The sequence below is a fragment of the Haemaphysalis longicornis genome, unplaced genomic scaffold (genome assembly GCF_048455015.1).
Source record: "Haemaphysalis longicornis isolate Haplotype H1 unplaced genomic scaffold, Haemaphysalis longicornis Haplotype H1 scaffold_8, whole genome shotgun sequence".
NCBI lineage: Eukaryota > Metazoa > Arthropoda > Arachnida > Ixodida > Ixodidae > Haemaphysalis > Haemaphysalis longicornis.
Window position 1 is genome coordinate 182,606,753 of NW_027526445.1, and position 144,179 is coordinate 182,750,931.

At 46.8% G+C, this 144,179-nt stretch overlaps 1 protein-coding gene across 1 annotated transcript; it reads left to right on the forward strand.

Moving 5' to 3' along the window:
- The first annotated feature begins 2,958 nt into the window (after window positions 1-2,958).
- Window positions 2,959-79,304, forward strand: LOC144148608 (proteasome activator complex subunit 4-like). Its single transcript, XM_077680118.1, has 37 exons — window positions 2,959-3,187; window positions 7,956-8,096; window positions 10,510-10,626; window positions 13,054-13,248; window positions 18,494-18,557; window positions 20,527-20,601; window positions 20,792-20,911; window positions 21,289-21,378; window positions 21,802-21,860; window positions 22,536-22,742; window positions 23,215-23,401; window positions 24,874-25,028; window positions 28,035-28,188; window positions 31,179-31,277; window positions 31,893-32,030; window positions 33,132-33,353; window positions 34,467-34,624; window positions 35,158-35,250; window positions 39,548-39,603; window positions 40,196-40,261; window positions 43,463-43,518; window positions 51,040-51,360; window positions 56,898-57,007; window positions 57,456-57,509; window positions 58,680-58,809; window positions 59,560-59,826; window positions 60,725-60,850; window positions 63,768-63,920; window positions 65,600-65,704; window positions 67,041-67,264; window positions 67,968-68,215; window positions 68,634-68,710; window positions 69,209-69,337; window positions 73,491-73,646; window positions 74,575-74,649; window positions 76,265-76,489; window positions 78,957-79,304. The coding sequence occupies exons 1-37, from the start codon at window positions 2,991-2,993 to the stop codon at window positions 79,089-79,091; spliced, it is 5,184 nt and encodes a 1,727-aa protein (XP_077536244.1). The 5' UTR covers window positions 2,959-2,990; the 3' UTR covers window positions 79,092-79,304.
- The last annotated feature ends 64,875 nt before the right edge of the window (window positions 79,305-144,179 follow it).

Here is a 144,179-nt window from a genome sequence, read left to right on the forward strand (position 1 = left end):
TATCTTTTATGCGCAATATTAGATACCTCGGTTGCGATCTTTTTGAGTAAAGCGTTAAATTATACTACCTGTCGTCATAGGCATATGTGCATCCCGCCACTGATTGCTTACGTCGTGCTTACGCAAAAAAACATGGCGAATGGCCTGGAAATTTGTGCAGTCGAGAATAGGGCCCCCAATTCTCTGCACACCCGTACTCCAATTGGATTGCGAAAAGCGAGATTACGAGATTTCGGCGCACGTTAAGGATCCCCAGTTGGTCAAAATTAATCCGGAGCCCACCACTACGGCGCGTCTCATCGCCTGCGTTGAGTCGGCGCGTTAAACCCTACAATCAATCATCATCCAATTGGATTGGAATCCAATCCAATCCAATCCAATCCAATCCAATCTAATCTAATCTAATCTAATCTAATCTAATCTAATCTAATCTAATCCAATCCAATGCTCCTCGTGCTTGCGCAGCACGGCCCTTCAAGGTCCACGCGAAACTGCTCAACCTCGGCCAGTGTAGCGTACGCTACAAAAAAAAAAAGAAAAAAGAAAAAAGAGGAAACGCTTCCCGTGGTCGGAATTAAACTTCGGTCCCTCGCATTAGGAACCCGATGTACATCCGATTGCGCAATTCGGACACAGTCGAGGCAGCTTCGCATATTAACCCTATTTCTCTTAAGAAAGAGGCTCTGATTTTGTCATTTGGTGCGTTCCTGCTGCTTTTGCACGCGGCAATGTATTTCGCGCCGTTCATTCTTTTATTTTGTAAACAGGTCGGTTAGTCAGTTCGTGCAACGCATCCCCTAAATTGTTTTCCACGAATCTGAAAGTAACCAGTAGCAGTAGTTGTGCTTTGAGGAAAAGAAGACAAAAGGAAGTGCACCTCACATAACTGAAGTTTACCTTCTTTGGGTCCCTGGGCATGCGGGAATCACCTTTAATGAAACCGCAGATTCACTGGCAAGGGTAGCACTCTCCGGGCCTGTTGTCGATGTCATTGAGACACAACGCCTTTATTAGCCGCCGCAAGGTTCCGTAGATTGTTGAAGGTGTAAGGGCAGCACGAATCAGTCTTATTGTCGTTGAGAGATTTTTGTCAACTAAAATTCTCCTGGAAACCGAATTGGTGCCCTTCACGCGATCTGGAGGTGATTGTAACGAGCCTTCGATGTCATGTGCCCCAGTTGAATATATACCTCCACAGGCCTTGTCTGGCGCAGCTAGTCTGCTATGTGCAGTTACTGTAATGAAGAAGAGTCGGCCGACCATTTCCTTTTGTCCTGTCAAAGATTTTCAAGCCTCAGACGTCAGCTCCTTGAGGTGCCGCTCCATAGCCTGGGATTGGCATATGATCAGTGCCGGCTCTATTATCATTTGGGGCTTCAGAAACGGGATATTGCCACCAGGATGCTTGTTCTGCTCTTCTGCGCTTTATAGAAAATTCCAAAGGATTCACAACGTAATTCGATTCTTATTCTGGCACCTCACCAATGCCCTCCAAAAGTCTTCATTTCTGAATATTTTCTTATTTTCTTCTTCTTCTTGTTCTTCTTCTTCTTCTTCTTCTTCTTCTTCTTCTTCTTCTTCTTATTCTTATTCTTTTATTTATTTATTTATTTCCATTTTTTGTTTTATTTTAATATTGACTAATTTTCAAACTCGATTCCTCAAACACAAGAAGAAAAAAGCTTCCAAATTTTTCTAATTTTCTCCAAGTAATGTACCTAGGCAGTAGTTTCTTTTGGTTTAGCGACTGATGTTTGGCCGATCCCCTGATTGGGTATGCGCCATTAATTATAAGGAACAACAACAACAAAATGTTGAGCTCGGCAGATAGCTCATCTGCATATAACCCAGTGCGGGGGAAGGGCAGCACGGGGGGAATTGAGGATGGGGCACGGTGTTAAGGTGATAGAGAAAGATAGAAGAAATAATAAAAGGTGGACACATTGCTTTTGCTTAACTAGCCACGTTGTGTTTTGTCAACTGAGTATTTTTTCTTTGTTTCTGGAAATTGTTGAGCTGCTGCTTCCACAATTTTCTCACTTCGAATTTCGCTTAGTTTTAATTAATTTTCTTCCACAGTGAGATCTTTGACTGATCAAGAGGACTGTGATTTGGGCGAGTTGGTGAACGTTCATGATTGAAAATCAGCGCAAAAAAAGCACGAAAGAAAGGGAACGAGAAGTAGACAGGACAGCGCTGCACTCACAACTGGTTTATTTTGAAGAAATCACTAGTAATATACATAAATCAGTCTCCCATGTGGCGGTAAATTTTTACAACGAATAAAGATAAACAAAAATTATGCTGCCACTTCGGTGTGGACATATATACGTCGGGCTACCCGGGAGGTGCCTGAACACCAGGTTGTCGGAACACCAGCGTTCATTAAAATGGAATCCACACAGTCACCTAGCAAAATACTGCAGCTCACACGGCTGTGTGCCGGTCTTTAAAAAAACACACCCTGTTGTCGAAACACAGAGATAAAACAACAAGAGAAATTATCGAGGCCTTTCAAATCAGACGATCTGCCGACCGACGTATAAGTATGCCCTCAGTAGTGCTGCATGACCGGGAATACGCTTATCTGAGTGACACCCTTGCATGACCACGCAAACCAATAGATTACACTTGTGCATACCAGTGAGCGCTTGTGTTTTCTTTTGTTTCGGTTTATTCGTTGTAATACTTTACCGCCACGTGGTTGACTGATTTATGTATATTACTAGTGATTTCTTCAAAATAAACCAGTTGTGAGTGCAGTGCTGTCCTGTCTACTTCTCGTTCCTTTTTTTTCTGCGCTGATTTTCAATCATGAATCTTAGACTGAGTTCGCCAATCCCCCAGAATGGGCACGCGCTGGCCCAACCACCAGCCAATGCGCGAGCACCCTAGAGGAGAAGAAGAGGAAGCAGAATCCGAGGACGCTCGAGAGCGCGCTCCGCGCGGGGCCGGGCGTTCTGTCGCCTCCGTAGGCAACCGAGGACACCATGGGGGACGGGTCTCCCACCGAACCCGGCTCAGCCCTCCAGAAGCCCCTGGTGTTCAACCGCTTGCTGCCTTACAGGGAGCGGATCGAGGACGAGGCGGCCGCGCTCCTCGACGAGATCAAGACGAACCTGGGGCGCTCGGTGTTGCTGCGCCAAGTCAAGCCCGCCGCCGAATTCTGGGCCGGCCACCTGAGCAAGTGAGCGCGTCCACCCGCAACTCATGGTGTCCCGTGTAGTCATTGAGTTTGCAGTGCCTCTTCGCTGACCCCGCGAGGTTTTCGGTCGTTCCGTCGGGCATTTATAACTCGGGGGCAACTTTCTGCGGCAATGCAGTCAAGGCTACGAAGCCGAACTACGCCTTTTCGCTGCGCACCTGGAAGTAGTTCAACAAAAATAATTGGCTGCGGTAACCTCAGCAATTCAAGAATATGTAGTTATGTTTTAGACTTGGATTGATAATGCCACTAAGTTGGTAGCCAGAATATATACAACAGAGAGCATTTTTTCACATTTTCGGATTTTTTTGATTACGGCTGTCGCCGCTGGCGGCAGTGGTTCCATTCCGAAAAAAAAAAAAAACAAGAAACATGGCGTTTTTGTTGACGGTTATCGGCAGCTCGCCACTTCATTCTCTTCGTAGGATTTTTAAGAAGGTTGTCTAAATAAACGAAGCGAGTGGTTTACAAAGTGTACGCCCAAGTGAGACTGCTGCAAGGGGCACTCTCCGCCGTTTTCGCAATCCTTCCGGTTAGCCAGTTTTCCGGCGTAAGCGAGCGTGTGCGTAAGCATGTGTGCACGCTGCTCTTTGGGTGTACCGCGCCAGCGCTATCTAAGCACGCTAAGTAGGCTGCACATGCCGGTGCTGCTGCCCAGTTTTGAGGTCCAGAAGAGTTTACAAATCGGTGGATTCTGTCAAAACTTCAGCGCTTACAAAATTCACTTCTGTTCTCAACGATACTGAGTTGGGCGGTTTAGTCCACGCCGTACGGTCGGTGGAGTTCCCCAGTTAAAGGCTGCTCGGGCGGCCGTGCCCAGTCAAAGAGTTGGATTGTGTTTACAAACAAATGAAGCGTGTGGAAGGAGACGCCAATATGCCTGCATGCTCGGTGATCGTGGTTCAGCGTTCAGCGCACTCAACCATGTAGCTCATGCGAAAAATTAGCAGTGGCTTAGCTCGGCTATGCCAGGATATAGGTTGCGGGAGCTAAAGGTCAACTGGTTATTCTTAGCTTTCCTGGTTGTCTAGGATTAGCTTGATTATCATGCTTACTGCTGCTTCAATGACCCACACGCGGTATACGCATTATGTGACACATGTATATTTATCAAGCGGCTCCGGCGTAGCGTCACCAGTCTGCCCAGAGATAAGCTGGTTCCACAGGCGCACGCCCGTGTTGCTGCGCCTGTGGAACCAGGTGCAGCAACACCGGCTAGCAACACCCGGCCACCCCTCGCATGATCACCAAGTGGACCGGGCCGCCACGTGCAGAACGGAGGTAGGCGAAGAAGCTGGGCGCGTGGGGTGTGTGAGACGTCGGGCAGCGAGCAACGTTCTATGCGCCGTGTGACGTCCCTGCTCCTCGCGCATGTGCAGCACGGCTCTCCAGGAGCCATGCGAAACTGCTCAACCTCTGCCAGTGCAGCTGACGCTACAAAAATAAACCGTATCAAATGCGTATCTGTGACGCCGAAACTGAAACCGAAACCAGTTTATTGGGAACTACTCGGTGCAGTAACGCAGAGCAGTTAGCTTCCCTTCCCCCCTCCCCCCGTAGCTTTCGCTCCATTGCCCCAGAAAGTTGTCCTCGAGTTTTTTTATAGATGGTCATCTGAAACCGCTTAACGTTCTTTGTGATGCCGTGAGAACCAAATTCTATTCGGCGCCGTCACATTTTAACGGTGCCTACTTCCAACTTGCCCAACACGTATCATTGTACTAACTCGCCAAATCGACTGTTCTAGCCTCATATTTTAACGGCTTTTTTGCGCTCCGATCAGCAGCGAAGGCGACATCAAAGATGGCGCGAGCAAACATGGCCGCTGGTGAACAGGGTACAGGAATAATGTGGAAACCTCGTAACCTAATAGGGTGGCTAATAGCTATACTTTATAAACATTGTGAGTATCGAGCCCGCACCCTTGGGCTCAACAGCACAACGTCATAGCCACTGAGCCACCGAGGCCGCTTGGTCCAATGAATCCAACATGTACGCATGTGTATGACGAGCATCTTAAGGAGGACATGCATCTGAATATGCAGAAACACTACGTGGGAACACACGAACAGCTGTAAAGTCGTGTACAATGCACGGCACGTGCCAGTCCTTGGTGCAACGTAGGTTGGTCGGGACCGCTGGCTACGCGGGACGTGGAACTTCTCTGATGGGTTGTCGTGGATGGGGACGCGCGTCTGAATTGCAATGCGGCAGTGCCTATTCCCCGGAACAGCAGACCACAATATAATGCATGGAACACTATTCTGTGTACGGAACCACAGTGTAATCTTCGGCCCTATTCTGTGGACCGTATCACAGAATAGTTGGGTCTTATCATCTACAACGACCTGACGGATGCCAGGGTACCCTTATCTACAAAAATAATGGGCGAAATTAACCTAAGAAAACATTTTACAAGAAATTTTACTTTGTGAAATCTTTTAACGTTCTGTGGTTCGAGACCAGCCGTTAGGTGGAAAACACGTGACTCTACCCCCGCTACACGGAGGTCGCGAAGCGGGGTCATTTCCTCAATATTTCAAAGTGAAATCCCCTGTGATATTGTCCACAGAATAAAGGGGAAGATTATTCTGTGGTCTATAGTCCGCGGAATAGATAGTGCGTTGCAATGCGGAATAAGGTGGACGTCACTGTTTCGGTCGTCGCGCGAGGCTGCGAGCTCTGCCACTCGAACTCGCCCCTCGCAGCTGAGACTGTGTGCCGGCCGCTTCTGCGGCGTGGGGACGCTTGCGAGACTAGCCTGGGTCGTACAGGGCATTCAGCGCTGGTGCGGTCTTCCAGGAGTTGGTGACGATGACTTGGATGCCCTGGATGAATTTAGCTTGTACCCACAAATGGGCATTGTCCAGAGCCAAAATGCCGAGTGTGTCCCGGTCACAGCTAGTAGACGAAATATAATTTATTTTCCGAAATTAAACACGCGAAGAACATAGGTAAAGAAAATTGGAAACTGAAATAGGTACATTGTTACAGCCACCTGAGTTACCCGAAAAAAGCATTTCTAGCAATTCCAGCGGCATCTGGAAGGAAGGTAAGCATGAATAAATGCATTAATCTTCCCATTCACCTAAGCTTTGCGGCCGCAGAAGAGAAAAGACATGACGTGGAGATAGTCAGTCCAACACAGTAAATCGGCCCCACCAAAAGCGACAGTGCAACCACCGAGAAGCGGCGGCAATAGATGACGGAAAAAAATGGTAGACTGATTCCCGTATTTGACGTCGTATACATACAAAGTTTAGTTCTAGAAAGCTGTGATCTGGAGAGAAAAAAAGCCAGAGAACAAGGTATCGGAACTTAGTGAAGACTGCCTCACATTGCCTCGAAGCCGAAAGACAAATGCAGTAAAAACGCGATATCGTTATCGGTTAGTACGATTTCCCTGTTAGTACGCTCTCAATTGTGAACATTAAAAATTCCCCCTAGTACGTTTCTCCCTCGTGTTACTTTAAACGTATCGACGAAGTTCTACTGAATTCCGACCAAGTATAAAATTGAAGGCAAGATCTCATCTTGACGAGTTTGAAGCCGAAATCTCAGCCTCGGGGACGCCAAAAGTGATGATTGAAATCCTGAGATGTTCTAGACCATCCGCCTTCCCTTTTCCCCTGAAGCCGCAAACCCCGGATTTCATGCCAAATGTACATCTTTCACAAATTTGCGGAGTGAAAAAAAAAAGAAATGTAGGGTCCAGTGGAGACCCCGAAGAGGCGTGTGGTTCCGAAATAACTAACATTAATTCTGATAGCGTCAGATAACGTTTAATTAGATGATCAGGCGTTTGCACAAAGTGAGTTCAACCGCTAGAAATTCTGCCATTAAACAGCTGCGTACTCTGCAATTCGCAATGATACAGCCCAGTCTGAAGAATCTGGGGGAATTAATAGCCCTAGTTTTCCCAGCTCATTGGGACACAACTGTGTATGGCGGAGGGTACTCCGATATGCGCTCATTCGAAAGGGCTGGTGAATGAGGTCGTGTGAGAAGCTTCGGAAATGTTTTATGCCGTTCAGCTCATATGGTTTCAGGACGTTCTATTCAAACGAAGTCAAGGCGGTGGTTCAATCTTGCTCGGGCGTGTTCAAAGGAATTCAAAACAGCGCTAACAAACAAGAAAAGGCATCACATGGCGCTGACTGGCAATATTGCGCGGTATGCTTACGATATCTTTGCCGCGTTTTTTGTTTACGTTTTTTAGTGCTCACCTTGATATGATTAGCGTTCTGGGCACGTTGGTTACGCGATAATTACAAAACATTGCGCAAAAAAGATGGGATGGAACAAGTCACGACATACACGCGCAGCGCGAACTTCCTGATAGATATATTTATTCCATTCTGCGGAACTTGTATAAGATGCACACAGTTGTTCATTCTGTCACTGTGAGAAACTTATGCAAGTTTAACACATTGGCACAATAATATGTAGTTGGAAGTTCGCGATCTGGGTGTCTGTCCTCACTTCGTCCGTGCCCGTCTTTCTGGCGCCATTTTTTTTTGTTATTGTAGCGCTTACCCTGTGTTCATTGCAACATGTGCGGTTCCTGTATATTTGAATTGCGTGTATACATTTGCATTTCGTGATTCCTTATCGCCTGTCTTCGTTCTTTTCCATCGGTGTATTTTACAGCCCGCGCGATAGCCCACCAGTTTCTAGTCATGTTGTTTTTTTTTTCTCTGTTTGTTAGCGCTGTTTTGAATTCCGTGTGCACGCATTGTGATTGGCGCAGCTACCTACGGCTGTACGGCTTCCACTTCAGCAAGGTGGACCACGTGGACCTTGTGCGACTGCTCCTCGAGCTCGTGGTCGTCCGCGACCTGGAGCTGCGCACCGTCCAGAAACTGGCCGAAACGATCACCCAGCTTCACAGGTGAGCTCAGCATTCCTCCAATATCTGCGTATCGACTGAGAGGCACCTCTTACTACAAAAATTCGTCACATGGGCGCAGTGGCGCTTGCGTAGGAAACGCTAGTTGCAAAAAATATCGGTAGCGTCTAAAAAGTGGTCGTCTACGTTGATGTACTGAGAGCCTTCAAGATAGCAGCCACTGGAGAACTGTAAACATTTCGGCGGCTCTTGACAACCCCTTCTTTCCTTTCGTTTACAAACACGCAACACATGGGCACGACAGTACAGAGGCTTGCGGTCGAGTACGATTGAGCGAACAAGAGACATTACATGGGAGGCATTGGCGTGCACACGGCATGCCGATCATAATCTCCCAGGCGCTATCAGCGGTAAAAATTTTGTTTTAAGTGATTTAATGGTTAATGACGAGTTCTTGTTTGAGGATATGCATAGGCCGTACAGGTAAACCATGCATGCAATGCTCTGGCCATCCAAAACATAGACCAGAAATTAAGAAAAACGTATCGTTGCAGGGATTATATACGAATACCTTTTTAACCAACCTTCCCTGGTTATGCAGCTGCGTTTGGTTCATGTACGTTTACTAATTTCGTTCATTACCCTTTACATGGAGTGGGGCCCGGTAGATCTAAGTGGCCTATCAGTTGCTGCTAGGTTCAATCAGTGGCAGCTTGCCTTCTGGCACTTCATGAACCACGTTTTTTTTTATGTTCCACCTTATCTCAGTTGAGGCTCAGGTCGTTTGCAAAGCTGTTTACTGAGCCATCTTTTCGTGTCGAACGTTGGCAACGATACACAAATTCTGCTTTGCTGTATGGCACGCAAATTCTTTCGACCTAGTCTACGCTGTTGGCATAGTGAGTACCCAATCTTCGCCGGTGCTGTAAGCCTTATCATTGCGAAAAAAGGTTAGCGGGTAATTTGAAATGAGCCTTTTTATTCAGTAATTGCTCAGCGGTGACAGCATTGTGGTTCATACCGAATAATTAGATAGGCACATGATAGGCCGAATCTTCTCGGCGAAGCGCACCTGCATGTTGCGTCCATAGTCCCGTTCGGCAGCCATTTTTTAAATACGACGACCACCTAGCGTGTATTAGACGACAGCTCTCTCTATAGTCTCCCGCACTTCCCGTATGTTAGATATGTACCGTCAAAGATTATTTTAATCGCTTTTCTGATTACAGTATTTTGTTATCTTTCTGAGCGAACCACTGTTTCGTTGCTTGAGGGTAACGCAGATTTTCTTTCAATGTTCTCGTACGCCCGCAACTTGAAACTTTTTTTATTCTCTCGCAGCGTGCATCAATAAAAATAATTCCCCTAATAAATGACCCTGCAAGCATGTGAGGCTATGACAGTCGGGCGTCTTATATTCTATACAGGTCATGTGCCGTATAAGAGTTATGCAGGAAAATACAGGAAATGAGGTATAGATGTGGTCATGTAGGAGTTATATGCTTTCCGAAGCCATATAGTGCAGGCTAGCTTCTGTAAAGCTGGCTTTTGGTAATGCATTGAGGTTTTGCGTAATAGCTGCCTTGCGCGTGAATTCTGCTAGTACGCAACCCCAGTGTGTGGTAGCCTTGCACGACAACACAGCCCACGTACAGATACAATAGTACAAAGAAACACATTGCAGCTTATTTATTCTGATAGTTGAACCAGTTGTATTGGCTTCCGCACTGCGAGCTATCATGAATGTATAGAATGCCGCGCATGTAAAAAAAAAAAGAAAAACAAGGTCGTAATTAAGCACTGTTGTCTTGCGTGCGCAAACGATGACTCCATATATAGGCTTTGCTGCTTAGAATGTCGAACAAGTAAAGCTCTGCAACATTTATTCGTTGGAAGTAGGCTATCGGCTGTAACTATAAAACAAGGGATCGCGATAGGCAAAACACAATAGCGCAAGCGAAAACGGGGGTCTGCACGTTCTTCAGAGACGTTCTATTTGTCACATTCTATGGTTATCGTTTACAGTGGTATCCGGTGGATTGCTAAAAAATGAGATATTCATCAGCAGAATTCAATGAGTTGAATGTTGTGGTCTTGTCCCCCCACCCACACACACAACGCACACACACACGCACACACACACGCACACGCACACGCACACGCACACGCACATGCACACGCACACACACACACACGCACACACACGCGCACACACACACACGCACGCACACACACACGCACACACACACGCGCGCGCGCACACGCACAGACAGACAGACAGACAGACAGACAGACAGACAGACACGCGCGCGCGCGCGCGCTCACAAACTTCATGGGTCTTCTGCTGTAATCCCCTTTCGATGTAATAAATCATGTCGTTTAGCCTGGTTCTCGCGTGTTTGAACATAACAACGTTATCTTGGTTCGGTGCACAGATAAGTCCGTTTCCCCGCAGGAAGCGGAAGCTGCTGTCGAGGGAGGACCTGTCGATCGACTGGAGGCCCCTGTACGAGCTCTACGAGCGGCTCATCTACTCTCGTAACAAGGCGCTCGGGATGCTCAGACTGCCCGCGTGAGTCTTCATTGATCCACCTTCTTCCGTTCCAGCTGCGAGACTAGGTGCTTGCCTATACGCGGGGACATCGGTGGGGATGTACAGGGTCCCCAGCAAACATAGAAAGCATAAAATTAGTGTAACAAAATTGCACTTATGCAACTAGTTTCAGTCGTAATGAATAACAGGACTAATTTAGTTTGTGTTCATGTAACTGTAATGTAATTACTCGCCACGGTAATTATATACAGTAGTAATATATTACTTCTGAAATTACTCATACAAACACGCGTCATGGCCATCCCCTCTGATAAGTGGGCACTGCCGCTATATTTAGTTTAACCTCATTTACACAAACGGGGTAGAAAGAACAAGATTGGAGGCATCCCGGACACGAACACTGGTGTGCGTGCGTTTGAAGAGGAGGGATCACTTTTCACACTCGCGAGCAAGGTCGCATCTCAAGGCCGGCTTTGACGGACGGTTCCTGGTAGAGCCCCAAAATCACCTCTTCCTGGAGTTTACACAGTCAAAATCAACTCTCCCTGACTCCACATAGTCAAAATAACTCTCCCTCGATTCCGGTTAGTCAAAATTAACTCTCCCTCGACTCCACATAGAACCTTAAGTGAAATCGAAAAGCGCACTTATCTCAGTTTTTAATGCAAGACTCGTTCATTTAGGCTCTTCCTGCACGCGAGGTGGCAATTATCCCGGCAGCACTACGTAGTAAACAGAAACGTTAAACCACCAGGTGAAAAAATCTGCAGTGGTGGCTGCAACGCTGGGGCTCACCCATGTGACGGCCCTGATGTAACTGTAAACGGGTTGCAAGTTGGGATAGTTAGATGTACTATCCGTAATAACATCACAAAACATTCTAAGCTCATAAAAACATAAAAATAAGTAATAGCAACAAGTAATCAATAATAAATAATCGCAATCAATAATGAACAATAATTAATACTAACAAAAAAACATCGATAAAACACTGATACGAACGCAGCGCTAGTTTTCCTGTGTTCCCGCTCTGCCTAGCGTGGGCGTTGTTGTTTTTATGACACCCTGAGTAAGCCTTCGAAAGGCCCTTCAAGAAACAGCCTAAGGATTGGCACTCGCTCGGTTTCACGACCCCGGACACGTTCCTCTTCGATGTGCAGATGGTGCTGTAGGGGGTTCCCGGACACTACTTGGGGGTTATTGTTTTATATTCTCAGTTAAGCCTTTCCCTCCGTACTTATCCACCACTCGCCTGACATCCACAATAGGTTATACCCGTAAAACTGTAAACTGAATAGGAAGGAAGTAGAATGAGTTGAATGGTAACTAGAATTGAAATTCCCTCGACGTTTGTGGCCTGCTTGTTCGTGGACTGGACGGAGTAAGTACCAGATGCCTTCAAGGGGTACCAGATGCCTTCAAGATGCCTTGAAGTACCACAGTGTTAGACATCTGTATCGTAGCTTTGAAGCACTGCTAGCGGTGTTCTTTTTCTCGTCTAGTGACAGAGAACGGGGCGTTTATGGGCCTAATAAAGTTAATTCCTCCTCCTGGACTGATCAGAGGGGTAACTGCGTTTGGGCAGTTGTGTGAAGGTTGATGGTACGTTAACGAAAAAGTTGCCAAGATGCCTTGGTCGCGCTTTTCAAACGCGTGACATAACCGTTTTATAGAGAAGTGGTTTTTGTTACTTTTCTTTTGATTCAGTTCCAGGTCAGGTTGAGCATGGTAAAAACACCGTTTTGCGGAAGTTTCAGTGCGCTCAAAATATCGGTTAGCTTTTGATTTACATTTGGTGGTTTCTAGTTCGATCCCCTGTTTGAATCAGCTAAGACATTTTTATTACCAACAGTCGTTCATAGTTAAATATATGCCGTGTTTTTTATTTACCCCCTCCCCCCATTCAGCTCACCTAATGCTGGAATGACGGATGGGAACTTAAAAGTCAAAGCGCTGTTTTTGCTCTACAATGTCGCATGGTCTTACTACAACTTTGTGTTTTGTTCGTCTGTGGATACCTGTTCAGGCGGAATCTATGTTGCAGACATCGCATTGAAAAAAAAATTGGTTCAGGTTACACACTGTAATCTTAGTAATCACAAGCGAAAGGTCTGTTCGGCTCGGTTTTGCATACTATGCACACGGTGTTTACTGGAAGTTAGGCTACTTGATGATTGGATTCAGCCTGGCGCTGGCGCTGAAGCGCCCCACAAACGGCCAAGCCGGAGCGCCAGTGGATGCCATTGCTTGACGTCACATCTGGCATACTTCCGCTTCGGCGGCTCAAGGTCATTGCGACGCGATCAATGACCTTGAGAGACATGGCGTAGTCGAGATTTCCCTCTAAAACACACAGGGAAAGCGAGATTGCGCAGTCTGGTGTGTCACGCGTGGTCGTCGTGAAAGCTGGTATATATTCTCTGGGGTGGTTGTCCACTGATGCAGGAACATGGAGGCCAGCCTGAAGGTGATGATCCGCAGCTGCCGGGCGTACTTCTCGGCCTCGTCGACGCAGGAGATGCTCGATGAATGGGAGCCCCTGCTGTGTCCCTTCGACGCGAGCATGAAGAAGGGCATGGTCTACCTCCAGCTCTTCCTGCCCACCCTGCTGCCGCCGGAGCACCACGAGCGGGGATTCAAGTGCGTCCACCCACGCCACACTCTTGATCTCTTGTAGACTAAAACTTGAAACACAACTAACGCCACATTTCACACAATCGTTGAAAGTAAGCGCGAAGTCACAGAGGGACAAGAAAGGGAAATGACACCAGCTCTTACTATCAACCAGAGGCACAGCCAGGGGTCCTGTTTCGGTGTCAGAACAGCTCCCAAAATTATCGATGTGGCGCATCCTCTCCCCACCCCTCTCATTTTGGTCCTTTTGCTTCCCACGCTGTTTAGACACGTCTTATGTAAATTGAAATTTAGAAACGAGAATCAGATAACGAAACGAAAGTAAGGTTGTGTGGGCGCAGTCTTTTTTTTTTTAATTTGCCGGGACGATATAACACCTCCCGAAAAATGTTTATCACTACGCCACTGATACCAACTGACAGTATTACTTGAAAATGTTACTAAACAAAAAGCGTATGCGGCGCCCCTTTGTGGCGGTGTTCTGAGTTCAAAAAGTATCAAAAGGTTTCAGTAGATTGCGCTAGCAGTGGAACACGGCAAACATGAATTATCGCGAACAGCAACCAATCTCCTGGCGCAAACAGCAATCGATCTCCTGAGATCTCCTGATCTTGGGGAGGAGGGAACGACTGGCGAGGGAATTGGTATGGATGAGTGTCATAGGTGTTACTGAGCGTTGGTGGGTGATGGGTGGAAAGGGGGATAGGGGCGGGGCAGAGACGATATTGCTCCGTGACTTCTTGGTGCTGAGCAGTCCATCGCGGGCCGACCGAACATGATTGTAGGGAGCGGGAGCGAACCCAGCCCGGCTAGTAAGTTCCCGTGTTTTTTTGTGGGCCGCCTCGTTGCCTCGCACCTCAGTGCGGGCTGGATTCCAGATGAGGTCGCCTGGTTAAGGAGGAGCATTTTGAAAAGAACTGAGGGCCATAACCGAAACGTTAAAAATAAAAATTACCCCACCTTCCCGCGAGGGGAGCCCTGTAAAGATGCGACGCCACAGCGAGCATCGGCTGCTCGCTTCAACCGTTTGCGTTCGGTATCACGTTTACGAAGTTCGGAATAGGCTGCTCGCTTCAATCGTTTGCGTTCAGCATCACGTTCACGCCGCTTCGCAGCCATGTCTTCAGTGGTGCTAGCATTCCTGTTATCACAGTGATCGGTGCTTGTTACGGTTGCGCGGGCGATAGCAGAATTGTTAGGCTCCATTCAACGCATCGATGGAAATCGGAACGCCGGTGCTGGAACGACCGCGGCTATGACGCAACGTGGCGCGGCTATGACGCAACACAATCCAACACAATCCACTTTAATCCAATCCAATCCAATCTAGGCCAAGCCAAGCCAAGCCAACCCAATCGAATCCAATCCAATGCCCCTCGCGAGAGAGTGTTCGCTATCGGAGAGGAAAGGGGGTGAGCGGCGGAGAGCGCAGCTCGCGCGGCGAGGAGAATGGGGGAGGGGCGGACGACAACGACGCCGACGCTGCATGGACAAGGCGAGTGAATGAGATGCAGTCGCATTTAAAATATTCCATAATTGGCAAAGTTAACAAAGGACAATTCTCAAAATGGTTCAATGAAGACCGAAGGCATCCCCCATTGACCTCCGACAGCTGATGTCCTGCGCGTCTCGAGTCCATAGTTTACCCCCGAATTTCTCTATTTCATCCCTCCATCGTGTAAATGTCCGTCCCCTTCTTCTAGACCCATCTCTTGGTATCCCCTCTCTTACCCTAATTGTCCACCCGTTGGCGGTTCATCTCACTATATGGCCAGCCCAAGTACATTTCTTTTTCTTTATTTGAAGTAATTCATTTCTACTCTAGTTTGTTCCCTGATCCAGAGAGTTCATTTACATGTCCCTGACTGTTATTACTAACATTATTGGTTCCGTGGCCCGTTAAGGCGACCAAAGTTTACTTTCTGGATGTTTTGCAAGGTGCCGAGTTTTAGCTCCGGATGCCCTTACCGCCAGTATGCACTGGCTGTAGATTTTGGAGTGCTTACCGAGCGCTCCATATATATACCACTTCTGCTCCGGATCTCTCTCGGTGTTGGGGTCAGAACTAACCATCTGTGCGAGATAGTTGTATTCTTTTACTTCTTCTAGCGTTTCGTTTCCTAAGCTGAAGAGGTCGTTTTTGGTATGCTTATTCCTCTTTACGTTAGTTTATTCGTATTTACTTTTAGCCCCATGCCCATGCTTTCTATTTTTACTTTCTCAAGGATTGTGTGGATGTGTTCTTCCGCCTCGCTCAGCAAGACTATGTCGTCCGCAAACCCAAAGTGGCTTAATTATTCCCCGTTTATCCTAAACGCTATCTTTTCCCAGTCAAGCTTTTTAAATACCCCTTCCAAGCGTGCTGTGAACTTGTGGCGAGACGGTATCTACCTGTCTTACTTCCTTTCTGACCTGGAATTTATCGGTTTGCTTGTGGAAGGTTATCCGGCCCTTGCAGTCCTTATATGTCTCATAGAAGTCTTATGTAAGTAATCTGTGTTCCCTGGTCCTTCTGTGGTTCTAGCATAGCTGCGGTGAGTACAGAATGAAACGCTTTCTCCTAATCTATAAATGCCATGTAGAGGGGTTTAGTGTGCTCTGCAGATTTTTCTATCACTTGACTGACGACATGAATTTGATAAATGGCTGAGTGTCCTTTCCTAAGTCCAGCCCGCTCTCTGGGCCGTTGGGAATTTAAGCTGTCACCTATGCGGCTAACTATAATTTTGGTAAACATCTTGTAAAGAACTGACAGTAGGCTGGTGGGTCTGCAATTTTTGGTGTTTGGAATCTCTCATCTTTTGATCAGAACAATGTTGACGTTTTTATAGGCTATGGGAAGAGTTTTAGCCTTCAATCATTCCGAAAATAGTACAGAAAGCTTTTCCAGCGCAATATCTCCTCCCTCCTCCAAAATATCTATGGTTACGCCATTGTCACCTGCGGCTTTTCTCATCTTCATGCCTGTGCGAGCCTTTCAAGCTTCTCCATCAGTTATTTGTTGCACATCGCAAGTTGAGCTTGTACTTTCCCCTTTTCGTAACGTCGTTAGCAAAAAGGCCTTGTGTAGAATCGTTCTACTGCCTTTATTATCTCGTTGAAGTTGTGCGTAATGATATCCTGTTCGTCTCTGAGTGCGTACATCCGGTCTTTGCCGATGGCTAGCTTTCACTTAGTTGCTTTCAAGCTATGTGCAGCGTTTCCTCAATAACTGCCACGTTATATGCGCGAATATCGTTTGTTTTACCTCTGTTAATCCGTTTCGACCGCTCGGCTAATTCAATCCTACCCGCCGTAGTTGACCCTTTGATGTGCATACTTTTGGCACTTAGTTCCTTCGTTTTTCTTAAATATTATTCTAGTTTGTTGCCTGCATGTTGCTTCTCCCACATCTGCTGCTAATTCACTGAATGCCTAGGTTAAGCTGTCATTTCGACTGTTTACACTGACCACGTTCTGGTAGTTCACTAGTGGGAAGTTGTTTCGAAGAGTTATTTTAAACTACCTTTGACTGACTCCACGCGTGGCTTATTAGTTTTCACGAGTCTCTTTCTTTCTCCTTTGAGACGCAGCCTGAGCCTGCATCTAATCGGCGCATAGCGAATAGTCTAAATTGGCAAAAATTGTGGCAAGTGCCATTATCATTTTTCGGAATTTATTCGTGAAGACGGAGCCCTACGTATGAGGCATCATTCGAAGTGCAGTTATGTCCTGGTGGGGCTGATTGTGTTCGCCACTCTTACTTATTGCATCCTCGATTAACTGCACCGGTGTACACCGGGCACACCGGCGCGCCTTTTCATCCTCGATAAACCGCACCGGTGTGCACCGTCCATCCTAGATAAACCGGGGCGCACCGTCGCGGGGCAATTTTTTGTTGCACCGCCGCGCATCGAGAGAGTCGACGGTGCGCCGGGGTGCAGTCCCGCGATGTATCGCGGACGACGCCGGCGAAAAGGCTTCCTCCTCCGTCTGCTGCAGCGACGGCGCATCGCCGCACTCGTGTCAAGGCGGAAGGAGCTGTGTACTGTTGCTGACAAGAATGGCGTGCTTGTGAATTCATCGAGCAACGATACGACAGGCTCCTAATGGGCGGTAACAACGGCCAGAGATTGTAAATGAGGACGCGAACTTCGTGTACTTCAAAGACGGCTGCATGCATTGCCAGACAGTTGGGGATTGACATTCGTTTCGTTCGATCGAATTATCATGAACTGTCACCGCAGTGCCTAGACGATGAAGACCTACTTGTTTTGCTGTAACGGAAGGGCGGAACAAAACAGGCACTCGCATTGTGGCTCAAACGAAGATGAGAAGCAGCTTGTATGTAGCTGTTTAGTGGAAGCGGTGGCGGTACGTTGTTCCGCATGTGTGACGGATTTAAGTTGTGCGTACATACAATCATTGGCCTTCAATAAATACCACTTTCTAATACCGCTGTGCCTCATTACAGTGTTGTATTGCCACGTGTGAACGTTTTTATGAGTTGATTTCTTAGATTAAGAGATGGCGCCCGGGTAGAACCGCCCCGTTTGTCCTCGATCAACGCTCCGTGCCGGTACGCACCGTCATGGGGCACTGTGCACCGCGCCGGTTTTGGGGGCAACACCGATGCGTGTTTATCGAAGACGCTATTAGATTACAACAGCTACTAGGCTAAACTAAATGTACTGTTGCCTAGTTATTACAATCTCTGTACAGGATGCTTATGAACATTCCGATAGACGATTGCATAGTCCCTACCGAACCAGTGCGAATTGCTGACGTACTTTATTCTTTTTTTATTGTTAGAGCTTGTAATTTAGGTTTTGAGGCTGTGCTCCTGTCTGCGGGCGCCAATACGCGCATGAATTTTATATTAACATCAAGCACATCGAGAAAAATACTAGTTTTTGCGTGAAAGCTCTACTACGCGTTGTATCGCAAGGTCATTTGTCGCGTCGCAATGACCTTGGGCCATATATGAGCGCAATTGCCGCAGGTGTAAGGTTACACCACGTCGTCTGCCCCGGAATGGCGTCGTAGCTGCTCTAGGTCGGAACCTCGCCCCCGCGGTGCCATGTGACTGGGCGAGGGTTTAATGGCTGCGTAGCCGGCGCTTAGTCGCTCAGTCTCGACATAGATGGCATACCCACCGTGCCGTTTCTGCATTCTCTTCACCTTTCAGTTGTGATAATTAACTAGGTTTACAACTGTTACACCTGGCCGAAAGAGTGCACCGCAGCATAGTAATCTTACTTTTTATTTTCAGACTTTGGTTTGAGAAGTTTATCACCCTTTGGCAAAACAGCACCAACTCGCCCACCTGGGAAGTGGTAAGCGCATACGTTTGTACTAGAGCTGCGTTATATTTGTAGTAAGTGGCCGTGGACTAGGTGTACTGTGGCCTCTTACATTTATTTTGGACGCATAGGAGGGCGGTCGTGTTCCATCTCTGACCTGGCGCGTTGCCCCGCTTGGGATCAAAGAAGTATGCGAATGATGACAATACGGGCGCTAAAGCGAATAATGTTAACGCCGCTACATATATTGCTTCTTGCATTATCTTTTTCCGATGGCGTCATAGTTTTGCAACCTGTAGTAGGTTTCCAAACACTTTTTTACCAACGAATATTTGAGGCATTTACGTTCTACGGGCTAAAGCTACTCCGGCGTTATGAGGCTCGCCGAACGGGCGTGCTCCGGATTAATTGAGAAAACCCGGAATTGATTACCGCGTGGCAAAATGTGGACGCACGGACGTTATCGCTTCTCTACGCCTGTAGAAAAACGGCCGCCACGGCGGGATCAAGATCGCGTCCATATGTTCCAAAGCACGACGCCTTAGCCACTGAGGCGTGGCCGTAAGGCAATAAATACTTGAATACTCCACAAATAGACGCCGGTGCAACTCACCGCTGGGTTGGCCAGTGAAAAGGTTTACCGTAAACAATTTAAAGAATGTCCTCAAAATGGGATATGTTCCTAAAAATAATCTTACTTCTCAGCGGAATTTCACATGTATAGAAAAAAAGAACGTTGTTTCCATGCCTTATTAGGGAAAGCTAGAAGTTTCAAGAGATTTTCCGGACAAGTGAAACTAGAACAGCTTTTGAAGATTCTGGAATGAGCTTGTTCTATGTAGAAAATACAGAAATAGGTTGACACTGAAGTTTATACAACCGAAACGAGTGTCCGTAAACTTAAAACATCATTCGCATTTGCATTTGCACTAAATAGAGAGGAAATTATTTCAGCTTTTAATAAAGTATCTTTCATAACGAAGCCAGTTTTTTTGTACCGAGGACTTTGTAATGGCGAAGGTTTAGTGTATTCTTTCATTCACACCGGAGCGGTGGTTTTCTAAACGCCTTTTGGACGCTGTCCTTAAAGGGACTCTGCAACACTTCTGTCAACTTTTTTTTATAAATCTTGCAGGCTTCCAGGCTGTAGCCAAGAAACATATCCACTACTTAGAATACCTCAGCTGAAGTCACTGCTCAATGCCTATCAGGAAACGTAGAAAGTGGCTCAAAAGTGGCTCGGCATTGGCATTCTTCGAGCGCTTGAATGACGTCCTTAGAGCGGCGTAGCGACTAGTAGACGGCTTCGTTTCAGTTGCAGCAATGAACGCATTTGGTAGCCACTTTGAAAAAACCGCCACAGAAGCAAGGCCGAAAAGGGAAGGGGATATGCAGCGAGGAGCAAATAACGCAGTGCCGCTTTGAGCTGGAGATAACTGAAGCTCTCACAGTGCTTACAGACCTGAAGGAAAGAGTGAAAGCGCTTATCGGAAGTGTTGCAGAGTCCCTTTAATATGGCTGGCAAGCCAGAACCCGCTGGTCTCCTCTTTAGACGCGAATGGTGTGACATTCGAGGGAGTATTGAGTCGCCGAAACATCGAAAATATTCTTCAAGTTCACCGGTGGCCATAGGCGAGCCTCAAATACCGACTCCTATCTCGGAAGTGGTTGTAGTGCGCTGTCAGAAGCAAGAACAAGAAAGCCCTCTTTATTAGGTTTCAGAACTGTCACGTCACTGACGAGCTGTCCTTTCACGGCTTGCATTGCATCTATTACACGCGCCACACACAGCGCCACTTTTCATTGTTCTGGATGCATTGTAACCAATCTCAGACGGCTCAGTGATTGTTTGCGTCTTTTAGCCAACCCGAGCACGCTCATCACTAGTGGTCTGTTGGATATTAAACAAATCTGCTGAGAACAATAACACCGATATCTTGTAACAGCCACTTCTGACTAATTAGTCGCAATTTAGGTCTCCGTTTTCTCGGTCATTGTACAGAACCTCGTGTGGCTGTTCTCAAGGCTAGCCCTGAACAACGTCGGCTACATTGACTGGGAGCCGTACCTGCCCACGGTGAGCGTTCCATCGTTTCGTCATTTCGTACCCGGGATATCTAATTTATTGTAAACTGATTTATTTAGGAACCTTCTATTTTATTTGTACGTACGATGTAATTTCTGGTTTATATTCAGACTTTATGGACAGATTTGGAGGCACGTGCGGTTACTGCATGTAATGGAGATGTTATTTCTCCGCCCCACAGATGTTCACGCGCTTCCTGCAGAGCTTCAGCCTGCCGACAGCATTGGGTCACGCCCCAGCGAACCGACACGCCACCGCGTACGAAACTGGCGCTGTTGTCGGCTGGATTACGGCTATCCTGGTAAGGATAGGAAGAACGATTACCTTTCCCTGAGATATTTTTTGGTGCAATTAGTGAATATTACTTATCAAATGAAAAAAAAAAGGTTTTCCTAGTTGCTGGATTTGCAGCGCTAGAAAGACTGAGATAGCTGGATTGGCAAGTCCCTTAATTAATCGTGGACGATTCGCGATAACCACCTTTACCACTTTAGGTCAAGCCCCTCATGTGGGGTTATCAAACTAAAGGCGAAATTAACATCACATCTATTCGGAAGCAGTGTAGCAGCCGAATACACAAAATGGAGCGCTTTTACGGCACGTTGTGTTCTAGATGCTTAAATATTCCTACAATTCGAACCGGATGAGGACATGATTTCGCCTCTTGGTATAAAACAGGGTCCAGGAAGTTCGTGCCAGACGTACCTGAGCCGGCTATTCAAAACGACAGAGTCCTTCTATCACCCGTCTAACACTGGGCCTTGGACGGTGAGTGCGTTACTTTTACACACTGGCTGCGCCAGTTAAAATCATCTAATAGCTAATTACTCCCAGAGTTCTTGACAAAAAGAAGGGTTGGTTGACAGATAATCCGCTGCTGTCATTTCAGAGACACAGCGCGGAATTTTTAGCATTTGCGGAGTGCATATCAACGGTGGAGAGAACGGGAAACTTGATATGAGCATACATTCTGGCCTGAGGCAGCTGAATGTCCTTCTTGCTGCACCATTACATTCCTTCTTGCGTACGCAATTGTACGACCGAAAGCCATCTTAGGGGAAAATGTCAAAGTTGTAAACAACTTCTGTAACTGCGACCTTTGTAGGAACAATTTAAGCATTTGTCCCAAGTGCTAATTCATAACTTAGGATTGGAGGCCTTAACACACGCTATTCTGCACGCTTTTTGCAGCGGAGACTTCAGAGCTTCCTGTACGAGCTGCCTACAGAAGTGGTCCACAGGGTGTGGTGGTTAGTCCCTCTTTGTTCCTTTCAAGCACAGTACTCATGCTGTTGGTTTACCATTCGCCAAAACGACGTTGACAGATTTATTTTTTGAGCGCTAAGAAACAGCCTGCAAGAACTGCAAATATATCGGCACGTCGCGAGGAGAGGCATGATATATGAATGTATATATGGGTACTGCAAACATACTGCTGTGGCGGAGCTGGGAGCAGTTTGCAGAAGTCTGGCGGCGACGGTATTCTTGTTCTGTTTTTTTTACGTTCTGTCTATGTTGGCCATACCCTGAATCGTCTGCGTCTGAAGTCACACAACTCCAGAACTGCCATGGTGGGGGAAAGGATTCCAAGGGAGAGCAGGGTAGATGAGAAAGCAAACTTACCTAGGGAGAAGTGAGGACGAAGACAAGAGAAAGACGGAACCAACGAACCCAGTATTCATTTCTCTGTCTATCATGAACTAAGTATCCAGCAACCAAGTCCAATTACTCTAAAGTGTTGCTCACAAATATCATATTTTAGCACCGTTAAGTAAAGGCGCCCTTCATGTGGTGTTCCTTCCTGGGAAATATTCAAGTGTCTACTGAGATATGCCTGTGGTACCTCTGCACTGTTTTAGTGAATGGCCCGAGCAGGGCTGCAGCCTGTCTCCTTCACCCACGCACGCGGTCATTGAAACATGCAGGGAGCGCTACCGCGAGCCCTCGTGGGAGCCCTGCGTGCCGGAGTCGCACCGCCTGTCGGACGACGACCTGACCGCCTTCGTGGAGACGGTGCTCCCTGTCGTGCTGGTGGGCATGTACGCGCCGGGGGGAAGCGCGAAATCGTCCGAGGCGCTCAAGAACCTGGCCATGCTCCGGCCGCAGCTCGTCATCCCGCCCCTCATAGAAAGGTACACGCCTGGCACGTGCCCTCTGAGAAATCGCCGCAAGGTGGGCTTCACGCCAACACTTCTGAGTGACCAATCAGCGTGACCAAATGCATTTTTTTAACACAGTACACGGCTCAGTGCAAATTTTGCCGGGAGTTGGGTACCCCACAGCGTATGCTCCTGGAATGCGCACACAGCCTAGGCCTAGCAGCCCTTTCCTCCTCTTCACCCCTTGAGCTCTGGGAAACACTGTTGACCAGCTAGCGACCGGAGGACCAGATGCTCCTGGTGACCCGGGCATAGACCGCTAGGGAAACACAGGGATTCCCGAACTAGGGTTCCACTCCCACTTTCGAGATTCTCTTCCCCTCTCACATTTCGGACTGAAACTAGGAAGACTTACGTTGTGGATGTTTCAGCATAATTAGTTGGCTGTTTGTTTTGTGGGGTAGCCAGGTCGCCCATGTTCGTCGTCCTCTTGTCGTTGACACAGGCTGCAGTCGTCTCTCGACATGGTCACGGAGCCGCACCGTTTCATAACTGCTATGCACGGGGTGGTGGCCGTGTCCCGTACTCTAGTTCGGGGCAATCCCTCGTTCCTTGAGGGTCCCTCGCACGTGTTGCCACTGCTCAACGGCTGCCTGCCCGGCATCGATGCGAACGACATTGGCAAGTGCACGGTGAGTAGTAAAAAGTACCATAATGAAAATAGTAATAAAAGTACTTGCAGCCACAATCCCTGTGGGACAGTTTAATCTTTTCCGCGTACTTTCCTATGCATCTGTTCCTAGTATGTGCTTCCCTTTGGCTGCTTTTGCTATAGTTTTTTTGTAACTCCTTTGGGAGTGTACGAAAACAGAGTTGAGAATTACCAATGAATTATAAGCACGCAATGGTTGCAAGAGGGTTAGGAACAGTTTGGTGGTATACTTTTAATTAACGCGGGGGTGTAGGCGGCAGCATTACGATTCTGGTCTTGATAATGTGAATCAATTTTACTCTTTCCGTTCACTGCCTCCCACCACTTTTCCACCCTCCGCCCTTCCTTACGCTTTGCCCTCCGCTGTACTTTCGCTCACGCTTAAAGCCGGTGAGACCGACGTACAATACCTGTTTCTTGCGACATGTCAATTCTAGTACTAGTGCAGTAGAAATGAGTCACATTTTTGCGGCCAGTGACCTGCGCAGTGACTACACACCCGTCAGTGGGACCATATACAAAAAAAAAACCCTGTTTTTTAGCCTGTAGCTTTCATGCCGCTGTCCATTCATTGTGTTGCTTTCCATGGGACCGTATACGTTTTTTCTTTACGAAATGGTCCAGAAATATTCCTGTGGAACCAGACGTAAACACAGCGACAGACCGCGCATTGCGCGTAAAACGACGTGAATATTCTAAATGCCTCCTCAAAAGAAATGATGGACACTCAGTCCAGGCAGACGTTATTTTTTACAGCGAAGTTTTTTTTCCGACGAATCATTTTATATGGCAAGTACGCTTGCGAACTCATGTTATAACGAATTTAAACTGATGTTTCACCGAAATTAAATTACTGATGAATGAATTTGTTAAAATTGTTCATAAAACAGCTGCTTCATTGAGCTTTGGTAAATTTACGTTTGTTGAACCCAGTTGAATACTAAGGTAGAAGCTTGGGCGTGTTGGTACGATATTCTTTTGAACAGCGCAAGTAGACGAGGACGAGAAGTGGACAGGACACAGCGCAGTTGAGTAGCCTTGAAAACGAATGCGGGCATTATTCCAAAGTTTCGCATGGCCAGCTTAATTAACCAGTGTTTTAAGGTAGTGGATATTGAACGAAGAACAACGGTGGCGCTCGCCAAATGTGTTTCATCATTGCATTTGGGCATATTAGGGAAGCCGGCCTGAACGCTGCTTCAGGGCAAGGGTTTATGTTGATACATGGTATCTCGTGGAGGTTTTAGAAGTCCTAGGGGAATTGTGCTTTCACGCTGTACCCTTAGACTGCCCCCCCCTCGAAAACCTTCTCGGCAATGCACTACGCACTGTTATGAAGCTGACTTTAATGCGCTTAATGAGCAGCAGAGCGGCTTGAAAGAATTCTCACGCATCAACCTTGAAATCACACGGGAGTATCTGAAAATGTTAAGGGGTGGTGTGGGCGTGCAGGTGACGTCCCTGCTGGTTACCACGTTGACCACGCTCGTTCCGCTGGTGGACTGCTACAAGGCGGCCGATGTACGCTCCGACCTCTCGGACATCGAGCGCCAGTTGTGCCTAGCCACGGCGGGCTTCGAGGACTTCGTCGTGCAGCTCATGAGCCGGTACGCAGCTTTTCAGTCCAGCCACTAAGCTGTATAGCTGCAGACGAGATGTGACACGGAAGAAAACAGGAAAGGAGCAAACTGCGTTAGAACGGTGGCTGGAGCTACCTGGTGCGTAGATAACTGAATTAAAGGGACCCTGCAACACTTGCCATCGACTACTAGTAATGTATTTTGGGATAAAGTCTATTGTCCCAGAAATCTCCTCCCGCGAGAATCCGTTCACAATTAACGAAACTACGCGCGATGAGAAATCGCGCATAATCGTTCCCTCTCAACTCGACCGCGGTCAACGCGACGAAAGCTGCGCGCTCTCTCCTGGAGAGGGGGGCGGCTCGCGGCGTTCTCTTCGGCGGCCTTCGATTTATCACATGCCGGGTAGTTTTCTCCTTTTCTCCGCAACGCGGAGGGGCATATTTCCGGTTCGGTGCCACAAAAAAGCAGGCATGGGTGCCTGCTCGCAAGTGCGCGCTCGGGTTGGTAGGGCGTTTTTGAAGCAATAAACGTTTGTAGTCGAGTGATCCCGTTGAAAGGGAAGTATTGAGCTCATCACTCAAACTCCGCGCGCACTCAAAACACAAAAGAAACGGCAAAACTGTGCCTACAGGTTCAGGCATAGAAGAGGTTCGTACACAGCGATGACGACGACGGAAATGGGAGAATCTAGCCGCGAAGTTGACCAGTGACAGCCGGTCGGGCAGCCATGGCCTATGTGACGTCCCTTAGGCCATGCATAACGAGGACAACTGAAGAGAGAGCGGTTGGTTTTTCCGCGTCTTTCACATCGATTTGCGCGCTCACCGCTTCACGTGCACGTGTAATATTTGGCTCAGGTATTCCTGACAGTGTAATCTAAACGTCGCGCAGGTTTATTTGCACTGCTCAAAGAGTGTTGCAGGGTCCCTTTAAATTCAACGGTAAAGGGTGGGACGAGGAACGACAACACAAGGTGCTGACTGGTGGTTTATTCCGAGGCCTGAGAAATACACCGAAACAGAAGAAAGGAAGGCGAGAGGGAATCATGATAGGGACTTCAATACAACAAGCAATTAAAAAAAAAAACAAAAAAACAAAGTAACTTTGCAAGTGCAATGACCACTCGGTGAGCACTGCAGATACCGCGTGACAATCAAACGCGAGGCAAGAGGTGAAGGGCAAGCAAGACAAGGCGAACAGAGGGGATTCGTTTTTTCCCGTTTTCATGAATCCAGATAGCGGATTTTCTTACTTAGTTAACATAGAGGAACCTAGAAACCTTGCTAATGCAATCATCGCCTGCCTTGTAAATGAGCTACACCTTTCACATTTCACGCTCGTGCTGCCCTTTAAATTACCTTGCGACCCGCGTGTCGTGGAATCTTGAGGAAGAAACCATGGTTGGGACAATGCGTGGCAAGATTGCTGCCAGTGGCGCTTGTTAGCGTGTTCGAATGCTCTCGAAGCCCACCATTCAAACAGCGCCGGGTCATGCCAATATTTGGCTTTCTATACCACAGCGGAAGTTCACACACGACACAGCACCTATATTGTTACGAAGCCAAAGACGACGCAGTTGTCTTGAAGGAAAAACAAGTTGATTGGAGCGAACCTGTGCTCCCCTAACAACTCAGAATACAAAGGCGGCGAAGCAGCAGTCTACAAAGTGACGTGCGGAGGCGAGTGTCGGCGAATCGAATGCCGTGGCGTTTGCTCTGTGGGCACTTATCTCTCAGCACGAGTGTTTCTTGAACCGTCGCTTTCATCCAGAACAATGTAGATCAATGATTATTAGAGAGTTTTAGCTAAATGTTTTCGGCGGTACGCTCCGGTATTGTGGCGGTTCAGTGCAACCGAAGCCAATTCCGTTTGCGGCCAATCGCGCCACGCATACGCAATAAGGCTCCCGCTTGCTATCGGCGCGGAGCGGACAGGGAAAAACGGTCAGGTAAAACTCGCTATTCTAGGCTGTGTGCGTTAGTTAGAAACGTTCTTCCTATCAAAGGAGATAACGCGTGCGGCATAAAAATAAAGAATGGAGCACGGGCTTCACTTGGCACACGGATAACACAGATAACGCAGCCCGGCAGTCGGGCGGCAAAAACAACACATAAACAAACCCAATGCATGGTTCGCGGCAATACCCCCATCTAAGAGTGCATCGATCCGATGCCAAAATAAGACAGTTCGAACAAACAACAAAACAAGTCCGTCATCTTGTGTGGTAAGGTATCAGCCGAACCACGTGGATGATTTCGGGCAGCGTACGTCGTCGTGATGTTCCGGAATCACCATCGGGGATCACCTCGTAGGTAAGTTGGCCAAAACGTTGTAGAATCTGGTAGGCTCCGAAATACCGTCGCAGAAGCTTCTGACTGAGTCCGCGTCGTCGGATGGGAGTTTGAACCCAAACACGATCCCCTGGGCGGTACTAGGCGTCTCGGCGTCGGAGGTTGTAGCACCCGGCATCCACCAGCTGCTGGTCCGTTCTACGAACTCGAGCGAGCTGGCGGGCCTCCTCCGCACGCTGAAGGTGTCCTTGGACGTTGGCGTTGAGGTCGTCGTCTTCTGCATGCGGAAGCATGGCGTCAAGCATCGTAGTCGGCCGTCATCCGTAGACAAGCTCGAACGGCGTCGTCTGCATAGTTTATTGGATAGCCGTGTTGTACGCAGACGCGACATACGGGAACACTTCGTCCCAAGTCATGTTCGACGTCGATGTACATTGACAACATATAAGCGATCGTCTTGTTCAGACGTTCCGTTAATCCGTTCGTTTGGGCGTGGTACGCGGTCGTTCTTCGGTTATCCGTGGTGCTGTAGCGTACGATTCCTTGCATAAGCTCCGCAGTGAATGCCGTTACGCGGTCCGTGATCAGGACTTCAGGGGCTCCATGCCGCAGCACATCTTGGTGCAGCAGTAAGCGGATAACGGCGTTGTAGCCCACTATGCCGAATCACTGCTCTGCACTTCCAACAGCTTTCACATTGAGCGGAACGGCTTTAATTTTATGTTCTCTGCCCCACCAGATTCTTCTCCCTGGTGGAAAGCAGCCACCTGGAGGGTCCTTCGCACACCGACCGGGAGACCGAAGCGGCGAATGCGGAGGAGGTCCTCACTGAGTTGGGCGTCTCGGCTACCATGAGCACGGTGTTCGAGCAGTGCTCGCCCGCAATCTTTGAGGTCAGCCCCTGCTTCTGTTTTCTTAAAGAGAAAGGGGAAATTATTCGTGCTGTCTGTCCGGACGCTGCCAGGGAGACGAACACTAGAGAAAATATTGAAAGTGTAGTAAAACGCGACAGGTTCTTCGACGTGCCGAACTCTAGCCGAGGGCCGCAATTATTCTACATAAAATATAGCTATTTGGCAAGAACATTCAAGTGGCGACCTCACCCAGCAGGTAACTCTCAGGAAGGTGTTATAAGTATTTTTTGAAACACTTGCCAGTCTCTGCATTGAATGTAGAACATGTATGTTGGGAAATAAACAAATGCGCCTGATTCCACAAAAATGTGTCCCTTCTCACTTTATTTGTTCTGGCTTGTGTTAGTTACGTTCTTCCATAAAGTGCTGCAGGCAAGAAAATAAAAATGGCTAGGGAAAGTGCAAATGACAATTGCTAAAATAATCAGCAATAATATCAAATAAACATAAATCAAATGAATAAACAAATAATAAGTAAATGAGTTTTTTCCATTTATTATACACTCATGCATGCGTTTCTCACCTTAAAATATGGTGGGATTTGGCTTTACTGTACTGGAGTTTTTCTTGTTATAATTTTATTTTACTTCCAGGTCAATGGTTATCCAGAATATAGGCCCCTTGCGGAAGGACGCTCCTAGTGGCTTAAAGGAGCCATGAAGACAAAATACAAGTTGGGTTTATTAGAAAGACTGCTTAGTCCTGATAACAATGATACCAATATCATCCCAATCTTCCACAAATAACGGAGATATTGAAGGAAACGTGTGAAGCAGTCGTGACCCCCCCTAGCCAATTTCCCGCAACTTTTCTATGACGTCACGGAACCTTGTTTTTGCGATTGGCGGCCGTCTAACTGACCTGTCGCGACGACACATGACTGGACGTCTGTAATAGGGCCTCTAGTTCCATTTGACCGCATCACTTGAATGCTAACGTGCAGTTAATGCACTGAAAATTATGTTTTATTGTTGGCCCGTATGACGTCATTCTTGCTCATACACGTCCCTGTGGCGCAAAATTTGAAAGTTTTAAATACTTCTTGCTTTTTTGTGTTAAAAAACATCTTTTGTGGCTGTAATGCAGCTGAGTGAGATACTGAATCCTAGTTCTTTCAAATTAAACGGAGTTGTATTTTTTCTTCATGGCTCCTTTAACATCTTGGGGATTTGGCTTTGTTGCACTGGAGTTTTTCTTGTTATAATTTTCGTTTACTTCCAGGTCAATGGTTATCTAGAATATGGGCCCCTTGCGGAATGACGCTTCTAGTGGCTTAAAGGGTTTTTAGCCAACTGATTCTTTCGGACGTCCAGCTTTTGTTTCTCGATGCTGCAGTTTCTCGTTGGGCGAGCAAAGCTCTTTCTTCATGCGGCACTTCTCTCGGTTTTTGCTCTCAGCGCAGTGCCGAGAAGACACATTGAAAGCTGAATTATGGATATGTTTCGAGGATAAGTCATGAATTATAAGGATGTAGGACTTTTAGTTACCTGCCTCCAAATCACCATAGAAAGTTTGCATCTACAACGGGCCCAAATATAATTTCACGGGTGGTCTCATACACGTTGGGCTACGTGAGGCATGTCACGTCGGAAATTTTGCCGCTTTTACTCGATAAATTACGGCATGCCCTTAATAATAATGTTTATTCAAGCTCTCTTACATTGTAATATCCAGACCGCATAAGCGAGAGTGGCTTGTGTGCGGGGCTGGGCAGTCTCGGCTAATACAAAGAGCCGAAAGACAAACAACTCGTTGAATAAAAACAATTTTAAAAAAGGGCAAGCAAAAAAGAACATAACAGCAAGAAAAAGAGAAAAAAAGAAGCAAGAAGGAAACACACTGCGTTGAATGATGTCAAACCATTATAAAAAAGTATAAAAATCTTTGCTTTGGTTCACAGACTGCAATACAAATAAAAGGAGCGCAATCACATTCAAGCATGGTCTAAAACCATTGTCATATTTAATAGCAGCTTCGCAGACCCATGCCTTCAAGTATATTTTGGCTTGGGAGGGACAGTTAATGCTTGGGGGGGCGGGGGCGTCAATTTTATTAAAGTAAAAAGGAATGTGGAACGACCTTGTTTTCTTTCCATAGCCACGAGCCCTCCTTCTCACGAGCCAAATGTTTCTTTGGTGTCGTAAAGAACTTGCCCAGAGAACCTAAGAACACTGGCATTTCAATCAACAAACAAAAAAATTCACCGGATAACTGGTCGTCGACAAACGATAGCCTTCTTCCGCCTCTGCCACATGAAGGCCTGTCTTCTCCCCCGCCCCACCACTCATGCTCTTCCATTCCTTTCGAACATCCCACAATAAGCAGAGGAGGTTGCTAGAGCCAATCAATTTTCCCGCGTTCCAATGCTCGGCCGCCTATACTCGAATATTTTGTTACTGTTTAACTTGCAGCACCGCTGCTTTTTGAATTTTCCGAAAAAAAAAGAAAACAGTCTTGAACGTGCAACTTTTATGTGCTTTCGCAAAAATCAAGCAGTTTATTTTAAATAACACTTAAGTATTAAAGTTTTGCAGCAATCATGCCTACCGTTTTTTTTCTGCCTAAAAGTGACAACTATGCATTGTGTTTTCGGATTTAGGATTGAGAGAGAATAAAAGTTATTTAGTTTCCAACTGGAGTTCTGGGCGACGGCCTGGAGGTCCTGGGCTCTGGCCAAAATCGCGTTCATCCCCAAACCGAGAAAAAATGCTTTGAACATTTCCGACCGATATTACATATTTCGAGATTTGGAAAAGTTTTGCGGTTGTAATCCTGTTGTTCAAGTACAGAACGTTTGGACGGAAGGTTGTATGGAGAGGCGGACGGAAGAGACGGACGGACAGACAAATATTTTCCGGTTTAGGTAGCACACAATGGCATATTGCCTTGTAACAGCGAGTTGAAAAGCAGCTTCTTCTATATTAAAGGAAAACCATAGGCATGACGGCTTTGCTTTTTTTCTCCGACAGGTAGCGCTGCAGAAGCTGCACTCGTTCGCCACCGCCCGCATCCTGGAGACGAGGGTTTCCGGTTGTTATGTCGCCAGCATCTTCCGTTCTGCGGCCAGAGTGAGTCATGTCGCCACAATCACAGGACGGCTGACTTGTAGATGACACTTGTGCGTTATGGGAAGGCGTGCACGTACATTACGGTATCAACACGACAAAAAAAGATTACGCCATGAACTGCAAATAAGAATGTAATGTAGTGGTGCAAGTTACGGGATGCAAAACAAGGGACATTAAAGTGGATATTTTCAAATCGACCGCAGCTTGCGTTGTCTGCGTTGTCTTATTGCCGCCTTTGCCACTGTTAAAATATTCTACTTCGATGTATCGAAAGCTAAAAAGGCTAAAGGGTCGATTGAAAAAAAGTAGTTGGCCTCATAATGGACTAAAAATAACGACTACATTTGAGAACATTACTTCGGATTGTCTTGAATGGAATTGGTTTGGAGTAGGGCGCGTAGTGCAAACACCAAGGCAACTTCTAATTTCGGCACGAAATATAGTAGCCAGGCAAGAGATCGGAGATTCGCGTAGTGATTTGCGAACGTTCCACGAAAGCAGCACCCCTACATATGAATCTTTTTTTTTGTACGAGTGCGTTGCTTGTCGATTGCCTCTTCGTAGAATTTGGCGATTTCTGTGAGAGCACTCGTTCAGATCTGTTCACCTGTGTAGGCCAATTCCAAGCTGACTCTGGACACGGTCGTTCCGCACTACGTCAAGCTGGTTCTGGCTCTCACCGAATCGGAAGACGTGGCCAAAGAACACCTGCTGGACGATGAGCTGCTCTTCGGCCTTCTCATACTCTCCGAGGTAAGCTTCGAAAGAAATGTTGAGGCGTACCTACGAAAAAACTACCGTATAAACCAATTTATACGTCGTGTAGCTCGATCCCTTAACTCAAGGCGAAGAAAACGCTGGCACATTCCTGCGATATAAGACCAGAGGGGACTTTCTAAAAACGTTTCCGAGAAAGATCTCCAATTTTACTCTAGTTTGTACCTTAATAAGCACTGAGGGTATTACGCAATCAAATAAGCCCCTTAAAAAGTTCTGCTGAGAAAACCGCTTCTCTTGCGCTGAAACTTTACATGTCGCGTTTCGTAGTCTTTTATTGAACACCAAGCATGGCGATTGCACTTGCCTAATTATTTACAAAACCAAAAAAAAAACGGTGTTTTTAACGGAATGGCCGCCCTGTGACCGCGGCGTCCGGAGAAATGCTGGAGACATATTTTGTTCCGGACACCCACCAGGGGTATACACAACAAAATACACGACACCCCCCGAACCAGTATCGCATATTCTGTTCCTCTTGATGAGTAGGAGTCTGATGACTGCCCTTGTTAGAGATTTTTAGCATAGCGGCTAGCGTATACGCTACACGCCATAGGGCATGTGCACATTCCGGTTCGGGGCGCTCCCCTCGCCGGGCCTTCGCGGGCATGCGGAGTCAGGTTCAAGTACCCGCCGACCTTAGCGTAGTGTACGTTATCCGCTATGGTAAAATCTCTACTGATAGGCATAGGGACACGTAGTCGGCCACGACGAGGGGAGAGCCGTGAATCATTTGCTCAACACTGCGTATAATCACCCCTCACAGACAATTGAGGTGCGGGCTGAAGATCACTCCGAACCAGCTAGTGACCGGGGAAGCTGATTCACCGGCACCTGCAGGCCCCACGTGACCAGGTGGATGTCCTGAATGGTGGATGCAATGACTCGTTTCATGTACTGACCTTAACGTTGACACTGCCCAATGCACGCAAATGTGCATCTAGAATGTTGGCTATGGAAGGCAGAGGTACCACAAGTGGTTTCATATCTGTTTTTTTTTTTTTGGGGGGGGGGGAAGTAACGGGAGTTCACAGCACACAGTAACAAGGCCTATTTATTCCCGCTATACCCCGACAGACGGTGGAGTGTGATGGCCGGGCGTTGCTGCCGCACGTGCCAGCCCTGCGGCAGGTGCTGCAGCGGACGCTGCACCTTTCATCGCGGCGCGGCTACCAGCTGGCCGGCAGCCTCCTGGCGAACGTGCTCAAGGCATGCACCACTGTCCTCCCCTTGGACGCTCGCAGCACGGGCCTGTCCTGGGAGCAGTACCTCGACTTCGCCAACCACCTCCCCATCCGGGTACGAGCCCTTTCGACAGGCCGCCTCCTATACTACACACCTCTTCCATTGCTTCTGACGTTCTGCACTGTTCAGTAATTTTATGCTGCCACAGAAAACAGTTACAAAGGAAGGTACAAAGGAAGATTTGGGTTTAGGTCATATCCAGTGTAAGTTATTGTAGAACGTTGCATATCTGCAGTGTGGTTCAATCTTACTGCTTTGGTTCCACTAGTAGAAAACCAGGTTGATTTTGAGAATGAGATTTTATATTAAACGTAAGAACACAGTGTAATGCAAAATAACATCGTTACTGAACAAATCAACAAGTGCAGTTCTAACCTCGAATCATCCTAACATCCACTTGTAGAACACAGGAGCGCATGCTTGTTATAAATAGCCATGTGTTTGCAACTGTTTGCCTCTAAAGCGAAGCCAGAAGCGTGGAGGCGAACATATTAGCACCTAGCCTAACGGAATCCTCCGATTTTTAACAATATATTTATGTAGTACGCATGGCCCTCATTAACTCGGACAAAATTAACTCCAAAGTCCCTATTTTACGCATTCGTTGCTGTTTACCACCCAAATGACAATTTAAGGTACAAGATTCTCCTTCACCGAGGGTCAGATTTCTGCGCAAGATTTCACGCGCGTTGACGTACTGCGGGCCATTCGGAGGGCGGCGCCGGCCAAAGGAAGCTCGGCACTGGTTTCTTTACTACACTACAGGGGAACCACTCTCGTGGCCGTCGCTCTTAATTTTTTTTTTGTTCTGTGTTTTGTGAACTTTTCATGTGAAAATACCTCCAAATTTTTATTGTACTCGTGACTACAATAACCGGATACTATCTGCCAAAGCATTGCATAAGATGCAAGCAAAGTCCGCACGTTCTTCCAGTAAAAGAATAGCCAATCTTTCTGGCATACAACCCTTTCATTACTGTAAACACCAACGCAACGGCACATGCTTTCTCAACCCGTGATTCGCGAGTATAGCTTCCTTGGTGCTAATACGGGACAGCATTTCTCCGGAAGCCATAAGCCCGTCCGCCGCGCACCCAATGCCCGTTTCGACGCACTTAGGTGCACCGAGCTTGTTCTGGAAACCCGAACACGACTATCTCGCTGCAGGACTGGGGCCAAGGAGGAGACATCGAGCAGCTCGGCATACGCTGGCACCTTCCTTCGGCCGAGGAGCTTGAGTGCGTGCGGGAGCTGCTCGAGGCCTTCCTGTGTCCCGAGTTGGAAGTGCTGGGCCTCTGGAGTCGCGGGGAGCGCAACCTGTCCAGGTGAGCATAGCTGCGCCTTTAACTGAAGCGGTCGCAAAAGCAAAATAAGTTTGGTTTTATAAAAAAGGAATGTCTTCTCCCGATTACGTTGATGCCAATTTTCTAGCAAGGTTCAAACAGCTAATCGAGATATTAAAGCAAACAGATGAAGCAGCGGGGACCTCTCAGCAACTTTTCTGCGACGTCTGTGTGACGTCAGAGAATTTCGTTTGCACAATTCTGTGACGTCAGAAAATTTCGTTTGCAAAACTGGCAGCTGCCGACCGAAGCCACCGCCCGGCATAGCGACTCTGTGATTGTGAAGGGGCCTGTATTTCAGTTTGATCGTATATCTTGGATGCCAACATGGAGTTAACGCACTGACGACGTAATGCTGCCCCATATATATGATGTCTATATGTCCATAATACACCACTATAGCACAAATTTTGAAGGGTTGAAATATATCTTGCATTCTTTGCGCAAGAATGCAAGACATATACGGATATATTCGCGCAAGATATATATATTCGATCTCTTTGCGTGGTTTGCAGAGACGAGGTGCTGCGGAGCCTCAACGTGGTCTTGGAATGCCTCGTTGGTGCCTCCACGGTCCTTCCCATGTGGCCTGGCGAGCCTGTGAACTTGTGAGCGTTGCAATAGCGCTCAGAAGCAGCCCTCCCTCTTGCAGTAACGTGCGTAGTACGATGTACGATGATGTTTGACGAAAACGTCGAGTGATACGTAAATGTGAAATAAAGATCCCTCATTAAAGGGTAACCAGTCATGTCAGCCGATGCGCCATCAATACGTACAATTCCGGCACTGGTTCACGTCAAGCAACCCTGCTATTCTTTTGGGAAAGTGCTGAAAGAACGCTGCAGTTCTACCACAGCAGCCTAGACGTAGAATTGCGAATTTTATTTCCAACAGTCTGGGTTCGAGTCCCGGCAATGGAAATTCTTTCTCCAAGATTCGGTACGTTCTCTTGCTAGATTTTATGCTCGCTTGCTAAATTATACGCATTCTTTTTGGGAACAAATGAGACGTAGCATCTTCGGGGAAAATTACGGGGCGATGTGCTGAATATAAACACGGTTAACGTTCTGTGTCAGGCCGGAAGTGTGTGGCGTGTGCCTATCTGGTAACTAAATTATACTCGCCGATACCCACCCATAGAAGGGTCGACACGTTTGTTAGCCAATAAAAGAAGCTAATTATGGAGAATGTATGACTGCACAGAAAAGTACTTCCTGGGGTGTTTTCGAACGTTTGTATCTGAAATACAAATTTGAAACACAAATTTGAAACACAAACAAGCCACTTACCGTATTTACCCGTTTCTAACGCGCACTTTTTTTCCGAAAATATAGTCCGAAAAATCGCATGCGCGTTAGAATCGGATACAAAACCGAAACTGCCGAAACAGCGGAAATTTCGTCCGACCCATCGCCATCGGGATCTCAAGATGGCGCCAAAGCTTTTAGCAACGATTTTTCGGACGCAGCAAGCCTAGGCGCTTAGGCCTTTCTATCGGCGTTCACACAAATCCTCAAATCGTTCCACTTGCGCGCTTGAAAACAGCAATGGCAGCAGCGGCTCCCACGCGTTCAAAACCAGCGGTCGGCTGAAGCGTGCACCTCTGGAGAAGCTCTCGGGATGGGCGTGCGAGGCATGGGCCACGATCCCATAGACCATGGTTGAACGTTCGTTCAGAAGTGTGGCATCGCGAACGCGCTTGAAGGCACCGAGGCTGAGATGTTGTGGTCAGCGGAGAGCGACGAGGAGTGAGATGAGTGAGATTGCTTCGGGAAATCAATCGCCTGTTTCTCCCGCATTCGTTTGTCTGGGTCACAAAGTCCCGTGCGCGTTACAATCGGAGGTGCAAGTTTTTCGGTTCTTTTGCCAGGAAAATCGGGTGCGCGTTAGAATCGGGTAAATACGGTACACGACCAGCACCTGAATCGTCAGACACTTGTTTATATGACTGGTGGTCGCTCAGCGAACCTACCAATAAAAAAACATGGCTGCGCGATTTAGTGGTGCCTGCACTTCCACTGGATTGTCCTGTTGAATACTAACAGGAAGTTAACCCACTGATAACGCACTTATGATTAATACGCTTATTACGTCACTGCTGACGTCGTGCTATTTTAAAATTTGAAGGTTTGTTTCTCAACATCTTGAGAGGACGTCTTTCAAGTCCAGAATGGAGTTATCTGAAAATTTTTAACAGCGAAGGTGTTCAGCAAATCGTTTGTGTGTGGTGTCCGCAGTTTTTAAAATAGCAGGAAATGCCGAGCTCTCCTGCATGCGTGCCTTCAGCGCACGTTCGCCAAGCCAAGCATACCCATGTAGGGAGATTGGCCAACATTTGCCACAAAACTCCAGCGCACCATATCGTGTCAACACTTTCTCGGAACGAGAAAGACACGTAATAGCGTACGCCCCTCGTTCATTCGCTCTCTTATTGTCGTGCGCATGCGCTGTGTACCGTAGAAGAGCCGCGACTTGAATGTCGATGCTTCTGTAGGTGACCATTGGCTCCACATGGCGCGGTCGCGGATAGTTGGTGCGGCCGAGGAAGAGGCCACCCTTCGAGAGGCCCAGCGTGCAAAGCATCCGCTAGAGACGCTAAGTCGCGCTTGCTGAGTGGCGTACGAAAACGGCTTTCAAAACGACGAGCTCACTCTGGCCTCGCTTAACATAAGATCATTGAAATGCCATGCCACCAACGTCAAGCACGACACCGCAACGATTCTAAAGCTCAACTTTGTGTCCCTCAATGACCACCTACAAGAGCTTCGCTATTTTTTAACCATTTCTTGATAATGCCAACGCAGGACGCCGAACTTTTGCCTAACAGGGTTTGTAATAGCACCTGTGTGACTAAGTTAATTAGATAAAGGGTTGCGAAATAATTCATACCTCCTGGAGATATTTAACCTTCCCCGAGAAAATGACCTCCGGGGCCGGTGGCCGTACCAGCGTTTTTGTGGGCAGGAGCCATTGCGTTGTCCACTGAGCCAAGCCGGCGGGTAACTTTCACTTCCCAGGTATTAGTGGCCTCTTAAAGTGAATTATGAAATGCAACAAGTGGGCAGTTTTAAAATTCCTGGTCATTGCGAACTCCAACGCAAGGTAGGCGTCTAGGACCAATCCCCAGTGATTCCCCTTACTGGCCATTTTCCACCACCGCGCTTTCGGAGAACGCCCTGGCGAGCTCCGGCGGAAAACGAGCTCCCGCTGTCCCAGAGAGATGGCTTTGGCGCCCGCACTCAAGCCAACTTGGAATCAGGACGCCTCCCGGAAGTTCTAAACTAAGCCAACCCATTTTGAATTCAATAAACGTTTACACTCTTTCTTGGCGTTTTCCAACCTGACTGCCCCTGAACACAGACGGAGCGAGGGAAGAGCACAGCCTCTGCTTCCGCGACCAGCAGCAGCATAGCGGTACAACATTGGTGCGCACAGATTTCCCCTTGTTGCGATTGATCCGGTTGATTGATTGATTGATCTGTGGCAAATGGTGCGATTGATCGGAAAGGAAAGTGTGTGGGAAGGTTAGGTGAAGAAATGATACTCACCGCGCATCAACCAAAACGAATGGTTGAGCCATTTCGTCGTGAGCCAGTAACTGTTATTAGATGCGACGCTGAGAGGAGCATCTCTTGCCGGCGGCCCTGTCCTGCGTGCGTCCGTCGTCCGCGTACGCACAGCTGCGTCTCTCCCCCGCTCGCCTCCTCTCTTCTCTCCGATAGCGAACACTCTCTCCCAACATTTGCGGTCGCGCCCCGAGCGGCGCTGCGCGCGGCTGCGCACTGTGCGCATGTGCAGTACTCTCTCTCTCCGCGGTCTCGTCTCCTTCGGGCGCGCTGCGCATAGAAGCGGAGTGCCGCGCTCCGGCCGGTCTCTCAGTCGGCGGTCGTCCGCGCTTGCGCTTGCTCTCTTGCCGTACCCGACGATTGCTTGATGCGACGCCAATAGAACCCCCTTCAGCGTCGCATCACACCAGGGTTTCCGTTAGGGGAGGTGGCGTTATTTTTTATTTTAGGACTAAAGCCTTATGGGACGCATGAGGTGGGAAATCTGTCGTGGTGAGCAGCGGATTCCACGTGAGCGTGTGAAATGCGGCTTTAGGATGGAAGGGTGCCAAAGCAAGAATTTTAAAGGTAAACACAAAACGTTGGCGAGCACGCCGCGCGAGTCATGGTTCCATGGAGTGTCAGGAGGAAGGCTTGAGTCAGCCTTATGTTTGTCTGAGCTACCGGAGTTACTCGCGCGCTGTTTAGTGATGGAAAGTGCCACTACGCAAAGGGTACGGCTAGTGTTGAACGCGGCAGACCATGCAAGCACGCCAACGTGGCCGTTGCGCAGAAACCGTACAATGCACGCGTGAACCACATTACCTTCGCATTAAGGGCACGAAGGCAGACTGAAGGGTGTATCAAACGTATACGCTGTTTTTATGTCCTCGCTCTTGTTTCTTTCTAATAATCAGCGCACGAAAATCTTATGACGTACGGCTTCAGTGCAAAGACAACATTAACTTCAAAAACAGCATGTGTTCAAAATATCCTCTTTGGCTAAACGAAACAGCATAAAGAATAGAAAGAATTAGTCTCAAATATGACCCTTAGAGATATAGCATAGAAGTTCAATTGCTTGAGCTGGATTACAATGCACCAAATTTACTGAGTACTGCTGATTGAAGGTCAGGATCTCACGTAATTTATTTTGGACCTTGAATGAGGGGAAGGCGTTAGAAAGGAACAAGGTTTTTTAAGCGAAGCACGAGGAGTTTCGTTACGATCCCTCTGGGACCATCAAGGACGTGCCCTTTCAGCGTCGGTTCAGTGTGTCGTATCATTAAGTAGAGTAGCTCAAGCCTTAGAAAGGTCAAGTACTTCCCCTCAGGATGTCTTCCGTGTTTTACTCCTCCAGATGTGGCGCTGGCTGGATATCGCACCCGGCGTGCATGATACGGCTTGGGGTCCCAGGTAGGTGTCTAAGAGGCATGTTTTCCAAGTTTTTGCCGCCGCATCATCGCTCATTTCCTAGAATACTTGGCCATATAGCTGCTTGGTAATCACTTTATCTCTCGAGGATGGCCCAGTTGTGGATTTTAAGTACAATTCTAATCACAAGGCCTCAATATTATCAAGCCTCATGGTCTTTAAAGGCTTCCGTCTATCCGTGCAAGCCGCACTTTGACATGGATATGCAACAACACAAAAGTGCATGCGCCTTTTCCTTTCAACTCGCCTAGATCAAATACGTGTGGTTTTCATTCAGTTTGGTGTGCTTATAATATGGCTTTCTTCAGGCTGAAACAAAGTTCAACGTTTTCTTCATGACGCAATTTAGACCACGTGCACGTCAGTCTGTGATGTCCTTTCCCCTCCCAGGTACAAAGAGCTGGTAGCTATGGCACCAGAAAACAGGAAATATTACATGAATACCTAAATAAAAAAGATGGTCGACATTTGGTATAGTTCATCCGATGTGCAGCAGGAAAGAATTATTTTAAGATGTGAGAGGCTAACGACGGGAAATCTCACTCCTCGTGAACGCTCACTGTGCAATTTCCAGCTGTTGACTTCATGTCGGGGCAGAACGTGCGGAAGGTGGTGGCCGGCACGGTGCGCCAGGTTATGGGTAAGTGCAAGATCGCCAACAGCTTGCGTCTGGGCTAGTCTGTTGACTTCGCAATGTAGCGATCGACTAGGTCAGAAGCATGGGGAATTTGAAAAACATAAAGGACACCAAAGGACTAACGACAAGTCTGACGGTAGAAAGTAAGGCTAGGCATTGACTGTAAATTTAAATCAGAGTAATCGGCAAGCTTTGTTGAATTATTGATTATGCAGTTGTGTCAGCTTATAAAAAGAAGCATCGGTGTTTGACAACGGTTTTTACTATCTCGTGACGCACACGGTGAAGTTAGTAATTTAAAACACAATAATAGTGAGCTTTTCCAACTCTGCAAGTACAGCCACTCTGCTCACATTTTCAGGCAGCAGTATGTTTCATAGGCCTGGTAAGAAAACAGTGGAGATGTTGTGAACAGTTCATAGAATGGCGCAGGTATGGCCGGAGCGGTAGTCACAGCTTTTATTGCTCGTCTATATATTTCCAAATTAATAGAGCGGTGTGCCTCGCTAATCGTAATGTGCTCGAATAACGTCCGGTTACTTAAGTAAGAGTTTAAACTCCAGTGTGATATGATTGCCTACTTGCCCATTTTAACCCAATATTTATGCAAGAAAACGGTCATTCCCGCGTAATTCTTTGTTCACATTATGCTGTTTTCATTTTTTGAATTCTTGTGTAGTTTTCCAATCGTTTTCATTTGCAAGTGCGGTGCTTTACTTAAACTGGAATTCATTCTCGACAAGACCACCCAGCAATATAAGGCAGCAATCCTGGTTTATTTTACTCACGTGACTAACGAATTGTCTGATTAATATTCATTGAAATGAGAGCATTACCCTATTATAGAATCCTATTTAATCAATCAAACAACGGATGAGCTCGATGCAACGGTAAGAACGACAATGATTGAAAAGTTTGTTTTCCTCTATTGTTTCAAGCTGGCATTTAAGCGACCTTGATGCCCTCTTAGGTCTGATTAATATTCATTGAAATGAGAGCATTACCCTATTATAGAATCCTATTTAATCAATCAAACAACGGATGAGCTCGATGCAACGGTAAGAACGACAATGATTGAAAAGTTTGTTTTCCTCTATTGTTTCAAGCTGGCATTTAAGCGACCTTGATGCCCTCTTAGGTCCATTTTATGCTATGTTTGAAGAAGGTGTGGCAGGTATGCTGAAAAAAAAAGTGTCTGTGACCTAGAGTGGCCGCTGTATTGGCGGGACATGACCGCAACAATGCCCGTTTCAGTGCGTATTTCTGATGGTCGTGACGTCCCTGTGTATATGATGGTGGGAGTTCAATTGTAGAATAATTCCCAAAACCCGACCACTGTATACACACCACCCACAACGCTCTCTTGAAGTAGCGTTCAAAAAGGCGCCACTTCGTAGCACCAGGAAATATGAGCGCTTCGAATGAGCTTCTTGACGGAATAGAAGCTAATTAAGAGCTTCTGCATAAGCACGACAGAGCATATATTCCCCGTTTTTGGGAACGACGTCTGTTTGCTATGATCGTGAAAAACCGTGTAAACGCACACATGGTGGCTTGTAAACACTAAGGCTAGACGTCGCTTAAGTACATTAACCGGCATAACTATCCAGCGTTTATCTATTAATTCATCGAATACTCAGTTTTGTCGACTGATTGAAACATCTCAAAACAAGATTTTCTGTTGGTAGCCGCTTTAACTATACCTTGCCGTTCACGCGAAAAAGTTGAAATCATCTCAGGTATTTCCCGATAGTAGCCAAGAGAGGCAAGAGGTGTTGGTTCCCATTTTGTTGCTGTACCAGCATGGTTTTACACCTGTTAACTGTCATTCATGATGCGCCTCACAAATCACATGGAGTTCGATGTGCCATGCAGACAAAACACAAGCTTGGTTCATTTGAAAGACTGCTTTGTTAGAATCGTACTGACACCACCTTAAACGCAACTTCGCTCAAATGAGGAATATCATTAGGAAAAAAAGGGAATGGCCATGCGGCCTACTAGCTCCTTTTCCACCACAGAACTTATGATGTCATATGACCAGCTGTGCGATTTGCTGATATCGGCAAAAGCAAACGGAAATTAGACAGGGCTTATAAGCTTGGCGAACGAGCCATTTGCGCCTAAATGTAATGTATATTCATTTTACAGCAGCAAGATAGGTGCCGGTAAACAGTGAAAGTTGCGAAAATATACGTAAACACCGATGCGCACTGCCGTTGGTACTGGGCGCACTATGCTTGTTTTAGCTGCACAGCACAACGCCGCTTAGATGTTGCCTTACACGACACTGGCCGACTGGCGTACGCGACGTTGTCTTACGTGATCCTGTTTGGCCAGCGTACCCCGTGTTTTACGAAGCGGTTGCAAGAACAAGCCAGGTGCAAATACGGTTAAAGGCAAAGTAACGGAGAACAACGATCTGTAACTGAGTATGGTAGCGCCATCTGGTAGGACTGACGACAAGCAAGGCTGCAGAGCCGAATTACGCAGGGGAAGTTTCTTTGTATACGCGCCCTTGCGAATTCATTGCAGACGTCCCGCAAACACACGATGTATGACAGGAGAATTTGCCGCCGGACAAGCGCTCGGAGCACTATACGACACTAAATCGTTCGAATAAAGCAAACTTGTATTTTTTCTGCACGGACCCTCTAAAGGAAACCATAAGGGTCATAGCCGTTTTTGCAGTAGTCTCTACTTACTGAAGTAACCAGCTGCACAATGGCAACTGGTTCAAGGGCAACATTGCCGTCTGTTATATTAACTCAATACTGTTTATATGAGTGTTTTGTGCACTGCTGAAGACGTCCTTACACTGATATATATGAATGAAACTGAATACCCCTTCTCGTCTTTTGTCACTCCCTTTGCATTAGCTTTGTTTTTTTCACTATAATCTGCGAGAAAGCTTCATCGTTTACAGTGGCATTGCAAAGAGTGTGATTTAAAAAACTAACAAACATGCTCCTACAAAATTTCTGGACGCCACACATACATTAATTAGCTTACGTGAGTTCAACAAATTAAATAGAATTATTTATCGTTTAAAAATGATTACCAAGTAATTGGTAGGTCGATCGACCAAAAATTTAACGCTAATTTTAACGCTTGGAAAGTTGTTGACACCAGCATGCAAAGCCAGAATCACAATTTCTGGATTAGCAGAATAGTGTGAAAAGTCGGGGTTGCATTTCTTTCCAGATCGTATTCTCCAAACTCAAGAGGACGACGTTAAGTCTCTTAGTCTAATAATCAAGGTACGACTTACTGCAGGCTCGCACGCGGAAAGCCTTCATACTAAGCTGGGTACCTTTATTTCAGATCTACCATGACCTTCTATTCACCTGGGGAGTTTCCAAGGAAGGATTCGAAGGACGTTGGGAAGGGTTCCAACTTGTTAAGAAAACTCTGGAGAACCGGGTATGTGTATGCACAAATAAGGTATACACTAAACGTGCCATTTTTAAGAGGTAACTATAAATTGTGGACCTCGCCGATTAAACAAACAGCCTTTGGAACAGTCGGGAACAGATATGCATAGAGCGTACTCGGTGGCTGCTGAATGATCCACTGTCATGGACAATCAAAGAAAACCACCACCACTTACACCACATTGAAAGACGAAGGCCTCTCCCAAGAAAGATGCCTGAATTCATTCTTTGCATCGAGTTCTCCTATTTCACCCCTTCACCTTCATCTAGTACCGTCTCTTGGTAACCACTCTATACTCAGAATGCTCCATCTACTGTCATATATTCACATGACATGCTCTGCTCAAGCTCACATTTTTTTTTCAAAATCTGAAATAATTCCTTCCAACGCATTTTTTCTCTAATACGGGACACTCACTCCCTATACCTAATCGTCACTCTATCTTTCTTTCCAAGTGGCGAGTAGGGCTGACCTAAGTTTTTTCCCAAGGCATGCAGTAACGCGGCAAGTTCCTGGGTTCCTGGGTCATAAGCCATCACCGGCAGCACGCATTAATTGTATGTCATTCCTTTACATTACAGAAGTAGCCCGGTGTTTATTATTTGTAAGCGCTCACCGAATGTACCCCCTCCCGTAATAATTATACCCCGAATTTTGTTTCACGTGGCTTGAACGAGTGCTACCACATTGTACAAGTCAATTTGCAGCCCTCAAGCACTTCACTATCTCGGCTAAAGTTGAAGGCTTTTTGTGTGACTTGTTGACATCACTTCTCTTTTATTGCTATTAATCTTCAGCGCTATGACGGAGATTTGTGAGCTTGAGCCTACGGAAAATAAGGAAACTTAGTTAAGCAATGAGATGGGAACCTAGGGTTTGGGAATGACATTCAATTAAATCTGTGACAACACTTCCTTTACCAGTGCTCGCGTACGCTTGCTTGCGTACTTGCGTGGACACCTTCCACACAAAGCTGAAAGCAGAAATGATTCTGTCCTCTTGGTAGAATCCAGGCCAACTGCTTTCCAAGCGGGAATTGACAGCTACACCGTAGTCAACATTTTATCTCAAGTCCCCTACGGATTATGCAAAACCTTCTGAAACTCGAATGCCGAATTCACAGTCGCGAAATGTGAACCCTTCAACTGTTTGCATGTCAACAGTCCGGAAGACAAGCATCACGCAGATGAAACCACTCGGGAGTCTCCTTTTCAGGGAGACTCACTCTTGCCCCAACGGCACTTCGTTGGTGAGAGGGTAAAAGAGTAGTGTTCCGTGTGCAAGCCTTATGGCCTGGTATCAGCTCCATTTGGCGGGACAGACATTCAACATGGCTGCCATATTTTTCCGCTGCGGGAAAGAGCTGTAATAAAAAATGCGCTCGCTTCCATAGATACGTACCCAAATAGGTACACATGACACGGGCTCATGCAGGTGATAAGCCTTTAATGGCAAGGGCTATACGTTGCTTGTCATATTTTGTTGCCAAAAATTGTCGGCATGGTGTGGAAGGGTGAAAGAACAAGCTGAACAAGTGCCTGTACTGTTTTTTGTGAAAGTTTTTGCCTTCAGATTAATTGCGACGTGGTCAAGTCAATTTGTTCAGCGACGCGACTTAGTAGATGGAGGACATTGTGATAATGCAGAGCGTACACCGTCATGGCAAGTTTAAGCGTACATTGCAACTGCAGCCACATTCTAGAGACTTGTGCATGGAAGATAACTAAAGTGATTGCTCGTTCGGAGTTTGTGCTCAAGTACACTGATTGACCAAGGGGATCTGAACAGGAAATTATGAACCAGAATGCACGAGTTCAGCCATTTTGTTCTCATGCAGTTCAAAGCATGTCGTAACTAAGTTACAACGAAGAAAGAGGGTGGTAATTGAGTTTCTCAGCACACCCGAACCGCTACCTTCTATTTAGCGGCTGTGTTTCCAATTTTTCTGTTCCTGTTTCACTAGTTCATAGCAGTATACTGCTGCCTGTACTGACGTAGTATAATTGTGCTATACAGACAGATACAATAAAACTGAGACGTTTGTAGATCGTGTGATTGTATTTATCAATGGTTACTCTAATATAACGAAAATTTCTTCGTTTAAAACAGCTCGCCACGAACAAGGACCACGTCCGGTCAATGCTCGTGGAGCGAGCTGTACTTCAACACGAGGTAAGAAAATTGCCTTAATATCCAGGGATTGTATGGTACCCACTGGAGGCGAAAGCGGCCTGCATATAATCAAAAATGTGTGGTGAAGTTCAGTAGTAACATTACTGGAGAAACTACTACCCATGCTCGTACGCAATACGAAAAGTTCGCAGTGTTTTGTGCAGAAAGTACACTTGGACCATTAGCATGGACTACAAAATGTCGAAAGCCTTATGTGTATCATTGGAAGGTGACGTTGAATGATCTTGGTGTAGCCTGGACCGGTACAAAAACTAGTAAACTGGTACAAAAAATCATGCGACTTAATGAAGGCAAAAGCGATAGAAAGCATGCCAGCCGTGCACAACAGATGATTAATGGTTGCTAAATTTAATAATTAGTCATTGATGCGAATTATTAGTAAGTTGAATTATTGTTACATTATGTTATGTGGTTAGATTTAATGTTATAATGAATTAAGATGGAAAATATGAAAAAAATCACGCTGGAGTAACTTGTAGTAATGATTAGTATTGGGTGCAAAGGCGATTAAGCTGGACTAATGTAGGAGGAGTAGGGATGGTAAAATAGCGGTCTTGCTATTTCGAAGGCTGGTTCTGTTTAAAAGCGGCGCATGGTGGCTCAGATTTTCTCAGGGTTCTGCTTTCGCTGAATTTTGTTTGCTACGTGGTTGGAGGGTTATATAATAGGTATCCGTCAGAATAGTACACCAGGCGTTCGCCTTCAAAGCCCCCAAGAAGACTTTAGTGCCCCGGTAAATTCTTTTGGATCACCTTCAGTATCTGTAACGTACGCGGAAACCTGAGCTCCCAAGCATTCTTGTCACCTGAGCAAGAAGTCTCACCCTCTACTTCGCACTCAGAAGCGCCACGTAGTAGCCACCTGAGTGGCTGCAGCGCACATCGCCCCGTATCCCTGGGCTAATCCATCACAAGGGATCCTTCCGAGAGCTGCTCAGAGAAGGCGAAACGTATATCGTCTCTATCGTTGAAGGAGACCATTCGCCGTTAGGGATCATTAAATTTTATCCTTTCCGATAGTGAGCCTGTAGGTATGCCTGGCCTTTTAGCGAGCCTTTTGGGAACCACAGATTTTCATAAATCGGTGTATGTGTAAATGAGGGGTGTTCGTCGCGGAGAAACACTGTTATCAAAGTGTGACTAACGGCATTTTTGTGGCGGTAAGGTTAAGCGAATGTTTTATCGTACGCTTTAAGATGTCGTGAGATAGGAAATGTGAATCGTCATTATTAAATAACCTCCTTGCGTTCATAGGTTCCATCAGGAAAATAGAAACACACCGCGCATTTTTTCAGCGTGACCGGAAGGGAAGCATGTTGTGCACTACAGGCCTCATCCCTGCGTGCGTGCACATCAAAACACACACATACACCTACTTAGTCGGCCTCTCACGAACGACATGCCGTTGTACCCTCGACATGTGGACCTTGATCTTTCTCTTCAAAAGTGACAAAGGCATCTCATTGTACCGTTACGGACAAACGAAACGTAACAGCGTGAGGGTTCCGGCTAGTTGGTAATCCATGAGCAACACAGCGCGAAAAAATACCGGGGAGTCCCCGGTCTTTTTTCGCGCTGTGGGGCTCATGGACAAATGAAAGGCGAATACAAAAACATGAACCAGAACATGCCAAATAGAAGAATATGATTCGTGGTTGTGGTACGTTTAGAAAATTACATTTCCAAGCTTGGTTGCAGTTATGAGGCCGCGTGACACTTTAACGTGCATATCAAGGAACAACTTTATTTGTGTGCTCGAATTCATATTTTCGCTTTAGCATTTCATTTGTCTACAATTGCACGCTGTTCTGTACGAGTGCAGCCCCCTTTCTTATACATTGGTATTTTGCGCCCACTGATAAGCCTCCTTGTCTCGCGAGGGGAATTTATGCGAGGGGGAATCTCTGGGATAGTGAGAAGCGTGCCTTCGGGATGATGATGAAGATTTGTGACATGCGTGTGCCCAAACGGGGAAAAAGCCGGGTCCTGTAGCCGGGTCCTAACACCATGTCCTATGATGCATCAAGTGTCAGCCAGTTGTCAGGATGAAACAGCACACAGGCTTGGCATTCTATGCGGAATATTACAGTCGAACACGGATATATCGAACTCCAAGGGGATCGTGAAAGAATTCGATATATCGATAATTCGATATATAAAATAGGCCTATCTGAAGATTATCTGACAACTGCGCACATCACTGAGAGTTTTCTGAAGTCGTGGTAAACGGTAATTTACCGCTTTGACCGCCAAAGCACGGAAAATTCGAACCGCTGCATGATGACCACCGCACTTTAATTATCATTGAAATGTCTTTGAGCTTCGCTTGTTTTTTCTTCTGCGTCGTAGAGTTCGGCAAATTGTCTTCAAGATTACAAACACACACAAATGAGGAAATCAACGCTGTACACTTTGCCACAACAGAGGCGAATAACGCTGACGTAACCTCGGCTGCAGTAGGCGGTTGGGAACATTGTCAGGCACTGCGTGCCGTTATCTTCAGTATCCGAACCGAACACCTCCCCCATCTGGAGGCGTGCAACGAAGTCGCTTTGCACCCGACACGCTCCGGAATAGCCGGGGCGGGTTGTGCTGCATTCGCCATTACGTCAAAGTTAATGGGTGCATCGCCCTCAAAACTACTGCGAGGAATTCCGAACGCCTTTTCAACCAACATCTTTTCAGCAGCCTGCACCCGACGAATTCCCGCCTTCGTTCCTCCGAAATAAATGCCTTGTACAAACACAAACATATAACGCCGCATCGGTCCCCCTGCACGAGCCACCAAAGAGCTCAGTCACAGAAAAAGAGTGCCTCCGGTCAATTTCTTTCGCTCCTTTATGTCCTTTCGCCCCAACCACTATCCGCGTTCTAGCTCTCATGGAGCTGCCCCTCGTGCTAGCGTGAAAACAGCTGTTGAAGGCCATCGAAGCGACATAATGCCGCGGACGCCGCCTCTGTCTCACCAAGCCAGGCAGTGCCTGCGATGAGTCAACATTATCATCAACTCCACCCCATCAGAGGACGCAAACTTTCAGGGGAGCCTTCGGCGCGGAATTCGATATATCGAATTTGCCCGTGATCAGGAGTTCGATACACGCGCACAACAGCCCTATACTTTTGCATGGGATTTTCAAGGGGATGTTTGCATTGTTCGATATAGACAATAATTCGATATATCCGTGTTCAATATATCCGTGTTCAACTGTAGTTGCTTTAAAGGGAGGGGTCTATATTTTTATTCGTTTATTTTTCTTAGTTATCTTCGGTTTTTTATGACCAAGATAAGATGCTTGCATTTTATGCCTCTTGCAGTTAAATGATGGCCTTGTCCCGCGATCTCTCACACCAATCTGAATGTTCCTAAATCTTTGGTCCTTGGAAGTAGAAAGCCCTTGGAAGCCCCTTGACATCAAAGTGTCCTTAGTAAAGGTAGACAGGTTTTTAAGGGGGAGAACGGTTCCTTTTTTCCAAGAATATAAAGAATTTTTCAAGAAGCAAATCTCTTTACCTGCCCCGGGAGCGTACAACGCGTACAGTTGAAGAGAACAAGTTCTTTACAGAAAGCGAAAATAAGGCAACACACTTTTAGTTTTAAAAGAATACTCATTTATTCAGTACCACCCTGTGTAAATATAGCAAGAACTGATGAACACTGTTTTTTTATGTCAAAAGGCGGCCCTTTTTTTACTGATTTCATATATTGATGCACTTGACGAAGCAGTACTACTTTGTAAAGTTTCTTTCTAGAGCAATGCGCGGGGTACGAAGTGTTCAGCAGGCCATGGTAAAGAAGGCTACAAAAATAGACGGCTTAGCTTTCAGGCCGATGTATTAAATTTTTGCTTTAAAAAGTGCCGCTTTTGAACGACATTGCTCTCGCTACTAGCTTACAAATATTTTCTCAAATATAAAAATGATTAAGTCAATTCTTTGAATCCAGCTGCAAAGTTACCAATATTTCTTCAAAAAATTGCGGAGATTTAGAAGAATCGGCGCTTTGTTTTGCAGATACCCAAAGTTGCCACATCATTCAATGTGGAAAGTTGCCCTGCCCGATCTCATCTTAAAATATTTTTTACAAAACAATCTATTGCTATTTCTCACTAAAATAATGCCAGTCCAATGGTGAGGATACCGTTTCGCACAGAATATCAATTTTCATCTCAAACAAAAAATGATCATGGCGCCATTTTGGCTCTCCTTCTGCTGTTTAGCGACTTTCTCACACTCAGTTCCGCCGTATTACTTTTTATCTTACAGATTCGCGTCCTGTGCCGCCACATGGGCGTATTCACGGAGACGCACAGAGACCTGATGATGGACCTGTTTCGCCTCTCCACGAGCCACTACAGCGAGGCAAGATCTCAAGTCTTCAATTGCTCGCGGCTCGCCAGTGACTGTATTCGAAATTCTCGCATTTGTCTATGATTTGTGACATGCTTTGTAATAATTAGTTCAATATCTGCGTCCTCTTGGCTATGTAGCCCCATAATTAATCAAATACGATTCATTTGTCTGTTGTACACGTTGCCTACAGGGGTTTAGTTGCCGTTTCTGACCCGGGCTCCTAAACACGTCCGCCCTCGTGTTCGTGCTAGAAACAGTGTTCGCGTTAGCTTTAGCAACGTCCGTTTGGGATAATCCGGCCTCTCCCAACCCCGGTCTCCCTCTCAAGCGCGAAACGTCCTACCGGCAATCATGTCTGTTACTTGGACTTAGTTACATTAGGGTTAACCATTCATTCAAATATTGAATTCGCGTTGCCCCTCTGCCTGAAAAATGCGGCAAGGAGGTCAGGAGTCATCGTAGGAATGTTTCGCATGTCTTTCGCAGAAAAGTAGCAGTTTTCGTCATTTTTCCCAGTTTTTCTCCAGGTCGCCAAAGCATGAAGCTTGTTTATAACCTCGTAAAGCAATTTGAAATGCTATCCTTCTCCGCCTGAGTTCTCGCTCTCTCTGAGCTTCGGTCGTGAAATTCCGAATTTTTTTTTACCTTTCGGACCAGATTCGCGATCCTTGTTCAAAATCTACAGAATCTATGAACTCACAACCTGGCCACAACCTGAGTTCTGTCGAACACTGGACTACAGCCTACGTTGACGTACGCACTAGCAACCAAGCGTCAGCAGGCGTGCTGTTGGTTTTCTCCCAGATCCGCATACTCGCCCAGGACGTGTTGGCACAGTGCGTGGGCAGCTTCCGGGGCTCGCACACGCTGCTACTGGACGAACTGGTAGACCTACTGACACCCGCACGGGCCGACGTCACCCATGAGCAGTTCAAGGGCGCCCTATACATGCTGCTCTCCCACCACGGCCACCTCTTGGTCGTGGGTGACTGGAGCTTTCTGGGCCGCCTGTGGCCCGCGCTAGTTGGGTCGAGGGACTCAGAGAAACCGTCCATTGTCGGCCTTCTGGACTCTATTGTGAGGACCTTGATGAACCGCCTCGAGACCACCCAGCTCACGCTCAAGGTATTATGGGGAACGCTTCCGAATTCACTAAGGCTGCATGTTGGGCTACTTGGTATCGGTACTTATTTATTAATACCCTCAGAGTACAGTGAAGTACATTTCAGAGGGGATGGGCAAGATATAATAAATATACACATAAGGTACACAAGGAAGCAGATGCAAAATAAAAAAAATCGACAGCAAGAGAGAAAAAAAAGTACATGATACATGAAAAAACTAAACCAGGGTTGATAATGCATTTTTTATTAGTTGTTAGGGCGGCTGGTCGACAATTACACTCATGACTGGTTTGGAGAAAGGACTGTTGGTGCGCTGATGTGTTACAGCGAAGCACGTTGACCTTTTGTGAATGATCGCGACGAGATATGAATCGTGCAGGTTCAATTCAAAGCGAGCGCAAAGAACGATTGGGATAGAAAATCTTGTGGAAAAGAATTCGAGACAGCTTCCGGCGGGTATCAAGCAATGGAAGATGTATAACGTCGCTTTCATGACAGTTGACCTAGTTGTACGATGACGGTTCGCCAAGATGAAAGGAGCTGACCGGTTTTGTATGGCTTCGAGTGCGCGTGTTAGTGTAGCATGGCCTGGATCCCATATTGGAAATGCGTACTCACTATGGAGGCACGTGTGTGGTGTACAGCAGTAACTTTAATGATGATGGAGCTAAGCAAAATAACTTTTGAAGTAACGTGAAGTGTGATTAGCCTTGGCCGTTATGTATTTTACATGTGGTTTTCATGAAAGGGTGTTAGTAATATGGATGCGCAGGCAACGGTAAGATTTGACTGACCCTAGAAATTGATGTAATACCTCGCGCACTCTAAGTTGTACGGGAAACACGCATTGTTAGTATTGAGGTCCATTTTCCATATGCGGCACCACGGGGAAATGCTTTTGAGGTCTCCTTGGATAGGTAAGGTATCGGTATCATTTGAAACTTTACGGTAATCACGCAGTCGTCAGCAAAAGGGCATATATATGAGAAGATGTGTTGTTAGGCAGGTCATTCACGTAAGTTAAACAATAAGGGACCCAAGACCGATCCTTGGGGGACGCCAGGATCAACTGGAATCAGAGGCGTGTCAATGTCATTTGCAGTAACGAATTAAACGCGTGGTGTGAGAAAGTGCCGCGTTAAATTCAGCAGTGTGAGCTCAATATTTAGCGCACTCATTCTGCAAAGAAATGAGTCGTTGGTAGAATCGAGAAATATACAATCAACCGAGTAACCAGAGTCGAGGCAAACAAGTAAGTCATTAGTAAGTCTTAGGAGTGGCGTCTCACAGGAGAAACCCTGTCAAAATACGTGCTGATATAAACAAAACGAAGGATTTTCTTCGAGAAAGTTTAACTAGATGTGAGAAAATGACGTGTTTCCTTATTTTGCTCGGGACAGAGGTTATTATTGGTCTGTAATTTTTTGGGTTATTAGCATCGCGGGATTTGGGAAGAGGTACAATTTTTCTTCGTCTTCGGGAAAGTACCAGAATGATAGGATTGAGAAAATAAGCATTGTAAAATTATGGAACAATATGCACTGGTATTTCTTAAGAACGCGTTAATTCCGTTATCTTCAATAGGCGCAAAAAAGACACAGACGAAGAACTGAGGTAAACACAAACAGGGCACCACTCACAACTAAAATTTATTTTGAAAAGGTACATGTTATCTAGATATACTACTACTTGCGGCGATAGGCCTAGGTACGGCTGGGTGGCAGATTTGTCGCCTCCTTTTCGATTACGTCGGCTTTGAGTATCTTCCTGGTTGTTTAACACGCTTGTACTAGCACGTGGTAGCGCCATACTTTGCCGTGCATCCGCACTCATCGCAATGCGTTGCCAACTGTGATAGTATGTCTTTGTTGTTAACGGCCCGTTCATGTTCCTTGAGTCTTACATTTATGCACCTTCCCGCTTGTCTGACATAGCTCGCTCGACATGATAATCCCACATCGTAAACTACCCCTGTGGTACATCTTACATGCTGGGACGGATGTTTCGCACCACAGCCTTGGCTTCGCGTGGCGCCCTTTCTTTCCACTTTCTTTTTTATGGCTGGGCTAATATCTCCCAACTTTCTTGGTGCATTAAAGGGACACTGAAGTGATATGTAAACATTGCGGGATTACTAGCATAAATTGTAGTCCGGAGTCCCCAGGCCATGTTTCGACCACTCTAGGCGCGTTTACGCGATTTTATTTAGTAGAAAAACTAATTCGAAAATGCTGTCCTCCTCTCTTTACGCTCGCCCATTTTCTGTGGCGTTTTCGTGTGACGCCAGGAGGGGATGAGCTGGCAATTGGCTGCGCTACTGCACGGCTCCCCGGCCTTCAGACAGAGTCAGTCGGCCCAGCGTTTCGTCCGCCGGCCGGCGGCGGGTCGTCGCAATCAAGGAGGTTAAAAAAAATTGCTTGGTCGCAATTCGTTCGCTTAGTTGAAACGAAGCCAGGACACGTTTGTGAATGGAAGAATGTGCCTTTCTTTACTCGGTTTGTTTGTACACTGTATCTAGCTCCAAGTCAAGGTCGCTTCACTGACTGGTACGCCAGTAGGAAAATATAAGGCCTCTTGAAGGCGGGAGAAGAGTCAGCGAAGTTAATATAGGTACTAAGGAAATAAAATCAACTGATATTTTTACCGTACAGCGTAAAACTAGGGCGCGGGAAGCACTTTTTTGCGCTGGGCGAACAAGCACAGCGTTCAGCAGCACGACTACGCATCTGCGAACGCTTTTACGTCTACGAAATGCAATTGCTAGACGTGAGCTACTGTGGAAACTCGGGCGACGCTTACTGCACGAGCGTAGTACAACAAATAGTCACCTAAGCTGCTTGAAATGCCAAAACTAAATAAAAGTGTAAACCGGTTGTACAATATATACCTCATATTAGCAAGGTCGTCGCATCCCGCTTCGTGGCTTAGTTGTCTGGGGCGCTAGGTATGTCACCGCAAGTGTTCTGCAAGTCACGAGTTAGAATCCCCGCTAGTACGTGTTTTTTTTTTTTTGTAAGTTAACTTTTTTGTTTTCCGCCGATGTTTTCTATATTGAGTTCACCTTTTTTCGGGCCGCAACGTTCATGGCTACACGAACTAGTTCACAAAACGCGCGCAGGCTGGCACTGGCGCGCTAGCGAGTTCTTGTTGGTGTGCTGTTGCCATAAGCACCGACTGCTTGCAGGCAGTGGGCACAGGCCAGAATGAACAGACCCTTGGCCTGGTGCGAACACGCTTTTTACGATACAGGCATGAGGGAGGCAAGCTCCAAATATGGGGGAAAAGCGCATGACATTTGGGCGTCTGCGGGTACGCGGAGGGCGTTCATGCACTGCGTAGGTCTCGGCTAGTGAATGCTACGACTACAAGCCGTCCTGGGAGGCTTATCTTGTGCATTTCACAGCCGACAACATGGCAGAAGCGCGGTACGATGATTACTGAGATATTGAGAATGCCCATCCAACAACGCCATTGGTTATGTTTTACAGAACCGAAACCGAAACCGAAACTTGTTTGACTGCTAACCTTGGGCATCGTCCAATCACGGCTACCCTCCTCCCAACGTCACAGCCTTAGTTGGTGCGGCCGCCGCAAACCGCGCATGGTAGTTTTTCTTCTTTCGCGCATTCTAAAATAATTACCGATTTGTCAACCGGATAAACGATGAAAAGTGTGCTAATTTGAGCCAGTCTACGCAGTGCAAGCAAAAACGGGAGCTTGACAAATTCACTTCAGTGTCCCTTTAAACATCACCCTTACCCCATACCTAGCCGCCACATTCTTCAGCTCGTGGGAAAGTTTATGTGTATACGGAATCGAGACGTGCGCTCAGTTCTTTCCTTTTTGCTGATCGGACTGCACTTGCTTTCACCCATCTGGCCGTCTTTTAGCAGGCTGGCGTGAGTAAGTGTTCTGGATAACCGGCTCCACTCAAACACACCATCTGCTCTGTAAGGCTGGCCACCATGGCGTACCGGCATGACTTGGTTCCCGCTGTCTTTACACATGACAGCGCTATGCCATCTTTGATTACTTTTGAATGACCAGACTTCCAATTCAGCAAGGGCTCGGTGATTCTAGGGTGGTACCTCCGTCACACATGATGCGGCTCAATCCGCAGCAGCACATCTAGGAATTGTAATTTTCCCTCCCTTGGGCGTTCACCGGTGCATCGAAGACCATGACCGCACTCTTCCAACCACCTCGGGATTTCCGCCACTGCATTGTCGCTATTGCGTTTTTCTACGAACACAAGGTAGTCGTCGACATAGCGAACACACTTCTTAATCGCCCCAGCAGCCGCCTCTACTCCGGGTATCTACCATGCCAAATCGGGTTTCTGTTGTCAAAATGGGTACTTGTAAATCTCAAAAAAGGAACGGTTCTACATCAGACAATACACGCCTCGATCATGAAGGAGTACAACAGCATTTAAATTTATCTCGTAAACCACGTACCTTTATGCATTTAGGTCATTTGTAGATTTCTTTGCTTAGTGAGCGTGAAATCGTCGCAGGCGTTCGTTCTTCATTAGCGATTTGATTCTTAAAAGCTTCGACGATCGCTTGGACGCACCTTCAGGGAAAGTTGGACGCACTTGTAGCTTCTGCACTCCCCTTAACTTTATTTAAGAAGGGAAGGTAAATTTCTTCTTCCATGCATTAAACTCGCTCACCCTTCGAGTCTATTCCCGGCTTGCCCTTCTTGAACCCGGCTGTAATGTGTCAGCATAAGTTCCTCTTTTACAGAGTGTGTCAAACAAGCGGGCGCCATTAGCGGGATCTTGTAAGCTATAGGAAGGGGATTTAGAATGCTACACAAGTCGTTCTAGCTTTGCGATATTTCCAAAAGCTGGTGTAAGGTACCCTGGCATTTCTTCGTTCTACACTTTAGGACGGCGTGTATCCTGTAAAAATAATGTATCTCAGCAGGACTTCACGGGACAAGAAAAAACAGTACACTGCTCTGAAGGTTATCTTGCGCCGACACGTATTGCGTGTTACCGTAAAGAGAAACGGTGATAAAGAGCTCACAGAAGCGACATGAATAAATTGTCATGTTAGGCCCCCCTCCTTGCTGCAGACACCTTTTAGTGAACTCGTGGTGGTATCGAGCTTTTCAAGCGCAGATTAGAAGGATTCAGTCACTATAGGCACTTGTATAGCGGTATGTGTGAGCTCCCTCCTGGTGACCTTTCGAATTCTGACTGGATCAACAACACCGAGGTGTTGGCGCTGGCCGAGAGGGTATTTCTCGTGACACCTGTATACTACAAATTAGCCGGCCAGGCACCTAGATAATACTTGGCCGACTTATTGATATCTTCGTCGTACGAATTGAACGGGTCTTAATTTGTACAAATGTTACATGGCTTCTTATTTGACGCCGCAGCAGGCATGCAAGTCGTAATGCTCCACAAATCCTCCATGTCACAGTGGAAGTGGCTGGGGGATCCCCCCAAAAACGCAACAGTGGCATCTTTTCACGCGATAAGCAACTTTATTAAATTTTGTTTTGCTTTTCGGTTTGTGCGTGCAGCTTCCCGCGTCTTGCATCAGCGCGGCCCAGGTGTTTGCTCCCACTATAGGCGCTGACGAAATGTCCGGAGTGCTGGAGGCCGAAGAACAATCCAACAGCTCCTCATTGAGGTCAGTCTCATTAGTAGCTGAATGCTTCACGTTGCACACGCGCCAGGGGCTGCAGTATGATTTAAAGAAATCATAATTCTAAGGCTAAATTAGACCCAGTTGCATTTAGTGCTTCTGATGCAAATAAGTGATTTTGATTAAAGGAAAGAAGCCCATGACGGCAACAGCATTGTCTTCTTGCAAGACCTTTTCTCTAATCTTGCGGGCCGCAGCCACACAATACGAAGAATGTTCAGTTAATGTGCAGAAACCTTTGTTACGTGTGAAGTGACCTTCCCTGGATCCTTTTTTTTTGTGTGGCGTTTGTGGGAATGAAAATCCCGGTATCTGTTGACGCTACTTCTGTCAAGGTTTGATTTGATATAGAGATCAGTCCAAGCCTGCAGTGTTTGCCTGGCTGTTCGGTAGTATTTTAGATGATTAAAATGAGAGCTCTTTTCTACTGCAGGAAATACAACGACCTCGTGTGCACGCTTGCAACCCAAGTTGAGAGCGGCAACCTGTGAGTTATACAGCGAACATCCTTCCTTGGTAATAAATGTATGGTCTGCATGGGGTGTGGAATTGTGTGAGTCTCCTTTAAAGGAGAAAAAATGGTGTAATTTGGGTGTTCAAGTTGAAGCGTTAAACGGCTTCTTGGTTTTGTGGTTGAGAACTGATCAGTTGGAATATATTAATAATGATAGAACAGCGCAAAATTGATGGGGCACAGCGAAAACCACAACACAAGCGCTGTATTGTCTGCTCTTCGTCCCGCGAAGTTTGCGCTGTTTTAAAATTACTTTTTTTTATGTTCACAATGGGGTATGAAAAAGAGTTATTTTCTTAATTGTCGTTTCCATTTTTTTATTTTGTTGAGTCGGGTCAAAAGCTTCCGCCAGAAACTGTAGACACTTTTTGTTCGTTCCCCGCAGAAAGGAACTTTACGGTCGAAAAAGTACCAGGTGTGTCGAAAATACCTCAAAATACAAATATGTTGCTGGTAGTGGTATTACCTGTTGTATTACGCCTTTACTGCGACAAGTTTTGAATCTCAGAGAAAAAACTACAACATTTCAATAAAGAGGCACTGAAGTCAATTATGACATGACCAAATGACGTTACTGGAATAAAAACTACTTGGCTGGCGTAGTATAGGTTCTTTCCACCATGTTACACAAGTATCTGCACCAGTAAGCTGCGGTCAAAAGTTCCGATTTTCTCGCGCCGTCCTTTCGGCTGATTATGTGCTGAGTCGTGTCAGGCCCGCTCGTAAGCCTGCAGGGCGAAATATAAAGTATAGGGGTCATGTCGAACTTGTATGACGTCATCGTCATTGCAACCTTTCCTTTTGCACGTCGTCATTGTAATGCTTCGCCTCGCATTGCTCGAATAGCGCGCAGAAAGTTATTTTGTTGTCTGCAGCCACCTTTGATTGTTTCGACCTGATCCCTTTTCGGACCCTCCTTCAGTTTCCTTTCCCGGGACGGTGATGATTTTGTGTGCGATTCCGTGTACCTCAGAAACGATTTTTTTATTCCATGCGCTTCCGATAACATAGATGCCTAATGATTTCACCTTGAAAGTGTGGCCTGAATATTTCCATAAAGCGGGGGTACGCGTGGCGTTGTGCTCAGTAATGTCTTGCACATACCAACCACTATCTGCCGGCTCGTGACACGAACTGTTGCAGCCACTGGCGCCACTGCCGAATGGCCCTGGTGATGATTCGGCTGCTCATCCGGAGCGACGTGCATCTTCCCGCTCCAGCGGTACGCGTCCTGGTTCAACACCTCACGCACGACATGCTCGCTCTGCGAAAGGTGAGCGTCTGCTAGAATGTCGACTGTGGTAGCTGCATAGGAACGTGCAACTTGGCCCTTGCACCTACCGTCTAGCCGCTGGTGAAGGAATTGACCAATCCGCTCCAGTTTTTTCGTCTCTGCGATGCGCCTTTGATGGAACGCGTGCCTCATCTGTTCTTAATCGCAAAATCGCAGTGACAAAACTGGGTACGCTACTCTCTGCTTATAAACACGGTGGAACACCTCATACAAACAGTTCAAGTTAGAGCTCCGTGCTAAGCTTGCACAATTAGACAATGTAAAGCCCTGTGCAAATGAAGGGCGTTAACCTAAGTTTGCAGCCGTAATCAAACTTGCCCTCTTTACACTGTCGTTATGCACACACTGAGCAAAGCCATCCCCTAAATATAAAAAAAAGCGCACTTGAGCTGTTTCTGCAAACCTGAGCGGGAGCACCATCGGTCACCATCTTAGACACTGCCTACAATACATATCGAGAGATTGATCTTCAAACTTCAGGCATTCCACAGAGTCGTGAACTAGAATTCCACATCTCGTTTTCTGTGCCTGACCTCGCCTAACTTTCTTTTGCGGAACTATTTTGTGCAATTTCCGCTTTCTCACCATGTCCTGCTCAGTCATTCATAGAGCTTTAGCCACAGCCCCCCGTACTGTGCCTGTACATTAGTACATGGTAGGCCCATTTTGCAGGTGGCCATCCAAGGAGTGCGTCTAGTCTTGAGACAGTTAAAACCTTCCCACCCAAAGCGCGAGGCCTTGGAACAGGGCCCGGACACTCTGGAGCTCAGCCCGACGCTGGCGACCCTTGTGGAAAGGGCCGGAGGACGGCGTCCCAGGAACCTCTGGCTCCAGTACAATAGCGCCCGGCTGCCAATCACAAGGGACCAGTGGGACAAGATGCAGTTCATGCATAAGACCTACATCGGCTTCTACCGCCTACCGCGACCCTTGCTCGTCTATGCACCAGAGAGCGAGCAGCCGCCACCGGAGCGCGCTCCTGAGGACATGTCACCAGTAAGGCGTCACCAAAGCTGGCGTTTCTCCCTCTGTAACCTTTATCATCCGAGTAGGTAGGATTCACGGAAACAAGTACACAACAATGACCACGAACGTGTCAAATAACTAACCCGAATAAGACGAGAACAACGTCCGTCATGAGTCAACCCGACCGCAGTGCTCATGAGTGTCCCTCACTACAACCAGTTTTCGTCATGGCAAACATGCTCACCATTCTCTATTCCTCCCCGTTTTCATATGACTTACGCCCGTGCTACAGAGGAGCTTTGAAATGACAATTTGACCGTGACCCACAACTGCGCCCTGTGTACTCGATAGAGAAATGGTTCAACGGCATTTGGAAAGTCTTGGAAGCAGCCGTGTAGCACAGCCATTGGTCGCAGTTGGCGGACAGCAACACATCGCCCAAATCGCGAGTGTCCGGACGATAATTTAATGTTTCTTGAGTTTCTGCACTTGGGTGGAGTTAAGTGTTTTCGTCGCTGATTCAAACGACAGAGATGCTCGCTGTGGAAGAGTAGCGATTCTGGGTGTTAAGACTTTACTTAGGGAAGAGGTTGGCGGATTCAACTTTGCATTCTCTTGAGTCTGGGAGTTGCATTACTTACAAATGTTATAGTAGTGAAAGTTCTATTCTAGAGCTGATTTGTTGTACTCTTGTTTAACGTATATTACACGATGTACATTCACATTCGAGTACTGTTTGGGGAAGCCGGCCTAAAAGAAGCAAACCAGGTGTTCGTAAAAAGGTTTCGCTGTCTGTGTTCATGTAAAATCTGCACTCACGTGGGCCACTCACGCTGTACTCGTAGTGCGGGCCTCAAACACGGTTAGCATTTTAAAGGATTACAACCCTTCTGCCTCTAATACAACTAGGGTTGCTTGTATGTTTCAGTCGGAAACAGCCATATTTGAGGCCTTCCGCTCGGAGCCCTTTGTGAAGCAGCTCGTGGCGTACTTGTCACTCGAGGAAAAGAAGGGAGTCGACCGCTTCGACGTCGACCGTTACTACATGTTCAAGGTACGTCACAGTCAGTTCTAAACCTCTTCCGCCCTAATAGATTGTCCGAATTGTAGGTGTACACTGAAAAACACACATCTGCATCGATGTACCTTGTCCTAATACATCTGACAGTGTTTATCGACCTTTAAAGAGCTTTGGTGAGGCTGTATTGGCACTCCCAATAGTTTTTATTTCCGCAACCAGCGTTCCTCTGCGTGTTACCCGGGTGTTTAACATGTTGGCTGAGCAGCAGGGTCAGCACATGCCAAATGTTTAACACGTTACCCTCGACCTTTTCCAATTTAAACAGAAGGTCACGGCTTTTCAGAGCGACACTAAGATCTTTCCCATAAGTATGTTTTCTTAAAAAAAACACTACGCGCAAACGTTGAGCATTGAGAAAAAGGGTGAAAAAGTGCCATTTTGGAACTTATGAAAAACTACGTTAGCTATGCAACGCGTCTCGCAATTTCATGGAGAATTCAAGGCTGTTGTCCTTGCTTTTCGTCCTCCATACCCGACCTTCACGCTCATGAAATATAGTTCTGTGTAATTTGCGAAAATCACATCAAGTGAACTGTTCTGAAGGTGTGCGCAGATAGGTAATGAACAGTCGACGTAGTCCGACTAAATCGCATTACTTTTCAGGTCACCTTAATTAGTGAAAAACAATGTGATGTTAATTGGCCTAGACAATACCTGGCGCGCCGATATCCCTGTAGTTGCGAGGCCGACCCGTTAACCATTACCACCTTCCCGGAGCGAGCAGTGAGTTGAAAGTAGAACACTGTAGCACCGTCTTGCGGTGACCATTAACAATGCAGGGGACTGGGCTGGTGAGACCTCTCTGACGTGGGAGAGTTAAAGTAGTGTTCTGTGCAATCAAACCACCGCATTTTAATTACAACTGTGAAAGTATTCACGGCCGTGGAAACCCGATCTGCAGCAATTGCGCAACCCTGGTATGCTTTCCCAGAAGCTTTAACGCTGTCCGTAGTTTGAAGCGCTGCTTAGGTGTTTACAGGATACGAAAAAGCCGTGTTGAGCTTTCTTGGGCCTAATCTTGAGCGCAGCTCCCTTCAGAGACACAATGGTTGCCGCGAACAAACCATTGAGGCACTAGGGCCTTATTATCCACTTCAGAATTTTTTTGGCGAATTCGTTCATTTGGTTTACGTAAGCGATGGCTGACGTATGTGCTATAACGTATACAGAACACCGTGGCGCGTAGCTTATAAATATCACTAAGCGGATATTGCGCACAAAGGGTTAGAAACACTTGGTACGTATTCTACAGAAACTGAGGTAATGCTAGCAAGATAGTCCTAATTTTCTAGTTCAAATTAGAGCTAATGCCACAAGGAGAACTGGCAACGTTGGCACAAAGTCGAGCGAAGGGTATTAACCGGGTATTATCACGCGAAGGGTATTAACGGCATTGAACCGGGTATTATCACGCAATCACCGAATCTTTTTTTAACGCCAACGTTTCTATGCCTCACTGATGGCGATGTAGATAGCCGCACTGCAGGGTTGCCAACTTCGCTGCAGGAAAGCCAGCTTTAAACAATGGTTTTCCACACAGGTCACATCAATCGCACACCGCATGAACAGCAAGATGTCTTTACGGGTTGCATTGTGCAGACGAGTGCAGTGTATTCCATGCGGCTGAGCAATGACGATGATGATAGTGAAATCCTCTACAGGTCAACAGATGGCAAGCTGACCAGCCACACGCTTAACCAATGGGAAGCCCAAATAAATGACAACGCAGACCTAACCGAATCACATATCATATCCGGTTAGCTAATCTTAGCGGCAGATTTAAACTGTGGCCGATTGAATAGGGAACTTTCCGTTTGTATCGGAGAAAGCTTCGCGTTTCAGCCATCTTTGTTCCAATAAAAGACGACGACTTTTTTGTACCTAAATATTTGTTTCTTCAGCTGTTAGGTAACATAGCTTAGCGGTAATGGTGTTATCACGATCATGGGCATCGCAGTTGTCCTGCAGTCGTCTGCAAACAACTTCAGCAGGAAGAAAACACCACCACAACGCTCAACGTGTAATGCTAGTGTATTTCAGCCTGCCCTGCCGTTCCTGTAATTTGTTCGAACTGCGGTCGTGTTTGCTGCATTATTAGGGACAGGAAGTCTGTTCCACTTCGCGATAAAGCATTCGCCGTAATACTGCGCAGGCACAGTAGACAAGCTTGAAAACGGAAACTACAGCAAAAAATTACGCCCACCTCCCCTCGCAAGAAACCTGGTGTGATGCGACGCTGAGGGGGTTCAAGCGCAAGCGGAGAGCAACCGTCGACCGAAAGGCCGCCGGAAAGCGGCACACCGGTTATATTCTAGGCGCTATATATGCGCAGCGCGCCTGAAGGAGAGGAAACCGCGGAGAGAGAGAGAGTACTGCACATGCGCAGCACCGCGCGCAGCGCCGCCCACCGGCGGAGTGAGAGCGCGCTGGGCCGCACACGCTCTCACCTGGGCACGCGCCGGCGCCAGTGCGTCTGCCGCGGCTATGACGCAACACAATCCAACACAATCCACTTTAATCCAATCCACTCCAAATCCAATCCAACCCAATCCAATCCAATCCAATCCAAGCCATGCCAAGCCAAGCCAATTGAATCCAATCCAATGCCCCTCGCGAGAGAGTGTTCGCTATCGGAGAGGCTGCGGACAACGGACGCATGCCGCGGACAACGGACGCACGCAGGAAGGACAGGGCCGCCGACAAGAGATGCTCTGAGCGTCGCATCTAAAAAGGATCGCAGACCGTTTTCATTTGAATTATGTCAGAAGTATAGAAAATCCACATCACATATTTCTGTCACTGCTCATGGACACGTCGAGTTAATGACGTGTTCGCACTCACGACAAAAGAGGGTGACATCACGTTGACGACCTCCGTCTTGTGTATGCAGGGCCTGTTCCGCAACTTCGGCGCCTCCGTGCTGCCGCTCTTCCAGGATCTCGCCCTCCCCAAGCTCAACAGCAGCCAGGAGAGCGAGCAGCGCTGCGCGCTCGAAGTGCTCGCTGGCCTCCTGCGCGGAAGCAAGCACTGGGGCTTCGAGAAGGTATACCCGCCGCTGAAGGCTCAAATAAATGAGTGTACATTCTTTACGAAGGATTGAGAGCTGTCATGCACACAGAGACATGGGCGATATGAGGTATCTATTTTGTTTTTCTGACGCTGCCGATGTCCCTTCGGTAAAGTAGCGCCATCAATTGAAGAAAATAATGGCCGCATGTTTCCAAGAGAAACTGACGAATGCTTTCACTGGGCTCCGTTTGGTGAACTCACCCTTTTTGGGCTGCCCGTCATGACCTCAGAGCCTTATATACGTACATGTATTGGCGTACACGGTTTGTTCATTATGCACTTTAATTACGCCCATTACGTAATATTCCCTCCCAGTACAAGTGAAGACAACACACGGGGCTGTTTCCAATTGCTCACGCCCCATTTTTCGCGCCCCTTTTACAACGCCTCTTCGGTACATTGCGGGAATAAGGCGCAATCTGTCTTCCTTCTCATGGCGTTGTTTTGTTTTGATAAGTGACTAATTGTACCCGTCAGCGTCTACGGCTTGTGCTGCATGCGAGTTACGCAGTGTTTTTGTTTGCCAATACTGAATAGTGCATCATTCTTAACGCATCTAAAAACGTGCAGAAGTGCATAACGACATATATTTAACCGAAATGGTTGCAGCAGCCCATTAATATTAAAGCAATAAACACATTGCAAGAAGTTCCTTAGTGTGCAAATGCAGGAACACGATAAACAAATGAGAATGAGCTAAAGTCACCACGACACATACGAGGTTTTGAAAACGACACTTTTGTAAGAGGAACAGGTAACTTAGTCCACCATTATGTATTCCCTAAGGCGACATGCATAGATTCGTTTACCTTGTTTTGATACAGTGGTATTTGGCGAATGGTTCGGACGCTGGAATGCAAACTTCTTGGTGGCTGTGTGCAAGAAACGGCCAGTACGTCTTCTGGAGGTGTGTTGTTGGTATTCACCAATTAATGACGTTCGATATTTCCAATCTTAGACCAAGGTTGAGTAAATTCCGTGAGGCACACGATGCAGTAGTCGAGGCGAGTCATGGATGTATCGCGATACTGTCGCGTATCGCATGACCTGCCAACATTAACAAGTATAACACATCATAGAAGTGCTCCACCACGTTACGATCTACGAAAAATTTTCCGTCGCTTTATCTCCTGCACCCGGCAAAGTTTACTATGGACAGTAGGTATGAGCCCCTTATGTCCCCTTATGTAATGCCCTCGGGTTTTCAAGGGTCAATCAACGAAATATCCACTTTTATGCCAATTCCTCGCTTCTGTACACTTTTGAAAGCAGTACTAATAGACTCCAAAGGTACAGGTAGCTTTATGGGCGGGCGCAGCAAATACTATGATGGGATACGTCCTATATGTATAATGATATACTTTGGTGATTCTCGTACTTATATATGCGTGGAGATTATTGTTGCACGTAGCTGGCGAAACTCCGGTGTCCATGTCAGAATGTCCATCCGAATCTTCGGCTACATTTCGGCAACAGCATTTTTTCCGGTTTGCGAAGGACACAAAACTTTGAAGACCCCTAGTGGTGAGGTTCCAGTAGTATTGAAAATGTGCTGCTCGAACCTTGTAAGGCTAGGTTTGCTAGTTCCCCTACAACTCTTTTTCTCAAGCTCTTTACGCTTCAAACAAAAACGCGAGCTGGGTTTCCTTCCAGATGCAGGAACTACGAGCAGTGGTGGAGCCAGCGTTGCTTCTCGGCCTGGCGGCGATTCAGCCGGAAACCTTAGGTGACTGGGGAACGTGCATGGCCACCGCCTCGGTGAGAAAAATACCAGTGTCCAATCGTTGAAAATAAAAGAAACTGAGGACCACAATTTTTTCTGCCTTACCGAAGATTCGGCAACTTTATATCTTACTATTTCAATTTTTGAAGCCTCAATCTCATTGTTCAGATGAAGCTTCAGAATCCGCACATAGTCGCTTGTTTCTTAACAACCTACTATATATTTTTAAAACGTTACATTTTAGCATATAAATGCTATGAACCACGTAGGAACAAAAAAATAATTACATATATAATGAGGCCTGTATACCCACGTGGAAATTCAGAAATATTTGAAGAAAAGTTAATCTTTCTTCAGGAGCTTCTTGTTTCTGGACAACGGAGGCCCCCGTGGATATCAATCCAAGAGATCAATGTCCATTGAATATTAATTTTCCGTACTTCGACAAGGCGAGTGCGGATATGGTTGGACAGGGCGCTGGGTCACTTAAGCAATATATAAACAGAACTTGTATTAAACAGAATTGTTGCTGGGACGATATCCAAGAACAGTATTTCGGGGCACGCTGAAACCCTGAAAGGAGGTAAGAACGCTGAAAGCCATAAAAATCAAAGCGCAAGGAAGAGCAGTGTAGCGTCTGGCAAACATTTTACGTCGAATACAATGGTTTAGCGATTTACAACAATGGTTTTGTCTTCTGGAAAACTACAAAGGGAACACAGTGGCCAAGAAAAAGCAGGTTTATACCTCGGCAAAACTGGACGCCACTCACTCACACTCACTCAGAAGAAACATAATTTTTCTCGCGCAATCCCTCGCAACCACGCTCACCACTTACCCTCACCACTCGCACTCACTCGCGCTCGCGCTCACCGCTCGTTGTCACCACTCGCACTCGAGTGTGCGCAGCAGTTCTTCCATGAGCCAGGACACAGAAAAGTATCAGAGCACTACGGTGTCAGAAGTTCATCTAAACCGCATTCCTAAATCAACCCGCCACTAGAGAATTCCACGGTGCCCCATAGCCGGAGTACAGTGGCGACATATTCCCAAAGCTAAACCCAATCGCGCAATTACAACCATTAGAGCGAGCGGGTTCTGCGAGTGGTGAGCGCACTTGCATTCGTGAGTGGTGAGTGGGGCTCGCCGCTAATGGGGCTCGCACTCACTCGAACTAGCAAACCCTAAACGAATGAAAGGCTCACTCACCACTCACTCGTGAGTGGTGAGTGGGGTGTGTTGAGTGCACTCGTGAGTCAGCCTGCCTACCTATGAGCAGGTAACATGGCCAGGCAGTTTGTGCGGGGAGAGTTCTCTGGCAGTTGTGCGTCATCACCAGTCATGTCAGCTGTGACTATCGCGACGCCGCAGTACGGCCGAGATCCGAACAAGTACCACTGGCTGCTCGAGCTCCTCGTCGAGGAACCGGTGAACACCGAGGAGGGCTCGTTCCAGCAGGCGAGCAGGTTGCATGTGCAGGCCTCGGCCTTGGTGCAGCAGGAGTGGCGCATCTGCGAGCTGCTTGAGAAGGAACTCGAGCGCCTCAAGCCACGGCTCACGCACGCCTACCAGGACGTCCGCGAGAAGATGGGCTGGTACGTTGCACGGAGATGCCGTCGCCGTCGGCGTAGCTGCCTGCGCTACTTTGTAGTACAATCTGCAACCACACTGTTATAAATCCCGGGACCGGCGGATGTGTCGTGCTGAAAGCGGTCGTTTACATAGAGGCGTATTTCGAGGAGCTAAGGATGGCGCCTATGTAGAAGCCAAACGGATATGAGGCGGATAAGGACCCTGCTAGTGCGGTTGAGAAAAACGGAGAAGGATTATTGTGGCTACGCGGCTTTATCGTTTTATCACAAGACGCTCCCTAACGCTTATAGCACAGGAATGTTTCCCGAGCCGAACGCGGTAACACTCGCCCGGTGAAGAATTCTGTAACCTAGTGCGACAAGGACGGGATTTTTTTTCGATGTTAATTCAAGGCATCCCCGGTACAAATCTGGCCGTTGTAGGTCGTAATTAGGGCGTAACCTAAACCGTAGGCTGTTTCGACAAAAGGAGGCTAATTTTTATATTTCGGAATCTCACAACTGAGTTTGTATTAAGCTTAACATCCTGCTCTAATAAAGCTCTAAAATATTGCGGAAATTTTAAGTAAAATGCTTCATTGAAAGGTTCACGGGTTGTCACCTAATTATAAACTGTGGATTTCAATCTACACCCAAGCCCAAAGTGACAGGCGATGCAGTAGGTGGCCCTAACGTTGCGATTTCGGCGTGCTTTCTCTTATCGCAGCCTCCTACACCGCATATTCAAGTACGACGTGCAGCTGGCCATGTTCGAGCCCTGCGTGTCTCTTGTGCCTCGGAGGTCTCGCTTCGTGGAATACGTGATGCCGCTCCTGACGCCTCTTGCCGACGCAGCCACCACCAGGTCATCGTCTCCTTCCAAGGCCGCTCCCTCCTCCGACGACAGCACCACCGGCAGCGCCCCGCAGGACGCCACACCCGAGTGCAAGGCCGCTTCTAGCCTTCTCCAGACACGTGCGTTCATCCCCGATGCCAGATATAACGTTGTATACGTGCATGATTTTAATTTCGCGTCGTTCAGGCTTTGTTTAACAAGTCATCTGTCATAATGAAGTGGCACTTTGCACTGCGGTGTTCGTGGCTTTGCTCAGCAGCTTTGCAACAGTAGCTATGTAATAGTAACAGTAGTTCGAGCTTTAGCTCAGCATTAGTTGAGCTTTGGTTTGGTGCAACAGTAGCTAAAAGTAGTCGTAGTTCAGCAACTTTGCAGTAAAAAAGGAGAAATGGGCATTTAGCACGCACCTGATCAAGATGTAGGAAGTAGTACATGCAGAAGCTGATGGCGCCTCAGCTAATACATGTTTCTTCGTCAGTAAAAGCGAATCCTGCTCAGAGAACACATGGTGAAGGCTTTCCTTGGTTCTTTTCGCAGTGTGCAAGTGGATCCAGACCAGCGCGACCTACTCGATGTCTGTCTTTCCACCGGAGATGTTCAGGCTGGTTCCCTTGGTGAGGGCATTTTTTTTACAACGTGGTGGTTCCACAATTGACGTGTTTTTTTTTCACTTTTGCGATGTCTAAATTGTTTTTGTCCCATTCGCGCTACACGCCGTTATTTCGTATAGCATAATTAACGTGTACAGCACACCATTGAATGCGACATGGCTGACGCTCTGGTATGATTTCTGACTAGCTTTGTGTTCACATGGCTATGAGAATTATTACGTAGAAGATCGCAAAAACCAATTTTTGACATTATTGTTTTCGCGCAAATGCTTGCCAAATGAAACTGAAATGCTTTCTGCAATGTTTCAAGAATAGGAGTTGAGAATACAGAGTACGAGTTGAATACGAGTTGAGGCAGACACTAGGCTGTATCCTCTCTGGTAGAGCAAGTTGTTGAGGACATGTGAGCTTGTATTGACACAAACTAAAGCCTCACCAAACCAAATTCCTCTGGCATCTTGGTGAATGCACCACTGAATGAATTGACCATACTTTTTGCAGCTATGCCTAATGCACAGTGACAAGACGGACCAGGAGCTGCAGAAGGACTGTGCGGTTGCTCTTGGCATGCTGGGAAATGTGCTTCTGCGACCCGAAAGCATTCAAGCAGCTCTAGACACTATAAGCGAGGTACGCGGTTACTCCTACTCTCCTGGCATTGAAAGTCTCTGAAGTTTGGACGGGAAGTTTGTGGGCAGAGTTCATACTTTGGAGCCTATTGAATCAATACTAATCACCGAAAAACTATTTTTATGTTCAGGGTTAGTGGCAGTTCTGTTTTGTTTAAGTTGCGTACTTTGTTGCATAAACGCAAAGTCTACACTGACGAAAAAGCATGTTTTTTATATGATCACGGTGGGAAACAAGTTGGTAATCGACAGGCTCGAGGCATATCTCACAAAGTCACTGAGACTGGGGCTATTTCTCTCCCCACCTACCAAGAAGTCTGTCAATACTACCAAACCACGAGACAGACGTTCCCCAGTCCTGACATATCTTTGACTAAAGGCCAAGAAATCACACTCAAATTCAAAGAGGCACTTTTCCTCACCCGTTCGTATACATTTACTCTTTCCTACGCAGTACTCTGATAAGTGTAAACTCTACCAGGAACCAAGAACGCTGACACACATATTATTCGACTGCATAAAGCTCAGGACCTCCGCCCTTGAACCCGTACCCTTCCCCTGAGCAGTGGGAGTGTCCAGCTGTCGACCAGCTCCTGTTTGTGACCAGGGCTACGGCAGCCTGGACAGCACATGGGCTCCTAGACTGAGGAACCACTCTCACGTCATTGCTTAATAAAGTTCTCTCTCTCTCTCTCTCTCTCTCTCTCTCTCTCTCTCTCTCTCTCTCTCTCTCTCTCTCTCTCTCTCTCTCTCTCTCACTCGCTTGCTCGCTCGCTCGCTCTCTAACTCTCTTGCTACACCACGAAAGGCACCAAATATTTGGGTTAGTTCTCCAGATCCGGACACTGTCTGTGGCTCGCATCGAGGAAATGCTTCTTTGCTTCTTTTCGGGCCGATGCTCCTTGGATTCCCGTGCTTCCTCCTACACGCGAACGACGCGCGTCCGGCCCATAGCCAGTTAAAACCTGGAATTCCTTGAGCTTTAGTCTAGCAGACAAACATGTCACTCTCCGTTTCCCTCCCCCGTTGTAGTGATCTTACTCTCTGTGCAACGCAGCAACCTAGACCCAAACAGCTCGATTACGGACAACAGCGGACAGGGCGCTCTGAGTCATGAGACTTCCCTTTTAAATCACCCACCAGCAAAACGGGGATATCGGTGGCGGCATGAAACCCAGCTGTGCACGCACGCCACTTTCCTTCCGCCCCCACGTGTGCACGCATATATTCCGGCCGGCAACCGGTGATGGAGGCATAGTAAGTCGTGATATGCAACGGTGAAGATGCCGCTCGGAAAGGCTTTCGAGGTGAAGAAACATTTGGGCTCACGCTGGCGTTCCAACCGACCAAGTTGCCCTTCAACTGGGCGGGGTTCGGGCCGGTCGGTGATGTGGAATTTGAGGCCGCAACAGCGGTGGCTGCGTGCTCGGCATCTTAGCTCGTTTATACGCCGATGTGCGCTTCTGTTGATTCTCCGCAGTGACCTGATAACGGCGCTACCACCGTTGTCATCCGATTGCACAACTTGTGAAAGAGGCATCGATGGTGGTGAGGGGAATAAATAAAAGTTGTGAAAGAGGGATCAGCGGCGGCACGGAGGAGCCCCGGAGCGGCGCTGAGTGAATCGGCTTCACCGGAATGAAAACTGGCGGGGTTAGACATATACTACTTCGCAGTAATCAAGCAAAGAAATTTGAAAAGTTGTGGTTGCTACTCCTTTCTTCGTAGCACGTGCCCACTTGGGCGACCGGACCACAATTGGCCTCAATTGGCTTCGAGGAGCTGACGTGCCCGGTCTTCAGAATTCACGAAACTGTGAATTATAAAAGCAAAAGTCGTAAAAATAGTGCGTGCCGCATGATACCTCAATGTTATGGCACGTGAGTAGGACAGGTGCACACAGCCACGCAGAACCCCGATTCTAGGCAGGCTGTGGCGGGTGCCATTGTTCTTGCCGACGAAATTCACAGATATGAAAGAAGTAATTGACGCGTATCCGTTATAGCAGTAAAGAAGCCTGTCGAAGTAATTAATGACAAGACAAAGAATTGAGTAAGTTAATGCAGATTATAAAGACCTTCACACACCGTGAAATGAGATTTTATTTCAATATTTTTAATAGGTATACCGTGGCATCAGCAGTGTTACAACAACCGTTACTAAAAATAGTTTAGTAAATATCGCCCACTCATACTGAGCTGCAGGTTCCCCATTTATTAGCTTTTCCCTAGTGTTTTCTGCTCGCACGCATGCGCTACGTCAGTATGATAGCTTCGAGAAGAGAGGCAATGTGACCGTACTAGTTGCGAAACAGTAATCCCGTGTGGGTCACCGGTTGGAGATAGTTGGCGATCTAACGCCTTACAACCCGTGGGTATGCAAGCTAATCTCTTGACTGTAAGTGTTTTCGTTTTACAGTTACTTACCAAGAAAAAGAAAAAGTATGATGGCTTTCTTAATGCGCTCTATACAAACCGCTCCTTATCCCCGTAGCACTTGTTTTAGAGGCGACGGCATCTCATTCACTCGCCTTGTCCCTCCATACGGCGTTGTCGTTGTCCGTCCACACCCCACCCCCATTCTCCTCGCCGCGCGAGCTGCGCTCTCCGCCGCTCACCACCTCTCCTCTCCGATAGCGAACGCTCTCTCGCGAGGGGCATTGGATTGGATTCGCTTGGCTTGGCTTGGCTTGGATTGGATTTGGATTGGATTGGATTAAAGTGGATTGTGTTGGATTATGTTGCGTCATAGCCGCGCCACGTTGCGTCATAGCCGCGGCAGGGGGTTCACGGCACGTTTCACGCGATGGGAGAATCAACCTAACGGAAACAACAACGGAACCACCTATGCGTCGCATCTACACAGGGGTTCCCGCGAGGGGAGGTTGGAGAAATTTTGTCTAAGGGCCGAACACCAGTGTTCTGCCTATTGAAATTGTATGCCCTCCAACAACCGTGTTTTGCTTCACAACATTGGCATCCTGCCCCTAATTTTGTGGGCATCGACATACTAAATGTGAAATGAAAATTTGTCGGGGCCATTAAGTCTGCTTACGTTCTTTGAAGGAGAAAGCTTCGATTCATCTATTTCCGGTTATAATTTGGGTAATAACATGGGCTTTAACTGTATATTTTACAGCTTCATGTTTTAGAAATTGGAATATTAAAAGGCAATTTGGTGCAGCGGTAAAAATTAGTAGAATAATTCAGTTTCACTCCTATATCTCATGCCGAAATCACTAAACTTCTGTGGTTTAAGAAGAGTCTACGCTCGTGCACACAGCACAATTTCTAAGAATTTTTACAAAACCAGCCAGTGAGGCTTCCAACACTGTGTTGAACTTCTCTGGCGGAACTGAAACACAGATTTGAATGAAATGCATTCCAAGACAAGGCGCCAGGTTCCTATAAATGATAAATCAATTTCGTTTTGTAAAACGTGTGACTGTCCACAATGTAGCCTTTGCTTCCTTACAGACCCCACTGTGTCCTCTAAAATTACCAATTAGTTCGTGGTACAAAGAGGTTACTGCACCACTGGCTTGTAAATAAGTTGGCCGCTCGAAGTGCCAACGCAATAACTGGCCTAGAAGACCTGCGTTAAGAAATTAATGCAAAACGCCAGAAATCACGTTTGCGCCACTAACGTACGCGAAACGTCGTGCCCGCGGGCGTCGTCGGACTGCACTGTGCACAACGAATGCAGTAGCCCAACCAGGAATCGACCTAACAACCTTTGCGCTACGCAACAAATAGTCTAGCCCAATTCAGTCCCGTTTCTGTACGCAGCGTTTGAGTGCGGAGTTATATTTATTTATTTATTTATTTAAAGAACATACTGCAGGTCATGCAGGCCCAAGCAGTAGAGTCAAGAGAACGTTGAGGGGTATTTTTCTAATATATAATTTTGCTGTTAAAAAATCAAAACAGGTTGGTAGACGCCAACATCGGGGTTAAGGACAGAAAATGGAAATGACCAGTACGGCGAGTAGCAAGGGGTTTCAATAAGGGACCCAGTCCCATGCAGGTTTCCGGCGATAAAATAAATACAACAGTTTCAGGCGGAGAAACTGTGTTTTGTACTCCAGCTTGCTACAGCTTGGACTATTCATCATGCTACAGCCAAGCCTACTCTATTGCCGTTTCTCTTCGCAGGTGATGAGGAGCCCGCTGTGGCACTCCCGGGTGGCCGCGTGCAGCCTGATGAGACTCGTGGTCTTCACGAACCTGTTCACTGTGCACAGCTGCCCGGAGTGGAGGGACGCCGTCGTGGGGAACACGCTCGCCCTGCTCAAGGACGAACGGCTCGAGGTCAGTTCGGTCCGGACACACGGAAAAACACTCAATCATGATCACTGTAGGATCAGGCTACTTTACGGGCTCGGGAGAGCAATACTATAGTGCTTTCCCCTCTCCTCTGGTGTATCGAGACCTTTGCTAGGCTGATCTCACAAGCGTTCATGTTATTAACGCTTTATTCTCACACAGACTTACTTTGTTATCCAGGTAGCATTTATGGTGCACAGATGATCACGTTATTCAACTGTTGCAACGGGACCCGCCGTGGTGGCTCAATGGCTAGGCGTTGCGCTGCTGAGCACGAGGTCGCGGGTTCGATTTCCGGCCGCGGCGGCCGCTTTTCTGATGGAGGCGAAAAGCAAAAACGTCCGTGTGCACGAGATTGCGCTGCACGTTAAAGATCCCCTGGTGGTCGAAATTAATCCGGAGCCCTCCACTACGGCGCGCCTCATCGCCTACGTTGCGTCGGCGCGTTAAACCCTGCAATCAATCAATCCACTTGCAAGGGGTGACACACACTGTTATTGGCTTTACAGCGGTCAGCTTTGACCACATCATTCGGCCTATTTTTCGTAACCATTATCTGACAGGCGCCGCTGTGCGTTGAGAGCGCAGGTATTGTCCGCACCCTCTCTTAGCACTGTCTTCAGTAGGTTTGTTTGGATGCGGAAACACTACCTCAGAGACGTGCTTGTTCTGAAATGAACTAAGCCCTCTTCCTTACTCTAAACATTGTCCTGCCACATTATCCGAAAAAACACTGTTTATAACGTGCATAAAACATCACTGAGGTTTCGGGCCCCTTCAATATTTTAATTTCCTAGCAACCTGCTTACCGAGTTCTCAGCGCACTTTTACCTGTAGGTTCTTCATGGAGCCCCTGAACCTCGTTCTTCAGTGAGTGAATTCAGTGCCCGTTTGACGGAAAATCTCTACGCAGGTGCGCGAGACGGCCGGTGAGACACTGAGCGGGCTTTTACACTGCGAGTTCCTCAAGGTCACCAGCGATCTGCTTGTAAGTGATCCCCCGATATTATTTACTTGTGGCAGTGTGTACATCCTATGTTCTCCTCATTTACAATCGGTTAGTTTTTGCTCGGGGTAGTCATTACATTTGATTCCAGAGATGAAATACTTGATTTATTCTCATTTCAACTTACTCGAAATTCACAGCGTAGACTTGGAGTGGCATGCATATTCGCCAGTGCAACAATTATACCGCGCTATCCTTTTTCGCCGTACAATGTCTTTCGTACAAGGTTTTATCTCACGTTTAGTATTTTTGGTTCGGTTATCGAGCCGTTGCAGGTAGCTGTGTCATACTCCCCGAAGTGCAACTTTCTGCGCGTGGAAGCGTCTAGCTTCGAAGTACGCAGTTTGGATTCAAGAGAGTGAAATGCTGGGCTTGTTGGTTCATACTGTTGCAAAAAAGAAACCAGCGGCAAGCACACGCAGGACAAGAGAAGGAGGGACACAAACACAACGCTGGATGTGTTGTGTGTTTGTGTCCCTCCTTCTCTTGTCCTGCGTCTGCTTGCCGCTGGTTTCTTTTTTGCAGCAGTTTGGATTGAACGCGGGGATACTAGTGGAGGGCCAGGGATGAATTTAAGCAACCTTGGGCGACAGCGCTCTTGTTGTTTTGTTCTTGCCTTCATACTTGTTGTTCTGCGCTGTAAACGTTTGTTAGGCCACCTGCGGATGTTTACTGCGGGTAAAAACATCGTATACGAGGTCAATTTCCAGCGTCGCCTGTAATAGATGCCAAATGTTTTTCATCACGCCCATGAAGCAAATGCGCCGCCTCCTTATCCGGTACCTTTTCCCGGGTTTTATTTTGAGTGACGTAATATCATCTCCCATACGCCAGCCGAACTGTTTCTGACGACCTTTACATCGGCGGTTCGTTGTGTCCGCGCCAATTTGATGCGTATAAGTCGGAGCCCGCATAGAATAAGAGCTCGAAAACAACTAGGTTCATGGTTCGGTGAAGGCGGCATTATGCTGAGACGTGCTCTAAATCACACACACAAAAATCCGTCTAGTTTTGTGCCTCGCGCCAGTTTTGAACACTGCCCCTGCTAATGCGCTCGTAAAATAGAAATCATAGCTATCTGAATTACATATCGCGAAATTTTACAAAAATAAATAAGTTACTTTTACATGTCAGTGCAAAGTGCACCGCCGATTTATTTGGTGGCACTTTCGCCGGTCGGTCTGAGCGAACATCAGCGTTATTTAATTTTTGTTTTCAGTCCTTCCCGACACGTCGTGCTCCGAAAAAGTAATCACTGTAACTGAATTGCTCTGCTCACAATCACAAAATAGCTTATTTAGTCAAAGTTGTTTCTGACGAAAAGCAAAAGGCGGAAGCTCGCATAGCTAATATGCAGTTGTGGTATATACATAAAAAAAAACCTGGGCAATAATCCTTCATGGTACGCCAACCCCAGAACCAAGTTGCTAGTTATCCGGGCCCAAGATTGAAACTGCTCTTCTGTTAGCCTGCGGTGGACGCCGGGGGCTGCCTCCAATGCAGAGATGCATTGATGTACGAGCTAGCTAACATCGCTGCGCAGAGGCCAGGCAGGTAAGTACATAATAAAGCTTCACTGGTGTGCGTATCTTTGCAGGCCCGATTCCGGGCGCAGTGCGCCCGCAAGAAACGCGGCAACCGCGGTGGTGGCCGGGGAGCGACGCCGAAGCCTCCGGAAGCGCCGAGCCAGCTCATCGAGCGGCACGCGGGCATCGTGGGTCTGTGCGCGTGCATCAACGCCTTCCCGTACGACGTGCCCGACTTCGTGCCCGACATCCTCGTGCTGCTCGGCGAACACCTGGACGAGCCGCCACCCATACCGGTCAGTGGCGCCCTCTCCCGGTTGCTCACTACGCCAACTGTTCTCCCCTAATTACCGGAATTGCGGAGAGGGCGCAGGGTTGCATACCAATATATCATAGAGGGAAATCTGTCGCTGCAATTGCATGCGTTCCTCTCATGCTAGGCGTGGCTTTGCTAGCCACCTGGCTGATTTATTGTGAAGTTCAACACTCCGAAGCGACGCCTTGATTGTGAGGCGTGCCACAGTGGAAAGCTGCGGATCACTTTTGACCACCTGGACATCTTTACGCCAACCAAACTCTCGACCCACGGGTTTTTCGCTTTTCGCCTCCATCAGAAAGACACTGTTTTTGGGATCTCACCCGCATCCTTGGGCTCAGCAGCACAACGACATAGCCACTGAGCCAACGCGATGGGTGCTGACGACATGGCTTCTCGTGATTAAAGCGAAAACCAACAAAAGCGGCAACATTTTATCTTGTTGCTCTAGCGGGAAGCTTCTTAATGATCCCTGACACATAAATCTTACATAGCTCCATTTTTATTAATAAAACAACCTAATCTTTTACAAGATAATGGCTGCTTTTTGGCAGCCACCGGCAACTTTTCAGCCTGTTCATGAGCCTTGTCAAAGACAAGTGGAATGTTCCTCCCCGGTACACGAAGGAACGCTCTTTGAAGAGCGCCTCGCCTATACAGTGAAGCCAGATTTTCTTCCAGTATCTATTAGTGTTAAACTCGGTGGTATACAGGAGCGGCGTAAACTCCACCTTGAACGTCAATGTAATTGCGATTTCTTGCAACATTCGGATGTCGAGGGAGGGAGGTGCTTTCCTTAATTACGAAGAGGGAAACCATCATCATCATCATCATCATCATCATCATAATCAACAACAGCAGCCTGCTCAGGTCCACTGCAGGCCAAAGGCCTCTCCCATTGACTTCCAACAGCTCCTGTCCTGCGCCGCTCGTGTAACAGTTAGACCCCGAATTCCCGTATTTCATTCCTCCATCGAGTTGTTGGCCATTCCCTTCTTCTAAACCCACCTCTCGGTATCCACTGTGTTACCCTAATTGTCCACCGGTTTTTGGTTCGTCTCACTAAATGGCCAGCCCAACTTCATTTATTTTTCTTTACTTCAACTTTTATATCATCTACTGGAGGTTGTACCTTCATCCAGGAAGCTTGTTTCAACTTCGTATGTCATCACCGGAAGTATGCCCTGGTCGTATAATTTTCTTTTGAGTGTTGGAATAGCCTATTGTCAATTATTTAGGAGTGCTTGCCGAGTGTTCCCTAACCCATACCTATTCTGCGCCGGATTTCTCTCTCGTGGTTGGTCAGCGCTAACAATCTGTCCGAGCTAGTTATGTTCCTTTACTACTTGTAGCGTTTCGTTTCCAAAGTTCAAGAAAACTTTTTCTCATGCTTGTTCCTCATTACTTTCGATTTATTCATATTTATTCTTATCCCCTACGGCCGTGCTTTCTGATCGTGGACGCCCCGCGTTCTCGTACGGCTGACGCATTGCTAATTACGACATTTCCTAGTGGGTAAGAAGGAACTAGAGGAGTCACGTCGCATCCCCTGCCCAAACCTAACAATCTTGTTTCAGATTACGGGGTTTTGTGCCAAAGGACGTGATGCGACAGTTTATGACACTGCACACACGAGTAGGCCCTATCACTGTTATCGCACAAAAGCATGATGTAACGCAGGTCCTTCATTGGAGGAGGAGGTTAAGCCCACCTGGCAGAGAGGAAACGAGGCGTGTTGACGCCGGAAACAAACCAAGTATATTCACGAGACAAATTGATAACAAAACGCAAAAATGGAAAAGCTAATACCATAGGTGTATTCCTAAGACAGACGTCCAACCCACAAAAGTTGAGCTTTCGTTCGGTGGTCGGGGTCGTCGGTGAGCTGGAGTGGTATGCTGGTGGCCGTTGGCGTGGTCGATTGATGACCTGGCATTCCGACCCGTACTCTTGCTGTTTGAGAAAAACCACTGCATTGCCGAAGCTGACAAATTGTCGCCAGTCTTGTAGGCTAGGAGAAGGACGTAGATCGACGTCGTTGAGGTCCCCTGAACGTTCACGCACAGCCGAGAGCTCATCAATTACCGTGTCTCATTAGCGCTGGCACCGCTGTTCCGCTGCTGGGCTTCCGCGAATCCAAATAGTATTGAAGGCGAAAAGGAAGGTGCGATTTCGACGTTAGGTCTCTTGGAAGCTCGTGTCCAGCAGAGAGCTCGCCGAGAACAGTTTAGCTCCTGCCTCTTCCTTCACCTCCTTCGGCGTATTGCCACTTCATCTTTTTATTTCAATTTTTTGTGCCACATGGCCTTTGCCGACATTGGCTCGCGTGTTTCTTCTTCTTCACTTATTTTGCATCTCAAACGCACCTCCGTACTCATGTGTACACATGCTACGGTGGACATCAGTTTGATCCCGTGTGCTTTGTCTTTTTTCTGCACGTTCACTAGGCGACCATCAAGAAGGCGCTGTCGAACTTCCGGCGCACCCACCAGGACAGCTGGAGAGACCACAAGGACAAGTTCACCGACGACCAGCTGCTCGTCATCACCGACCTCCTGGTCTCGCCCAGCTACTATGCGTAGGCAGACGACGCCCGGCCCGCCTGCAACTAATCAACAAGCCCGGCCCGCACGCGGTCATAACGTGCTTGAATGGAGCTTAGCGCTTTGTCCCATGGCCAGGACATGGACAGTTATGTTCTGCTAGTACTGTTTGAGTACTGAAATTTTGCGTCATTTACTGACGCTCATATTTGTTTGAAAATCCTCAATTATATAGGGTATCGTAAATGTGACTAAATGTAATTTAGAGATGTGTGGTGATGAGTCTCCTTTACACTCATTTTTAGCGTCAATACCTTGTTTATTTATCTAGGGCGTTTGAAAAATGTTTGAGCAGTAATATGATACATCTTTTAAAAAATACCATGCTATTTTAATAATTTGTGATCACAAATCGCAATAATAGATCGCGTAGTTGTCGTCTGTTTTTTTTACATTCTTTCAATGGCGCAAGGGATGCAATATTTCTACGCGGCTTATTATTCTTTTTTTGTACTGTAGAACACTGTTGTACGCTGGTGCCAAAACGGGGGCCCGCAGCTCCGTCAAGCTGTCCTTGAGATGGCTTTTCCTGCCGGCCTCCGGCATTGTGTACTATGTACATGATGTCAATTAAGTTCATTGTTCATTGTTCATTGTAGTGCTGCTCGGGCCCATTATAGCCGCAGCGTTTTCTGGAATATCCGTTCAGAGAAAACAAGCATAATAAACATGCGGCGTTTCTGGGTCGGGATCGACATGAGTTTGAGATTGCTGGCGTGCTCATCACGTTCACTTATTACGCGATACATTTTAGACTAACTCGCTTTGTGCCCCTGCCAATGTGCCGGATGGTACAGTACTCGGCTCACGATCTTGGCACCAGGTTCAATGCCCCTACGAATCCAAACGTTTTTTTTCCTGTAATTTTCTGTTTGGTCGCTGAGATTTTTTGAGCCATGAGCATGAACAATCCACGGAAGGGTAGCCTCGTCGCCGTAAAGGGCACTGAATATTTCCGTGTCATTTTGCCGCAACTATTGTTGTTCAAACAGAACAGCAGTGAATGTTTGCTGCGTGTATGCGCCAGTATTTATGATTGAATATGCACTAAACCAGGCAATGTCATCACAAATAGGGATGAAATAGTCAAAGTAGCCGAGGGGTTCTATAGAGGTCTGTACAGTTGCCAGGACATCCAGGATAATGTCGAAAGAGAAAGTAGTTCAGAGGAGATAGACATCCCACCAGTAACGACAGAAGGCTTTCAAGAAATGAAAGGGGGCAAAGCACCTGGTGAGGATCAGATAACAGCAGACCTCTTGAAGGATGGCGGAGACATTGTACTTGAAAAACTGGCAAACCTGTATACGCAATGCCTGATGACTGCGAGTGTACCAGAATCTTGGAAGAACGTGAGCATCATACTAATCCATAAGAAAGGTGACATGAAGGACTTTAAAAATTACAGGCCGATCTGCTTACTGTCAGTCGTCTACAATGTATTTACCAAGGTAATCGCTAACATAATTTCTGCCACCTTAGGTGTCAGTCAACCTAAAGAACAAGCAGGGTTTCGTAAAGGCTTTTCAACAATGGACCATATTCCCACGGTCAATCAGGTGATAGAGACGTGCGCGGAGTATACTGAACCCGCATATGTAGCCTTCATAGATTATGAGAAAGCGTTTGACTCGGTCGAAACCTCAGCAGTCATTCAGGCATTACGGATCCAGGGTGTAGACGAGCATTATGTAAGAATACTAGAGGATATTTACAGTGGGTCCACAGCTACCATCATCCTCCATAAGGAGAGCAGTAAAATACCTATAAGGAAGGGCGTCAGGCAAGAAGACACGATCTCTCCAATGTTATTCACAGCATGTTTACAAGAAGTATTCAGAACATTGGATTGGAAACAGGTGAAAGTAAGGGTTAATGGAGAATACCTCAGTAACCTCAGATTTGCTGATGACGTTGCCTTGCTAAGTAACTCGGGGGAGGAATTGCAAACCATGCTTACCGCACTGGACAAAAACAGTAGAACCGTGGGCCTGAAAATTAATATGCAGAAAACTAAAGTAATGATAAATTACCTCGGGGCAGCACAGCGGTTTGAGATAGCTGGCGAGGCCGTGGAAGTTGTAAGCGAATATATCTACTTTAGCCAAGTTGTGACCCCGAGTCCCAACCATGAGGCAGGGATAATTCGAAGGATCATCGGCAGACATTCTCAGATAATGAATGGCAGCGTACCATTGTCCCTTAAGAAAGTGTATGACAGCTGCATCTTACCGGTACTCACCTACGGGGCAGAAACTTGGAGGCTCACTAAGAGGGTTCAACTTAAATTGAGGACGACTCAGCGTGCAATGGAACGGAAGATGATAGGTGTAACATTAAGGGACACGAAGAGAGCGGAGTGGGTCAGGGAACAAACGTGTGTTAAGGACATATTAGTAGAAATTAGGAAGAAGAACTGGACGTGGGCAGGGCATGTAATGTGAAGGCAAGATAACCGTTGGTCATTAAGGATAACAGAGTGGATCCCTAGAAAAGGCAAGCGTGGCAGGGGGCGGCAGAAAGTTAGATGGGCAGATGAGATCAAGAAGTTTGCGGGGATAAATTGGCCACAGTTAGCGCAGGACCGGGGTAATTGGAGATTAATGGCAGAAGCCTTTGCCCTGAAGTGGGCGTAGATAGGCTGGTGGTGATGAAGATGATAATGATGATGATGAGGCAATAAACGCAAATGCAAAGAGCTCTTGTTATTGGACGAGAGTGCAGAGCCGCAGTTGCAAAAAAAAAACGCACATGGGGGTTCCAAGAGTATGCAAACATCACCCAGTTTCCCCTATGCGTTCTAAAATGTCCTTTTCTGTGCGTGTATGCTTCTGATACACGAATGTTTGCGTTGCCTCTAGCTTCATATAAGAGACGCATCTCCCAAAATGTCTGCGTTAGGCGTAACACGGGAGGCAAAAAATGGAAATGCAAAGAAAGGGGTTTCCGTTGCATGTGGATTTGGCGCGGTCATTTATTAGAAGCCTGAGGTGGAGAGGTCTGAGTACGCGGCGCTCATGTGCCCGTGGCTGCGCACGAAAGTTTCTCCCGGTCAATAACCGGGGCATTTTTTCTATGGACGCCCGAGCTTCGGTAATCCCTTGTCTTGAACCCTGGTTCGGCTCTTCCGCCCATCATAGACATGGCAGCTATACGGAAGACAAAATAACAACGAAGTGAAAAATCACAGGTCAAATTATTCTCCAAGATATTTTAGTTACGTCAGCTATTAGTTACGGGAATAATGATTACTGATAATTTCGTGGCTACAAACTGATATTTTTAGAAACAAGACCCAGAATAAAACCATTTCTTGTCAATGGTGTAGCTCACTTTTGACGTGCAAATCAGCTTTTGGATCATGTTCGCGTTCTCAAAATATTCACGTTCTGTACGCATCATAACTACACGTCATCTCATAACATTTCATAGAGCGCATCGGATTGTTTTTAAAAAAAGCATTGTCTTAAAAAGCATACAAACGCCTAACATGCTAATTTCATCTCTTTTCCGAATTCTACATTTGCATAAAGTTACGCTCCAAAAACGGCGTACCCGGGTTCCTGCAACCACAGAAGACGCGAAGTAGCCAACACGATATCCAACCCGAAATGCGTAAAAAACTACGCCTACGCCTCAAGCACTGAATTTCAAGCACAACTGCCGTTAGAGCCAACACATTTTCTCCCAGGCAGTAGCCGCGGAGTCGTAATGCCGACGATGGTACTTACGTCTGCGCGAGCACAAGCACTCAAACGTTCTCCGGTGGAAAGCCGAATGCGTTTATCGTCGCTTGCTCCTGGCAGTACCCGCCAATATTATGCAAACCACACGTGCAATTGTTTCAGCGCCCTCCGTCGAAGCTAGGAGTCAGCAGTTTCCGCTACGCCTTGTCCTCTGAATTGCAGGTAGGTGATGTCCTAGTTGAGACTTCCCGGCAGGAGCGAGTCACGATCGCGCGATAATTTTGCTACAGGTTCAGCTTCATTCTTGGGTGTGCTTTTTAACCCGGTGTTCGAGGGCCTGGGTCCAGTCACTTAAATTTTGGCTTATTGCAGGGAGAGGGGTTGGATCTTCACGGAAGGCGGACCAGTTAGTCAGGCGTGCGGTGCCCGTCCGGGTCGTTTTCTTTTTGGTTGGGAAGCGAAGAGATAATCACACGATTCTCTCACACATCTCCCCATCCCTCTTCCCCCATAACTGCCAAGCGTGTGACCTTCCTCTTACCACCTTCCACCTAGTCTTCTCCTGCCCGCAGCACCCAACCCCCCTTCACTCCCCCACCCTTGAGCAGTGGGAGTCCGCTCTGACCAGCTCGCCAGTCACCGGAGCAGCAACTCGCCCTGGTGAAACGAGCTCTGGAATCGGCGCGGGCTCGCGGCCTCCAGGACATGGGAGGCTGACCACTTCCCCTTCCCTCTACCCTAAAGCTCAAATAAACGTTTTTACCACCACCAGCTTCATTCTAGCAAAAGCTTTGTAAGAACTTTTGCTGTGTTTGCACCCTTTCCTGTGTTTGCATTATGTATCAACTCCACTCCCTTCTGTAACGCCTTCGGGCCTTGAAGGTACAATAAATGAAATGAAATGAAATGAAACGAAGAAAATCACTGTGTCAAGACTTCGGCACAAAAAAACAACAACAAAAAAACAGGAAACAAGCCCTCGGATGTAACAGTGCATGCCTTTAAATTCCGCTCGCACACTCCCCAAACTCCCCTTCCGGCCTCAGTACCAAAAAAAATTCCATCCGAGCTTGAACCCGAAAAATCACTTGGTCACGTGTCTGCCGGTCTCGTAGACTTACACGAAAATACGAACGTATTTGTGTCGCTTGATTCACAATGTGTCTTGTGAATTACGCCCTAAATTTCCAGCCCGCCGTGATAGCTAACGAGACAATATCTAGATGAGCATCCACTCTTTCATTGATTTTTTCCCCTTACCTGTTAGCAGGTAAAATAGGTAAAATATGATCCTGTAGAAATATTGGGTAGCTCAATCGGTGCTACAAAAAAGTTGTGGTCGGAGCGAGTGCGAGCCGGTAAGTGCGAACTCTGAATTCGCACCAGTATAGGGAAACAGCAGAGCCAATAGAAGTCACCTATAAAGGTGAATTCGGTACCGGCGAGGGTGAACAGAATATTCCTGGCGATGGCGAGTGAGTGGAATGAGTGAGTGGAATGATCTTCGGAGGGTGCTGTCTAGGAGCCTAGCCAAGCGGCGATGGATACTTCACCTTCGGCCTTCGCATTTCTGGAGAGCTCTAAGCATCCCCCCAACACCTAATGTATTGTTTAGTTTTAAAGTTTTACTTCAACCAGCAGCAATTGGCGCTGCTATATGGCAGTAATTTCCTTCTGTAATGTGAATCTACTCGAACATTGCATTCGAACGTGCTATTAATGTGTGGATGAGAGCAACGTACCGGATTTTGGAAGGCTGTGGGTAGCACAATTACTCTCCCATTTTATTTGTAGGCAACTGTTACATCTGCCACCATGTATTTTCACTGTCATTTTACAAAAGATCTCCTGTGAAACAGTTTTCCTCCTATAGTTAGTTTCACCCAATGCACGACAGGCAGCCGCACAGCAGGCTTTACAGGAAGAAAGCTAAAAATGCTGAGGTATTCGAGGGAGCATGAATGAATGAATGAATGAATGAATGAATGAATGAATGAATGAATGACAACAAATTTGCCATGCATCTGCTCATTTCACTGCTAATCTCGAAAGGCGATAGTGTTTGCCGCCTCTGCCACGTAAATGTTTCTCCTTTCTTCCAACGATTAACAGGGTAAAAGGTTGTTTCAAGTCACTTCAATTTTTGGGCGTTCCGCTGCTCGCGCTTTATATAGTGATACCTTTCGTTACTGTTGAACTTAAAACGTTGTCACGAAGTACAGGCATGCCAGCGAGCTTTTTCTATTTCCGGGTCAACTAATTGTTTTCAACGCACATTTTTTTAAAACAAACATAAAACACACACTTAGCGTTAATTAAACAAGCTTACTGCCAGCCCCAATTTTGTACTGATGCTCTGCCGCAAACATTCCTAAGGTGTTCTTTTCGCGGTTTGGAAAAGTTTTGCCTAAGTAGGCTTCTCGCTCAAGAATTTATTTTTGGCCGTGCGGCTGAATCGGACAGACCGACAGACGGACGGACGGACAGACGAACGGACAGATGTGCAGTCGGACAGATGTACAGTCGGACAGACAGACAGACGGACGGAGACGGACGGACAGACAGACACAAATTTTCGGGTTAACGTAGCCCAAGAACGGCAATCGTCCTTAAAAGCGGCAGATTGTTTGCAACGCCGCCCATGCTTATGTCGTTAAAAAGCGGCATATACTCCTGCTTACACCACTACGGGTATTGGACACCAATAATTGTTGTTGTTCGGGTCATTAGGCCGAGCAATAACTCTGCCACCTTCTTAAATTAAGGGACATGACCAGGCGATGAGGACTGGAGAGGAGATGACTGTCCAAACCTTCCATCCAAAGCGTTTCAAAGCCGCTATCACTTCGTTGGTCTCAGCTTGTTCAGATACTGCGTTCTTCTGTACACGTGGCTTTCGCAGCAGACGCCCGGGCTTAGATAAATTCGCGTGCATATTATTATTTTTTTCATCGGTAGACGGCGTGCCAGTAGAAAGTGACCGCAAGACATTTGGCGTAAGAGCACCACAATCTGGATCGTAGTTTATGAAGTTAGAAGTATGCAAGAACACTGAGTTTACCTTTGAGAACACTGAGTTTATCCTGCCAGTCAGAACTAGCCTTCTTTTTACAAAATATCAAATTAGCAAATTTCGCATTCCAAGAAAAGTAGCTATACCTTACGCTTGCGCAACAATGTAGGTACGCACCCAAATTTTCGCTCGAACAAAACCTGCAGTTTTCGGGGGAAACATCAAGCTCCTGTCTTGTGAACGTGTCTTCTCTCCAAACAAACTAAACCAAATATCCCGCGTAACAAAAAAACTGCGAGGCATTGTGCATTGTACATAAAAAATTCCCTCGCACTTCCCCGAGGGGGAGAGTGTGTAAGTGCGAATGCACGGTTGCATTCGCACTTAAAAGAAAGATGCATTTATTCACAGACACCTATTTGTGTTGTCGTTGTACTTGATTGCTAGAAGGATCGCTTTGTGGTCCGTGAAATGGACCGTCAAAGGGTCTTGGAGGACGGTGCGGACTTGGCAGTTTCTCGCAAAGGCCAGGTCAATTAAACCGCCGTTTAAGGTGGGGGGCGAGTCAGGGGGTACGCACGACATGGAGTGCGTGGCGTGCATGTAGTCGACCAACCACTCTCCGCCCTTGCGGACGTCGACGTTGAAGTCGCCGACCAAGACGACGGGATCCGAGGGTTTGGAACGCGCGCAGACGCTCTCCATGGCCGCGTCCACGTACTGGAGGACCGCTTCGCGCGAGAGGTTGGGGGCGAGGTAGGCGGTTAGCACGAAGATACCGTCGCCGGAGTATGCGTTGGTGTAGACCATGCTGTAGGGTGACTCGTCCCTGCCCTTCTCACGCCCGATTCCTGGTCAATCACTCACGTGGGTATGTGCCATAAGGAGGCGGCCAACACCCGCAGTCACTGAGCGGAGAGAGGGGGAGGAGAGTAGCGCGCGCCCATCTCCCCCCGTTGCTAGGGAAGACGAGGAGGAAGACGAGGAGCGCGCGCACCCGCAGCTGTTGCTATGCGGACTACGGCGGCGGACGATTCAGGCTCGCTTAAGAAGTGCATTCGCACTTAAAACTCCTTCGAATTTTTATGCCGCATGGCATGCTAATTGAATTCCTTTTTCCACACTAACGAGCGGAAGAACAACCGTACTTGCTCACCGTCAAAAAACGTAAACTTCGTTTGCTGCGAAAAATGAACCGCGCCACGCCACACGATTTCACCTCGAGGCGTCGAAGCAGCGGCGACCAGAAAAGCGCCTTTCTACTGAGGCAACAGAGCGTGCACGTGCACGAACGTTCATGGTAAAACAAAGGCAAAAAGTGGAGACGTTAAAGTATGAACGATGCGTAGAAGCTGCGTCATGCGCATTGAATAAAACTCGCAAAAAGATAACGGCGCGGGCAATAACTGAATGAAGCCCGAAATTGTCCGCATGCATGATGGCAGCAAAAAAAAAAAAAAAATGCAGCGGATGCCAAACCAACGTGCGCATCCTAATGACCTCGTAAAACAACAGCGCCCATATCCGCCGTGCGTTACGAGTCGGGCCGGGTAGCCAGCGGTGAGGCGATGCGGAGAAGCATTTGCGGTGCGCAACTGAAAAATAAGTCATAGCAAGAACAAAACTGCTGCAAGGAACAAACATGCCGTGCACATTGGACAGGCGTACAGGAGGTTTTCCGGCAAGACTTGAAAAAGTCTGCCTTAAGAAACGCGGAGTCATTCCTGGCTGAGATTTCGCCATAAAAACATAAGGAGCCCAGGTGTATAAAATGGAAAAGAGCCAGCAGTTTGTCGTATTTACACTGTTACAAAGAATAGCCAAGTTCCACTCCCTCAAAACCCAGCAAACAAAGTTGAAGTCTTTAATTTGCTTCTGGGACTTTGCGCGGAGAAGGTGCCCATTGGTACTGGAGGTGAAACCTCCCAAGAGGTTCATGGGTTAACTTAAAAGCGCGTAAAATAGCTTCTCGGGAAACGAACGGTGCTTAACCAGGCTCTTTTGGTTTCCATCTGCATTAGCATTACACCCCCCATGGCCAACATTGGAACCAGCGATATCTTGGGCAGCTGCTCAAAGCGTTATCTGCTGAGCCCAAAAAAACAAGGTGGAAGAAAAGATTTACTCACTGCGCATGCGTGAGTGCGGGGTATCTTGAAAGGAAGGCTCCCAATTCAGTCGCTAAAATAAAAGAGGTGTGGGAAAGGCACAAAGATAGGAATTTGGGGGTGGGGTGAAACGCGCGAAGATCATCGTCTAGATAACCAGAGGTAGATCGCGAGGATAGTGAATACTGCGTTGCTAGGAAATACTTGGCTTTAAATCGGCCGAACGATTAATGGCACGCACACATTGGCCCCTGAGCGTTGCATGAATGCCTCATGATTATAGCGTAACGTTTCGGCACTCAGACAAGATCAGAGGGGTCTCAATGCGGGTGCGTTTATAATAATTGGGGATATTACTCTCGAAAGCGTGTTTAGAACTTTGTTTATTGCATCGTGGGAGACGCTAAGACGTTCACTGAGGGAATTCAACTTCTTCTCTCTTTCCCACCCAACACAGGCAGCAGAAATGCCCCCCTATTTCAAAGCAAAGCGGGGCCGCTGAGGAATAAATCAAACATGGATAAAAGAGGCGAAGAGTAGGGGACATCTTCTCTGCAATGACGTCTCCAAGATGGAGCGGCCGACTGGACCGCTCAATGCCCGTTCCTATCGTCACGCACATCAATCGAGACCGATTTGTGCCGCCTGCCGCGTTGACAGATACCCCACACGCCGCTAAACGCCCCCGCCTACGCCTTTTGGACCATCAACGGTTTCTTCGCCTCACTGCGCCGCGTTTGAAAGCAGACCCAGACTCCGCGCGTTTTCCTTTTTATTTCGATAGCGTTGCATGGCCCAATGAACGAAAAAGCCAGCGCCTGCGTTTGTAGCAGGACGAGCAAAGGCTACGTCGTCTGGCGATGCCTCTGCACAAAAGTTCTGTTCAAAAATTTCCTTGCCCGAGTGCAGCACAAGTGCTTAGATATCTACCGTATTTGCTTTTAAAAATTGAATTCAGAGTAACTGAAATCACTGACGTCTTCATTGATATTCAGGCGGGGCATGTATTGGCTGACTTGAGCCGCCTGTGGTGGCGTGCCCCGATACGCCTTGCTGCAAAACCAAATTTACCCCATGCTCTAATGATGATGATGATGATGCCCTTGAAGTGTTTGCCACGTACCCACTCGGACGACTGGCCACATATGAAAATGAATAAAACTTTATTGCTGACTTAGGGGGATTTTCAGCCTAGTTATGGAAGAGGGAAGGAAGGAAAGGGGAGTGGGATGGCCATCATGTGCGCTCCAACAAAGGAAGGATACTGCGTGCACGTTGACCGCCCTGAGGTTGACTCTAACGTGGAAAGTGTTGACTGTGCCCCAATTCGAGCTTATAGATAGATTGTTGAATCTCGTCGTTCGAGGCTGGCGGGGGCGCGCGCGCCCAGGTGTCGCGCTATATCACGCCACGATGGGAGTCCATCAGCGTCGTCGCCCGCATCAGGTCACATCGCAGGTGCGGTCGCTTGCTCTCTTCGGGTCGTTCACATTCTAGCGCGGCATAAGTAGGGCGAGCGTCGTTTTCTCCGCGGAAGAGCGGGCAGCCATTGAAGAACGCAAACGTTCCCGACAATCGCCGAAAATTATATTTGGGTTGGGATAAGGCTCAGCTAAAAGGGTATCGTTTTGGTCCCTCAATGTTCTTGCGTTTTTATTTCTATCATTGTGTTTTGTAGTGGCAGACGTATTTTATTTTTGTTTTGTGGTCATCGCGTATAGCTTTGGTCGTTTTAATTTTCACTGAGGTCAAGATTCGCGTGCACCCCTGTTTCCCGAGGGAAGGGGTTCGTTAATCTTTTAAAAGCGAATGTTGCCTTAGGAGGTCCGATTCCGTTTTGTCAAAAAGCTGATGTGTCTTCCCATAGACCGGTTGGTCATCCGAAAAGGTCTGATAAGATCTCTGAACCCACTGCGCGTGCGTAAAATCGGGCTTCTATTGTGTCAGAATGATTACTCTAAAATGGCGAAAAATGAGCGGTTCTAGATAAGACCATACACGCGTCGATCATTAAGAAGGAGTTCAATAGTATAGCTTTATATCCCAAACCACGTATCGGTGTACATTTATATCATTCGAAGATGCGTTTACTTAGTGCGGGAAATATCGTCGCATGTGTCCGTTCTTCGCTTGCGACTTCGGTATTTGAAGGTTTGACGACCGATTGGGCGCACTTTTAGCTTTTGCGCTTCTCTCAACTTTCTTCGGAAGAGGTGGCAATTTTTTTTACTCTCGTAATATTACAACATCAAATTCAAAGTTTTCTTGGTTACTAGCTTGTAGGGATGCAGCGCGTGCGTGTTGTGGATTCCGCACATAAGTGGCAGTGCAGTGAGCGCGTGATGAACACAGGTGAGGACGTCAACTCCCTATGTCTCATGTGCGTACTTCTGACGATGTCCAGAGAGCGCGCAGTGTACACGAGTGTAGTGCACATCAAGTCCTAAGCATGCGCGTAGCCACGGAGTGTCGCATACAAGTATCCCTCATAAGTGCTGCAGCCGGGAGGAGACGGAAGAAGACAGGAGAGTAACATGCTGAAGCAGAATGGCGAGTTGGGCTGGTTGGTGAATTTGCATGTCGAAACCTTCAAAAAGAGCGACACTGAAAACTGAAAAGCGCGACACTGATTAAACTTCAGTTGAGAGTAAGCGCTCATCGTGTGGTTCTTTCGTTAAGAAACCACAAGATGAGCGTTTACTCTCAATTGAGCTTAAACAATAAACACGAAGAACATGTGACCTCGCAGCCCCAGACCACGCACGCTTCAGCAGAAAAAACAAAAAAACAAAACAAAAAATTCACAAAAAACCCAAAACAACTACCACAGGGTGCGCAACTCACTAGCTGCCGAGATATGCAATCTCTTTCGTGTGTAAGGAAGCAGATGTCTGGCTGACACATACATCACCTCTCCGGCTTATCTGGTTATAGGCCGATTTTCTTTCACACAAAGATTGTGTTCAAGTATGCAAGCCAGATGACGAGGGAATTAGTTGGGGCGTTCCAGATAAGCCAGAGAGGTCGCGAATGTGTCAGTCAGGCATCTGCTTCCTTACACGCGAAAGCGATTGCATATCTCGGCAGCTAGTGAGTTGCACACCCTGTAGTAGTTATTTCGGCTTTTGTGATTTTTTTCTGTTTTTTTTCTTGGGCTGTTATCATCTGTTTTTTTTTATGTTGTTGACGCGTGCGTGGTCTCGTGACTGGGAAGTCATATGTTCTTCGTGTTTCCTAATTCAACTTCAGTTTAGCGTAAGCGCTCTTACGATGGTTTTTGAAGGCTTTTTGAAGGTTTCGACATACAAAAGAGTAATTCGGTAGCAGACGGCCAGGAATTAAAGGGACCATGAAGACAAAATACAAGTTTGTTTTATTCGAAAGATTTCGTGTTTTATAGTGGCCCCAGCGCTTGTCCGGATGCAAACGATGTTTGATTCACTGAGAAATTAAGCAATTTATGTAACAGTTTGATTTTCCGGCTAAATCGTGTGTTTCCGTGGTCTGCGATGACATCACAGGAACTGACCGCTCTGCAGCCGATTCCGAAACCTTGTTTGCCCCTAGTGAAGATAGATGGCAACACCTTACCATAGGAAGCCGTTTTCTGATTTTGGTTTGTTTTTGACCGTGTTTAAACCTGGCTTGTTTTTGTTCAGGGAGAAAATATCCGTTTCGTGAAACATAGTGCTCGCTCGACAAATATGCTAACGTAAGACACCGTTGCTTGCGTCAGTCGGCGAGTGTCGTCTGAGACAACCTCAAAGTCTCGCAGTCGTGCGCAGCTAAAGCGGCTAAACCAAGCACAGTGCGCGCAGTACCAACAGCAGTATGCATCGGCGCTTTTATGTTTACGTGTGCTTTCGTAACTTCCGCTGTCTCTCCCACCATTATTACTGCTATAAAAAGAATGTGCCCTAAATTTCAGCGCCAATAGCTTGTTCGGCAAGCTTACAAGGTCTGCCTAATTTGCGTTTGCTTTTGCCGACCTCCGCCACTGGAGAGCTAGCTGGTATGACACCATAGGTTCTGTTGCGGGAAATGAGCTAGTGGCTGGAATGGCTATTCCCTTTTTTCCTAATTATATAGCTTATTTGAACGAAGCGTGCGTTAAAAGTGGTGTAAATATGATTCTAACGAGGCAATCTTTTGAATGAACCAAACTTGTGTTTTGTCTTCATGGCCCTCTAAACAGTATGGGGCAGTCGACCACAACCCCTACCTCCTGCCAGCGTAGACTAGCCAGCACCTGTGGTAGACCCACACGGCGCGGCTTTAGACCATTGAATCGGACATCGTTGTGAGGGTCAGGGCTAGCTCTGCCTTGTGTCGTGCACTAGCGCTTTAGGGCGTATTTACTGTCACGTTCGTTACAAGGCCATTTCAAACTCCACCATGTGTTTTTTCACGTGTCATTTTTTGTCGCCCCGGAATAAACTAGTGATTTACGCTTCTTGCGTGTCGCCGTTGTTTCGTCGGGTGGGATAAGGCTCGTGAACCATTCACGTACGAAAGAAGTTCGTCCAAGTTGCATTCTTATACTCGGTGACAACTTAAGAACGGCACCGGAAGTTACCGCTGTGCCTTATCACCGTAGCCGGATGTTTCTCCGCGCGGCGCACTTAGGGCGTTACTCGGAATATTTTGAACATGGCGGGAACCGTTCCCGTGATTTTTTGCACTTAATATGCTTATGAACGACTCCAGTGACGACAAACAAACTGCGTGAGACAAGGCAGACGATATCACGCATTCATAGCAAACCCCTTTCAAAACGCGCGCGCACTGACGTCACGGGTCCGGCGCTTTGGCGGAATGATACACTACATGAGGTGGTGCCGTTCTTGAGTTGTAACCGTGTATAGAAAACTACTCTCGCCAATAAAAATTTGCAATTGCGATGGTTGTGCTTTGCGGTCCTTACAGTAGCCGATCATTCCGGCCTTCGGCCCTCTTTTTTTATCAGCAAAAAAGTACCCAGAAGTCTTTTTCTGTAGGAGGAGCTGCGAGTTTTCATTTATTTAGTCCGTATGTATAAGTAGTTCACTCTACACAACCCTATAGGGGTGTAAAGTTCGTACGTAAACGCGACCACGGCTCTGAGTGAAACGAAAGAGAGACCACGGGTCGACGTCAAGAAAGAAGAAATAGCACAATGGACGATGTTTTGTATGCATAAGTATACAAAGGGCTTAAAGGGCTGGCCACGCTAGAATAATGCACGCGATTCTATAGAACCACGAGCATTAGAATTATGCATGCGCGCCGCGTTCGTTCGGCGCAACCCAGTTTTGTTTACGCACCTTTGAGTGAAGAGAAGGCCCCTGCATAGCGTCCTTTTTTGCTGTTTTTGTGGTGTACCGTGTCTTAGCCCAAATATGACATTTTTTAGAACACCCTTGTACAACGGTGAGTGAATATAAAGAGCGGCTGTTGTTGATAGCGTAGTGATATGATTTTTAATGGCTTATTATATCGGTGGTGTTTACAGTGCTCCCAAAGGAAACCCGCGCTAGGAAACGTTCGTGGGGCGCAGGCCCTGAATAGACTAGTACCTTTCTTTTGAAAAAAATACTGACCACACAATTCCAAAAAGGCTGCGCCTGAAAAGTTTTGCCGAACTTGTCTGTCTAGACTCGCTAAAGGCAAGGCTGGGCCAAACTCGAACCGCGGAAAGAATTGCTAATGTCGAAGGTTCGTGTGGAAAAAGATCTGCAGACTGAGATTTTTCAGTGCACTCGCGTACTGAGATGTGGGCGCCTAAAGTGTAAGTATGAAAGAAAGGGAACACCCGACATCAAAATCAATCAAGCGTGGATCCCAAACTAAAGTGCGAGGTAAACCGGTGGAGGGTGACTTCAAAGCAATCCTCCATCTTTACCGTGCCTAGAAGTGCAAGGGTGCACTCAACACTTGTTTACTGTGATTGTTTGGTCCTTCGGGGGGGGGGGGGGGGGGCCTTTTTGCAAGGAATCTAGTAGTTTTATTGAAGGGTGGAAGTGCTTTGTCCTTCGCGTCCTTTGCATCCCGTAACTGGTCGCTGATGTTGGCTGGCTTATTTCCCAAATGTGGCATTTTCTTTGAAAAAGAGCATACGAAATAATAAGCTGTGCTAGTTATTCTGTCGATTTTATTCTTGTCTGTTCCTCGTATGTCTTGTCTATATTTCTCGTGCTGTTTGTTAAAGAATGATGAACCAACTCACCCAACCTCAGGCTTTATTGATGGGACATGTGTCGTCCTTATTTGTTTTGTATTTAGCCAAGGAAGCTCGTAAATTGCCGTGACCTTACGGATTCGGTTTTACCACTTTTTGCGCTTTACCTGCAGCGCCGCTTAGGTAGCCCAGAGTCGTTAATTGCCATGCTACTGCTTTTTCAGTTCCCTACTGCTTCACCGGTAGTCGGCTTCCAACGCGATAGAGAGCAATGTCAGGCCTCCGAAGAATGCTTCCAAAGAAAATGCACCGCCTCTTTTGTATTTACAACCTATTTTATTTGCCCCTTTCGATTTATTTCGAACACTTTTTATTTACAGGCGTTGCGCTGCTGCGCATTAGGTCGCGGGTTCGATTCCCGGCTGTGGGAGCCGTTTTTCTGATGGAGGCGAAAAGCAAAAACGCCCGTGTGTTCGAGATTTCGGCGAACGTTAAAGATCCCCATGTGGTCGAAATTAATCCGGAGCCCTCTACTACGGCGCGCCTCGTCGTCTAAGTTGCGTCGGCCCGTTAAACTCTATAATCAATCAATCAATCAATCAATCAACTTTTTATTTACATACCACGTCAGGTGGCAAGTCAATGTATGCCTTTATCCCTACAGCCACAAGGCCCTTGTGAGAATCTGAGTGCCTTCGCCTTGAAATGCGATTGGGCTTCTTTAATAAACTAAATTAAATGAATATATTTCTGCCGGCTCCGCAGAGTAAAACATACTGAACCCGGTCTGAGTTGAGGAGTACCTGAGGTCACATTACATTCTTATTACCAAATTAACGCACTCGGGACCCAAATTTCGAATTCACTACCGAGGTTCATCGTAATCTTGCCTCTCCACTTCAAGCTGGCGTCATCGATCTGGACTTCTCTAAAGCATGTGATCGTGTTCCCTATCAGCTTTTATTAGCCAAACCTTCTAGCCATAGCCAGGAACCCTTAATACTTGCATGGATTCACACTTGCAATAATCCCTCCCAGTTCACCGTATTCGAATCCCACCACTCAGCCTCCACCACAGTTATTTACGAAATCTTTCAAGGCTCTCTTCTATCTTCACTGCTCTTCTTAATCTTTATAAACGACTTGCCTACCAGAATTCTATCGTCTATCCCCCTCTCCGCAGGTGACGGCGTCTTCTATCGCCGCATAGAATTTAACAACGATTATCAACTACTGCAGGTGATCTTAACAAAATAGAAAGCTGATGTTCCCAAAAGGTAACGAAACTAAACTTCAATAATTGCAAACTCATGCAAATAACTCAAAACGTTTCGTATTGATAATTCAGATACCTTAAACTCTTCAATCCTTTCTAAAACTGAATCTTACCGTTATCTGTGAGTTCCAATCACATAAAAACTTATCAAGGTCCGAACATACTAAATAGTTGCTGCAGGTGACGCATCAAAACCCCTCGGTTTAACCAAAAGATTCCGTGCTTCGTGCCTTTCGTCTGTCAGAAAGCTCGCTTACGACACGTTTATTATAAGTAAATTCCAATCAGTGTTGTACGGAACGGCGTTCTAAGGAACGGCGTTCCTGGAACTAGTTTCTTTTTGGAGGAACGGAGGAACACCACCGTTCCATTAAGGGTCCGTGGAACTGTAACGGTAACTCGTTAGGTTTATGAAGGAACGGCAGGAACGGCGTTTCTTCTGCAAACGTTACATTGCTAGGATTTGGCCATTTTTGATGCCAAGGTTCGAGTACAAAAATCCACGAGTCGCTACTGTGTTTGCCTTCCTACAAAAGTTGGCCAATTTTCTCGCCCTTCAGCGGAACGTGCTTCCTCGAAAGTCAAAGGCAGAAGAATAACCATGCAGAGGGCCGCAGCTTGTGCTTGCTTTCATGCCGGTTGAGCTTACGTGGCGTTCGACGGGTGAATAGCGCAGCCGCAAGAATGCTTTTCACCTTTCATCGTTTGTCTGGAGAGGCCAGGATGCACGTCTGGCCGATAGAATCGTTCCCTGTTGGGAAAGTTTGTGCAAGACCGAACAGCGCTGCAGGTGCCTTGTGGAACCACCGTATCTGTATATTGTCAGGGGTAATTACCGCATTAGTGCGCGCGAGTCGCGGGTGCGTTGCTTTTGGGGGAGTTGTGCTCGCTGTGAGGTCATTCGAAGGGTCACCGGCTATCAGTAGGGCTGGGCGCGCCGCACTGTCTCGGGGTGCTGGAGTACGCACGCACTTCGTCACGGCGCGGTCTGTCGCCGATCTGACGGGAACAGGTCGACGAGAGTGCAGGGTCCTTTTGTATTGCACGCGTCGTATTGACAAAGGACAGTAATTTCGTCATTGTTGGGCACAATTGCGTCCAGTGTCGTATGGACAATACCTGAGAGAGGCCGCCCGAACGTGGACGGCCGGCGTTCAGAGTTGCTTTAGTTGGTCGGTTTTAATAAATTTTTATAGTGTAAATGATTTTTACGCACGAGATTAAGCTCCTCGTTATTTCCTGTGCTTTTGCCTTATGCGTATTTCTAACCCCAGCAACTGATTTGTGCATCGCGTTCACATAATTGGCGATTTTTGCCTTTTTTCTATATCTACTACCCTGGATGTGTAAGGTATACTTTTTAATTCTTGCGCGTAGATTTCATGCGTCGATACGCTGTTGACTTTTATTTTTTCTTGCTATCGTTTTCCGCCTTGAACTTATATTGCGAACCTCGTAGCCATTACTTGTTCTGCTGTGTTTTGTTACTCGCATATTTGTGCTGTATGATCCGCTAAGCTTTACTTTTGTAATACCCTACTCAATTCCCTACAAAGGGCCTGTAAGGTATTTTAAATGAACTGAAATAATGAATAACCATTCATTAAACGCCTATGTATTGTTCCTTTCGACACAGTTTCTTATGCAACAAGTTTAAATATATGTTCCTGCATGTGAGTAGCTTTCTATTTGCACATCTGAAGTGCAGTAATATTACTGCGTATTTGTAAGACTGAAGGGGAAAGTAACATATGTGCTGCACCCATAATAGACGAGCCCCAAAGTCCCAGTTAGACATGCCTGGAGTTTGTCCGGTGCTCCCTGAAAACATTCGTCTAGGAGCGTTTGATTGGATTTTTTTTTATCTCCAGATAATCTGCTGCCAGCTGTGTTACTATTCGTATAATATACGTAGTTCGGTGTGTGTTCATTTTTTTCACTTTATTTCGCCTCAGGATTATCCGACACCCTATTTTAATTTCGAAATGAAATTTAAGGTAATCTAACGACACGTTCCAATGTTCGAAGTGGAACTGGAACGCGTTCCTTTCGCAATAAAGGAACTTGTAACGGGAACTCGTTTAAAAATTGGGAAGGAACGAGGAACGAGATTTCGTTTCTGTTTTAGAGGAACGAGTACAACACTGATTCGAATACGCCTCACCCACCTGGAACCCTCACCAAACGTACCTAATCAATTCTCTCGAAGCCGTACAGAAAAGCGCCGCTCGCATTAGTAACATCAAGGCTGATTGATTGATTGTGGGGTTTAACGCGCCGACGCAACGCAGGCGATGAGGCGCGCCGTAGTGGAGGGCTCCGGATTAATTTTGACCACCTGGGGATCTTTATCGTGCGCCGAAATATCGTACACACGGGCGTTTTTGCTTTTCGCCTCCATCAGAAAAGCGGCCGCCGCGGCCGGGAATCGAACAGTAACATCAAGGCATCTTTTGTAAACCCCCCGCGCTAATACGTCGCCGCAAAAGCGCTCAATTTTGTCTTTTCCATTCGCATTTCTTTAATTTCCCGGACACCCACAACACATTCATACCCGTTCGTCACGCCACCCTTTTAACTTCCGCCACCTTCAGCACATACATGGCTCCACTAATTCTTTTAATAAATCATTCTGGCCTTCTGCAATCGAAGTTTGGCATAACCTACCCGAAGCAGTTGTCCATGTACGCGATTCCAAATAGTTCCGACAGCAATTAACAGCGCATTTATAAAAACATATTGTTCCTCCATTTTTTTCAACTTGGCCGCTTATGACCATCACTATGTGGTTTTCTTTTTGAGTTCTGCTGGGTTGACCATAAGGTCTCCTTTTTGTAACAAATAGTACAATTGTAAAACTGTGCATTTTGGGCCATTGGTTGAAAACCATGTGTGCTTTATTTTATAGTCATGCTTAATTATATTTTTTTGTTGACCACGCCCCCCCTCCTCACCCCTAATGTAATACCCCGAAAAAAAATAAATTATGATGATTATGGTATCGTAAAGCCCGAACCTTCAGGCGTCGCAATAAAGATGGAAACGCGCTTTTTCACGAGAAGTGCCCCGCTGAGTTTGCATGAAAAGTTCAAGATTAGCTTCTTACGATTCGCAAGCTTGTCACCGTGCGTTCCGGATAAAATAAAAGCTGCTCGGTCTGATTTCACTCATCTCACTTTAGCTAGGCTCATACATGTTGAGCAACTGCTAAACAAAAACCAAATAGAGATCGATGTAATGCATTTATACCACGTGGATGCGCATGGCGGTGAACGACCGGCACTATCGGTAAGCGGGCCCTGGAGGGCGACTACAAATATGGGAAACACAAACATCCGAATTCACTTGTAATAATACTCCTCGAAAAGATGCATGTAGAGTCTCTGCGCCGATCGTACTGCGCACTGAGTGCGGGACACGGTAGAGTGTCAGGTGCCCGGAATGGCCCCAGGAAGGCCCTCCTGCGAATATCCCCTAGAGACCAATCGTTCGGAAAAAGAACGAGGATGAATGAATTGGAAAAAGGGCCCTTTATTGTGCCTTTATTTGTATTGCTTTCTCTCGATGTGTCGCTTGAAGGAGTATTTATAGAAACTGTTTTTTTTTCGAGTTTGAATTGCCCTTTCGCTCTATGTTTACAGCGGGCTTTGTTCAATGGGCCTGTGCCAGGTTCGTTCAGTGTGATACAAAGGCAGGCGTACTTCCGCCTTGCTCTAACTTTTTCCTGCTCTGTTGCAATCTGGGCCGTGTTTAATGACGTTCTTTCTTTTATTAATATGACAAACATGACGGAAGCATTGATATCAGTAATTTTAAGATTAAATGATGAGAAGGCCTTACTTCTTGCGTGAGAGGTACAATGCCAGCAAGCGGTGCGCCTTGAACATTGAATGCAGGACTCTTCAGAGAGTTGCATTAGTTGCGGGATGTAGTCGTTATGGTTGCACTTATCTCTACTCATATGGGGAGAAAATGCCAGAAAGACTTCTCCAAGATCTGCTGTGGTTAGACGAGAATGACACGCCTGGCATACCTTGTTTCGAATATATCAGAAAAGTGTTCGTGAATGCTGCTTTGAGTGGAGGCCGCACGCCTGGAGAAGAGGAAAATATGTTACGAGGGGTAGTAGGCGGACGGGAACTACAGGAGAAGGGGGAGGGGGAGCGTACGTGGTATTTTTATGCGTGTTGCTGGTTTCCCCATGTCTGCCCGGTCTGGCCAGGTCGTTCTGGATATGGACGTTCAACGAAACTGACATGGTATGCCATTTGGAGTGGGCTGGCACATTGCTCGGCATAGGCGGGATGGAAAACGTAGCCCTAGATCTCTCCTTTGTTTCAAGCCTCCCATCTCGCCCCCTCCTTTGTCATCACCTTGCCTAGTTCAATAGATGGGCACGAGGTCGCGGGTTCGATTCCTGGGCGCGGCGGCCGCTTTTCTGACGGAGGCGAAAAGCAAAAACCCCACGTGTACGAGATTTCGGTGCACGTTAAAGATCCCCAGGTGGTCAAAATTAATCCGGAGCCCTCCCCTTCGGCGCGTTAAACCCAACAATCAATCAGTTCAATAGACGGAAAACGGCAGGCAGCGAATGGCTGCTTCCCCTAATCTATTCGTATCGTACTTTGGGCACACATCCACCACGTTTTCTCTGACCATTACACTCAAGTTAGCTTTAGGTGTATCTGCAAATATGTGAGGTTTTCCGCCCGGCAGTGGGCGCAACCAGGCTGATAATGATGATGGCGACAACGATGATGACACGGCGACGACGATGATGGTGATCAGATAATGCTGCTGATGTTCTTGGTGGTGATGTTGATGTCGTAGTTGTTGTTGATGATGGGGATGAAGATGAGATAAAGAGGGTTATTCACAGCTGCAGGAAAGACCAGTGCGTTTTCCAGTGATCGACTCCCTCAGCGTCTGCAATAAGGGTGAATAGCCGGATTACCCACTGGGTCAGGATGACAATTCTGTGTGCTTCGCTGGTGGCCGGAGGAATCGATACTGTTTTTATTGCAACTCTTTAAATTTGTAAAGACGCGTGGGGCTGTTGTACGTCTGATTTACATTAATCATTCGCGAGTGCAGTCCCGCCACCGGTATCGTCTTTCTCTCTTATCTACTTTAGAAAAAAAATAGTACGAGCAGTAAGCGCATACTTACAGAATTCTGGGTTGGCGACATTAGAGCTGCTAGTGACGCATTGAGCTTTGACGTTCAGCTCAAGATTTCTCAGAACCAGTTCGTGCGAGGAGCGATCCTGTTCGAACTAATCGTTGTGCGTGATAAACGTTCGAATCGAGGGGGCCTACCAGCCGTGGGGGCGCCGTGGCTAAGTCCTGAGGACGCTGAACCTGCCGACGTGGGTTCGATTCCGGCCATGGTGGCTTGTCTTTCAATAGAGGCAGAAAGGGAATTGCGGGAACCCTCTCCTCACAGGACTGATGGACCAGTTCGATTTAGCCATTAGTTCATTGGTTCCACTGATTTCGTTGGTTCCATTGTCGCGTGCGTGCGAGTGCGTGTGCGAGGGTGCGTCCATGTGTGTACGTGCGTCCATGTGCGTACGTGCGCTCATGTGCGTTCCTGACGCTGTAGTTAAGGCGTATTTCAGAATTGAAAATTTCAAAGCGTAGAAAGCCCCTTTTTCTTAACAGCTGTCATTTCGCGCGCTACTTCCATTCTTTGTGCGGCTATTTCCCTTGAACGGCAATGCTAGACGTACTGTAAGCGCCCAGGAGTGCTCGATGCTGCTACGGGATGCAATACCGTAACTTAACGGCCTTGCCTGCTACAGATGGGGACGTCGTTTAAGAAGAAAAACGTATCACATCCGCCTCGCCCCCTCGAGCGCATCGTGTTTACTTCGGGGCGTTGTTTGTTGCCCGCGCGTTCGTCCGTCGGGCGTCCGCCTTCGCAGATGGAGGGATATAAATTTTGTCGCAGATGTTCCTAACCACGTTCCCCTGCTTTTGAAATTCCTGCACCCGCTGTTCTTCCATTTTTCGGAAGCTGGATTATTTTTCGAGCTTTGTATTGTGTTTCTCTTCTGTCCTTTTTTTTTCCAGCGTAACTGGGGCCGTTATATTGCTGCCCTGGCAGTTTTTGCTGTCGAGGCGCGCCAATGCAAAAATGTTGGCTCCGCCTACACTCATGGCAACGGTCAGAAACGGCCAAATCGAGCGACGCGCTTTTTCTACAACTGCGTTGATGGTGTGTTTAGGCTCAACAGATTAAATAAAGAGTTCATGAAGACAGCACAAGCGCTGTTTTAATTTAAGTACCTACCCTTTTATACGCCACTCTCAACTTCATTCTGGCCTCCGTGAACGTTGCACACACACACACACACACACACACACACACACACACACACACACACACGCACACACACACACACGCACACGCACACGCACACGCACACGCACACACTCACACGCACGCGCACACGCACACACACACACGCACACACATTGGAATACCAAACATGATGATTATCATTAATCAACTTTTAATTAAAATTGAAGCTACGCAACGTCGGCAGTCATGTAATCGATGGAATACAAAAAAAAAAAACAGCAATCTAACTTTTTGCTACCATTTGAGTGGTGTAAATAAACGGGTCAGAAAGGTCGCTACAACAGAATATTTGCGCCTATTGCAGGTGACATTCTTTGCCAGCCGCCCATAACAAAAGCTGGTTCCTGTGACGTCATAGATGGAGCGCCGAAATGTGGCAGGTGAAGCGCTACTCTTTCAGCTGTTTTGAGTCGGAAGTACTGCAATTAACTCGGCAAGTCGAAAATATTTCGCCATGGCCAAGAGATGACCACAAGTAGACCTAGTAGGCTTTAAAAAAGGGAAAGTTATGAGGTCGCCTAAGCACTTAGCATGATGTAGTGAAAGCGAAAGTATTGAAGTTCAATGACCGAACGGGTTTTTTCATGGTAGTGCTCATCAATTTTTCTCGTCGTGCTCCTCCATCGCCCATCTACCCAACATTTTATCATTTCTCCCTTTTTACCACTTAATAGGTCATCCTTTTTCTGATCAAGATATATCAATTCAATTCAACTTTCGCGCTTTAGCAGTACTCCTGTGCCATCGGTTGTGACAACGCGAGTCCGTTTCTTTATCTGTTGTTTTTCCCCTGTGCCTGTAGACGCTCGAGCCGACATATTTGGTTTTTGTGTTTGCTTTAATTCTCCTCTTTTAGACACCGATTTTCCCCGGCGCTTTCTTTTCTGTCCTTTTGTTATCGCAAAAACCAATCGCATTGCTATTCTTAGTTGCAAGAACGATGATTAAACGTAGACCAGGCGGAGATAACCTGATCTGGAAGGTCGAAAGCACCCGAACGTAGTTGTTGGTGTCGCTGGCGCCAACAGCGCGGGCCAGCGCCCTTTCTTGCTCTTGTGCTGCACTTGGCGCTGCGTGAGCCGACATCTTTTGCTTATGTTGTGCTTCTATTTCCACATCTATAAGGGATTTACGTGCAGGATGACACTTCACAAGCAAAGCGATTAATTCCTGATCCAAAAGTGGGTAAGATAGGGAGAAACCATCTCGCCAAAACTGTTCATAGCATGTCTGGAGGGGGTATTCAGAAAGGTTGACAATACCCCGGCTACACTAGGGTCCGAATGTCATTTGAACTAAATGTCATTTGACTCAAATGGGGTGCTTCGAATGCCATTCAGAATCCGCCGTGCTACACTACAATTTCGACGGCATCTGAAACCTTTCACAGTTGCTCGCCGTGCTGTAGTGGCGCTGTTGTCGCCCCGTTCCGTTTTCGTACCGTAATACAACAATCACATTTAGGAGCAGTCTAAGGCAGTAAAATGATACCAGATTAGAAGAGACACCAGTTTTGAGTCTATAAATAATGTGGTGGCTGTCTTGCGTAGTTTTATTATTTTTTTGCGAGTACAAAAATTAAATATGTTGATTTTATATTTTAAGTAAATGAACAGTGAAGAAAGGTGCACAAACAAAAATATTTTGTTTGATTTACGTACGGAAGTATTATATTTTTTATTGCCGATCGAAGGTGCTGCGGGCGCGAGTGCTAGAAATGGCATTTGGAATCCCAAATGTCTCTCTAGGTGCTCATTTGGCTCGAATGTCCTTTGAGCCGAATGGCATGCCAAACCTATTGTAGCACCACAATTAGTCATTTGAGTCAAATGACATTTAGTGCAAATGACATTCGGACGCTAGTGTAGCAGGGGTATAATAAAGCACAAGATTAAGGATACACTGTGAATGCTTGAGCCATTTGAGGTTTGCAGACGATAGAATATTGCTGAGTGAGAATGCAGAACACCTATAAAAAATGTTGGAGGAAGTACGATCAGAAAGCATGGCCGCGAGGTTGAAAATGAATATGAATAATCCTAAATTAATGGCGATTAAGCATGCCGAAAGCGCCATCTTCACCTTAGGAAACGAAGCGCTAGAAGAAGTAAAAGAATATAACTACCTCGGACAGATGGTTAGCGCTGGCCCCAACCACGAGAGAGAGAAATCCCGAGCAGAATAGGAATGGGCTGGGCAAGCACACCTAAATAATGAAAGTAAGCTACCTCCATCGCTTAAAAGAAAAAAAATATACAACCAGTACACACTGCCAGTGTGTACTGGAGCTGAAACTTGGCGCCTTACTAAACGACTAGAAGACAAATTTATATTGAGTCCAAATTTCTCGAGTCCAATTCCTTTTTGACTAACTGTCAACATGGGTTCAGAAAAATGTTTTCTTGTGAAACGCAACTGCTAACATTTACTAACGATCTGCTGGCAAATGCTGCTTTGGGTATTGAAATCGATTTCATATTCATAGATTTCGCTAAAGCCTTTGATAGTGTCCCCCATGATTTATTAATTTTCAAGCTCTGAAAACTAAACATTCATCTCAAAATTTTCGAATGGATTAAAGACTTTCTTTTCAACCGTTCTCAATTTGTTATTGCTAACGAATACTCATCTGCTTTATCTCCGGTAGAATCAGGCGTGCCACAGGGATCGGTGCTGGGACCACTTCTTTTCCTTGTTTATATGAAAGACCTTCCAGACTGTGTTCAATTCTCGTCAATTGAGCTATTCGCGGATGACTGTGTAATTTACAAATTTCCAACCTTTCTGATATTCAAATTTTGCAAGGTGTAACAAATGGCACATGAAGCTTAACATTACGAAGTGCAAAAGTATCAGGATATGCCGGCAGCCCAATAAAACATATACGCATGCGTATTTGCTTCACGATACTCCTCTTGTACATGTTAACTCATATAAATATCTTGGTGTACATATTTCTGATAACGTGTCATGGAACACTCACATTGACCACGTAATAAAGAACGCTAGTCGCATGCTAGGTTATTTGCGCCGGAATTTTTCTTCTGTACCTTCATCTTTAAAATTAACCCTGTACAAAACACTCGTCCGTTCCAAATTAGAATACGCATACGCCATATGGGATCCTCACCAAACCACGCTCACCCTGGCTCTAGAATCCATTCAGAACCGTGCCGCTCGTTACATATTATCATCTTATTCACGTCTTGCCAGTGTCTCATCCATGAAAAATACGATTAATCTCACCAGCCTTTCACACCGTCGCAAATGCTCTCGTCTTTGTTTGTTTCACAAAATTTATCATCACAACCCTACTTTAAAGGATCAACTTATCACTCCCCTACGTTATGTGTCATCTCGAATTGACCATTTCAGTAAAGTTGGTGTACCATATTGTCGTACTGTTATGTATCATGAATCATTTATCCCCAAAACCAGCGTAGAATGAAACCGCCTCCCTCCCACTATCGCTGCCATCATTGATGCCACTCTCTTTAAAGCAGCAATTCAAAACGCTTCTTGTTGAATTGCTCTTTTGTTCTTGATTTCTGTTTCTATGCCGTTTGTGTAAAACAACTGCACCTTATTTATGTATCTTACCACTCCTTGCTGTTATGCCCTAGGGGCCTTGAAAGTATTTTCAATAAATAAATAAAAATAAATAAATAAATAAATAAATAAATAAATAAATAAATAAATAAATAAATAAATAAATAAATGAATAAATAAATAAATAAATAAATATCTGCTCAACAGGCCATGGAACGAATAACGCTAGGAATAACACTCCGGGACAGGAATCGAGCTACCTGGATCAGAGAACAAATTGGAGTAGAAGATATCATAGTTCAAGTAAAGAAAAGAAATGGTCTTGTGCTGTCCATGTATTGAGAGGAACCGACAGCCGGTGGACAATTAGGTTAACAGACTGGATACCAAGACATGGGTCTAGAAGAAGGGGACGGACAATTACACGATGGAGGGATGAAACACAGAAATTCGGTGGCCACCACAGGACTCCAGCGGCGCAGAACAGGAGCTGTTGGAAGTTAACGGGAGAGGCCTCCGCCCTGCCTCTCCCATCATTAACTGCATGAATAGGCTGTTGATGGTAATGATGATGATGATGGTTTATTTTGCTTCCGGTCAACGCCGTTTTCACGCTTTGATGTTCTGCGTTCGTCTTAGTAAACACCAATCGAAGATGTCGTTTTAATTATCGGTTATGAAAGAAACATGCCCAGCCTTTTTCTTTGCGTTTGCACTGGAGCAGGCACAAGGTACACTTCGCAAATAGAAGCCTATAAAATATGCCGCAAACGTACCTCTAGGAACAGTAAAAACTGTTTAGAAGCCTGAACGCAGTGGCTTCACAAGGTCCGTCTACGTTTCTTTCCCCACGTAATAGCTGTTACCCATCTCAGAAAACGCCGTTTTTAGCTTCGAAAGAACTGAAACATGATGGAGATTTGCAAACTGGTATCAAATGAAACCATTCACAGGTACATTTTAGGGGCGAAGCTCCTTAAGGCGTGGGTCTGTCCATCCTCGACGTATGTATGTAGCCACCTCTAGTTTAGTTTTTGGATTGTTTACTAGATGGCGGTACTTGTATATGATGAAAAGATGCGCTTGGATTGTTTACTAGATGGTGTGGCTACCTCTAGTTTAGTTCTTGGATTGTTTACTAGATGGCGGGGAGCGTTGTAATAAAATCCGTTCGCTGTTGGCGCGCGCTCGGAGTCGCCCGATGGATAAGGCTGCAGATGTGCGAGCCCGCGAGGCAGAAGCGCTCCGTGAAGCTGCGCGACGCCGCCGCCAAGATCCTGCCGTACGAGAGCGGGAGGCCGAAGCGTGTCGTCTGGCTGCGCGACGACGCCGCCAAGATCCCAGCGTTCGAGAACGAGAGGCCCAAGCGTCACGGCAACGGCGCGAGGACCCTGCCGTACGCGAAGCGGCACGGCTGCGGCGCGAAGAGGATCTCCAAAACGTCAGAGAACGGGAAGCGGCGAGAAAGCGCGCGTATCGGCAGGCAGACCCCGATGCAGTGAGAGCTCGTGAGGCGTCTGCAAAACGCATCAGGCGAGCTCAGCCCCAAGGTGCCGACGCGCGGTTTAAGCGAGACTTTCTAGATGTTACGTTCGGACACAGATGTAGTGGGCGAACTTTCACTGAAGAGTCACGGTTTTACCGATGATTTCCCCTCAGGAGCTTCGCCCACTCATCATCATTCACCCCGTGGATATGCTTTGAATTTTTTTTTCTCAGGGCTCGACATAATAAAGATTTGTCTGGTTTTCGAAGCAAGGCATTTCGAATTCCGCATTGACAGATTAGTTGAGAAGAGCTGACTTCGAAACTCCTTACTGGAAACGAGGAATGTATATTGGAAAACGTCGAACGCAGTACGATAAACTAGAAGGCGCCTTCCTGTGGCGGGGTGCATAACATATGACGATGAGGAACGAGTGTGCGCCTGTACACTGAGCAGTCACGCTGTTTAATCTTCTGTTAGGGTTATTGTTATAACGCTGATATCTTGTCTGGAAAATTAAAACTCAGTTGGAAGTTAGCGCCTATCCCTGTCCTTCGCGTCCTTCGCTTGAATTTTTCTGCGCTTAAACGTCCGCATCATGAAGCCCCGATTAGCTAGAACCCGGACTTTGTTAAATGCATTCCGTTTATTTTCAACGTCATGTATAGGGTTGTTGCATCGTATGCCAGGCAAATTCTTCCACGAGAACGTATTTCTCGAAGACGTTTATACATACTGCGGGCCTATAAAAATGGATACAGAGAAGAAAGCCCGAATTGGCTAACGCTTGGGAAAACGGAAGATTGATGACGTAACGAGCCTCATCCGCAGACAACACCGTGAGGTCTCCTGGGATCTTCAGCATGTCTCTTTGCGCTAGTTTGCTTATTTCGTCGTGCCATCTAGGTTTGTTGCTTTATACAGGGGTGAACGCATAGTAGCGGTCTACCAGAACGGCCCTTCCGAAGCTTTAATCTCTCGGTCTCTGCGTGCTCCCATGAATACCGCACAAGTTATGCGTGCGTTGTAGGCGCTTTTTTTTTCGACGATCGATTTTCATTACGTTGTGACCAGGCTATGTTTACGATGATACTACATGGGGAGTCTGAAAAAAAGAAAAAAAACATCAGCAATGCAGTACCTGAAATAATTAAAAAAATAAAAATAAAAAGGTAAGAAACAACAACCACAAAATGTGCGTTGAGAAATCTCTTTGTCGAGAACAGACTTCATTGGTGCCTTCTTTTTGAGACACTCTTGAAGGAATCCTTAATAGGCCTTAGCAATAGTGAAGACGTCTCGAGGTATTTTTCTACAATAAAAGTAAAGTACGGCTTTTAGTATTGTAGTATATTTCGATGCACCTTCGCCGACAGGATGTAAATGCGCAGCGAGTTTTTCAGCATTGAGCAGAAATGTTTGCACCTTTGAAGGACAGCTTATAAAACAACAATTGCTGCCTATTTTGCGACACGAAATGTGTTTTCAGATGCATGGGGTAATCGCTTTTCTTTAGTACGAAATGAGGCGCAAGGAACAGTAGGTTAAGTGTGCAGTGTGTATGTGTGTAGGCGGGTGCGGGTGTGTGTGTGCGTGTGCGCTTGTGCGCGCGTTTGTGGGCGCTCCTGCGCGCATTTGTGTGTGTGTGTGTGCGTGCGCGTGCGCGTGCGTGTGCGTGTGCGTGTGTGCGTGTGTGCGTGTGCGGGCGTGCGCGCGTGTGCGTGTGTGCGCGCGTTTGTGTGTGTGTGTTCCTGTGTTTGTGTGTTGTGTGTGAGTGTGTTTAAAATACAATTTTTTACTTGACTTGCCCGGGCACGCTTCAGAACGCTCTCCTTCACTAGGTTGTATCTACATCAGAGCCTGGATGTACCGGTGAGAAGTACACGTTTATAATTGCTGCTGCAGTTCTCATCCTTTGTTCGGCCCCCTCCCTAGATGTTTTTTTCTTTCCTCGGGGTTCTTTCTTTCTCCTCTGTTCCAAATTAGTGTTTGCCACCGACGTTATGTCTTGCAACACAGAGCGTGTTCATACGCGCATGTCCATGAGAAATTTGAGGGAGTAAGATAGTCACGTTCTGTCGCTGTACACACTGGGAAAAAGAACACGTACGGTGATACCCCCTACAACAATTCGAGCATAGAATCAAATGGTTTACGAACCGATACTCTGCCCATTGAGGTACGAAGAGAAGATGTTGGCGAGAGGGCAGAGGCGGTGGTCCGTACCGACGTACCTTATACGACGTGACATGACGTGATACGCCTGATATCCCGTCCATGTTTTCATGACCCCCATATCCACAAAAGGTAGAAAACGAATCGCACGAAAAGGAGGCTTTTTGACAGAATCAAGAGATCAATGTCAGACTGCCCTTTAACATCAAGAGGAGGAGACGCCTGTGCGACTGGTTCCTCCTCTCCCTCAGCGCAGAGGGCGCAACCTGTCGGCCTGCATGCTAAGCTTGAAGGTTGGTCTTTTCTCGTACGTGACACTTGTAAAGAAGGGTACAGTCGGTAGCAAAAGTCTGGAATAAACTTCCGCTGCCATTCCATCTTTCTGCAGACTAAGCGCGGACTACGAATAAAGAAGGTATAAAAATGAACTAACAAAAATTAAAAAGAATATGCATCTTTTAGGCCACCTCAACAACAAGCAAACCGAAATACGAATAAGAAAATCGTGAAAGCAATCGTGAAACCGGACCAATACCGTAAATTTCTCCATTTGCACAAAAATGCATAACCTGCAAACTTGCCCCAACTTAATCTTTAGACATGGCGATAAGTGGTAGAACGAAGTTTAAAGAAACAAAACGTAACAAAACCAAAAGAGGAGAATTATAAACATGAATTAACTAAATCGAATTATGCATCCATATACCCGGCCTTAAAAAACAAAGGCACCAGATGTGGTGGATCAGCGGCTAAGGCTTTGTGCTGCTGAACATGAGGACGCGGGTTCGATTCCCGGCCGCGGCAGCCGGCGCACGTTAAATATCCTCAGGTGGTCAAAATTAACCCTGAACCCTCCACTATGGCGCACCTCATCGCCTGTGAAACCTCGGCGCGTTAAATCATTAAAGACTATTCTCTCTCTCTCTCTCTCTCTCTCTCTCGGCGGGTTAAACTCCACAATCAATCAATCAATCAATCAATCAATCAATCAATCAATCAATCAATCAATCAATCAATCAATCAATCAATCAATCAATCAATCAATCAATCAATCAATCAATCAATCAATCAAAATAGAAAAGGAAGTACACCGAAAGAACAAATCAAAATACGAATAAAAAATTCGGACCGTGGACAAACCATGTGGCACCCTGCGTTTGCATACAGCTGCACAAGCGTCGAAGTTAAGGCACTTAAACGCTATAATAGTTAACACCCGCAAAAATAAACAAAGTAAAACCATAAAACAACAAAATACCTCAACGTTCGGACTACTTGTAGCCAAAACGGACTAAAAGCACTCACAATGAGGTGAAAAAACGCTGTAAAATATAAAAAAATAAAAATCTAAAATTTTAAATGTAAAAAAAAAAGTAAAACCGCTGTAAAAATGGTGGCAGATTAGAAGATAATTATCTGAATTTCGTCACGTTCTTATTTTGCAAGTTTCGCGCATTTGGCTTCTGTAACGTAATCTTAAACACCGAGTTCTGCAAGCTGGTTCTGCTAAGTAAGTTTTTACCGTGTACTACTAACACTTGTCAATACCTTCGCTTAGGTTGGGGCCTTGCCATGTGGCAATGTTTTTGCTTTGGCAAAGGTACAAGCTTGTTTTTGTCTTCGTTGTCTTTTCCCAAATGCATCGAGTGGTCTGAGTGGATTTAAGTAATAAAGCTGCTCATTCAGCCCTATTGGTTTAAATACCCTATGAAGACAAAACACAAGTTCTGTTCATTCAAAATACAACGTTGTCCCAATAACACTGATGTCGATTTTAGTGCACGACTTGAAAAATTAAACTTGATGAGGAGGAAGACGGCTGAAAAATACCGAGAAAAAGGGGTGGGTTATAGACCAAGTTTTCCCCAGCCTTCATGGAGTCACAGGCTTTGTGCGATTGGCAGCAGCAAACCAAGCCAAGAAATATGACAATGTCTTGCAGTAGCTGTTAAAATTCTTTATGACTATATCACTTTAATACTAATACGAATTTAACATGCTGGTAACACGTTCTTTTTGTGTTTCCACTGTTACGGTACTTTTCACTTGTTTAGCACGAAATTTCAAAGTTGTTTAATATTTGCCCCTTCTGCGTCTAAAGCGTCCTTTGGTGCACGGAATGAAGTCTAGGGGGTCACGAAGGGGTACTTCTTTCAAACAAAACAAGGTAGCGTTTTGTATTCGTGGTTTCATTAAGGACACTAGATTCATAGCTTGCAAAATAAAACATACTTGATTTGATTAGGAGTATAGCCGAGAAAACATAACCTGGGATTGAGGGAGAGATAGGTACAAATAAAAGAGACTGGTGGGAGGGTGCTGGTTGCCCTTCTGTCTCTGACTTGGAGCGCACAAAGAGGAAGTAGTAATTGGAACTTTGATTTATTAAGGTATGCTTTATCTTTTGAACACCACCGCTCAGACAGCAGCAAAACATGCCGACGCAGAAAAAAAAAACTTCCTAACATGAGTTCTCAGAAGCGCGAAATGTTTCTCTCATAAAACTGCGTTAAACGTGTGTCAGAACCTTCGATAAAAGTGCATCCAACCTTCGCTGAATGTGCGTACAATCGATCGTCAAACCTTCCAAGACCCAGAACGATCCCATGCGACGATTTCTCGCGCACTAAGTAAACGCATCTACGAACGGTCTAAATGTATACCGATGCGTGGTCTATGAGATGAAGTTACACTAGCGTACTCCTCCTTCGTCTCCGATGCATGTATTGTCTCATTTAAAAACGTCCCCTTTTTGCGATTTTTAAGTAACCGCTTTGACATTATGGAAGCCCAGTTCAACGCATGTGCCGTATGTCCGTATATCTTATCAGAGCTTCTTTGTCCACTAACCGGTCTATGGTGAAATGCATTAGTTTTTTTGACACAGTCATCTATCCCACTAAGAAAGGTTTACTTTAAAACTAGGGGGCTGTTCTGGTGAGAGGCAGCCAGAATAAGCCGGCCGAATACAATGTTAACAACCAATCACATGCTGGCAATGAGATAGTAGTTGTAAGGCCTCATTACAGCGGTGCTGTTTTACCCACGTCGTAGTGCTATTCTCTCGAAATTTAGTTTTTCTTGAGATTTGCGTCAGTGGGCCATTACTGTCGAATGCACACAGGGCTGTAAACTGGATGTTTTCCTGGCCATCCTCATCTTCTGTATAATAACGGTGCAGAGAGGAAAGCCTCCTGAAAGATCCGCACGCAGAGAAAAGAGGTTGTCTGTTTGCGCACTGCCCTATCCAGAAGACACGACTTAGGTTACAACACCGTGTTGACCTCCATATACTTCTATTTATTTATCTCCTGTCTGGATCGGGCTTGTTTCGAGCCATTTCCGTCTATTTTCTTTCTGGCCCGTCTCGGTGTTGTTTTCGTAGGCGTTTCTGCTACTCGCTTAAAGAAAACGCGGGCAGTTCCATCGATGTACGAGTCACTGGACATTACTTTGAGAGCCCCTGGCTTTGTAGAGTTCTGGAGGCGCTTGTTCCAGGCTGGGCGCTTCCCCCTTCGGGGTGTCATTGCCACCGCCGGAAGTAGTCTCTGAGCGGCTCTGACTGTCCTAAGACAATGGGGATCCCTTGTTTGTACCGTCTTCTCTCGCATATAACGAACAGTACCGAGGAGACTTACGAGCGCTGTCGGCTCTTGCGAGTGCAATCTCGGGTGGGATGAGTATAGGAACCCGGAAACGAACGCTAACCATTTTTATTGCGCCGGCAAGTGTACGTCCTTTGGACGCGGCATTATTGTCATTTTGTATTATGTCCGCGTAGGAATGAACTGCTACAATCGGACTTTCAATGGCGGACTCTCGGCAAGCACAGAAAAAGCCTTTCTAGGGAATCAGTGGGCTTTTTGGAGACCAAGAGCAGTTTATCCACAAATGGGCAATGAATTCATATTTACTTCTTCTGTTTTTATTACCGTCCGGTTTCTACTGTCGACATTGTCGCTTTTTTACCTGGGTTAACAATGCAAAGCGTTTAAAAAATTGACTCCAATCCACGCTGCGAAGGTGGTTGGAAAGCAAAGCTCTAAACGACACCCACAACGACTGCCCATGCGACGTCACGTAAATTCACACACGTGGCTCTACAAAGAGTGAAACGAGAGATTCTACCAGCCGTTATTAGATGTGACTGCATCTCATTCACTCGCCTTGTCCATGCAGCGTCGTCGGCGTTGTTGTCGTCCGCCCCTCCCCCATTCTCCTCGCCGCGCGAGCTGCGCTCACCGCCGCTCACCCCCTCTGCTCTCGGATGCCCCTCTCGCGCGAGGGGCATTGGATTGGATTCGAATGGATTGGCTTGGCTTGGCTTGGCTTGGCTTGGCTTGGATTGGATTGGATTGAATTGAATTGAATTGAATTGAATTGAATTGTATTTGGATTGGATTGGATTAAAGTGGATTGTGTTGGATTGTGTTGCGTCATAGCCGCGGCAGACGCACTGGCGCCGGCGCATGCGCAGTACTCTCTCTTCCGCGGTCTCCTCTCCTTCGGGCGCGCTGCGCATATAACCGCTGTGCCGCTCTCCGGCGGCCTTTCGGTCGACGGTTGCTCTCCGCTTGCGCTTGAACCCCCCTCAGCGTCGCATCACACCAGCGTTCCCGCGAGGGGAGGTGGGCGTAATTTTTTGAAATTCGCGGGGCGGGTCTCGACTCTCGAACGCAGCAGCAGCGTCGGCTACGGCCGGGCTAGACCGGCGGACGCCGCCGCTGTAGCCCGGCCTTGCGTCGAAAGAAAGAAAGCGGAGACGATCGTGTTTCGAAGGGTGAGACAGCGGAACCTAGCCATCCTGATGTGCTAGCTCGGGGATACACCACTGCGCGACACAAGCGAAAACACCGAAGCAATTCGGCATGTGAGCTTAGCGATTCCCATTTATATCGATTTAAACGTTAGTTTAGTAAGTTGGAGAATTGCGAGAAAGCTGAGGGTACTTTTATAATCGCTATTCATCAAGACCAGTTGCTACTTTCGCTTTTTGTAATACCTGTTAAAACACAACCCAATTGCTATTCCCCAAATTAGAAAACAGACTCCCATTCCTGGCAAGCAGTGCCCAAAAGGTAGCATTTCTGTAGCGGCCAGATGTCTGTATGTGGTTTGCACATTTTGTTTTCCTGCCCTGCAAACCAATCCTTAACGTATGTTTGCCGTACGATCACTTGGTTCCGTCGGGTGCTGGTTGCCCTGGAGGTACTGTCGAACAAGTTAATCAAGCCGTGCGAAGGCACCGCGCAATGAACGCGAAGCTGCACCAAAACAGGCCCAAAAGAACCGTCGCTAAAGCAGACGGCAAAGCCGTACCGCCGACGCCGGTGAGCAGGCACTTCCACGCGGGAAACGCTGGGTAAATTCGCAGCACCATCTCTAGTGTACTCCGTGAGTGGCCAACTGGCATAAGCGGCATTGCCACTTACGTGGCCCTGTTTGTCGAGCATATGCTGACAGCACTGAAACTTACTGAAACTGAAGCTTACAAACCGAGAATAACGGTACTTTGGCTCCTGAAAGGTCATTCTTCTGTCTGCTTTCTTGTACCTCGGAAAGCACCTATTGTTCTTCATAAAACACTTTATTAACATGAGGAAGTTGCCCTAACGGTGCCTTGCGCGTAGTTCCGGGGGTCACCCGTCACCCTCAAAGTAGGGATTTTAAAACACCACAGCAACGTATTAAAATTAAACACCAGTTAAAACTGAAATTAAATTAAAGCCACTCGTAGACGTGACGCCATTTCACAATTCCGTGGGCAGTTTAGGAGGTCTCGGTTAACAGGGCGTTCGCACAGCGCCAGAGACAGCGTTCGAGGGGGAAGCCTCTCTCTCAGGCGCCGGCTGCTTCGCCCAGATAAGCAACAGGCGAAAGGCTGCGTGAGCAGCGGTAGAGGAGCCGGAAAATGTCCTCCAGGAATGCCAATGCACAACGTTGGATATTTATGCCGGCAGGTGCACTGCTGCTCATTGTGCACAATTTCATTTTCCGACTGCATGTTCCTGCTCCCCTAACCTATGTCGTGTGCTTTGCTTACATGCGTCGTCTGGCACTGTGTTGCTCCACTGTTTTTTTTCGTCCGTTTCGCTACCCACCGCCTGCGTATAAGCTTGGGAAACATATGTTGCACGAGTGAGTCATTAGAGTTGGATTCAACGCCACTCTTAACAGTGAAGTTGTTTAGCAAATTGTATTTTTTTGTGTCCGCAGTTAAAAAAATAACCGGAAATTGCCGAGCGCGCGCGCGCGAGCCCGAGCCTCGCGGTGACCACCCCACAGTTACAAAGCCAAGAAAATGTCTAGCGGTCGTCTATCTATCACAGGCAAACTGCCTATCAGAGGCAAATTACTGTCCCCAGAAGAGCGGAACCGTGGAAGGTCGTGGCGCTACTTGCCGCCATGTTGTAAACAAAGAGATATGAAAGTTGATCTGCGTGCGCACGCTATTTTGGTGCAGTAGAGTCCGCTCGCCTTCCGTCCGCTAAACGCAAAACCGGCTTAGTGTACGGCGCATGCGCAGTGCAAGGAACGCAAAGAAATAGCGTCCGCTAACTCTGCGTACGGCTTCGTACCCTATTCTAAAACTCTATTATTGAACCGCCGCATGCGAGTTACAGCTTCACCGGTCCCAATGTACCTGTGTACAACACTCGACATACTGAACATTGGACGGTACGCTGTTGCAGAACTAACTATGGTAATCAAATGTTGTCCTATACTGCCCCCAATCTTCTAAATCAATTTACTGAACGTGGCGTTGACTTTCATTCTTTAAGGATTTCTGAGCTTTTACGTATGTACCTGTAATAATGATTTCTCTTTTCTTTTTTCTCTCTGTCTCTTTTTTTTTTCTCACGAATAGTACCAGTTCTGGCTATGTTTGCAAGCAATGTTCCGCTAGACTTGTTTTTTTCTCATTTCTGTTTATTTAACGACATTTGTTGTAACAACATTTTCTTTAGTAATAGTTTACTGAATTTTACAGAAAAACAGTCTTGTTGAAATTGCATTGTGTCAATCACACGCAAGCCCTCTAGGATGTATACCGTCAGGCGCCATCTGCTGCCCATACACCGGTACGGGGCGAGAGCTCGTCAAGCTGTCCACAGCAGCTTTTTCTCTCGCCCCGTCATGTCTTATAAAGAACATGAAATAAAATTCTATTCTAACTATCTGTGAGGGTGGCATGGGATCGTTTTATTTATCTTACAAATGTTCAAGTTTGTTTCATACTTTAGTCGGAACAACTGCTCTACGGCAAGTGTGTCGCTGCAGCGATGGAAAAAATTCCCCCGCATTTCCCCGAGGGGGAGAATGTGAAAGTGCGAATGCACGGTTGTCGGCCCGCTTGCGGCGCTTGCGCTCGGCCCCCGCAGCCCACCGCCTCGCCGCCTTCTCTTCCATCTCTTCCATCGGGTTTGTAGTATCACGTGTACACCACGCAGTTATCAAGCCGCTATAACGCCGCCGAGTCGGCAACGCACGCCGCTGACGACGTAGTTTGAATGCGTTAAAGATATAAGGCGCGTCACTAACACTGATATCACCGTCGCGTCCGTGGCTTGGTCGGTAGAGCGTCGCGCTGCGGCCGCAAAGTCCTCGGATCGAAACCTGGCGCCGGATGCTGTTTCTTTTTTAAATATAGAGGAGCACTGCGGACGCCGCCGCCGCCGCCGCCGCCGGCGGTGGATGGTTTGGGGTCGCTTATAAAGTGCATTCGCACTTAAAAACCCTAGTGGACGGCCCTAGAGTTTGGAATGGGCTCGCAAACGACTGTTCAGGATACTAAAGCAGCGTTCTCCCGAACCCATCGAAACAAAATGTCTGAGTTCAGGGGTTGCTATTGAGGGCTGGAGTTGGTGCAGCTTCGAAGGGGAGTGCAGGAAAAAAAAAACGCTGTGGTGCGTGGGTCACGTTTAACGGCCGCAGTAATGAAGGAGAAAAGGAACCTCTGTTCGACAAAAGCGGTGCAGCTCCGCGCAGCTGAGGTCGTGTGGCATGGACGCCCGCCTAACTGATACAAATACAAGTGAACTGTTGACTGTGCTGGCAGCGGCAAATTGTATTAAGCGGTTCCGTCGCAGGAGCAACCGATATCCACGAAGGATAAGTGGATTAATTCGCCTGCATGTGACTCCGGTCGTTGCGGTTGTCGTTGTCGTTGATGACGATCATGGTGACGACGATGGATGCGGTGATTATGAAGATGATGCAATGATGATGACGATATTGTTGATGCACTGTGCTTTTTTCCTACCGTATCAGTGTTGTCGGCGTCAATTTCTTTGCAGTGATGCGCTGTTGTTCCGTGGCTTGGGAAAAAGCAGAAATTGCTAATCGCTTACCCCCTGTTTTCGGTCTCTAACCAGCTTTTAGACCGCTCACTGCTTGCGTATCGCTTTATAAATGTTATTTTAGAACAAGTACTTGCACAAAAGAAATTGTGGAAGCTTAAATACCTTCTTTCGACATGTATGCGCACCAATGTTTCAGAAAGTCGTGCTGACCCTTTGTGTGTTCACAGTCCTACACAGCGACCTTCCAAAATGCCTATGGAGTCAGATAAAAATGGTCACCCACGTAAAACATACAACAGTCGCAGTGTGTTAAGTAGTCGATGCGTAATAAATGCCAATTTGGCGAGCTAGTTGTTGAGAATTTAAGGTACAAGGGGTGAGAGATAATCTAGCTTCGTCAGCGCTGCAACGCTTACAAAGCCATCCTCGATTAAACCCACTACGGTTGTGAGAACCCTTGTTTTGTTGCAAACTAGCCAAGGATTTTGTTTGGATGTGTCGTTCACGCTCATTCTTTGCTCCTAGTTAGGCAAGTAGTCTGCCGATTCGGCTGTGCGCTTGTTGTCCCGGTCAAACTTAGCAACACTTAGCGTGTTTTCTGTGCACGATCATGCTTAGGCATCTCCTTAAAAGGGTCATGAAGACAAAATGCAAGTTTGGTTTATTCAAATGATTGCCTTGCTGGAATCATGCTGACACTACTTTATAGTGTCAGCATTATTATACTGACACTACTACTTAAATAAGCTGTATAATTATGAAAAAAGCAAACGCAAATTAGGCAGAATTTAATCGACCAGATTTAGGGGAAATCCCCAAGGTGGAGTAAGTTTCTGCAAAGAAAAGTTTGACATCCACCTCAATGCAGCCGTACGGCTACAAGGGAAAGCTAAACAGCGACCTCAGAAAGTTCGCAGTTGAAGAAAAATTCGTCCTGGTCCAGGATGCAAGCTTGCCGAACGAGCTATATGCACTCAAATTTAGGGCCCATTCTTATGCCAGTAAGAGCGGGTGGGACAAACAGTGGAAGTTATGAAAGCACACGTAAACATAGAAGTACCGATGCGTACTGCTGTTGGTACTGCGCGCACTATGCTTCGTTTAGATGCACAGCACTGCGGCGCTTTGTGGTTGTCTCAGACGACATTGGCCGATTGACGCAAGCGGTGGTGTCTCACGTGACCATATTTGTCGAGCGAGCACCATGTTTCATGAAACTATTATTTTCTCCACCAACAAAAACAAGCCAGATTTACATACGGTCACAAACAAACCAAAGGCAGGAAACGGCTTGCCGCGGTGTGGTGGCTTCATCTGGTTTGGCTAACAGTAAGCAAGTCTTTTTGTCTTTGCTCCACACCAATTTTAGCTGAATGACAAGTTCTTATGATGTAATTGCAAACGTCTTTCAAACACACGTTTTGGCGGGAGAATCAAAATTTTTTAGCTTAAATTTATTATTTCACAGCGAATAAAGCATCGTTTGCTTTCGGACAAGCGCTGGGGGCACTACAGTCAAACCCTTCTATAACGAACCCGTATAGAGCGAATTATGCTATATATTGAACAAAAAATTTACACCATCTTCCCACGAGGGGAACCATGGGGTAGATGCGACGCATCGGGGGTTGCCGTTGCGTTATTCAAATCATCGGACGATGACATCGGAGCGCCGGCGGCGGAACGACTGAGCGGAGCGGAGCACTAACCGCGTTTATATGCAGCGGAATGAGCAGCGCATGCGCATGTGTTAATCGAGCGAAAGCGCGAGTGTAAGGTGCGCACTAACGCACAGCTTGCACGGCGACGGGAGCGAGCTGACCGCGCTGACGCACAGGTGGCGCAGCGGTGAGAGCGGCGGAGCGCACAGCTGCCGCGCCGAGGATGCGGACTACGCCGCGACAACGACGCGGGACAAAGCGAGTTAAAGAGATGCGTTGCATCTAATAAATCAGTTACCGAAATACACGCGAAACATATTCCTTATAACGAAGTTAACATCTGATATATCGAACTTGGCGTGCCTAGAATGGCCGCCAAAATGCATGGTCTCGGAGCGGCGATTGAGATGTTGATTGGCAGCGAACACTGAGCAAAGGCCATGACTGAGACATTGCGCCTCGTATGGAGCGACATGACGCCCGACACTTTCCGTAACTGTTTCCGACGCGCGGAACTCACGACGGAACCTGCCCAGTCAGTGAGTCCGGACAAAGACGGCAGCTCGCCAACCTTCCCGATGCTGGGCCGAAAGGAGTGTCTTTTGAAGATTTCTTGGTATCGACGACGACGAGGTCGCGTATTGCAAACTCGTAACAATAAAATCATTATAGTCGGGTTCGGCTATATCGAACTATTGGATATATCGAACTAATTGTGGCGCATATTGCAGTTCACTATAACCGGGTTTGACTGTAGAGAACACGAAATCTTTCGAATAAAACAAACTTGTATTTTGTCTTCATGGCCCCTTTAAGTGACTTGTTGGCCCGTGGCCAATTAAGGTGCAGCACAAAGCGCTACAAAAGCAGTGTTAACATTTCTTCGAGACACTGAGATAGACAGAACACTGAAGTTCTTGGTCACAAGACTGTTTCGCCAAATTGTGTGAGCACGTGCCGTGGTTGCTTATATTCGTGCATTAATTAAATGGGTCCGAACACGAAATTTTCATGTCACCTTCACCGCCATCGGGCGTAGCAAGTGGGGCTGATAGTCTGGCTGTCCTCGCTTGTTCATTAGTTTTTTCTCCTTCTTCACAATAGCTGCCGTCCCGCGATTATGACAATCCGCTATGGCGACAGAGTGTGGCTGTGTTAGTGACTGTATACTCCTTGGAAAGACGTTGGTGTCGAGAAAGAGGGGGCCGAATATGGTTAGTTGTGCTAATCCAAACCACGAGACAAAAAAATTGGCTCGGCATTGATGGGGGCTAGGTTGCGCTCACGCATCACTCTCGAATAAGGACCTGCAGAATACTTCTCTCGTTAAAAAGAACGTTATGCGAACAATACGTTTCCCGGTGATTACATATGGGGCGGAAACCAAACGCCTCACTAAAAGTAGCTGGATAGAAAACTTAGGTCGGCCCAATGAAACATGGATCACAAGGTGATAGTGCATGGTTTACTGTGAAGAAACCAGAGTTTTCTATCAATGGGGACAAACTTGTGCAGAAGACATCGTATCTCACATTAAGATGCAGTGGAGGGAGGCTGGGGATGAAATGAAACAAGATGGCAACTGGTGCACCACGAGGGTAGCAAAGTGGATATCGAGAGACAGGTCTAGAAGAAGGGTAAGAACATTAACTCAATAGAGGAAAGGAACTGAAAAAAATTGGGGAAAAAGAATTTATTCGGGCAGCCCAGGACAGGGTCAGTTGAGGCCTTCGTCCTGAAGTGGACATAAATCGTATGACTATGATGATTGCAATGAGTATGATTTCCCGTCCTCTTTTAGTCTAGTGTCCACTGACATTCTTATCAGTCCTATATACGTAATACAAGCACCAAACCACACGATATAGGCACGTTCCGCTTATGTTTGCCGCTTGAAAGCAGCTGCGCCATTTTCAATATTCTCGGGGTTCAGGCCGTCATTTATGTTGTGAAAGATGGCATATTTATTAGAACCTCTGCTCGTAACATTCAGTTTGAGTAGGCGTCGCCGCCCTTACCGAGGTACCAACAGCCATGATTATCACGAGTGAGTAAACGGGCGCTTACAAGGCGCTCAGTAAATCCATAACAAAAACCAAGGACGAACGAACAGTTAAAGTGGCGCAAGTGACAAGATGTCAGTCGCTGATATTGTATCCGACATACCAGGTTGAAGGTAATGAAGAAAGCAAAGAGGAATCCATGCATTCATCACGGCTGTCTTTCTTTACGCCTTGTTTCAGTGTCAGCCCCATAGACCACTGGCACTGCACGCTGCCGGTGGTGGTTGATAACGGGTCGAGAAACTCCCGCTCCTTTGTCGATGACCTAGCGTGCGCTGCAGGCGGCTTTGTTAGGAAAAGTGCTGCGCTCACAGCGGCCTCTGTCTCGTGAAGGGTGCCTTTACTTGTCTAGCAACCCCACTTTACATTGCATTAAGCAGGAAGAAACTTCTTTCAGTAAACATATGCACTGGAGTAAATTCGCGTTCCGCAATAAACTAGAAGAAAACACAAAAATTGAAAAGCAGACAACAGAGCGGCGTGCGCAGTTGAGCACCGGCCAACAAAATTCCGTGGAGTTTGCTCTAAAGTGCTGTCCGTCCCAAGAACATCCAACTAGACCTGGGACATTGTACACCAACCACGAACTGTCAAGGTTAGTGGCAAGTGGGCTGCATTCTTCCGCTATCAAACAAGATTGCCGGGGCGCTGCATAAGACAGAAGATGCAAACACGCGCACATCTTGAAACGAGAGATAAGGCAGCCGGGTTCCGCCACGCGCCAGTAACAAACCATAAACAAACAAGGGTCATTGTTCGCGATGTCCCTTCTTTATACGTTTAACAGTACAGGTGCCGTCACAAGTAATTGGAACATGGTATCGAAAATTTACAATTTCTTCTTCCGGATCCTACCTGGACGCATTGGATGTGCGTTTAAAGGAGTCCTCACTAATGGAAAAAGCTTCCGCTAACCCCGTAAAGGCTTTCATAAAGCCAATAAGCCAACTATTTTGTGATATTCACTAATCCTTGTTCCCATTACTTATGATGACACCTGTACTACGCACGTACGTACGCGCAGATACCCATGCTCATGTATGTTCATGCATTTATCTGTTGGTACGTACGCAGCAGATAACCGTATGGGTTCGTACACCAAATACAATAAATGTACATACATGTTGATATGAACAGCGGAGCTGGGTAGATCTTGTATATGTATTAATACACGTGCAATAGACCCTCGTTATCATGAATTCTCTTTATACGAAAAATCGTTTTATTCAGTTTTCATGGCCCTCACTGATGTTCACGGCGAGTGAATCATTTCCAATTTTAATGAAGTATTGGTTTTAACGAAGTCACGTTGCTCCCCCAAGAACTTCAATATAGCAAAGGTTTACGTTATTTGCGATGGACATGCCGATGCAAATGTATTGCATACACGGTTGTATATATGTGTATTAACATTGTCCATGCGCAGGTTATTTCATACGTGCATGCGCACGCGCCAATGAACAGTGGCGTGGATGAAACGTACACACCACCCAACGTGCAAATCTGTTCGCACGTCAGTTTGTACGCACTTACGTATAAAAGGCGTTCGATCATGCGTTCTCACAGAGCGTGATTTTCGCAATGCCTTCGAGAGAGCTCCGAAAAAAAAGTGTGGTTGATTCCTCTGTCATAGGAATCGGTAAAATACGAAAGTGAAATGTGCAGCGAATTCTGCAGCTGAGCATGATTAGCGGGGCGGCGGCTGTCTTGTTGGTGTGCTTGCCGAGCGACGTCCTGCTGGCGGTTCGCTTCAGCAAAGGTGTACGGGCGTCATTTTGTGATGGATATGACGTCAGTGAAATCTTGGTGTATTCTGGCATAAGACACTTTCGCGTTAAAATATAAAACCAGAAAACGAGCAGCCCTGAGAATAACGTACTCTTTAGTACTAAAGGTTGCTTCCCCGCAAGAAGATTCTGAGTGTAGGGATGCACCCTTTACAGGCTGCTTGCTACGTTGTAATGGCGTCACTTCAGTGACGGATATGACGTCAGCGAAATCTTTGTGTATCCGGGAATAAAACACTTTCATGTTATAATTACCTGGAGATTTCTCACACTGCTATTCTTTTTACGTCGGTTAAAATGCGTTATGCGTTTTTCCATCGGCCAATAAGCGTCCTTTCCTAGCCTTATAGATTTTACGAGATGCCCCTTTCTTGCACTGCATTGTCTTTATCTGGCCAGTCTCCCTCCACCCACGTTCCCTTTCCCGCATACTGCTCCACACAAAAGGAAGGCCTCAGCCTAGCGTGGTTCACGGCTTCGTCCCCCTCTCTCTCACCCCTCCCCCCTCTCGCTCAGCGCCGCGGCGTATTTCCTGCGAGGAGGCCGTGTGAGACGCTTTCACGCCTCGGCGGCTTTTCTTCGGAGAGATTTATTCCCGTACGAAATGGCTGGCCGTCGAAAACGTGCTGATGCGGGGCTTATCGGGCGAGCAGTATTGAGTAACCCCGGGGGCGCGGGAAATATAAACTCCAAGCGGAAAAGAAAGGGAGAGCGTACAAAAAAAGTCGCGGAAGAGCTGTATTTCTTTTCTTTGCAATCTTTTCGTAAGCCCTTTACTCGGTAGGCCGGCTTAAGTTCTTTCACTTTTTCTATTCACTATACTCTTCTTAGGCAGGCGTTAACGGGTGAAGGCGGAAACGGTGTTCGACCTCCCGCTGCGTCGGTTGTCGCGGGACGTGGTAACAGCGACAAGATAAGGAGGCCGATGAACTGGCAACCAGGAAATAGAAGGAGTGGGAGTGCTTTTTATTAAAAATAGAGTTTTCCCGCGTTTACAATCTTCTGCGTGCTTTTTTAGTGGGTTTAGAGGAATCAGGAAGAGTTGCCTTAGAAAGAAGTGGCTGAGGAAAGTAAAGAAAGAAGTTGGTATGACCATGATGTATAACGGGGAACATAGATAAATAGTTTATTTCCGTCAAGACAAAGTGCGGTATCAGAGTAGACGGAAGGAAAAGAGCTGCTAAATTTAACTTGAGGACTTTTCAGTTCGCACACAATATCGAATGCGCAGCAAATTGATGTATTTATTTGTTAATAAATTAACGCAATAAAAATGCAAGGCGATCATATTTACAAACTGTAAAAAACTACTGTATTGAAATTCGTGAAAATGAACATTCTGGATACTTGCCCTTCAATACATACGCCTTCCTTCCCTCTTTTTTTCTCTTTGTGCAGATCAAGCACGCAAGAAATTACAGAAAAAAGCTTGTCCATGCAAGGGGTTCATATTGCTTTGAAGAACTGCTGTACCGGCTACAAGCTACACATCAATCCCATCGACGTTTTCCTTAAAACAAACAATACTGACTAAAAAGCTTCTTCAAGGATGTTTGAAGGCTGTAGGAGAGATGGTGCTGTTTAATAACAGACTCCATGAAATGGAGTGACACAAATAAACGTGAGGTTCGTGATGCACGAGCTGGAACATCGTGTCATGCTACAGAACTTTTGTAAATGCAGGATAGCCTAAACACGCCCAAAATGATTGCCCTAAAAATACTGAATTTGGTGAAATATTAAAAATAGAGTTCTCCCGATGGGGTCATTCATGGGTATACTGGTGATGGGTATTACTGCTCGCTTCTGAGTAGAAACGGCGGTTGTTTGTTAAGCTGTGTCGTCGATCACCAAGACCTAAAAGCTAAAATGCTTCCCAGCATGTGCAGCTCAAACTGCAGTTTTAGATACGGCCAGTATAAACCAGACAAAAAATTGGCTGCGTATCTGCTCCTTTCGTTGCAAACGTCGACAAAATACGATAGTCTTTGTCGACATTTGCCAAGTAAATGCCTCCCTTCGCTTTCTCGCTCACCTTTCATGTTTTTTTTATTGCGGTATTTTGCCACAGGGCATAGGTAACATGAAAACAATAGACAAAACAGGACAGGAGAACGACAAAGAAGGAAAGCAAAAAAAAAAAAAGGAAAGAAAGAAAGACACACAATGTGAGGCGGGCGCACTACAGAAAACTATAGAGTCCAGTTTCGGAAATGAATTCCAACAGTTTCTTGTAAAGTGGGCCGTGCGCCCACCGACGAATATCGGGAGGTCGCCCTGGGCGATGTCCTGTGGGCCCCATGTGTCGAGCTCGGGTTGATTGAAGCCCTGGACACGTCCCTAGCAAGTGTTCCAATGTCGCTTCAGCAACAGGGACAGGGCAGTAGGGGCAGGTCGGGGAGGGATCTGCAAGACTAGAAGCCCACGTTGCTCGCACAGCAGGCGTCAGTGCGACGCCCAGGCGGATTCTTCGAAGCACGACCTCTTCACGACGGGTTAAGCCGCCAGGAAGGTCAGACCCACGCGGAGGGAGAAGGGCACGCGTGGAGCGCCGAAGAATATCTTTCTTGATAAGTAGGCTGTCTTCCAGTGAGAGCGGTAGAAATGGGAGTGGGTACACAACTTGCTGCGGGTGAGCGGCCGAGTCGGCGAGGGCGTGTTGTTCCACTTGCGTAGCGCTCCAACAAAGGTAAAGACACCAAAGTTTTGCTTAAATCATTTTAAATTTACCGCGTTCCACTGCTCCAAGCCGGGTGTCTCGATGCCAACGCTGCCGTACGGCGGAGACGTGCGTGAATCGAGGCACCCTACTTCAAAGCTTATAGAACCGCGTTTCCTTACTCGATGTGCGTTCCAAGCAGAACGTGGAATCTATCTAGTGGAACCTTTCGTAACTGTTGCCGGTTGATTTCTTAAAATGGCGCCAGAAGTTATGGTGGCGTGGGCGACAGCAGCTGACGGCGGAGTGAATCTTTTTTCTGCAGTTGACGAAGTATTCAATTTCGCAAAAATTAAGCATGTATGATTTTTTATAAAGGAACACTGCAGACATCACTTCTGTATTAATTTGTTGTCTTATATTTGCGTAATGTCTTGTTCTTCTTCAACAATGTTGACAAGTATGGACATTACACCGGACGTAGACGGGTAGATTTAGCTGTGGCTATATAAGACTATTGCGTAGGCCTCGTTTTACTTTGACCGGGTGGCTGAATCGAGTCACAGACAGACAGACAGACAGATAGACAGACAGACAGACCACAATTTCTGGGTTTAAGTAGCCCAAGAAAGACTATCGCCTTTAAAAGATAAAATTTTAAAAGCCTAACACTGCTGGTGATTTTAGGGGCCAAGCCCCTTAGAAGCTGGCGCTGTTTGCGTCTCCTGTCATCATCGTAATCGTCGTCTCATGCATGCACGGTACTAAAACGCGGGGAAACTCACTTCCGCGTCGCGCTAGAGTGTAGCACGTACTAAAAAAACACCGGGAGGATCGTTTACTCCTCACGATGGAGCACTTCGTAACGCGTACTAAAAAAACACCCGGACACTCATTTACGCCTAACGCTTTCTAAGGCGCGACACTTTTACAACTAAGCTGTACACCTGTACCCCCCAGCAGTTTCATTTCCGTTGAGAAAAACGCCAAGGCGCCAATAATACACTTATACACTGAATGCTTCGCTCCTCCCCAGGTTTCACGTTAGGGGAGATGGCTGGGGATTTTTTACAATGAGTTGTTCTTGACATGGGTGCGTAATGACCTGAAGAAAATCTCATTTTGGTTTAATGTAGGCAGAACATTTTAATAAAATGTTTTTCACTCCCTCTAAAGCGCAACAACTGCCACGGTCGGGACTTGTAAGTCCAACGTAGAAGGAGTGACTGCTGGTTTAAGCTGTGTTCAACTCTGAATGGTGGCGCACAGTAAGCAGCCGACGAAATGCAGAGAGTGTTGGCACAGACTTTGGGCATACGTTACAACAGTTATTGGTTGGTATGCAGGCTGCCTATATTGAATTTCGTTCAATTACAGCTGAGACATGGCGACACGCCAGTACTAAAGCGTGTTGTGTTTTTAAACAATGTGATCCGACACCTCAGACAAAGGTGGAAAATTCAACGTCTTTTTCCTGCATTGTGGCGGGGTGAATACAGAGCTATAACGGGTCGCGATGTGACTGAAGGAAGACTGTCAACTTTTGCGCGGGATTTGCAGAGATGGCTAGCACTCAGTAAAGATAGATTATCGGAACGGTTGAGAATGCAGGACATAGAACAGCTATTTTTTCGCTTGCAGAGAGAGAGAGAGAGAGAGAGAGAGAGAGAGAGAGAGAGAGAGAGAGAGAGAGAGAGAGAGAGAGAGAGAGAGAGAGAGAGAGAGAGAGAGAGAGAGAGAGAGAGAGAGAGAGAGAGAGAGAGAGAGAGATACAGCTCGTTCAACCAAGAGCTCTTGGGTGGCCCGGTCTGTGCTGCCCAGCGCCTCCTCCCACTGCTCGCTGCTTGTGATTGGGGGGATGGGGGGGACGGGTCTTGAGGGCATTCCCACATCCAATGGGTGAGTGATGCATACGAACCACAAAGGTGACATTCAGGAGAGGGGAATTCTGACGGGTGAATGTGATCGAGAAGGCATCTCGTTGAGAAGGCTCCAGTTTGAAGGAGTCTCCATGTTCGCACTTTATGTTGTGGAAGAGATGCATGGGCTGCTCGGTTGATACGACTGGAAAGACGGTAGTGCTCTGTGATATCGTTAAAAGTGATCAGCTTGTCTCTCGTGTATCTGGCGCCGTGGTGGGGGAAGGGGTTCATGCCGGCCCTGTGTGAAGGTCTAGGGCCGCCATGTGTGCTGCCTCATTGCCCTCTAGCCCTGCATGGGCAGGGGCCCAGACGAGATAGTTACCGCGGATATTGCGTGTTGTAGACGAAATGGCCGCATACTTCTTCGTGGCCCACACAGTTCAGAATAACCGCGTTACTGGGATACGCAGTCTTTGCTAAAAAAAGGGTGTTTTATGCTCCCATCCACTCCATACATGCCGTCGAGTGTGTTTTAAACGGTTTCTTACCGTAGGGGTGTCTTTCTTGAGGTTTTACTAGGGCTGTGGTGCCCATAAAAAAGTGCTCAGAGATCCAAGGAGAGAAATACAACATTGCTGTGGTCGGTTGGAGGGAGATGAACACGGTCGATTACTTGAGTAGATCCAGGACTGCACTTCTTCGGAGTGTTTCAGCCTGAAGGCGCTTTCTGATGTTAAGACGCTGACTGAAGTGCGCTGGAAAAGTATATTAATGCCTGAAGTCAAGAAGCTAAAGACGCACTTTCACGCTGGTTCTCACGTTCGAAGACCCAATCCGTATACAGCCGTTCCTTGCCGGGCCGGGACTTTTCTGTGTAGTCGGGGGTAATGCTAACATCCAGTTTGCGCTGGCGACCTGGAGCCTATACCGCGAAAAACGAGTTTCAAGTCAAGGTGTTTTACATTCTCTACAGCGCCGCTGGAAAAATTTTCGAACTTCGTAGTTATAATGCCGCCACACAAGGGCCCGCCAATGAAGAAGTGGACGTCTGCAGAGATATTTTGCGGGCCCTTTGCATGCCAATCCAGATGAAAACGGTGAATTACGAGTACAAGTTTTACTAATTTCGTCGAGTATCAGACAAGAGGTATTAGACGCGTCAATCCGTTCCGTATAGTATACGGAATCGAAAGCACCTAGCGCCAACTACTTATTCGCTTTTAACTTGTTTTAATTAATCGTTAAATGAACTCTTCAACATTTTCGATAAACACTTTCACTCTTTCCTTTGCGTCTGGAAGCACTTCGAAAGCTACAGTTATCGCCAGCACGGAGCGGCTCGGCGTGATTTGGTCGTCGCGCCAGATACGCCTTCCGTTTCTGCTTTGTTTTTTTTAGCTTTATTTTTAAAGTTGCTATCGAAAAGTGTTCATTGCTGCAAATGAAGGAAAACCGGCTAACCCCCGCTACATGGCCTCAGTGACGTAATTGGGGCCGTCGAAGAACGTGAAGACCGGGGAAGAGAGAAAAATCTTTTGAGCGAGTTTCCAAGTTATCTGGTCAGCATTGAGCAGAAATTTTTGGCTGAGGTACTTTTTGACCCCTTAGTTTAAGTACTGGCTGTGTTGGGGGACTATGTTCTGTACGCATTTAAAATCTAAAAAAAGTTGAAAAAAGTGTTGCAGGGTCTCTTTAAGGTTGGCCCGCCATTGGATATATGCGGCTTTGAGGTAGAGTCTCTCGTTCCTTCTGTAACGGTCTGTTTCCAGCCCCCGCAGCCTTGCGTGCATGCTTTTTTTTAAAGGTCGAGTGAATTTCGCGTGAAAATGCTGTAAGTCGTTACTTGTACCCCCTTTTTGCAAATAACAGTGGTTGGGTATGTTTCAGAATGCTTTAGGCGGTGTGAAGCTATCGCTGTGTTTAGTTGATGTTTCCTGCCGTGCAGACGAAGTGAACAGTGGTCGGAGAGCTTTAAGGGTTAGCAGCTTGAGAATAACAAACAGATGGCCGTGAACAGGGTAATTTGCCAAAACATTTGGCTCTAGATGACTAGCCCTTCCCATTGCACAGTGCGGTTGTGGGAAATAAATAGCTAAATGAAATTCATTCTCCTTGAAATAATTCCTACCGCGCGAAGTAATCGGTTCGGTTCACCGTCGCGTGCCTCATGTGCCTATAATTATTTCATTTCAGTGCCAGATGTGTGTTCGAAATGACGTAAGGGACTTTAAAGGAGTACTGACACGAAATTTCTCGCTTTCAGTTTTTATGCTGTAAAGAATACCTATTGGCCCAGTAATTACGAAAATCGAACCGAAAGCCGTCAGCCGCCAACACAGAATTAATTATTGCACGTTTATTGCAACCAATTTCAAATTTGGTCGCCGCGCGGGAAAATGGCCGTTCGAAGGCCAGCCTGCAAGCGGGCCAGCCTTACGTCACGGTCTCACCCGTGACGTCAGGGGCGTTTTTGTTTCCTCCATGCGTTCGCCGCATCGTCTGCTACGATTGCACATGGTCCGCCCTCGCCCGCGCAGTCAACATGTCGTCTCAATCGTCAGACTCGGATGAATCGCTGCCACCCGACAGACAGAACAACTTTATTCGGCCAGGCGATTAGGCTGGCGATGTCTTCGCCGTCGTCTGTTTTTTAATATCACTGCGGCTCGAACCGGCGCAGACCGTGATAGCAACAGCTTGTCGCCACTCTTATAATCAACCTGATCGCGAAAAAGAAGTTCCACATGCGAGAAAGTAGATGTTAGTGTGTTGAAAAATTGTGCTAGGCGTTGTTATCAGCGCTGAATTTAAAAGTGGCGTTCAGATATTTGCCGCGATCGTAAGCCTACGCTGACCGGCAGCGGAGGTTCGGCTCTCCGACCCAGCACTGCCGGCAAAGCGGTGCGGCGAGCGGCCGAAAGATGGCGCCACCTGCGCGTTAAAATCAAAACAGGCCGCGGCAGATGTCTTGGTCACCCATCGCCGAAACGGAGATTATTGCCAAAATAAAGCTCCACATGCGAAAAAGAGGATGATAGTGTGGTGAAAAGTTATGTAAGGGATTGTCATTCGCAGTTGTACAGATACCAGCGATCAAATAGTCGCCACGATACCAAGCCTAAAGTTCCCAACACCCAAGGTGACCCGTGCAACCAGTGCAACCCCGAGCCCGCTGGCTTGGGCGACAGTTCTCGCGGCCGCCGCGGCGCACGAACTCAGTCCACGTTTAGCGCTGCATGTCGTCGCGTGGAAAATAATGCATCTTGGCGTCGTCGTCGTTTTCGGACAGGCTACCACGAGCAGTACTTCGCATACCCCGAGCTTGCCATACCACAACCAGGGTGAGCTGGGTGACGCGCACCACCGCGTCGCCGCGGTGCCCGTCGACATCGCGCAGTTTTCGGCACCAGTGCAATGGAATACCATGCGCCGGCCACGAACTGAAGAGCAAAGACGTCGAACACGCAACGTTTACAAGCATTACTCACACAGCTACGCCCATGTCTCCTGCCCAAACGAATACCACCGACAACAGCAGCGCAAGATATCGTTTCCGGTTCCGAAAATGACTATATGACGTCACCCTGAACCGGCCAGACACGCAGGCCAATATTTCGTCACGCCGAAAGCGATTTCGCTAGTGCAGCCGATTTGTGAAAGCTCGCGGCCTGGGCAATCAAAATCGATTTTAGATGTGATTCCGGCCTCGGATCGCTGCAAAAATTTCTGTGAGGCATCTGTACAAACTGCTGAAGCCATTGATATCATTTTTAGGCGCCAAAATTTAGTGTCAGTACTCCTTTAATACTTGCAGCCGAGCGTCGAAAAGTCGAAAAACTGAATTGCTTGAAAAACAACTGACCCCGTATCTGCCTGCTTCGCATCAAATGTCGTCGAAAGACGGTAATCTTCTGCCGGCTCCGCTACGTAGTCCTCGTATCTCTTTCTTGCGTTTTCTGGGTCTGCGGTCGCGTCTAGACTTACACTTCCGGACCACTGCCATAGTCACTATAAGGTGGAAAACCGAGTGGCATGGTTCCGTGCTTTCCTAAGCTTTGTGCACTCGCACACAATGTATACACTACTGTACGACTGCATACAATAACGTCGGCACTGACAGTCATGGAGAAAGAAAATACGAGTTGTATTGCGCTCCACGGAAGATTCTTCTTCCGCCCCGCGTAGCTCGGCGGTGTTCTGCGCGTTTTTTCTAGTGGCTGTAACATTTCACTTGGTGCTGCATTAGTCAAGCATCAATGTATTTTAACACGAAAGTGTTTTTTTCCCGGATACATGAAGGTTTCGCTGACGTCATATCCGCCACGGAAGTGACGCCAGTACAACGAAGCAAGCGGCCTGTAAAGGGTGCACCTCTGCATACAGGGTCTTCTTGCGGGGAAGTAACATTTGGTACTAAAGAGTACGTTATACCTAGGGTTGCTGGTTGTCAGGTGTTATATTTTAACACCAAACTGTTTTATGCCGCGATATCCCAAGATTTCACTGACGTCATATCCGTCACGGAAATGACGCCAGTACACCTTTGCCGGAGCGACCCGCCAGCAGGATGTCACTCGCCAAGCACACCCACAAGACAGCCACCTACCCGCAAATCATTCTCAGCTGCGGATTCCGCTGCACATTTCATTTTCGTGTTTTAATATGACAGTGGAATCAACCACAGTTTTCTAAGAAAGGAACACTAGAACAATCACTTATGTATTGTTGTTTTGCCTCATATATACGTGAGCTTTTGTTTTCGCTCAGCAATGTTGACAAGTATGAGCATTGCCACCATTTTTAGATGTTTAGAAATTGCTTTGCGCATATAAATGTCTCGTTCAAAAGCTGCTTTAACTTTGGCCGGGAGGCTGAATAGACAGACAGACAGACAGACAGACAGACAGACAGACAGACAGACAGACAGACAGACAGACAGACAGACAGACAGACAGACAGACCGAAATTTCTGTTTTCAATTTGCTCAAGAAAGACTATATTATTTGAAAACCTCCTTTCAATTCATCACGGCAGGAGCTAGGGGGGAGAGAAGAGCGCAAGGGGTGGAAGCAGACAGCGGGGAAGAAGTCACGTGGCAGGGGCGGCAGACTACCATCGTCTTTCGACGTCATTTGCGGCAGGTAGATACATGGTGAAGTTTATGAACCGAGCTCAATTTAAGTGTGCGTTGTTCGATTTCGCGTGGCTCTTTTATATTAATGAGTAGCATTCTTTGCGGAGTACCCCCCATCCCAGACCGTGTAACGCCCTCTATTTCGACAAAAATGCAGGTATCGCGGAAGTTACACCTGTAATCGCTATAATGGAGTGAATGAAGATAACTGGTTGCACAAAAGTTTGAAAAACTAAAAAAATAATAAAAGTATAAAAAAATACGAAAAACGGTGAAACGTGTAACGCCCTGCATTTCCACAATAACGCAAATTTCGCGAAAGTTACAAATGTAATCGTTGTAATAACGTCAATGCAGATAATTTGTCTAGCGAAATTTTGAAAAAATATGAAGACATACTAAAAATATAAAATAATTACGGAAAATGGCGAACCGTGCATTTCCAGAATAATGACGATTTCGCAAAAGTTGTACCTGGAGTCGTTATAATAGCGTAATTGGAGATAAGTAGTCATACAGGACTTGAAAGAAGACTGACCCTCAAGACAGGCGGCACAAGAATGCTACGCATTAGTAGATAATTCCCTGAATTTCTGCAGGATTTTTACATTTACTTTGGAAGACTCCCTTAACTACGCATTTTTCTGTTATTCCGCTCTATTTCTCCATTGTTAGTGCGCTCCATTTTCTCAGCCCATTCACAGCACTCACAGCGGTGGAAACACTATTCTATTTCTTTGAACTTGAGATGTTTTGAAACTGCAGAACTAGACGCTTTCGATGCGAATATTGAACGTTAAAACAAAAGACGGCAACAAGTTTAGGTAAGCATGCGCTATCCTAAATTTATCTTTTTTCCTAAAGGAGCTTCGAAACAGCGCTTGTAAGATGTTGCGAAACAGCGGCTCTGTGTCCCAGCTGAAGCAATTGCGTTTCGGACGCCAGCTTGTGCGAACCGGGTTTCCTACTAGCCATGCCTTTGTTTCCCAATACGTGTTTTGCTTTTCCGAAAGCGTTCACGGTAGCGGCACAAAACCTAAACTTGTTACATTGTGAAAGCGCGAGACATTTTGTACGAGAGCCAAGTAACATACCGTTTTTCGGAAATCTGTTGGCGTGGCTAGAAATGGGACTGGTCATTTTATCTGATCACCGCTTTGAAATGGCCGTTTGGTACGCGCACGTTATTGCAACAATTCCCGTCTCTGGTTTTTCTCCCAACTGCAGTGTGGACAAAAGGAGGCAACAAAAGGCTCACATGTGCAACTATGCCTGGGTAGGAAGCGTGCTTAGGCATGGCGAAATACCAACTGTAACAATAACAGTACGCAGCGGAAAGGCGATACTATTGTGGAGCAGACGCAGATTTAGCGAAATCTGAAGGGCCACAGTTCGAACTCCAGAGATTGCATTGTCACACGAGCGAAAAAGGGACCGATGAATCTTAAAACCGGTTTTGTTTTATTCAGATCGTGATAGCAGATTTTGCAAGTCTGCTGCTACTATTACTGGTGCATTGCTGCGTGCAATTTTTCTCGCCTCAGTCTCGAAATAAAAGCCGACTTCAGACTGTCTATTTTTATTTTTTTAGAAAAAATGAAGTGTTCCAACTCTCCGTTATTTAACAAAATGGCTGAAATCTGACCTAAAAGAAACGTGGGAAAATTAAGGCGTGAAACAGGTCACTCAATTTACGAAAGTGCCCTACCGCTTCGTTTTAAACAGTTAGTTAATCAATAATTCGTACAGTAAACCCAAACCTGGTTGCTTATGTGCAAGCACATTCAAACCGTCTTAATACTTCCGCTTCAGTTATGTTATGCGAGCCCGCGAAAAGCATGCTCCCATGCGTGCTTTGTCGAAAACTCTAGCAGAAGCCCTAGAGCTATCTCTTGGAAAAGGAGAGCAACTCTGCAGTTGGAGTCCGATTACCGACAGCTCACAGTGGAAATCTTTGCCGTCATCACAGCGTTTTCGGGAGCTCCATGAATCATTTTCGGCATCTACGTGCTCATGTGCAACAAAAGTTGCGTTAGCTTCATAAGGGACCACAAGACATGCGTTCGGGGCATATTTTAGGAAGTACTCCTTGATGTGGCTACTTAGTGTGCTCCCACGAACCATGATCATGGCACTGCCACTCGCAGATATTGCCCCAAAGCCTACAAAGTCACTGAACAGCTTGAAAGAATAGTTACCCCTGCTTAAGCCTGCGTAAGGGAATTCCCCCCCAAAAAACATCTCTTGCGGGCGAGGTGTTCGGGGACAACAAAAATGGCTTCGCGGAGCCCGTGAGGTCAGTGGACGACCATTTCAGAAACCATTTGAGAACCGCTTATCTACATGACAGTTCCTTCCACTTTCTCCCTTTCGCATCAACACTCGATCCACTCGCCCCAGTGAATCCAATACGGGCCAGTGTTTTCAAGATCTCGAAAGGTGCGTCTCAGTCGGCGCCCGAAGATGGCGCCTGGGTGGAAGTGTCGACGGCAAGATTTTCCCCTGTCGTTTCCGGTGCGGGCCCACAACATCAGCGAACGTACCGCTTTCGAATTCCACCCCCCACCAAGACCTCCTTAGCCACATCCTGGACTTTGCAGTCACCCGAGGCCCAGCTGTCGCGCCGATAACGTGTTTTCCAAAGCCCACTTCGTTAGTGCACACTTGCAGCGACAAATATCCGGTAAACCGACTGCAACCGGCGGCGTCGACTCTGCACATCCGCTACTTTACATTCCATTTTGAGGCCCAGGGCATGGCATAGTAATCACACGTACCGTCCGAAATTAAATTTGTGTCATAACGCGCCATTGGCATGTCATCACTAAAAAACCGAAATGCAGCTCTCCCCCGGTCCTCTCCAACTGATGTTCCGAACTTATGCAAAATTAACTCAGCTCATCGAAATACCGCGCTCTTAGCTGCAAGTACCCGAGAAGTGGACACTCGCTAGACTGCGACTACGTCCCGGTACTTGAGACGAGCTTTCCGTCGCGCAGGGCGCTTGGCGTATAGATAAACTCCTTTGAGACGCTCGTTCACACGGAGGCCACGTTTAGAGCGGTCCAATGACATCCAAATGCATTAGCAGGCCTTTGTCTGGAGTGAACCAGCGTCTTTCACTGAATGGTGTATAGACACAGCCTTTGCAGAAATCCCTGCCGGGGGTGGGGGCGGAATTCTAATTATGAGTTCTTGAACGGGTGAATCCATGTTCTATGTCCTATACATTGCGGTGAGAAAAGTCGACATGCCTCGCTAACGCTTTGCCATACCACCATGCAGTGCTCCCTTCCCGGACAAACCCGCATTCCTTGAATGAGCCATGAAGACAAAATACAAGTTTGTTTTATTCGAAAGAATTCCTGTTTTATAGTGTCCCCAGCGCTTGCGCGGCAGCAAATGATGCCGTATTCACTGAAAAATGAGCCAATTCAGGTTAAAATTTTGATTCTCCCGCCAAATAATGTGTTTGGTGACGTCTACAATAAAGTCATAACGGCTCGTATACTAAAGAACTTCCACTGCGCCATTTGGCTTTGCAGCCTTGCTTGCCGTCAAACCTCCCAGATGGCGCTAGCATAAGCATACTCTGCACTCTGCTATTGCTTTGTTTTTGACCGAATTTACACCTGGCTTGTTTTTGTTACGGCAGCAAGTAATCACTTCGTGAAGCAGGGGGTATGCTTGACAAACAGGGTCACGTAATGCAACGTCGCTCACGCCAATCGGCCAGCGTCGTATAAGACAACTCGAAAGCGTTGGACTGCTGTGCAGCTAAAACATGTATAGTGCGCCCAGTACCAAAACCAGTGTGCATCGGTACTTTTACGTTTACGTGTATGTTCGTAACTTTCAATGTTTACCACACCATTCTTGCTGCTGTAAAATGGATATGCATTACATTTAGGCGTAAATAGCTCGTTCGGCAAGCTTATAAGCTCTGCCTATTTCGCGTTTGCTTTTGCCGGTTTCCGCCTATCGCAGAGAAGTCTGGTATGACATCATAGATTCTGTTGCGGGAAATGAGCTAGTGGGTCGCATGGGCATTGCCGTTTTTCGTAATTATGGAGCTTATTTGAGGGAAGTTTACGTTAAACGTGGTGTCAATATGATTCTAACGAGGCAATTTTTTGAATGAACCAAACTTGTGTTTTGTCTTCATGGCTCCTTTGACGCGAGTCTTGAACGCCGCTACCGAACAGCACCTTTAACTTACCTTTAGGAAGCCTCACCGTTTGGTACATAGTCATACCACGCAATTTCAGGAGACTTCTCAGCCACTTATACAAAATAATTGCCAAGATCGAGTGTACAGATCAGATGGGTTACCTAAATATCACCCAGCTTTTGGTTGATAGCGTTTAATTTGAAGAAGGCGCTTTCATCTGGCTATTTTAAAGGTGTTTAATTTTCTTACAAAAAGCGAAAGCTTATAATAAGCTGTGGCTTGGCCTATAAAGGTATTCCCAGCTAGATGATGAAACATTTCCTGTGAGAAAAAAGAAGAAGAGTGTACTACTAACTAGTGTTTTCAACGTGGGCTTAAACCTGTTGGCTCCCACACAGGGCTCTTTCTCAACAACAATAAAAAAGTAACCTGCAACACTACAAATGTCTTACTGCATTATTTGTTCGATAAAAGTCCGAAATGCATTCTGACAAACTGGCCAAGAAAAGTAATTTACTTACCTATGTCAGTTCTTAAATGCAAAAATGTACCAGTGATAAGTATTAAGTGAGCCAGTTTAGTAATGGCCGATTGAAAGACAACATTGATTTGCTTCCATATATGCACCGTAATCTCCACCCACATCCCCCCTTCCAGCCAGGTCTGGTGAATGGAAACGGAAGCGCGTTCGCTAAAGCATAGAGGTGTAAAGGTTGCGCTCATGCCGCACTGGGACAATGCGTGCTCAGCGCGCGTTGTCCGGAATTTACACCTGTGATGCGCTCGTTCATTTAGAGCTGCTGCCGAGTGAACTTCAGGCCCTACCCCAGGGTTACACCAGTGCGCTTGCTAAATGTCTTCAGTGTCGCTGTTTTCCCATGCCCCACGGGGAGGGGCACAGTCTGAAAACAAAAAGGCATGACATATTAATAAGGCGAAAACGCCGAATAATGAATTCATCTGGAAAGTCAAAAGGTTCATCGAAAAACTGCCTCGCCCTGACAACAGCGACACCAATTTTTATCGCATACTTCAAACAATTGAGATATTAGGAAAAAGTTGGTGAAGCAGTGGCGGCTCACCAGCTACTTTGTGACGTCACCAGAGTCTTTATGACGTCACAAGGTCTTGTTTGGGGAATTTACGATAGCTGACTAAAGACACCCCAAGGAAAATGATTAGGAAATTGCTATGGTGCTTCTAGTTCCATCGAATCGATTACAAGATAACTTCGATTAGAAGCTAACCTCACTTGTAAGCTAACCTCGTCACCGCTGCCGCACTATAGCGCGAAATTCGAACGCTTTGCAACATTTCTCGCGTTTTATCGGTTCAAAAAACTTGTTCCGTAGGTGGAATGCGGCTACGATGATTAGCCACAAGCTAGGCCTTTCGGATTAAACCAGGTTGTATTTTGCTCTCACATCACCTTCACCTTACCAATCCTAGGAACACACGGATCTCACTAGAACACAACTATCTGCTTGAAAGAGTACGCACAAACTACGGAAATAAATCGGAGGAATTCGCTGCTATAAGGAACTGGAACAACGTCTTCCTTGAACGTAATGATCTGTGACCTCTTTCCTCATTTAAACACTCACTTAGGACATTTTTACCTCGCTAATTCTGGTGCTCTATTTTTTACTGTGATTACCTAGAAAATTCATTATTACACCTATGTTTCCCATGACCAATCTGGAAACACGTTGCACTGTATAATTATGTATTCTGTCTTTGAAAATATTTCTGTCGCACAAACGTATATTATTTATTAGCCTTGTTTTTCGAATTTTCACCTTTGCTACTGTACGCGCGACTGCATTTTCTGCTCCTTTTTATATCAGTCATAGCGTTTACTAAAAAGAGGTCCCACGACAGTGTTTACTTCGGGACCTCTTTCTGTATATTGTGTTGTATAACATTCACCAGGATCCAATAAACCTCCTTTCAATTGAAAAAAACCAGCGTAGCGGCCCTTTGTAGGCGCTCAATGACTGCAAACACCACAGCTCCTGACGCAGTGGTGGAAGGCTGCGGTGAGAGCTGTATCCCATGGTGCACTTCACCTCTGTGCCCCATCCGGTTTTCAGGAGGCACCGAAAGGGCGACCGCTGCCACATCTCGGAGTCCCCCATTCACGCAGGCCACGAGCCCGTCCATCACAGAAGGCACCGGCTGTCGCCTAAGCCTGCGCGGCTCCGCGCACGCCGAACGTCGCGGACCCAATCTTATTCTCGTTGAAGACGTTTCGGCTCCCGCATGCCCCTTCACTTCTTGCCCTCTCCACCCCTCCCATCGGGCGAGTTTCACCCACAGGAACAAAAGCTTGTTAGTGCAGCCTCGTTCTTTTATTCGATCGAATGGGCCGCTGTCTTTTTCCGATCCCGGCGGGCTTGTGTCATTCGAGTGGCGTTTTGTGGCTTAGCGTCTTAGGAGGAAGAGAAACCAGGACGTCAGGAGAACGCAAAAAGTAACAACAAAAATGGAAACGGTAATGAAACAAAAAATTACACAAAGAATAAATGGCAACATTACAGATAACTTCGGGATAGTGTGAGCCTGTTTACACATTCTTCTGTTTATTTTTGTTTGTTTTGATTCCTGTTGAGGGGTATTGCCAAATGCCTCAAAATTCAAGTGACAGCATACGTCGAAGTCGCATAAGCTTCGTGTGGAGCTAGTCACGGAAACATTAGTATCGGTAGCCGTTACTTCATGATATGCAGGGTTAATGACCTCGATACCTCTCATGGTTGTCAATCCTGCATAAGCCTCGTCAGCCATCCTATACTTGTAACACATTGGTGCGAACTAGTAACCAGAGCTCGTACTGAATTCTAACGAACATTTGAGAGCGCCCCGGTAGTTCACCCTCCCACGTCTGCTATCGCACGGCCAGCATCCTCATCAGGTAGAAACATTGCAATGGGCTAACCTTGTCTCAATAGAGAACATCAACGTTGGCACTGGCGTTTGCCAGGCAGAGTAAAGCAGCGTGAAGTTTTCTGCCTTAGCTTTTGTGCTGAAGCCTGCGTTTAAGTATGCGCTCACAGCAATTTTCTCGTATTCATGAGCAATTTTCTTGGTCACAAAACAGATTCCTGGCGGCTGCATTAGCTAGGTTGTTGTGAACTCATCATTAGAAAACCAAACGAGGCGGGGCTGCAGTTACGTTAGCGCGTACTAAAAGGCAAATGTCCCAGCTTAACTCAATTGGTGAATGGGGCATCTTCCTTCTTAATAATGTACGGCAAAGAGCGCAGGAGCACCAAGTAAAAAGTATTTGCGACGCCATGGCTCTTTTCCAGTAGGGATCCTTCGTGGTGTGAACTAGAACATGCACGTTATTTTGCGTATAAAGTGGTTGTGCAGGATCGCTTGATGTTACGCGAGTTGGTTCATGATCACTAGTAAGTTTGAGCATGAACGTAAAAAAATTGTGGTTGATTCCTCTGTCATAGGAATCGGTAAAACACGAAAGTGAAATGTGCAGCGCAATTCGCAGCTGAGCATGATTTGCTGGTCATCGGCTGTCTTGTGGGTGTGCTTGGCGAGCGACGCCCTGCTGGCGGGTCGCTTCGGCACAGGTGTACCGGCGTCTTTTCCGTGATGAATATGACGTTAGTGAAATCATGGGGATCGCGGCACAAAACACGTTCGTGTTAAAATATAAAACATGAAAATGAACAACCCCAAGTATAACGTACTCTTTAGTACAAAAGATTGCTTCCCCGGCAGAAGACCCTGTGTGCAGGGGTGCACATTTTACAGGCCGCTTGCTCCCTTGTACTGGCGTCATTTCCGTGACGGATATGACGTCACTCAAATGTGTGTGTATCCCGGAATAAAACACTTTAGTGTTAAAAACAACAGATGGACAGAAAAGAGAATGCACAGGACAGAGAATCCGCAGCGTGCATTCTTCGCGAATGTTCTGTGTTTTTTATGTTCAAGCTTACATGAAACTTTTGTATTTGAGCGAGCGGGAATGGATTATATTTCTATCAACATAGATAGTAACCATTAATTTTTCATTTCTTTTATCTATTAAAATAGGGGGATCTTTATGACGCCGCCTTACACAAAACTACCCGCTTCTTCGGGCGGGGAATTTAAGAGCTGCAAGAAAAGGCGTTCGTAACGTTGCCCAGAGCACGTAGTGTGGTTGTTCTTTAAAGCGCTACGGTTCCTTATCCATGCGTGTTCTTTTTCTGTCGATTTTTTATTCGAAGTAATTTGGTCCCTGACCACGATCCCTTTCAGGGCTGTCTCTCCCCAAGGCTGCGTGGCGCCCCGTCGTGATGCCCATCAGATATGGATGGTGTTGTTTTACGAGGTCATTAGGTGCACGGCGCTCCGAGTTGTTCCACGTGCCGCACAGTTGTGTTTTTATGTGCTTTATGGCGTTGCATCCCTCTGCCCGGTGGGCGCTGCCAAGCTTCAAAAGCCGCTTCAGGCTATTTCCTTATGCGCTTTAAGTTTTCCATACATAGCGGCTGTGTATGCATTTTCACACAGCCATGATCGGCAGTGCAAGGCCTTAATGTCCTGAAATCACGTTTTTTATTCGCATCTGTGCTCATTAACACTATTATGACTATAACTGCGGAGAACACGAGGAAGCACTTTTGAATAAAAATTACGCGGAGCAAGTAGCTGTCGATAACATGATTCCGCGAGCTTACGAACTGAGCGGAGCTCCCTTGGTAAGCTCGTAGTCATTACAAACAGTGTGTGGTCGTTACCAGGGTCATTGTGCCGAGGTCATCAGAGAGAAGGGAGAGAGAGAAAGAGAGAGTAATATTAATGAATTTAGAAATATGGAGTAGTCATTCAGGAGGTACAAGCTGCGTAAAGCTGCTCTGGGGGAGAGAGAGAAAGATAGAGAGTAAACTAAATTGGAGCATCAGTTGCAATTACGTCGAGTGGTGGCCGGCGTTTCGAGGGCACCGGTGATTTGAGCTTCTCGTACAGCAAGTCGTCGCTGAACGCCGCCTCCTAGTGCTCCTCAGAAGAGATGAGAGGCAATGAGTTGTAAGGGCATTGCCAAATGATATGAGAGACTGTTTCGGGAGCTCCGCAGTCGGGCCGTTGTAGAGTCGGGAAACATCATGTGTGCTACTCACCAATGAGGTTATCCTGCAAACCCCAGGCATTTGGAAAACGCATTTGGAAGGTCTGTCTGGAGGAACCAAACTAGGCCACACAAAAAAAGGGAGCCGAGAAAGAAATAAAGCTTGTGTGACTAGTATTTTCGGGGTGGTGTTGTATGGGTGAATCTATGATTATCATCGTCCCCGCCACGTGCGGTCGAATGCCTCAAACACCTGTGCGCAGGTGTTCTGCGCCCACGCTAGGCAAAGCTAGTGCACTGGGCTCAAGTTATTGAGCGCACACAGACGCGAGGCCAGCTTCGTTTTGTGTTCCGGGGTTTTGGTACTGTTGTGCGCGAAGCATGCGCTACTTTGTTTGCACTTTGCAAGAGCACATGTTTGTCTATGGGAGCCGTGGTGACGCTGTGGAGGTGAAAGAAGGATCCTAGGTGTGTTGGAGGTGGAGGAGGATCAGAGGGGAGACGAAGACAAATGGACAGGTGGGATCAATTCAGTGGAAGTAACTGCGGGAAGAGAAAGTGACCCAGGACAGTTGAGCAAAAGGAGGGAAAGGAGAGGGGAAGAGCGTGATGGATGTAGAGAGAGGAAGGAGGAGGTGTTATGTTGTAGAATTGGCCGAAACGCTACCTTTTTTCGATGTCATTTGCCGCGAAGCAAACAGATACGCAGCCACTTTATTTGACAATATTAAAAGCACAGAACTGTAAAGCGTGCTTTGCCGGAAGCTAGTGTGCGTTAGGAGAAGGTTACTTCAGAAAAACTGATTTTAGATGTATGTGGGGTGAAAGCTTGTCATATGCTTGACTCAAATTACCTGCGGGTAAGAAAACGGGCACAAGATTTATTCTGCTGCGGTCGTTGCTTTTAAATATCGCTTACAAATTTGTCCAAGCGAATAGCTTTCCTGTTCCTACCTGGCTGTTCCTACCGAATTAGCAATCTAGCAGCAAAATACACGCAACACAGCGGAGTAATGCCAATTATTCACGGCTATTCATTAATATTAACAGTTTGATAAGATAAATAATATCGAGTAAACGTCTATCCAAATGAATGAATTTTAAAGTACGATTTAGCTGCTTAATCTGTGGGTGAAAACTTTATGCTCCGTAAATAGGCGACACCAGAGATACCCAATAAAGCATTGCGGCAGATTCCAGACCCCAGCGGACGAATTTCGGTGCCGTGGTATTTCGGAGAATCTCGGTGCCGTGGTATTTCGGAGAATTTCGGAGCTAAGCGCGGTATTTCGGAGAATCTCTGAGATGGCGCCAGCAAAAGGCGACAATGCCCGCGTGCGTGCGACTATGTTGAGCGCCGACATATGGAGAAGAAAAGCTTGGGGAAGGCCTCTATATTCTAACGCATCGGAAGAGGTCTGATGAGAGAGATCTTATTTTGGACGGCCAGCGCGAAGCCACAGTCGCCCTGCCGTAGCGACGTCGCCAAAGAGCTGACCTCCAATGCCCACCGCCCCGACTCGGCCTGGGCAGTACCCAATGGTTAGCAACAGCCTAAAGGAGAAAGGGCCATTCAAGTAGCAGTGAAAAGAGGGCTCTCATAAAGGGGCAGACAACCGATTTTTGTCGAGTATCCCAAATGAAAGGGCATCACTTAAAGCCCCTAGACGAGAAATGGTTTTGCTGATAACGCCCTAGCAGTTTTTAAATCGAAATTTTTAGATCTATGAGGCGTATGTGACCCTCCCAAAAATAATGCTGGCAACCATGACATAGAGTAGCTCGGCAGCATACTTTTGTCTGTATGCAAAATGAAAGACGATATTTAAAAACTTGTCTCCAGCTAAAAAAGTTTGAATCGCAGACTTTCTTGTTCCTTTATGTGTGTTTTTAATGCAACGGTCTATTTTGCACGAATGCGCCATCTGTTGGGATAGACGATAGGTAGAATCTGGCTTCACGTTGTGGAGGCGGGAAGTTCGATTCTCCCCGGGCGCGACGGTTTTTTTTAAAGCTGCCGTTGGCGTATTTGGAAACTGAAATAAATTATTTTGGCTAGACAAACGCCCCTGAATCAGGCAGAATCGTCAATGTTCCTTCACGGGGTCTGTTTACTGAACGCTGCCGTTGATTCTGGGCATGGAGGCTCAGTTAGCCACACTGAGAGCAACCTTGCGGCGGTGGGCGGCGTGAGTTTAAAGTTTTCAAAATAATGTTTAGAAATACGTATACAATTTAACCTTGTACAAATACTTGTGTTAAAAGGTTTTCAATACGTAAATAAACGTTTTAGCAGTTACAGTAGCTGCTGGGTATGCGGTCACGTGACAGGGACACATATTGTAGTGTCAAGTTTCGACACTACGAACCGCCACCCTACCGATTTCAGGAAGTTTGCTGCCGAATTAAAATTATTTCCGCCAATTTGTTTGGAAATTGCTTGTGGTTACCGGGCTAAATAAAACGCCGGCTTTCATTTGTGATAGAGAACATATTCGCGACAAAAATCGGTTGTCTGTCCCTTTAAGAGTTCT

What these genes read in the sequence shown, in the direction of transcription:
- LOC144148608 (XM_077680118.1), top strand. Translation starts at nt 2,991, where the DNA reads ATGGGGGACGGGTCTCCCACCGAACCCGGCTCAGCCCTCCAGAAGCCC. An exon ending in CACGGTGCGCCAGGTTATGG is followed by an intron (nt 40,262 to 43,462) that starts GTAAGTGCAAGA and finishes ATTTCTTTCCAG; the next exon opens with ATCGTATTCTCCAAACTCAA. An exon ending in GTCCGCGAGAAGATGGGCTG is followed by an intron (nt 67,265 to 67,967) that starts GTACGTTGCACG and finishes CTCTTATCGCAG; the next exon opens with CCTCCTACACCGCATATTCA.